Source organism: Amblyomma maculatum, chromosome 11 (assembly GCF_055883805.1).
Source record: "Amblyomma maculatum isolate TAMU_Amacu chromosome 11, ASM5588380v1, whole genome shotgun sequence".
NCBI classification, from domain to species: Eukaryota; Metazoa; Arthropoda; class Arachnida; order Ixodida; family Ixodidae; genus Amblyomma; species Amblyomma maculatum.
The window spans coordinates 117851189-117995367 of NC_139354.1; the positions used below are offsets into that span (position 1 = coordinate 117851189).

The 144179-nt window shown below is 46.3% G+C and overlaps 2 protein-coding genes and 1 long non-coding RNA gene across 3 annotated transcripts; all 3 read right to left on the minus strand.

Moving 5' to 3' along the window:
- Window positions 1–2631: 2631 nt before the first annotated feature.
- Window positions 2632–35771, minus strand: LOC146174835 (uncharacterized). Its single transcript, XR_014701995.1, has 3 exons — window positions 35626–35771; window positions 30500–30551; window positions 2632–2911 (listed from the first exon to the last, which is right to left on the minus strand). It is a non-coding gene; the product is annotated as an uncharacterized LOC146174835 (long non-coding RNA).
- An 11113-nt stretch (window positions 35772–46884) lies between these two features.
- On the minus strand, window positions 46885–88552 carry LOC146174836 (uncharacterized). Its single transcript, XM_084585467.1, has 8 exons — window positions 88421–88552; window positions 79585–79929; window positions 76466–76780; window positions 75474–75637; window positions 62599–62771; window positions 59320–59440; window positions 57185–57343; window positions 46885–48458 (listed from the first exon to the last, which is right to left on the minus strand). The coding sequence occupies exons 1-8, from the start codon at window positions 88550–88552 to the stop codon at window positions 48155–48157; spliced, it is 1713 nt and encodes a 570-aa protein (XP_084441593.1). The 3' UTR covers window positions 46885–48154.
- Window positions 88553–110389: 21837 nt separating this feature from the next.
- Window positions 110390–139475, minus strand: LOC146174837 (TNF receptor-associated factor 6-B-like). The gene is made up of 11 exons (XM_084585694.1): window positions 139245–139475; window positions 136639–136743; window positions 134033–134191; window positions 129845–129919; window positions 127049–127123; window positions 125755–125847; window positions 117349–117411; window positions 116379–116432; window positions 115085–115147; window positions 112910–112981; window positions 110390–110572 (listed from the first exon to the last, which is right to left on the minus strand). Exons 1-11 carry the CDS (start codon window positions 139473–139475, stop codon window positions 110390–110392), a joined length of 1173 nt encoding a protein of 390 aa, XP_084441820.1.
- Window positions 139476–144179: the final 4704 nt, after the last annotated feature.

The following is a 144179-nucleotide window of genomic DNA, read 5'->3' on the forward strand; positions in this document are numbered from 1 at the left end:
CGCCTTCATTGATCGCCAACAGCGAACGGTCTCTTTCTCAACGGAGAAAGTGGCTGCCAACCTCACCGATGGCTAGCGTACATGCGCCCTACGAGTTTCAGCCGAGTGTGCTTCAGTGCCTCCCCGCTCCAGCTTTTTTGTAAGTGTTGTGTGCGACGGGCTACGTGACGAGCAAATAATTGCTTAAGGCAACTGTTCACTTTTATTTTCTCATGGCACTGCCTGCCTTACTGCTGGAGTACGCCCCGTGCTTTGCCTCATCATCGAAAGTCCGGCAAACTTCTATCACCAAGCATCACATCATTACGTCTGACAATGCCCGACCTATTCGACAGCAGCCATATCGCATTTCGACCAAAGAACGTGAGGCAATTCGGACACAAGTTCAGGAAATGCGTAACGGTGATGTTATTCAGCCTTTTAATCCGTGGTCCCGCCAGTCGTGTTGGTTAAGAAAATGAATGGAACGCAGAGTTTTTGCGTTGATTACAGGAACATGAATGACATCACAAAAAAAACAAAGTGGGCTATGACGCGGGGGCCCGCGTTGGGCCCTTGGGGGCAGCCCATACGGACCCCAAGCGGGATTTGCAACACGTATCCAGAGGAGCACCGTATCGGCTGCTCAATTTTGCAGCGATTGGTATCCGTGTGAGCAGCCCAGATAGCTGCATGTGGGCAGCATACCGGAATCACTAATGGGTCCTACGGTATTGCAGGCAGTGCCGCCCCATCGATCAAGGTATTAATTTTTAAGTCGATTAATCAATCCGATACCTGAATTGTACTGGCGCGTGCTGTACAGAAGCCAGTCAGTTTTGAATTGGCTCACATGCTACCCTCATGGGTTGAACCTGGCATTTTCGGGGCTGCCCAAGTTCCATTCATCATCAAGTGTGAAACATTGAGGACTATTTATTTACCTTGCATTCGACACTCAGTAACATAAAAGGAATTTACTCCCAACACTACAGTAATGTGGGCCGGCTCATATCACTCCCAAAATGTTGGTCTGAATATTTATTTCGGTGGTGTGTGTAGATTAATAATGGAGCAAGAAAATTTCTGGAGATAGTTCAGTACATAATCGCGAAGCGCAAAAGCTACTGCTGCATATTTTCTGCAATACTGCATAATTAACGTAGTTTTTAGAGTAAAAATATGTAGTCTTTATTCATGGCACCATATATGCTTAAGATAGTTATGAGAAACCCCCAGAATAGGCAATTAGCGGCCGGTATAAGGTTAATTACGTATATAAAATGGTGCCTTAAAGATAGGGTGCAGACTTTTCAGAGCCGTAAGTCCACCTACGGCCAATTTTGGGCCCACTGCGGCCTTTCATGGGCAGCCCAAATTCAGCTGCCCTTATTTTTACCGCATGGAATATGAGCATATGTTGCATTTGCCCGAAATTACCCCAGTAAATACCCGTGTGGGCAGCGCGGGCGTGTGCCGGCTTTTCAGCCCGGCCACAAACCTTGCGGGACATATTCGGTCTTCGAGTGGGCAGCCCCATTCGGGCTAGCCTGTCTTCTATTTCCTTTAGGCCCACATTTGCATCGGATCTGCCCTAAAGTGCCCCACAAGAGACCGATGTAGGCAGAATCGGGAAGGAACACTTTCCTGCCCCGCTACAGGCCATGCGGAAATTATCTATGTTTTTGGTGGGCAGCCCCGTTGGGGCAGACCAGGAATTTTCTGCATGAAGGCCACATTTCCGTCTGGCCTTCCCTCGAGTACCCCTCAAGGGTCCCATGTAGGCAATGTACGGGTTTACCCGTTTTTAGCCCCGCCGCGGCCCATACGGGACCTATTGCGCTTTTGAGTAGGCAGTCCCAATTAGATTAGCCTAGGCTTTTTCTACACAAAGCCCGAATATTCTTTGCATTGGCCCTAAATGTCCCCTAGCGGGACCCTTAAGGGAAAGGTGTAGGAATATGTACTCCGTTAGCCCTTTCCATGCCTATATGATGCCCAGATGAAAAAGTAGTGTCAAGCCATATTTAGTCTCGCCCGCTTGATCTCTAAAGGGGCCCCTCATGGGTGTTATTGTGGTTGCCCAAGCCCAACTTGCCCATACGGGCCAAAGGTAGGCCACGTAATGTGTGCTACTTAGGGATGTACAGGGTCATCCACTTCTAGCTATAACACGTTCCCTGCTTTCAAAGCAACATTACGTCCAACCCAGGTACATATCAATTCAAAGCGATGCAAGCACCATCCAACCATATTGTTAATTAGAGCGGATGAATGAAATCATAATATTGCTATTACTTCAGATATAGCTAACACTTCTAGTCGAGGATTCGATGGCATGCCGTCTGGTCATGAATCATGGCATAATGAGATTATCTGGTTAATGACCATGGTCAAACACAAATGACATTTCGCGAGCGGTACGGCTGCCTTGTGAACAACGGAGCCACAGGATGTGAACAAGGGAGCCGCAGCTTTCCCGAAACGTCACTTGTGTTTGACCATGGTCAGGTACCAGTGAATCTCATCAAACCGCTAACATTTGTTCATTGTTTCTACAGGCCTCCGCAGAGTATTTTATTTTATCTCTTTTTTTTTTTGCTGTGAAAAGTGTTCACAACAAATTTTGATATGGGTCAGCACAGTCGGCACAAATGTGAATGGAATAAGTTTTAATATTCCATTTTACTATTATTCGTAGCATTTCATTGTTCCTATCAAACCGAAGGATTTGCCGAACATTTTATTCAGGTCTGGCAGCCTACATAGCAGCTCATGCGCTTGGTTACATCAGGTTGCCTTACACCAGTAACCTGTAGCCTCGAGGCACCCGACCATGAGGGTTCAGACAGTATCCGGTCGCAGGCTTGCTACTATCGGCATAGCAGAGACATCCTTGTGGACATACACTGCGCGGGTTCAACGGGCGGCACTGGAAAACAAAAATGAAAGTGCTTAAAAACACCACTAACTTGAAACTGAAGAACTGCTTGTATCAAAGGCCATTTTTCAATATTTACACAAAAAAGGTTCACCTAAGAAGAATTGCATTGCTAAATCTTCAGTTTAATATCTCGTCATATTGTTTTTATTCTTGGCTAACCATATCATACTGAAATATTTTACACTGCCCATTTCCGTACTATTCATTTCAATAATTAGGGGGACACAAGCTCCGTCGTTAATGATATGACGCGATAGCGTTTCACACACGTGTTTTAAACTTTTGACTCTTTTTTCATTTCTTTTGTTTCAATCTTTAATTTCATTTGTTCTTTCTCCTCCTTTTTATCTTTCTTTTTAATTATTATACCCCAGTATTTAGCATCAGAAAACACTGGCTTTCATTCTAACAAGTTTGACACCTTTGAACAACAATTTCATTCTTTTTCAAGCATTTCAATTATAATTGATCAATTACACACTCTGGCCTGTCTTAATTAGCATCATCGAGCATAGGGTGTTCATTCTGAGCATTTTAAGAGGTTTATGCCGCTTCTGCTCTTTTTTCACTTCTTTGGTTTATCAATTGATGAATTCTTAGTACGGTTTGTTTACCCGTCACCGCCTACCAGAACCGAATCAATCATCAACCGCTGGAACCAAAAATTACCATGATACAATTTTTAACGCAGCACTTGATTATTTCTGGCCCCCTCATAAAAAGGACTCCTCACTCTACCTTCCCCTCGCAGGAGGGCAGCACAGAAATAAACAGATGACCACATAGAAATTACAATGCGCGAAATAGGAGGCCCGGCAGGTATCTATTGTTAAGTGATCAGAAATGTACTGCCACATGAAGAGGCGCAGGCTCTGCAGCGCTGGGTACATCGCCCGTGCCGGAGCTCGACGAGCCTTCGCTAGGCAGCACCGCGTCCACAAAACAAGCAGTGCAGTTGAAATCACAAAGTTTTCAAAATTGCGCCTGTTTCTTTGAGCTGTGTGTACCTGAAACATCCGCTTAATGAGTCGCTACATTGTGCGTACTACTATACACTGGAACATCACGTGGTCAGTCCGCCTTTCGCGCAAGTTTCTTGCGCATGCGCGAAGTCCTAGCAGCGACAGATGGAAACACATTAGACGACGTTTCTCGTCGCCATACTCATAGCCAGTGCATGGGGGCTGGTGGCGCGGTGACCGTAATTGGCCGAGCAAAACAACGTCAACCCCATGTCCCACGTACGGTTGCCACTTCCGAGGCGTGCCGGGCTGTAAGACAAAGTTTTTCAGGTTCCCTTCGTCGAGCAGCGACCAACAACAACGTGAAGCTTGGATTAGGGCTACCATGCGTTAAGATATGAATGGGCGACCTTGGTAGCAGATTGTGTACTCTCGACTGTGCGACAAACACTTCGTTACAGGTATGTATGAGGAAAAGTGAATCATGAAAAAACCAACAGGAGTTTGTATCAAGCCTGTAACGTTCATTGATGGCTGCAATGAGGATTTGTTTGGTGCGCGTTTGCTTTATGCGCGACGGGGCCTGACCACGATATATATTGTCATTTGTTTTCTTTCTGTGTGAAGGAGCTGGGTAGCGCAGATATCACAGGCGGCTATGTGCTCAAGACGGTAATATTTAGCATGTTTCATCGTGGCTGACGCTTGACGAACAAGAAAAAAATATATAGCGTTTGTTTTGATGCACCGCCGTTCGCGAGCCGAGTGGTTGAGTCGGTCATGAGTTCGCCTTGTAGTATCTATGTTTCTGCCGGTCTGAGCAAGACGCACTTGACAATCTTGCACGACATTCAGTGATTTTTTTTTTTATCTTGCAAGTTCACCGTCGTTTTGGGGGCAGAAACTGGCTAGAGCTCTGAATTATCCATTGTCAGAAACATGCCGCGCGTTTCCTACAGGTTTTGTTTTGTTTTTCGGCCTGGACAATGCCCTTTTCAGGGGTATGGATAAGTGGATCTCTGTCAAGCTTCGTACATAAACTCCTATAGTAGCTGCACGCTTGTAGACGACGAGAGGCGGAAGAAACGCCAATTTCACCTTGCAGGTGCCGCGGTGGCCGCATTCTGCTCGGTAACCCAAGAATCCCCGCGCATATGCGCCGCTCGTAAGTCACAGGTGATGACTCCACCTTAGCGCTGCAACATCAACAAACCCCTGAATGATTTGCCCTTTGACATTTCTCCCTCTCTGCCTCCGCGCTCTCCTTTCGAATTCTTTTTTGAGAATAAATTTAACAGTACGTCGTGAATCTGCACGCTGAGAGCACGTATCATTCTGTCACATCGAACACAGCCCGCGCCATGGCCTACTCTACATGCTCCTACAATAAGGAGACAGTATATGTGTGCGTTATGAGTGGGTGGCGAAAATTCTAAAACACGCTTCCATATTACATGAACATGATACTGCAATCTCTGTCAATACTTTCCGCCCCGAGCGCAAAATCGTGGGGAGCTTTCGCTTTCTACCTGCGTTGGCGGGGCCATTTCGTATGGTACGCTTTCGTGTCCTCTGCTACAGTGACGTTCAACGCGTTTCTCACAGCTCCCGCATGATGGCGCCACATCTTCCCGCAAAAGGTTGATTGTTTCTATTGTGCCACAGTTCTCACACTGCTCGTTAGGAACTATGTCTCAAGCTGCAAGGCGCTGACGAGTTAGAAGGACGCCCGCGAGTCTGGGGGTACCGCCGTGAAGAGAAACGGGGACGCAAGTTGGAGGAGCTTGCGTCTACAATGGGCCTCACTCTTCACACAGACCCCGTCCACCCAACACGTATAGGTAACTCCGCAACTCGGGATACGTGTCCGGATTTAACCTTTACCCGCAACATTCAGTATGCTGACTGGGTCAACACTGAGGAAACCCTCGGTAGCGACCACTGTATACTAAACACTACAATTCGGATCAGATCATTAGCAAAACCCACAACACAGGCTCGACTCCCAGACTGGTCCAAATTTAGGAAACATTACAACACAACTACATCTATATTCGAGCGAGGCTACCAGTCATGGTCCGAACAATTGGTTTCTAGCCTTCGCTCCACCGAAACCAAAAATCAGCTTTCCGAGGCAGTATCAGACGTAAATAACCACCTCCTCCACCTCTGGGAAGCGCGGCATTGCCTTGTCTGCCGGTGGCGACGACAAAAGCATAACCGTAAACTTAAGGCTCGAATATCAGAGCTCACCCAGCAGGCGGCCGAGTATGCGGGTCAGCTCGCAGACGCCAACTGGGTGGATGGTTGCAACACGGCGGCGCGGGAGATGTCCAGCAGGAACACCTGGCGGCTCTTCCGCGCTCTTATTGACTCAACGCAGACACACACAGAAACTCAGAAACATCTACAACGTGCTTTCAGGGCAACACAACTCAGCCAGCGCAAAAGTTGCGGCACCAATACTTGTGCACTACCCAGGACCCCCCGGACCGGTGCACTCTTATGCAGGTTCGGAGAACGCCGAGCTGGATCAGCCGTTTCAGCTCCGCGATCTGCGGGTGGCCCTGGCGAAAATGAAACGTGGCACAGCCCTGGGTCGGGACAAAATTACAGTCAAATTACTAGCTAACTTACCCGACCCGGCCTACCAGTCCTTATTGGATTACATCAATTCAATTTGGCTTGGGGACGCGCCACTCCCCATCGATTGGAAGACTGCTCTGGTCACTTTCATTCCAAAAGCTGGCAAGGCTATCAGCACGGACAACCTTCGCCTCATCTCTCTAACCTCATGTGCGGGCAAACTAATGGAGAAGGTGGTGCGTGACAGGTTGTCCGAGTTCATGGAAAATCAACACATCTTCGCAGACTCCATGTTCGGATTTCGCCCGTACAGGTCCGCACAGGATATTTTGCTACAACTTAATCGGGACGTTCTTGACCCTGTCGAATGCCCTCACAACGACAAGGTCATACTCGCCTTAGACTTGAAAGGAGCATTTGACAACGTTACTCATGAGGTAATACTCACTCATCTTTCACAAACCGGTTGCGGACGCAACGCGTTCAGATACATTCGGCAATTTTTGACAGATCGCCAATCCTACATTAAAATTGAGGACATCGAACATGGCCCGTTCCAACTTGGAACCAGAGCAACACCACAGGGTACAGTGCTGTCTCCTCTCTTATTCAATCTGCCTATGACGCACCTGCCGGCCCAGTTGGGTGCTGTCGCTGGTGTACAGCATGCGCTGTATGCCGATGACATCACCTTGTGGGCCACGCAAGGTTCTCTTGGAGATATTGAGGACAACCTGCAGCAAGCGGCAACCATAGCGGACCGCTATGCTCGCCGCTGCGGCCTTCAATGCTCCCCTCAAAAATCTGAATTTGTACACATACGCCCCTCACCAAAGTGTACGGCCAAAATTTAGCTTTTTTTAGAGACAGGATCAATTCCTGAACGAACAGAGGTCCGGGTACTGGGGCTCTTCATTCATCAACATAGACGGTCGGACACTACCTTGGTGAAACTCCGTAAGGTGGGGGACCAGGTGGGCCGCATGGTCCGCCGGGTTTCTAACAAACGTGGGGGGTTGCTGTGTAAAGACGCCTTGCGGCTGGCGCATGCATTTGTGACCAGTCGAATCTTGTATTCGACTCCTTACCTCCACCTTCGGAAACAAGACAAGGATGCACTCGAAGTCGTCCTGCGCAAAATTTTTAAGAGAGCCCTCGATCTCTCCGTCAACACCTCCAACCAGCGTCTACTAGGCCTGGGCATGGTGAATACGTTCCGGGAGATCCGAGAGGCTCACTTAACCAACGAATACACACGTCTTTCTAAGACACTGTCGGGTCGCCGCCTCCTTGCCCGGCTACACATCCAACATACCACCCTTATGGAAGATCGTGTACGCCTCCGTTTCGAGTGGAGATGCGCCCTCCACGTACGCCCTCTTCCTAAAAACATGACACGTGAAGACCACAATGGCCGGCGCCTGGCGCGGGCGGAAGCCCTGGGCCGCCATTATGGGTCGAAACTCGGCATTTACTACGTGGACGCCTCCGGCCCCCACCATGGGGGGTGGTACATGGCCGCAGTGGTCCACCAGTCCAAAACTGTTAACGGGCTTACATTTCGCGCCCGTGACATAACCCACGCGGAGGAGGTCTCCATTGCCCTGGCAGCTACTCACACTGATTCTAAAACAATTATCTCTGACTCGCGAAGGGCTTGTCGGAACGTCGAGCAAGGCTGGGCACCATACTTAGCCTACCGACTACTTCAAAATTTCACCTATACCGGGGACCCCGCTTACCGGAAAATAGTATGGGCTCCTGCTCATATGGGTCTCGAAGGAAATGAGGCAGCCGACGCCGCCGCCCGCGCGCTCTCTTTCCGGGCTTCCCATCTCGACCCCCTAGATCAGGATCTCGAATTCGAACCCTCGTATTCTTTTAAAGACATTGTTCTTTACTATCAATCTTGTCATAGCCTTTACCCTCGCCCGAGTAAAGGTCTATCTAAGACGGAGGAGCGGCTTCTACTCCGTCTGTATACCAACACTCTGCTGTGCCCGGCAGCACTAAAACATTTTAATCCCTCCTTCACGGGCAGTTGTCCGCACTGTGCGGAGAAGTCTTCGGACATCTACCACATGGTGTGGGCTTGCCCATCTAACCCAGCTATTCATCCTCCCCCCAACCCCACTCGGGAGGACTGGGAGGCTACCCTGCTCGGCTGCTATGACCTGCGGGCCCAAAAGGCCTGGTCGAGCGCGCCCGGGCAGCGGCCGACGCCACTGGGGTCCCGTAGTAGGGACCCCACCCAGTATCTGTAAGGGCGGATAGTCAAATATCCGGCCCTTGCATACATCAGCCCCTTTTAAATGAATAAACGTTTGTCACCACCACCACCACCTCTGCCATACTCACGAACCTCACTAGGCACACTGGCGCAATTTGGAAACTGCGATCTTTTCCTTTTCGTCTGCTGTGAGTCGGCTGCACGCGAAGAGCTCACTTATTCTTACGGAGGCTGTGTTCGTTATGTCAGCGTTGGTAAGGGCGTGGTTGAGCGCTTTCGTCATCCCAGAAACCACCCTGTAAAATGCTGATAGTTTCTCATCTTGCGGTCCCAGGTGGCGATCTGGAGTGAACGCGCACCGTTATGTTCCAAGCCAATATAGCATGACGGAACGCCCCAAGCATCGGTCATAATCTAGTGGCTTTCACATATGCGCGTTTTCAATGCCATTAACTGTGCGGCGGTGGCGGCTGCGTTTCAATGGAGGCGAAACGAAGAGGCGTCTGTATGCTGGGAGATGTCAGTGCAGGTTAAACATCCCCAGGTGGTCTAAATTAGAAATTACTCCGGAGGATCTCCACTACGGCTCCTAATCCTCTCTCTTTTCACTTTCAATCCCAGCGTCCTCCCTTTCCTTACGGCGCGGTTCAGGTGTCCACAGAAACACATGTGAGAGATACTGCGTCTTTCCCTTCCTGTGAACCAATTAAAGAAAACGTGCGGCTAGCGACAAATTTTGAGGTGCGGCTTCTGATAGTATATTCATGGCTCGGGAGACCATCTCCTTCCAGACCCGTGGAAAGACTCCTAGGGGCTCAAACAGCATGCCACGTTCAGTGCTCTTCCAACTGAACTACGTCGGCAAGCACGCGTACGGCATCAACGAAAAGTTGTGGGACTGAAAGAAGACCTCAAAAAAAACCAAACGCGGGAACACTGCTTTTTCTCGCTTTAAGGTCTGGTCCGGGGTGGCGCAGTGGTAAGACGCCCGACTACTGTGCCAGAGTTCCCGGGTTCGAACCCGACCGCGGCGGCTGCGTTTCGATGGAGGCGAAACGAAGTGGCGTCGTGTGCTGTGCGATGTCAGCGCACGTTAAAGATCCCCAGGTGGTCGAAATTACTCCGTAGCCCTCCACTACGGCTCCCCTTTCTCTCTTTCCACTTTCACTCCCACCTTCCTCCCTTCCCTTACGGCGCGGTTCAGGTGTCCACAGAGCAAGTGTGACAGATACTGCGCCTTTCCCTTCCTGTGAACCAACCAACCAACCAGAGAGATCTGAATAGTCCTGGAATACGCGCAAAAAAATTATTCGCACCACTGCATCTGCATATGCGTCCATCTGAGGGTTTCTTGGCCTGCTAAGAGGAAACTGCGAAAACACTCAGTTATGGCTACCCGGCGTAGAAAGGAATCGAGAGAGAGAACAAAGAGGACTGGTGACAGTGGGCACCCTTGGCGTACACCTCGTGTGACCTGCAATTCATTTGCGAAAGTGCCATTCACAAACAGTTGTCTTTTCATGCCACTGTAAAGAACTATTATTATCTTAATAAACGCCTGTCAAAACAGCGCAGAAGGGCGAAAAGATATCCGTAGTGCAGATTGTTGGGCCAGTTGGTGGATCAACATATTCAAGACAACTTTGCGTAGAATACCGACAGGACACAAAGGGAGAAACACGCACGCACACAAGACAAGCGCTTGTGTGTGTGTGTGCGTGTACGTTTTTCTCCCTTTGTGTCCTGTCGCATTCTGCGCAAAGTTTTTATGAAGATATTTGTGTTCTGCGCTATCGAATGCTTTAGCCAGGTCTAGGGCGACGAAAACCCTGTTGACATGTTTAGCCCAAGCATACTCGTAAACATCGCTTGTGAGGGTAAGTGTGGCTAAAACTGATCGCCCCGACATCACGCACGATTCATGCAGACTCACAAACTCATCAGGGTAATATCGCAGTCGCCTAACTAGAAGCGTAGCAACAGGCTTACAGTCGCTGTTCAAGAGCTTAATTAATCTCCATGAATCTGGAAGTGACGGCGGCTTGCCCTCCTTGTGCAGCAGCACGACTCTGCCTGTGCCGAAAAAGGCAGGCTTTAGCACAGTTTGAATATATTCATTAAACACTTCAAGGAGCACTTTCCTGAGGATGTCAAAATAAATGCTGTAAAATCCTATCGCTAGATCATATGGTCCGGGAGCAGAAGCATAATACATTGCTTTTAGTGCCTCGTAAACCTCTCCTAAAATGGCTGGGGCTCCAAGTGCGGTGCCATCCTCTTCTGATAATTGGGGGAGAGCACAGCAAAAGGCCGCGACGGTTTCCTCATATTATCTTTCCTTGCGCGGATCTTGCGACACGAACAAGGCCGGAAAATTGGCGGAAAGCTCACGATATCAGAAGGGGCAGATGAAAATGTGCCATCCGCCAATGTTACCACTTCGATGTGCTTCCGGAGCGCTTTCGTGCTTCAAAAAACGCGCGTATCCATTATTGGCCGAAACTTGTAAAAGCAGGCGCGAGGCTCTTCGCCGTGAGCGAGAACTCTCTTCAAGGATGCTGTCTGCGTTTGTTGCGTACCCTTCTCGTCCTTGTTTTTGTGTGCGCAGATTACCTTGAAGGTATGTCTGACCGATTCACCCAACAACGCACTCTGTTATACCGAACACGTAGAGTTTTAAGATGCTCACTCATGGCGAATGTGAGGGTTTCGCCTGTTTTCACGATGCACATCCGTCGTTCAACGCGATAACAATGCGTACCCGTCGCTTTTTCCCTGCCCGTATCAATGCGTCTCTCCAGGAGGCTTTAAGGCTATCCCAGATTTTCTGGAGAGGCATTCTGCACTCCAACAACTCTGCTCGGATATATGGTACGTTAAATCGCGTGACACGAACCGCAATCAGGTACAACAAACGGATTGCATTGCAGTATTGGAACAATTGGCAAGTTCACTGTCGCCGCAAGAAACTCTGCTTGCGGCGAACACCTTCGAGCCATGATGATTTTTGTGATGATTTACTGGCCGATTTCCTGTTATTGTTGTTGTTGCGACTGTAGGAAGAAGGAAAACAAAATGCACGGGCCCTCTGCTAGCTCTGTAGTTTAGCCACCTCCGCGGCCTCGTGTGGACAGAAAAGAAAAATAGAGAAGAAACAAAGAAAATGAAGAAGGATTGAAAGATGCGCGTCGCAACAGCAGTCGTCCACCACTGAAGCTGTGGCGGATGCAATGACGGCCTACAACAGACACAAATCAGGTGGCAGGCTAGCCGCCACCGCAATCAAGCGGTGGTGACCTGTGTTTAGAAAAAGTTTTAATAGACATTAGACTTTCACATGAGCGGCGACAAACGACGAAAACAGGAAGTGCACATAAATAAGAACGTAGGAAAGTGCACATAAAATACTTACTAATGAACAAATGCAACACAGCTCAGTATTTACATAGAGAATAAAATTTGGCTATTCGTGATGGTGATATATACAATTTTGAATGGCCATTTACATGAAGGTATAAATAGTGTAGAATATTTTGCCAAATAAGATATCAACATACACAGCAATCGCATGCACAGTATGTACTGAACATGTGTGTTGCGATGTATACAGCTGTGAGTTGACATAAATATTTACATTATATTATAGGTATCAAGATGGACTAAAACCACCCGGACACATCCATCCCACACGGAAACAAAACGGCAAGACCAAAAGCTCACGTCGGCGCCGGCTCGATGCGACAGCCTCACAACGATTGCGCCATGACGCGAAAGCGCCAGCTACAATCAGCGATCGTGCAAAGCGACCGCGAGGACATCTACCATTGATCTAAAATCGGTTAATATCTAGACTTATGAAACCGGCATAAACTGCCCTCCAAAAAACACGAGCAACGACTCATTGCTTGGCCATGTGACGATTGGATTCTTGAAGTGGACAGTTGGGGCACTGCGCTGTCCGCACAATACCCCATCGTTGCAGCCTGTCACATGTAGACAAAACTCCCCTCCAAAAGCCACATAAAGTCATATAAATGCCGTGGCAGAAACAATGCTGCGAGTGCTAGTCAACTAATGGAATCCGCCCTTCGCCTGCGTTTCGCAAGCAGCAGCGGAGGGAGTAACGCTGCCTACTCTGTTCGCCGAGATGTCTAAGTCCAGGTATAGTGCTCTAGTCCGGGCTTACATGGTGGGCGTGGCGACGAAATGTCACTCTATATACGAATACAAACAGGCATCCGGAAAAGCTGAGATCTTCGTGGTATGTCAGGGACAACCTCGCTCACACTTGTGCCTAAAAAATGGACGGTTAGCACCTGCGCTGGGCACTCATCACTCAGCAGCAAACGAAGAAGGTAGCACAGAGCCAGCAGCCGACAGCAGACAGACAAAGAAGGGAACGTGAGCCCACCCTTCGAATGTGGCTGGCTATAGTGCCGCACGGCATACTAGTTCGGTGGGACCTGCCCAATAAATTAGCTTACAAGAGATTGCAGGGAACGCGAAATTCAGTGGGGTGTATGCGTTACATGTGCGAGGTACAATATTCGCCCGCAGAAAAGTGTGGACAAAGTAGCGTTTCTTCAGCATGGGTAGTTCAGAAGCACTGGCTGTAGCCACCTTGCTGCGCACTTCGTTTAAGACGGAAGTCCACAGCGAAGTTGTTATCCCACGTGCCCCGTAATCAATGCCAAGTATGCGGATGGTGTCACTGTGCATAATTGGTAGGGCACCATTAAGGCGCGCTTCTGGCCTGCAATTAAAAGATGTTTACTTTTTTCAAAATTGACAGCAGCCCCAGAATCCTTGCCATATCTCTCAAAAAGATGAATGCAGCCACTAGGCTCGCTTCATCACACAGATACAACGTAATGTCATCCGCGTGAGCAGTCAAACGCAGCGTCTGATACCCTGGGGGAGGGAGAGCACGGATACTTTGGTCTGCAATTATTGCTCTCAAATAAGGCTCTAAGCTGAGTGCAAACAAAAGATGCGAGAGAGGACAACCTTGCCGGACACGTCGGGTCAGAGGGAAAGGTGCACTTTCCCACCTATCCATCACCAGTGTGATTTGAATGCCATCATACATGCATTTATTAAACGTATGAAATTTCGCCGAAACTGAAAAGGATCCAGAACGCCGAATATATAGCCATGTTGCAGCCGGTCAAAAGCTTTTTCTTGATTTAAAGAAACAAGGATACCACTAGCTAAGCGTCCTGTGTGTAATCAATAATTTCACGAGTGGTATACGACAATCTATGTATTTCCCTACCAAGAACAGAACACACCTGATGACAACCAATAAAGTGGCACCCGCATGAAACGACAGCCCTAGCGATCCGTCGTGCGACGCCGCCGCCAATGCCTGTCGTTGTCGCTGTTGCATACCACACGGAGAGACGGGGATCAGCCACAGAGAGGCGCATTTTCAGCGTTGCTCTGTTACCGCCGCCTCGTCATTCGATCAGGGGGAGAGCAACCGCACTATATCCCATTTCTAACACCAAAACAGCATAAAGTACGATAAAACACTGATAACATTTTTTGTAAAGCATCGTATTTTAAAGGGTCGCAGTGTAGCTGTGCGTTACTAAACTGCTATGCCCACATGCATTGTAAGCAGTGACTTTCTCTTGCTCCATTCGAAAATGAACAATATCAAGCCACACTAGCCTTTTTTTTTACTACCCTTCCAAGATTTTACTGAATTGTCTTGATGCACTCATATGCACGGATTAGAGGAAGTGAACGCGTGCAGGCTGCAGGTTCTTCGCCCAAACCGGACTAGGAAAACAAACTTCACGCACACAAAAAAGGCCAGAACAGAAGTTGAGCATCCCAAAGCATTCTGCGATTGGGTGCCTCTTGAGCTGCTTCCAGGCGATACTCGAAATTTTCTAAAAACCCCGAAACTGAGCGACAGCGACGAGTGGCAATGCTTCGGCGGCCCTCAGCCCGTCGCGCGGCGTGTCGCCGCGAAATGTCGCCTCATAGCCGAGTTACATAGCCGCTTAAGGGAGGCCATCACATCCCTCAAGTTCCGAACCACGATGGCTGCGAGAGCCTTGTAGTCGACGTTTAGAAGGGTGATCGGCTGCCACTCTTCTGGACGTGATGAACCAGGATCACGTTTTGGGATCAAAATTATTCGTCCTCTCCGAAAAATGGCCAGAAAATCTAAATTCTCAAAGCTCTGTCGAAGAACATTGGCCAGTATTAGACCGACAATGTCCTAGAAACTCATAAAAGTCCACAGGGAGCCCATTTGGCCCGGGGGCTGACCCGCTCTTCATTGACTCTAAAGCCGTCTTTACCTCTTCTAAAAAGGGAAGTGCGCAAAGCATATCATGTATCTCCGGGCTGGCCAGCGGCAACCAATCTAACATTGGATGTATATCTACAGCTCCTAAATCAATCGTAATATCTGAAGGCGCCATGCTATTAAAGTGCGTCAGGAAATGCATACATTCCCGAGTTTGATGGGACGCAGAGGTGGGTGCTCCGCTCAACGCTGAGTTATGGATGTAACCCAGGCAGCACCAGCCATCGGCCCAATATTGTGGATTGTTTGGGGATTACTGGCCCAAAAGTGACCCAATGGTGCCAATGAGCTACCAATAATGCGCAGCCATGCTATAACATAAGCATTATTGGCCCAGTGAACTTCACCCATATCCGTTATTGGCATTCAACCGGCTAACAGCGGTCAATAATGCCCATGCTTATTGAACCGCTTGCCATTATTGTATACACAATGAGACAACCTGGTCATTATTGGCCAGCCAGCTACAATGGTTTGCCAATATCTTCCGCACCATGGTATAACCTGGTATATATTGTCCGATCAATAACAACGGCTTCTGAATATTGAATATATCTAGGCATACAGTGGTCAATAATGTCCAACAAACTTTGGCGGCTTCCTAACATTGTAATATCTTGGTTTCTACTGGTCGATATTAAGTAATGGGCCTTGATGTCTGGCCAGCATTGCGCATATCATGGCATAGGTTGGGCAATAATGTTTTGCCAATATGGCTGTCTTGTCAACATTGAATATATATTGGCATGTGTTGGTCAATATTGCTTTAACAGTCATGGTGGCCTGCCAACAATGTAGACAGATCGGCTTAAAGTGGTCAATATTGTTTGATGAACTATGATGGCTAACCAGCATTGGACATATCATGGCATAGCTTGGTTAATATTGTCGGGCCATTATGGTTGTCTTCATAACATTGAATATATCTTGGCTTGCATTGGTCAATATTGCCCGACCAGCTTTGGTGGCATACAAACATTGCATGTATCTTGCTTTATAGTGGTCAATATTGTCTAATGAGCTTTGATGGCTGGCCAGCATTGCACATATACTGGCATAAATTGGTTAATATTGTCCGGCCATTATGGTTGTCTTGTCAGCTATAAATAAATCTTGGCATATATTGGTCAATAGGGACCCGCCTGTCATGGCGGCCTGCCAACAATGTATACATATTGCATTTTATTGTTCAATATTGTTCGATGGACTGGGATGGCTAGCCAGCAGTGCACCCTAATGGCATAGGTGGGGCAATAATGTTCTGCCATATGGATGGCTTGTCAACATGGAATATATCTTGACATAGATTGGTCAATATTGTCCCATCAGATTTGGTGGCATCACAATATTGTATATGTCGTGGTTTCTAGTAGTCAATATTGTCTAACGAGCTTTGATGGCTGGTCACCACTGCACATTTCAGGCTGCGGCGGCGCTGAAAAACAGTAGAAGCAGCTCTGACCGATACAGACATTTTTCAATGTGCATGTATCCTAATATGACAGTGTTTTTGGGCTAATTTCGTCCCAACTAAATTTTTCGCTGGCCTGAACATCAGTTTACAGTCAACTGTAGAAGATATTCATACGCCATTCGTAATTTGGGCTATCATATATATAATGTTTTTGGGATTATTGTACAGATTGTCTTAAAATTGTTTGAGCTGACCACACAAAATTCACGGAAGCATCCATCACGGAAAATGTAGGATATATTTTTCTGAATATATTTTCCGTGATTTACTATTTGTTGCGGATGACCTACGATTATATTTGACGATTTTGGTACAGTACTCTTTTATTTACGATTTTAGGCACGATTAATTGTTATGTAAAATTCTGCATATAAAATCTTCGACACAATTCCTGCAGACTAGAGGGCGGGATGTCGATCACGCGTGGACGTAGCTAACACACAGCTGATAGTGTTCCGTACTTTAACCAAGTGTTGAAAATATTCTGACAGCACTTGGAATCTACACCGCAGAAATTTGCGAAGGCGAGAATAATGGTGCTGCATATGGTGCATCACGTATCATTATCGTTATCAACTAAACGCAGCGTCATTACCATTGATACTGTCATCATTGTCATTATCCCTAATTTCATCGTCATTCTCGTCGCTATCATCACGGTAGACAAGGAGAATTACGTATGGTGCTAGTTTCGCGATCCAGGGTTTAGCGCAGTGGTTAAAGCGCTAGCTAGGCTAGGAGTCTGATTCCCGGTGGAGACGATTTGTTTTTCTGATCTCGTCAAACCAGGATGATTGAATTTGATAGACGCATCAGTGCACAGATTCTGAACACTTCTCAACAACAACTCTCGAGCATGGGATTTCGTTCCATGGGCCTATATAGACGCATACATGTGCACAAGCATACGCACACGCTCGACCACACATCTGACAAGCGAACGTTTAATAGATGCGTGTCCGCGAAAAAACTCCTCAGCAGTCAACAAGCGCAAGGTACTCAAATGCAAGGAACGCAACAGAACATGTGGGTCGCTTGAACAAACACCAGTGGCTACGTTTGGATAGTAAACACAGAAACGATCGAATATATCCGGTGAATGCACATCCTGTAAACGTTTGTCTATGATTTAAAACACGCACGCGTAGCATCATTATTTCCGCCTTCTTTTACGCGTTACAAAGAAACCCTGCATATGTTCAAGCGATAGCAGAGGTGGGAGAGACCGATTGTGCTAGCCAATCGAACACTCACTGCTTGATTCGCCATTACGCTAGCTGTTTCCGGCATTCAGCATCAGCACCGACTATACCACGCCTCAATACTAGCTGTTCTTATAGACAGATATGTTGGGCTCCTTTTAAGGCCTTCGAGTTCTAATATCTACTAAACACAAATTTGCATTTTATTCCTGCACTCTTTAGCGCTCTGCTGTGGGCTTCAGCAACAGACAGGTAAAGACTGAACGTCTTTGAACATCGGTGTAGCAGCGCATAAAATATTTCAGCTCAAAGAAAAAATACAAGCAACATATATTCTACGCTATGTCTAGCTAATTCACTTGACAAGAAAAGAAATCTGAACTGTACTGGAATGGTTCGTATTCTAATGCGACGTAAATCGCACACTGCCGAAACGTTGTGTGCATGTGGAAGATAATAAAAAAAATCAACAGCACTACATGTAGCAAGGCAAACGAAAAAAAAAAATTTAAAACAATTACCTACAGTGCAATGAATGCGCGCTCATGTGTCGCCAGCATATATGGTATCAAAATTGAAATTGCATAATAACGATGCTCTCTATGGAAGTTATTTTTGTTCGAAAGCTGCAATGCATGGCTCACAATGATGCATTTGACTACAGGTTCTCCTAAGCACTGATCAGAAACTATTCTTCAGGCATTCTATGCCTTATTATCCAACCATATAATCACCGCACCGAAGGCGTTTCCCTCCAGAGAACTAAACAATTCTATCCCATCGTGTAAACCAGGTAGCTAATGGCAATTCATATATAATAAAAGTAATGCGAGTGCATTATTTAGGCAGTTTTGGGATATTTTAAAATAACACCACTCTCGAAGAATTTAGCACATGATTGAGAATTAGGTTTCCTCTCTGTAATATTCTGCCGCTTTGACAAGCGCAGCTTCCGCAGGCTGAAAAATGATTTTACCGCGCAAGTTTCTGAGGACTACGCCTTGTCCCAAGTTCGTAGATATAGTTTCAATATTGACCGTTGCTTTCTTTCTATTCTTTCTTTACTGCCAATTTAGTTCTTCAGATCTTAGCTCGTCGAGTATTTTGTATTTCTTGCTGCTTTATATGCCCACGCTTAGTTCTATGCGGATTTTTTCTTGCTCTAAATGTTGACCTGATTTGAAAAAAAAATAATAACATAGGAATTTTAACCTTGAAGTACCCGTAGTTATGGTCGTTTTTGCTTTTCTTTTCCTTAATAGGAATACAGCAAGTATACGGGCTTCTGCATCGCTCAGTTGCGCGTGATGACGTTTCAAGAGCACTCCGTCATGAACCTGTGTGCCATCTTTAGTAAAAAAAATATGTCCATTTGTTCGAACCGAGAACGATTCCGTGAAAACTGAAGATTGTTTTACGAATGTGCTTATTACTGAAACACATAGGTAACACATTTTGCATTAACCAAAAAAAATGTAGCGAAATTATCGTGCCACTGAAAACGTTACCGAGCCAACAGTCGAGGCGACCAAAGAGCTACGAACGCACTTCTCGTTGTTTCAGCGAAGCCGAGGGCAAAACTCTGCGCATTCCTCCTCACAAGCTTGGCGCAAAGAACATATGGTTTCTGTTTTCTCGTCCTTTCGTCGCCTCTCCGCCCGAGGGCCTTGACTAAAGCAATTTTCCAAACCGCTTTCAACTTCACATATTGTAGCCTTTTCTCCCCGTGAAGCAGTCATCGCAGAAGGTCAGCGACCTTCACTGCCCTCTCTTTCTTCCCGGCTAGGCATGCGTTGCTCACAATGCCCCCACTCTACTCCCCCGCACTCTTCCCTTCCTTCCCGCCAACTTTCCTGGCCGGCAGACTTCTGGGCTCACGCGGTCCTACGGGACCTCTTTAATTTCTCTCACCCACTTTCGAGCTTTATTCCTGCTCTTTCGACAGATCTCAAGCAAAAAAAAAAGAGAGAGAGAGGAAACACAACGACCCTTCTGCCCCCTTCCAACCATGCCTCGAAACTCGACACAAGCGGGTGATTCAGAGGCGTCCGGCCGGCCACACAATCCCCACCCGCTCGAACTGCACGAGCTCCGGCAGGTTTGGACAGCAGAACCGAAAACCCAAGCCTTGTGAAAGTTCCAAATCGTTTTAATGACCATGCCTGAAAGAGGATATCTGTGAGTTCAGTTCAGTTCAGTTCAGTCGTTCAGTCGTGTCCGACTCTTCGTGACCCTATTGACTATGTCACGCCACGCTTTCCGGTCTCTCACTATCTTCCTAACATCACATAACTTCATCTGCAGTGCCTCGAGGATGCCATCTAACCATCGCGTTCGCTGCCTACCCCTTCTCCGGCAACCCTCAACCTCTCCCAACATCAAATCTTTCTCCAGCGACTCCTCTCTTCTCATCAGATGACCAAAGTAGCTGAGCTTTAACTTTAGAATTTGACCCTCCAATGAGCAGTCAGGGTTTATGGTCGACAATATTGACTGATTTGATCTTCTGGCAGTCCAAGGAACTCTCAAGAGTCTTCGCCAGCACCACAATTCAAACGCGTCAATTCTTCGGCGGTCAGCCTTTTTCACAGTCCAACTCTCGCATCCATACATCACAACTGGAAAGACCATAGCACGAGTTATACGGATCTTGGTTGGCAGACTAATGTCTCTGCTCTTTACTAGGCGGTCAAGGCTAACCATTGCTCTCTTTCCCAGAAGCAGGCGTCTCCTAATTTCATGGCTGCAGTCTCCTTCCGAGGTAATCTTGGAGCCCAAGAAGAGAAAATCTGTCACTGCTTCCACTTCTTGTCCCTTGATGCTCCAGGACTTGATAAGGCAAGAAGCCATGATCTTTGTCTTTTTAATGTTCAGTTTAAGCCCAAACTTCTCACTCTCTTCTTGTACGCGCATCAGAAGTCTCTTGAGTTCCGCTTCACTTTCTGCAATTAAAGTGGTATCATCCGCATATCTAAGGTTGTTGATACGTTTTCCAGCAATCTTCACTCCAGCTGAAGACTCGTCCAGACCGGCCTTCCTCATGATGCACTCTGCATATAGGTTAAATAGGCATGGCGACAGTATGCAGCCTTGCCTCACTTCTTTCTCAATCGGAAACCAATCAGTAAGACCATGCCCAGTTCTGACTGTGGCCTCTTGCCCTTCATACAGGTTCCTGAGGAGACAGATGAGGTGAAATCTGTGAGTACCACCAGCATTTTAAGTTGTTTGTTCATAACTGAGATTTCTGAGATTATTTCTTGCTTTGTCTCGTCGTTAGATCGCTACTTTTTCTTACCAGGTTAATAAAGCATAAGATCACTGGGATGTACTTCGCGTGGCAATATTCATTTTGGATTGTTGCAGCTAAGATCTGGGAATCTGCGCTAGCCGTACGGTAAGATATCTTTTTTTGCATGATTTGGTGCTGTATGTTGTCAGCCTTGATCATCATCTCAATACCCGATATGCTTGCGAGAACGGAAAGCCATTTATTTCGACCGCACCACGCCAGTCAATTCTGAACTGTATTTTCAGCGCACCAGAGTTTATGCATGCAAAATACTGTATGCATGAACTCTGGTCACAAAGACAAAATTTACGGCGCAGAGGTGGCCAATTTGTATTGCAAAAGAAAAATGTGGCCCTGTAAAACATGATGCGTGTTTTGTGTGATTTTCAGGTTATAACTTCATCGCGCGTGTTGTGTGTCTGAAGTGATCAATTTCTTTTACATACTTTATTCAAAACTCATGGTTAAGTTGAGCTTTCTGGAACATGATTGTTAGTTGCGAGCGAATATTTAATATTGTAATTTGCCGTCATGAATGCGCGTTTGGAATGGTCTAAACGACGTGTAGCTTATTCACGTGCTTGATCTTTCTCCTGCGCTAATCCCGAGTAGTAGAAGTGTCATAAGTGTAATAGGTGCAGTTTTACTATCCATTGTAGAAAACTAAAAGCGTCCGGAAAGAAGATCTGCCGACGCACTCATTCTTACTGCTAAATTTGATTATTTGCGGAAATAATGGGAAAAAAGTTTTCGTTCAAAAATGCTCTTATCCACAATTATAGATTGTTATATCGCGCAGAAAAAAGAGGCTTGCCTGAAACATGACACTTTTTCTTCTACGTGCAAGAGCTTCTACTGTCCGCGCGAAGAACTCTATGAAAAAAAAGTTATGAAAAGGGGATTCTTATTTACCGTTGCTACCATATTTCTTATACTTTACCACACGTACAAACCTGTTTCCAAAACAAACTTGATGCTAAGCTACGGATTTCTTTATTTTTGAATTTGAGTATATCATATAAACCCCAAAGCATCTGTGTCGTACGTTGTTTTGGCTGCAGCTTTGACAAATTTTAAAATGTTCTGTTTGCAGTAATGATGCGATGTACACTAACTTTAGCAGCCGCGGTAGGAGTGGGACTGCCATTTTTTGCGTCTCTTTTTTCTTTTGTACTTTCTTTTAGTTCTTGCGGCAATCTATCCGAACGAAAATTATTCAAAGGAAAGCGATTGATTTGAAGCATGCAGTTATGACGACGTCTTTCTTCTACAGGTGTTCGACCACAAAGGCACTACAAGTAGAAGGGGGCAAGCACTGACTACCGTTTAACGAATAGATAAAAGTAAATACATTTTGTTTTACGTTTCCAGCGTCAACAACACATCCACATGGGAAGCCGTGCACTTCCAGATGTCGCAACCAATGTAACCAAGTTAATATGGCCGGCCTCACCGAGTATGCAGCTTATTTCAACCTGAGTAAACCAAGCAAGAAAGTTGTCTGAGGGCCAACATGTGGTGCTTTATTTTGCATTTTTACTCCACGGTCTAGCTGTACTTCCACTTTCCAAAAGTTTTCTCTCTTAATGGGATTTATGAATGTTGCTTCTATTTCCAAGTGCCATCTGCGAAACGAAATACATTGTTATGCACGCTGCTAAAGTCCATATCTTTAAAGGCTGCTGGGAGCTGCTGCCACTACAACCGACCACAAAAGAAGCTGCGATGAACTCAGCGCCTTCCTCGAACCTGGGACATGAGAACACCTTGCCAAGTGATGCAAAAACAGGAGGAGCACTGAAGTCTAAGAGTTCTGCCTAAATTTTTCCTCGCCCTGTAACCCATGCACACCTAATAAATCACCATGCAATGTACCTTTCAGCTGTATTATTTTCTGTGCATGGATATTCTCAGCATGCTTTATTTAAACAAAAAGCTACATTAAAAATATCAGCACTGCATACGTATGGGATGGCTTTGTAGTTGCCTATTAGCCATAGCACGAAATAGCAACTAGCCGTAGTACTAATTATTGAAACATTCAGCACTATAATGTGCCGGATTGCCAATTGCTCTGGCTGGATGCCAATACTGCCAAACCACTGGGCAAGATTGAGTTGGAAATATTGGGTAGCCGATAAATATGGCTGAATGCCAGTTGTGAATATCCAGTGAATAAGCATGGATGCAAGATATTGGATGCCCAGTGAGCTTGGCGGGATAGCCGTGATATAACAACCAGTGAGTGAGCTTGGGTGGAAGATATTGAGTAGTCATTGAGTGCCATTGAATGCCAGTAAACAAGGTAATATGCCAATACTGGTTTTGATAGGAGAGCCAATCAAATTGATTGGCATATATCTTGGCTCTTTGAGCGCCCCAATCAGGCGCCAATATTGACCAATATTGGTACCAATATATCCCACTATTGGACCAGTAGCGGTCCATTGATGGCGTGCTGCTTGGGAAGTTCTCCGCGCAAATCGAAGTACCTCAGGATGTGCAGATGGACAGTCTTCCACGCCAGGCCGCCGCAGAAAGGGACGAGGCTCCAATACGACATTGATACCGGCTATGTAACTCGTCGCACCAGGCGCGCATCAGAGGGGAATGCTAACCCGCTCTGTGTACGATGCGGATCATTGCATCCGTACCAGCTCCTGAGACACGCGACGAAGTAGTGACAAACCTCTACCGAACTGTGCATACGCCAAATTGATTTCAGCGCGTCCCGTTCATTTTCAGCACTGTCAGAAAACGAGACTCGTAAAGCTCGCGACAAGCTCTCACGGGAACCCGAATCGTACAGTACACGCACATAAAAACACCAAGGATAAAATGAGCCAGCGCTAGTAAACGTAAGACTTAGCGTGACTAGAAAGTGGTCAGAAATATGAATGGGCGTCTGAGGCAAGGTCACAACATCCATAGCTGACACATACGTTGACAGGGACTGCAGCACATGAGCGTGGTCTAGCCTGCTCGCAGATGAACCACGACGCCATGTCCAGCAGAAACGCGACCCATGCAGGAGTTCGTGTGCATCAAGAAGCACAAAATGCTGAACCAGGCGCTGCAGATCACGTGCGTTCCAAGTCGGTCGCCCTCGACCAGGGCCTTGAACATCAACATGTGAGTCTATAACACAATTAAAATCGCCCGCTGTTATTACATGGCGGCAGTCTAAAAAGTAAACATCCAACCCATAAAAGACGTTATTAGTAAGGCTGGCGTCCGCCAGAGCATTAGCACAAGGTGCGAAACCTCACAGCCAAAGATAAGAAAGATAAACAATCGAACGCTAGCACTAAAACCTTCTCGACTTTTATACCAAAACCCGTCATATGTGAAGTGATGATCGAAAAAAGCTATCTGTTTAGCACCTCACTTCCAAAGCCACTCGAGCGCGAAGTGGCGAATGCAAAAAGCACTCCAAATAAAACTCGCGCTTAAAGGCCAATACATTCGAAACAGTAGTCAAACTTGTTTTTTGCAGGCACAATATATCACAGTTTGTTCTTGAAATCAAATCTACTATTTCTGTTGGCTTTCGTGCACTCCGAAACCCCTGGGCATTTAAAGAAATTTTTGAGTCCTAATGTCATATCGGGTATTGCGTTCGGAACGCCATTAAGACAGGTGCTGCCCTGAGGTGGCACCACGAAAGTGCTTTGCACTCACATTACGCTGAGCTTCCCGCCCTCCAGAAGAAGAACACGATTTCTTGGAGGGTGTTTCTCCGGGTAACGTTCTTATGCCATGTCCGATCCTGAGGTCGGCGACGAAACACAGTGCTTACTTCCTTCTTGCTGGAACTCCATTTCCATATCCCATTAGCTAAGTGTAGAAAGTAATGGGAAGTATGCGACACAGAGGCTGAAAGAGCTACTAAAATTGTCCACTTCCTGTTCTTGGCTCACAACCGCAGATCACTCCTTTAAGCCATTTCGTAATTCCGGTAGCTTCTTCACGCGTCCCGTTTGCTTCTCCAAGGCTCCACGAAACTTGAAAACGCCAGCAGTGGCCGACGTCGCCAACGAGCGGGTGCTCCTGCAACTGCTCATCAATACAGTGTTGTGCCCGGCTACTCTAAAACATTTTGATCCGCAATTCGACGGGCTGTGCTCGCACTGTGGGGAGGTGTCTGACACCTACCACATGGCGTGGGCCTGCCAGAAAAACCCATCTTTGCCCTCTATCCCCAACCCCACCCGAGAGAACTGGGAGGCGACCCTGCCCGGCAGCTGCACCCTAGAGGCCCAAAAGGTCTTAACACAGCGTGCCCGGGCTGCAGCAAACGCCAGTGGAGTGCCTGTCTAGGTATCCCACCTAGTGTATATACCTCTCTGTACATATAATAAATGTTTTCACCACCACCACCAGCAGCAGCAGCTTCATGATACGACCAGCCTGCGTTCTGAGCGCACCGCGGGTTTTCGGTGGAGTCAAAGCCTTTGATGCCGACCGCAGCTTCTTTCTGCGAAGTCCATGCTTGACCTGGACACCGCGAACTTTAGACACGGAGGTTCCGGTGACGATGTGGCAAGAGCTGACTCGGAGCAGAAGGCTCACATGACGATCCGGGGCCACCGCGGCGTCAGGTGTGGTCGCGCAAGTAATCTCAGGCTGGGATGGGCATGTTGTTTGCTTGTCAAACAGCAAGTCACCCCTGCTAGCCGTTCCTTCCGCCAGTGTACCAGGAGTCGAAATCGGCAACGTCTCTGATGTAGTGCCCACTCCAGAGTCTATTCGTACTTCCTCCTGGCATTTTGCCGACTCAGCTGGCTTGGCAGATGGGGCCGGCACTGTAGGCTTCATGGATGTAAGCAGAGGAAACGCACTTGCCGCTGCGTCCGAGTAGAAACGGCGTTCAGGCCAAGTCACCATCGGGTGGTCATCGCTGACGCGTCGGCAGGATAGGGCGCAGCCTTTGCCTTGGTGACCGTGGACACCACAGCATCCACAAAAACGCGCTGAACACTGCACCTGAAAGTGGTCTGATGAGACACATCACCGGCAAACACGCTGCATACCTTTGTAGTCGAAGGTTGCACAATGTCCAGCGAAGAGTAGGTAGTTGGGCACTGGGGACGTGGCGGACACCTCCATCCGCACATACCGCGTACCAATCAGGACACCCTTACGGGAGCCGATCTGGCCCGCAATGACGGACAGGACTTTGCCATGTTGGCTCAGGACCTGGACGAGCGTTTCGTTTGAAACGTAAGACGGCACGAAAAGCCAGGCCACGATGGTAACTTGAGGGCCAACAGGGACAATTGGTATACGCTCGCTCCCGATGACGAGGCAGCCGGCGTCAAAGATTAGAGACATAGAAGCCATGCTCTTCACAGTCACTTGAAAAGACTGGGCGCTCATATACTGGATGCAGTACACTTCAGGTAAACCCCCTATTGAGGCCACCGCGTCGGCGTCAGTCTCGGGACTGGTCCCCGCTGGGACGAATATGTTGTCTTCGAAGGATTCCACGGCGGGGACCTACAGTCACAGCCCCTTATGGCCAGGAGCAGTTATTCCCTACTCTTTCCTGTTGTTGTTGCTCTTGCGACTGAAGGAAGAAGGAAAAGAAAATGCACGGGCCTGCTACTGGCTCTGTAGCTGAGCCACCTCCACTTCCTCGGGCCGACAGAAGAGAAAATGGAAAAGAAAGAAAACGAAGAGGGAGAGAAAGACGAGCGTTGCAACAGCTGTCGTCCATCACCGAAGCGGGGACGGATGCAATGACGGCCTACAAGAGATAAAAGTTTGGTAGCATGGCTAGCCCCCGCCGCAAGCGCCGTGTACCTACCAGTCCCAGTCCTGTAAGGCCAACAACAGCCACCTCATCTCCTTTCATTTCCTGTTAGGAATGGGTAGGAGGTACTCACCCTAGGCGGGCGTTTATGCGGCAACAGTGGTCTTACCAATTGTTCCAACACTGCAAATGCAATCCGTTTGTTGCACCTCATTGCGGTTGATGACATGCGATTTACCGTACCTTATAGCTTAATTTGCTTGTCAAACTCGAGGCAGCACGGGAAAAGGATTCGAGCCGACAATATACACCCCTTCAAATGCGTGTCTTTGTGTATGTATTCGTGTATGTCTATTCCAAATTCATATTAAAATTATGAAGCAACCGGTCGTCGCACATTGTTCCGGGTGATGCCATGGGATTTCTCGTTGCATATAACACGCAACTCTTAGTCACGTTGGAGAGTAAGTCACAGGAGCAGATATTCGAACCAACGATATATTTACCTTCATATGTATGCATTTCCGATTTTATATAGGCTGCTAAAGACGAGCGTATGACCGCAGGTCTATAGCTTTTGGTATATACAACATACAATGGAAAGCTAAAACAGTTTATATAGCTTGCCGTCTCAGATTTAAATGCATTAGCATATCTATGGACAACTAAAGATGACTATATGACTACTAGTCTATAGTATAAAGAGCATATGGTTTCCTATACCACGCTAAAACAGCTTATATGGCTTAGAGTCTGCAGCTTTAGATGCATTTAAACTTCTATAGATAGCTAAATGCAACAGTACTACAACTGGTCTATGGCTTCAGGAACATACTGTTCTCTACAGCTTGCTAAAATGGATTCTATGGCTTTCAGTCAGCATATTTAGTGGCCTTCTCATTTCTATAAGCAACTAAAGGTAACTGTAATATTACTGAACTAAATCTTCAGGAACATACAATTCTATGGTTTGCTAAAACTGATTCTATGGCTTATGGCTTATGGCCTATAGCTTTAGAGGCATTTATATTTCTAGACAGCTAAAGGTAACTGTATTACTGCTTGCTCATAGATTCAGGAATATACAAGTGTATAGCTTGCTAAAACTGATTCTGTGTCTTGCAGTATGTATATTTAGAGGCATTTACATTTCATTCAACGGCTAAAGTTAACTGTATGACTACTAGTCTGTCATACACTTTTCTACAGTCAGCTAAAACATCTTACATTGCTCGAGGTCTGCAGCTTTAGAAGCATCTACATTTCTATAGGCAGCTAAAGATAACTGTATAATTACTCTTCTATAGCTTCAAGAGCATACATTCTTTCTATAGCCAGCTAAAAAATGTTATATAGTTTCTAGTTTGCAGCTTTAGAGGCCTTTGCATTTCTACAGACAGCTAAAGGTAACTGTATTATTCTTATTACTGGTCTATAGCATCAGGAACATAGTTTTCTATAGCTTGCCAAACCAGATTCTATGGCTCGCACTCTGTAACTTTACAGCCATTCCCATCTCTGTAGACAGCTAGAGATAACTGTATTACTATTAATCTTTAGCTTCACGAGCATAGGGCTTTCTATAGCTAGCTAAAAAGATTTTGTATGGTTGACAAACTATAACCAACGTGGTATACGACTTTTTATAGTTACATATGGACATTCAATGGCACTTTATGGCTGACTATAAAAGTCCAACGATAGGTACAGCCGACCATAAACATTTATATTTGTATGGCCTTCCAATGTTTTTAATAATATTTCTTCTAAAAGTTGGGTTTTGGGGAACAGTAACGCACAGCATCTGCCCCACTTTTCGGCGGGCACCTATACATACAATTAACTGCATACAATCGGAGCTATACATATCGTCGGTCGGAATCCCTATTGCAAACTAGTCTCGAACTTCACTAGCAGATGGATGCTAAATGGGTAGTGAAACGGTATGACAACACTCTCATTGCTGTTCAGAGAACAGTCGCGTCCCACTGCTGATGTGATATCAATCGCGTATTATTTCCGAATCGTTTTCTCAATTATCAGTTGCGATGAAGGCGTGGGTGACACCTTTTCGATCGAACTAGGCTGCATGCTATCGCGCAAAAAAAGTTATGGTGCTGAATCCACAATGAAGAATTTGGAGCACGCAGGCGTCAAGTGCATCTTAAAGACAGAGCTTAATGGCTAGCTGCAATGTTGCGCCCAGATTCACAATGCGTATCCTTCATCTGTATTTCCTTTTCGTTTCTGTTTTCTTATCTATGTCTTTCCTTGGCAGGTATCTTTCATGTGCCTATATTGAGTCTCATCGGCACAGTACAACATTTTCGCCGCCAGCTAACATATGCCAGTACAGTTGATTTATATATCGTTTTATCGGCTGAATTCATAGAACTTTACCGCATGTCGTTAGGGTGCAACGTCATTGGGGGCACGAAATGCAATGCCAGTGTTGTTTCTCGTAAGCAAGAAAATTAACTGGTGGTTTACCTTTGGTTAACCCTGGAGGGCAGCGAAAGCTTGACGCACATAGCTGCGCTGCTTGCGAGGCTTGGATTAAACAGATTGTGCGTTTCTCCAAACGTAAAGCCCGTTCTTCATCGGTCTCTTCGGCCCCCCGTCTTTTCCGGGCCTCATTCCGACGTGCCTTCGCGTTACGATGCGCTACTGTAGCAGGGTGTTCGTCCTCCTCCATCTCACACAGAATTGTAGCCTAGGCAGGATACCGGGGGCTCCTATTTATATACTATCGCCCCTTTAGCGCCTTCTACTTCAACGTCCCATTGACGTCACCTCACGTGACGTTGATCTTGACATTGACAGTAGTTACGGGCCACATACTGGCCTACGTGACTATGCCCATAGTCAAATGGTGACCACCAGGTTTTACACAAAAGTTTGACTTCTAAATCTCTCACGGTGAAAACCACGCATGCCCGACGGCACCTCACGTGATCTTGACCTTGACAATGGTCACAGGACACTTGGTGGTCTGCGTGACTATGCCCCAAAGTCCCATTGCGACCACCAGGTTTAACACAGGACCTTTACCTCTGAACCTCCCTCAAGGTGAAAACCGTGCGTACCGACAGACGGCACCTCAAGTAACCTTGACCTTGACCTTGCCAGTGGTCACGGGCCACTTGGTAGTCTACGTGACTATGCCCCTAATGTCACATGGCGACCACTAGGTCACGTGACCTCGACAGTGGTCACGGGCCACTTGGTGGCCTCCGTGACTATGCCAGAAAGTCACATAGTGACCACAGGCTTAACACACAAGTTTGCCCTCTAAATCTCCCTCGAGGTGAAAAGCGTGTACACCCGATGGCTCGAACTACCGCGTTTTGAAGCTTTCGCTTCAAAATTGCGATGAAACAACAAAATTCGGGAACAAGTAGCAATCTTGTGACTGAAGGTAAATTTCTCGGTGAACCTAATGTAATGAAACGAAAGCAACTAAAGAAAAATGGAAAATTGAGCCGTTTGAGTAATGCACGGTTGCACATTGGATGACGATTTGCTGAAGTTATTTTGCGACAGCGTCATCAAGGCCTTTTATAGCTTTCTTTGTACTTTCGTTGCTGCATTTTCATTTAACTGGTGCTCTAGTACATATGCTCAATTTTTTCTTTGCATACGTTAACAAATTTACCCAATATTAGCACACACAGAAAACGTTTGATTCAGAATGCTACACACGACATTTAGTTGCAACCTATACATGTAAAAAGTCATTGGCATTCATACCGCTTGAATGCAGAAATAATGGTCGCTTAATACACCGTTCACGTTGCCTCCGCTGCAACGAAAAAACAAACAAACATTAGAACTCAGGAAGCCTGCATTAGACATTTATCATTCTGTACGCCTTGCACACAAAGAACTAGATCTGCGGCTTTGCGCATACTGTGGTGCGCGTTGGTTGGTTGGTTCATAGGAAGGGAAAGGCGCAGTATCTGTCACACTTGCTCTGTGGACACCTGAACCGCGCCGTAAGGGAAGGGATGAAGGTGGGAGTGAAAGTGGATAGAGAGAAAGGGGAGCCGTAGTGGAGGGCTACGGAGTAATTTCGACCACCTGGGGATCTTTAACGTGCGCTGACATCGCACAGCACACGGACGCCACTTCGTTTCGCCTCCATCGAAACGCAGCCGCCGAGGCCGGGATTCGATCCCGGGAACTCCGGCACAGTAGTCGGGCGTCTTACCACTGCACCACCCCGGCGGGGCAATGGTGCGCGTGAAAAACTGGATCTCAATTCGTTGAATAGATCAGCGATATTTTTGAATACGGAACAAAAGGGAGTACATGTAGTATCTGTAAGTTATTTTACTTGGCATGTTGAGCTCTATAAAGCGAAACCAAAACCTTTTACTTTACTTTGACAGGGAGGGCAACGGTAACCGAGTGAGAAGTAGTCAACATTGCCGATGCCGCATCATTTAATAGAAACTAGAAATGTTTGCAAAACACCCCATATTGCTGTAAACATAATTTGCACGCTTATTTCTTAGGGCGCTCCGATATTTTATCTATGGACCAGCGCGTAGATTCTACATGATGTCTACGGTGTGTGTTATTTTCGCTGGGAGGGTACACTTGAAACTAGTAGGGAGCATGTGCTTGGACGAAGCATCTGCGGCATATTTGAGAGACGGTGAGAAATGCGTCAAAGCATTGTAGACAGAACTTATTCCAATCATTTTTCTTCCTTACCTGGATTTCTGCTGACTCGTGAAAAGAGTTATAAAGTTTTGTTTTCAGTTCCATTATAATAGTGTTCTGGCGCTTACGCCCACAAGGAATGTCTGAGACTTCAGCAGAGTGAGAAATTGCGATAGGGCTCCGATGACGAGCTACTGTCGAGTCTATAATTTAATGCAAAGTTAGAGCATGTCTATTTCATCTCACTAATTACACGTGCCGACTTTGTTGTGCTCATGCAAGCCATTTTAGAACAACTGGCGGTGGAGTTGCATGGGGTTGGAAATGGCTGCGTTCCCCGCAGTCTTTTAGCATATAGTATTAACCGTTGCTTTTTTCCTCCTAACCATGAAAGGAAGGCTCGAAAGCCAAACTAATAATACACAATACATTTATGAGCAAGCACTACTCAAACGTGCATACAACAATTTTGGCGTGTTACCGTAGACATAAACATCCTTGGCCCTAAAAAACCTAATTTTCCTCTCAAACTCTTAATCAGTCTTCCGGTACACTGCCGTAATCAAAATACGTTTTGCTGAGGATATGGGAATACATAAAAGCGACTGGAGGTAACAAGGAAACATGGGCAATTGTTTACCATAAACAATAAATGCTTTTCTTTGTATGGGCTTTGCCTGCTCGGCCAAAATTAAGTTATATTACACAAAGAAGTTCTTCAAGTGATTGTTGGAAAGTACTTCATCTCTACAGACACGGAAGAATCTGTCGTACCGACATGAGTATGAACAGAGAGACTGCCAAGCTTGTAAGAAACTGGAGGAAGAGAAGGGTTGACTTTGTTAGGTGGATAAAGCAGTCTTAGGATGTTTAACTAAAAATACTTGCGCAGGATTGGTGCGTTTTGTCAGAGACAAAAATTTTCGCTTCGTCAGAGAGCGAGAGAGAGCATTTTGACTACCTGGTGAAAGAGGGCGCAATATTATGCGCAGCAGTTATTTAGAGCTTCTCGGGGTCCATCCTTCAACGGTGCCAAGCGACGAGGCACAAAAACGCGTGTGCGTGAAGAACCGATGTCGTTAGGTGTTATGAAAAGTTATTTCTTAATATTATGCCCCGTTTTGTAATTTAAACGTATAATATTACCCACATAATCCTGCGCGACAAAAACTAGTTCTTAAATAAATTTGTTAGTTCAAGCAGCTTTGTACTATGTAAAATAGTGAAACCATGCATTTATTTGGTATTGTTTAAAAGCATTGATGTTCTCTTCCAACGGAGCTGATGCGCATGTTTTAGCCTGGTGAAGAAAGAATACAATTAACACACCATCGGGAAACGAAGGGTATGCACGGATTCTTCTTCAATGCTTTGTTTCGTAAGAGTACAATTATTTAGCGAGTAATATACTCCCACATATTTCAGCCGAGGTACCCAATACTTATTGTGAGCGGAAATCAAGATCGGCCTTTTTTTATGACTTATTCAACAAGTAAACTTACGTCGCTGAAGCAAAAAATTATTCAATATGCGAGTTTTCTATGACGAGCACATTGACATTTCCATCCGCATGAAGTGACACCGAAGTGCACTTGCCGAGTCACTATGCCATCCATCAACCCAGAAGCGCGCCTGCCAAAAGCCTGCAAAACGCAGGTGCAATAAGGGATGTTGAAATAGTGGAGCCATACCGTTTAAACAGCCATAATGAATTTTCTATCATGGAATCATTTCCTACCCTGACATTGGCCGGTATTCTTCAGTGACGAGTTCATGGAAAGCAACCGGACTTGGCCATTAGCTGAATCGGCATATGAGGGAAGCAGTGAAGATTGCCGCGGCATTCGAACCTCTTATGCTTGATTGCCGTGCATTTCTACTGGCTGTTTTCGAAAGGAAATGGGAAACATCATGCATTTAACATGCATACACTCTTACAATAAATGTGTTGCCAGGTTAACCAGCGAATTTCGGCGCCAACTGAGAACGAGATAGCATGATCATGATCATCTTGAATTTATGATTTACAGTGCACATTGCTATTTAATAATAATGACAATATTTACACTTTATTTCACCAACTGTGAATGAATGCAAGCAAATGGCCAGCCAGAACCTCATAGGACTTTAGCGGGAAAGCTTGACAGGCATCGAAAACACACCCATATAATCAAGACATGTTTAAGCAATTACAAATAGACAAGAAAACGTATATGTTATAAATTAGAAAAGCAACATAAATAGATACACAAAACAACTGTACACAATTACATTCCGCGGTCTGAATGCTGTTCGTGTATTATCTCGCCCAAACTTAACACGACTGAGTTAAGGACCCCGTTTTGCAAAATATATGGCATCGGCAATGTCGGTGCCGCCATTGTGAGCGAAAAATCACGGGTATAGATATCAAAGTTGGAAAAGGTAGATGACATGTCCTTTCTCTGAATAGTCGTCGGGTTGTGTGAATTTGGCAGGAGCTGCCAACTCGGGCTTCGCCTTTGCGACGGGATGATGAGATCGGATCTAATCTTTCGGGACACTTTCCAGGGCACGATTATCCATGGAGAGAGCATGTGAACGGGAGTCTTAACGTTCTCTCGTTATTTCCTTAACGGCGGAAGTTAAGTGTTCACTACTTTTTCCGACGTCACGAACCTACGTGACGCGGCCACGCTGGCAGCAGCTGCCAGTTAGTGTACTTTAGACCCATTGGATCTTGAATGAGACACATTACCCTTAGGCCACGCGGCAGGTTTGCAGGGACTAGTTTAAGTTTGTTTTTTATCTACGTCGCGTGATCTTTCATATATTGTGGTATCTTACGACTGAGTGCTAATAATCACGAGTGCAATAACAGAGGCACATACATTATGTAACTCATTAACTGAATATCAGGATGAAGGGACGTGAATGAGAATGCAGAAGGGGCGTCGCAAGCCAGAGCTAATAACGCTGTGGACTCGTATCTTAGAGGCGGAGTTTAAGTGTCCCTTGACGTTTAACGCGATAGAGTCTTCATTCTGCGGAGAATTTGGCGTTCCCGGCGTTATCAGCGAAACACAATTGCAGGAGTGCGCTTAAATCTGCTTAAGAGCGGAAATGGTGAAAGCTTGTTTACAGGACTGTTTTCACTAAGCGTCATTGCCATCCCTAGTATCATCATCATCAAAATTGCTCCGATCGTCATTTTAATTTAGATGCACCCTCATTGTCATCGCTACTACCATCGTTACCATTAGCATCAAGTGCTTCGTCACTGACATAGCTACTATCATCCTCACTCTAGACCAGGAGTATTACAAATCTGTTTATCACCCGGCCGGCGGGGATTGGTGATTGGCGCGCTTGGCTGGAGATAGGAGAGACAGTGGTTCGATTCCCGGTGAAGACATATGCAAGTATCAATTCGCGAAAACATTTCTTGTGGACATATCTACAGCCCATGAGCTAAGAAAGGCTTTCGCTTTAAGATGGTGGCCATAGCTGTGGCAGGGAGTACTTTATAGCTAGCATATCCGAAAACTGATTCGTCGCTAATTTAAAGTGCAATGGTGAAATAAGAATCAACTTTCCAATGCTTTTTGATGTCGAGTCGGGTGCCCTGTTTCTGGGTCGTACACCCACACTGGTATTGCTTGATAAAATCTAGGCTTTGTATCTATGTCGAGTGGTCGTTTAGACCAATATTTGAATGACGTGATTGCTTATGACTGCGTGCGAATACGAATAGGTGAGGTATTAGCGGCAGGAGCTAAGGAATTAAAATTATTTGAGCAGAGATTATATGTACTCAAACGACGACCAAGGTGAGCCGCAGACAAGAGCCCTCTTCAAATACGCCTACTGCAAAGGCTGTCCTATCGACAGATGCTACCGAAGCTGAGTAGTTGAACTGTACCAGGGATAATTGTCTCGAACAGGCTCCCAATATGCTTGCAATAAAAGGTGCCACTTCTCTTTACTTCTGTCAAAGCTGTATATCTTCGGCCAACAGTCTTTTGTAGAATAGCTTCGAGGAAAGGAAAACAGTATACAAAACGCTCTTGCCTTATTATCACTTAGAGGGAATCTTGACATCTAAACTTAATGAATATCATACTTATTAGGCATTAATTTCTGATTTTACTTTTTAGGAAGAACGTACCGCTATTTCTTCTAACTGGTAAACAAAACAGAAAGCTGCCAGATCAATATAGAAAACTTACTCCGCAGCAAGCGCGAAGAGCAACAGAACTCCCACGTTCAGTACAGCACAAATCATTTTCCGTAAATATGCGATGCGAGAGCGGCAGTCAGTATCACAGGTATTTGGAATTCGAACGGCATTTTGAAGGAATTGTAAAGTTCAGCTCATAGCGAAATCAGTCGTCATATGCATAATGAGGCCAAATTTCCAAGTAATGAATCTTCGAGAAACACGTCCGCACGTCAGTGTGCAACATCACTTGCTCACAGAGATTATTCCGCATGATCTGTTGAGAGCGTAATTACACATCCTGCAATCTCTCTCCCCAAGGTTCTGTGACATCTCCACGTCTAGCTGTCGTAACATTTGTGACGCCAGCTCTTGCCAAGTCACCGAAGCGGTGAGGGAGACGAAGGTTTGTACAACAGATGCTCTGTGGCAGATCCTCTACTGCTCCTTGCACGCCAATTTCTCATAAGGCACTGCTAGCGCACCTTCATGTAGCGCCAGATTTCCCCTCTTCTGTGCCAAAATAGCGAGGCGAAGGACTTGTGTACCTCCACTTGAACGCCGTAGAATAAAGACAGTTAACATTTTGCCAAACTCTGTGCCAGTCACACAATGCTAAACCACCTAACAAAACTGTCAAACGGAGTTTCTGGATCCTGACCATATGGTCAAGCCACAACAACTGAAGAGAAAACGCAAGGGGCCCTAGATGGAACCAGCTGCTTTAACACCAGACAAACGGGCTACGAGGCGGAAGGATGACTGAAATCGAGAGAGCGTTAAACACGCTGTTCAGTCGGAACGTAGAATACCTTTCGTACGATCATTGGCTTAACCATGATTCAACCTGCCTAAATTATGATTCTGTCTTTTCCTCCAACTTTATGAAAGCATTCGGCTGCAAAATTGAGTGAAGCATTAGTTTTCAAGATTTTATAAGTGTAACTGCTTCTTCCTACCATTCAGCCACTTCACCTTATTTTGAAGACGGCGCTCAGTATCAGGATAGCGCACAGTATACGGCTGCGTTCATGTGGGCGTGTTCATAGTAGTGTGAAAATATTAAAATAACACGGTCATATTATCCCCGTAATGCTCATTGGACCAGGTGCCCTTATGTTATGATGTAAAGGGCTCGTAAAACAGAATATAGAACGTGTTCGTTACTGCTCCAGTAGTGCGTAGAACCTCCGTCATTCTCCAATGAATAGAACAATAGTTGTAGGGTGGCTTTATTCTATCCGCTTCTAATACTTATCAAAGCTGTGGTCTCTTGTTGCTCTTTTTTTTTTCGAAAATATTCTTCAATGATGGTTCACGGCACTTTGGTTTCAGACCAAACAAAAAGAGCAATATAGGCTAGCCAACAAACGTAAAACTGGATTTAAGCAACAGTTAGAGATTGAAGTTGCATCTCAATTGCCATTCATACGCTATTTTTGAAAAATTTGTATTGCTATATAGTAGAGCCTTTTTACTCCAGAGTGCTCTTCTTAACTTCCTCATTGAAAACAGCAAGCACGCAGAACAATTTCCAGCCCAAAGAAACAGCAGAAAAAGACGAAGCTAGAATTTATGGAGAATAGAGACATTTAACGCCAGCCCTAATCGCAGAAGAGGAAGGTACCATAAATCACAGTTCTGGGATTTTCTGAAATGTTTAATTCCTTCTGACAACATTCATTAGCGAACAACAATACGAAACTGCGCAACCTTCTCAGCCGCGGTTTGAATTCCTCTCCTTTAGTGTCAGGGCGAAGCCAGGGAGAGTGTTCGGTGTCAAAGCATCCAAGAAATGTTTGAGCGCCGCACCCTTCTCCCTCCTTACTGCCTTTTTCTCACCCATTGTTTTTCCACTGACACCTCATAACCAGGCCTCCCCCTCTTCCCCCCCCCCCCCCCCCTGCCAAAATATGTTTCTGGCTACGCCATTGCTTACCGGCACTGGTCAGACGAACACAGCTTGAGACCCATGTTATTTACATACATGAATCTCATCGACCACTTCTTCACATATCAGGTTACCCTGAACGTCGCCAGGATAAAATAAAAGAAAAATGTTCTATAGCCTTGACTTTTGACCTTCGCGGAGTCAGTGGAAATATTACGGCATTTTTAAAGCAGGTGGTCGCTAATTTCAGTTCTACTTCGAACAAAGTCAATTAAACACCCCTTTAAAATGCCGGCGCGTTGAAGCCTACCTCAGCCAACGGAAGGTACTGGACTGAAAAGTCATCAAACAGGGCCTTCATGAGGTAATCGAGGATGAATTATCTTGCCAACGATGAATGAAATATTGCAGTTCGGAATGTAGACAATAAAGCAGGATATCGTAATTTAGCAAGTAATTTGTGACCTAATTGCGAATAAGTATAGCTTTCATGCGTCGGAACAAGGTACCTACAGCACGAGGCTAGGACGAGGGACGTGGTAGGGCAAAAACAATTACAAGGAACTTTAGCGACTAAAGCAGTGAAAGGCGAAAGAATGGGGTCTCTTCTTGTCTAGCGTTCCTGCCATCTTCAGTCCCACACTTCAACTCGCGTCAAGAAACGACACACGTCCGGAGCGCTAGAGTACCATCCAAACACACACTTGTCGAATAAAGTGTGACAGATACTGCGCCTTTCCTCCAGAAATCACATTTTCTCCAGCATTCCTGCCATCTGCAATTCCGCATTTGAAAGCGTGCCAAGGAACGCCTCGCGACAGCCGCCGCAAAATTCGGTGGCAGTCTAGCCCCCGCGGCAAGCGGCGTTGACCTACCGGTCCCAGCCCCGTAGGGCCAGAAACAGCCACCTTTCACAGAGCGCGCATGGTGGTGGTAGTGATTATTTTAAAGTTCGTTTGTTTGTGGTGTTTAAAGTCCCAAAGCAACTCAGGCTATGAGAGACGCCGTAGTGGAGGACTCCGGAAATGTCGACCACCTGGGGTTCTTTAACGTGCACTGACATCGCACAGCACACGGGCGTCTTGCTTTTCACCTCCATGGAAAAGCTGCCGCCGAGGCCGGAATTCGATCCCGCGACCTTGGGAACATTTATATACAGAAGAAAGGAAAATATGTTTGCCAGCCCCGGTATCTGCTATCTGATATCTGAAGCACCTAACTGGGGCGGCGGAAATAAAGGGATAGCGAGGAAGGGTTAGAGGAAATCAAAGAGGTGAGCGATAGGGAGAAAGGAAAGCGTAGTTAAAAGAATTACCGACGATTACGTTACTTCCTAATGCGAAATTTGAGCGCAGCAAATAAGCTGTTTCACCTTTTCGATAGATTGAGGCAAAGAAATCGAGCGACACATGTATGCGCTATCACAGAATTTTTTTTTTATTTTTCACACGTATTCCTTTAACAAAGACTCCACTAACAGTTCTTGACAGTCATGAAGGAAGCTTTGTGGTCGGAGAAATAGACTGATATATGTTCGACTTGGTACACCAATGCTTGATTCTCAAAGACGAGATCTATACAAGTGCCTCGCGAGGTTGTCACAGCCGTGGGACGCGTTACGAGCGAGAGGAACGGGCTGTTCTCCCGCATAAGTGTGAAGAAATTCCTGTTTGTCTTTATGTCAACATTCGTCTCGCTCATGGCTCAGAAAGAACTGGCAGATAATTTCGCAGTGGCGAACGGCAGCGGCAATTTCGGCTCGGGCGGTGCACATATAGATCCGCCGCCACCGATCTGGCTCTCTGATTGCCACCGCACAGGGGTTGCATTGGAGGAGGAGCGAAGAAAGGAATTAAGTTCGAGCCGGCGCTTTGACAACCGGAGACTCGCAGGAAGAGGGGGGAGGGGGGCGGCGTGTACACCCAGCGGCAAACGATGGGGGCAGAAGCGCGCGCAGCAAGCGGACAACGCGATAAAGGGAGGAGGGAAGAGATAGCAGCGACTGACTGATGCTGCTGACGCCGATAGTGAGTCAACCCCAGCTGCGGAGTTGGTTTCAGGGACAACGCCGCCGATGCGGGGGGGACCCTCCGCTCCTCTTTCTGCATGGCGGAGACGGTGTTCTATGCAGTCACGTTATCTTGACTCTCTAGCGGCGTCAGCAGCATCCAGCGGTATCAGTCGGTCGCTGCTGGCTCTGGGGGGATGAAAGGGGGGCGGAGCTGGTTACGAGGCCGACGCCGACACGAAACCCAGGAACGGACGCCAAAGAGCTGCGCTCTAAAAAAGAAATATATACACTACAGAACAATATAGAGTAGTTTGCTTGAGGCCCACCCGCAAATGTCTTAGGTCACTGAGGACTCGGAACATCGGGCGGGCCTCCGCACTAGCTCTGCGTCCATGTAAGTGTTTAAGACGCCCGGAGGTGCACACTTCACAAAGAAATGACGGCCGACGTGGGGCGATCGACCGTTATCGTCCAGAATAGCACACGTTCAAGTGTGGCATTGCAGATGGCAGGGAGGCATCCCGCCTCAGCCAATCAGAACGCATCCCGCCTCGGCCAATCAGAACGCCTCAAAAGCGAGGCACACTTTGTCCACGACAGCATCAGCCATTGAAGGCTATCGCCTTAATAACACGCGAAAAGAACAAGCAAAATAGTCTACGATAGAAACGTCGACTCCTATGTTCGTGTTCTTGATGTTGGTGCGTCCGGCGGAGAGGTGTAGCTTGGCGTCGGCGGAGCCGGTGGTTCAGGATGCGTCCCGAATCGGGGTGCCCGGTCAACGGCAGTGTCTGAGAAAGCCTCTGCGCTACAGCCTGGTCCCGTCATTTACGAGACTATTTCGCGTACATTATATGGCCGGAGCAGCGTCCGGTGGAGACGCGAGCAGCTTGCGTTCGGTCATCCCGGTTTATGGCCACATCATCATAGCGATCCACAGAAGATCGAGCGCCAGTGTGTGGCAGCTCTGGCTCATGCGTCTGGTGACAAGATAAAGGTCGATCAAGGTCGGGAGGCCCGGACGGCCGCGGCCGAGGCCCAAGTCTAGTCACTCCGGTCGCAAGCAGACACATGCAGCAGTCTTGTTGTTGCTGTTGCTGGCACTTCAGGAGAGCGTGAGGGAAAATCTTTATTACACGTAGGAATTCGGAACGCGCAGGCTCCTGGGTCCCCGCACGCCCCCTTTGAGATTCAAGTGTTTATGTCCCTGAGGATCATAACACTGGCAGAAATGAAAACGCACGGGCCTGCTACTGGCTCAGCAGCTGAGCCATCTCCGCTACCTCGTGCTGACAGAGGAGAAAATAGAAGAAAGGAAGACAATGAGGGAGAGAGAAAGGCGCAGTCATTTGTCCCCGATCGCTCTCTTCCTATTCTCTGCCTCGCTCGGCACGCGCTCCTTTCTCCACGTACTGCTTTCTCCACGTGGCACGTTCTCGAGTTTGAATTTCCCCACTCCTTATTCGTCTGCCTGCGTCTTTGTAGAGTGGTACTGGCTCCTGAAACATGGGCACCGACAACGCAGTGGCCGCCGAAGCCTACAAGAACAACCCGACTTCACAAGGGCATGTTCGTCGAGGGGACGCGACGACAGATGTTGGATCCTCACGGAACTGCTTGCTTGGAAGCGGATACTGTGTGCGCTCGGGTAAAAGCTTGTCGAGCGCCTTCCTGCAGTAATGGGATTGCGTTTCGTTCCGTATCAAGCTGTCCACAGGGGTCCTATTGCAGCCGTATGCATGGTGGCTGCCTTAACGTCGAGGCTTCGGCATCACGGCTGCATCAGCGACATGCACATAGTGTGCGCAACCGTGCGAAAGGCACAACTATCCAACAAGCTCTCGCCTACATTCGTCCCCGTCCACCGTCTGGGTAGGACAGCATTCACAACACTCGAGGCTTGGAGCCAATGACGAACACTGCCGATGGTCTTAACGAGTTAGGATACACCTCCCTCCTGCAGGAAGGCCTTGATAAGGTTTGGGATCATGACGAGAAGAAGAGCATGTGCTGATGGTGGTAATCTCGGACAGGACTGATGAAGGGCCATAGATATCACCGGTCTGCGCCTTCCACGACGCCTGGTTGACATCCTTCTGTGTCTCGGAAGACGCAAGTCGCTCTCGTGTTTGGGTGCAAAGAGGGCAGCTATACCAGCACAGATACCAGCCGTATACTGTTACAGAGCTTAGTAGCTCTCAAGAATTCCAGCGTTCGTCCACTGCATGACTCAAAGTGTAGAATTTTCAGTGTGACTGAAGAGTTTCGGGATCAGCGTAACCTTAAAGACTATATTTCTATGTATACCAAGACAACGACTCACGCTTGAAGCTGTTCGAGCCCTCGGGGACAACACCAGACTCAAGAATCTTGCGGACGGCGTCCGCGTTGCTGACGCCATCTGTGCCGGTTGCCTTGGATCGGCACTGAGGAAGAACGCTCCCCTGGTCAAGCTGTACTTGAGAACTAATGCCAGAAAGAGACCAGTTTCTGATGCGCATCGCAAAGGCCCTCTCGCAAAACGCGAAGTTGGTTACAGTAGTGTTTACGAATTTCTGCGTGTACGTTCACGGAATTTTCGCACTATGTGATGCGCTGACTATGACAAGACGCTGAGGTAGCTGGTGTTCCATTTCTTCATCGCTTCCATTCAACAGAGGACAGTACAGCACGCATGGTGATGGCGAAAGCCGCGCGCAGCTGCTTCGGACAGAGGTCAACCTGCCGGTACTGCACTTTCTATCGAGACGAATTAATTGACGTGATAATACAATCTTTTATGCGGAGCTCCTGTGCAGTACGACCGTGGATACGTGCTTGCATGCTTGCGTTCCTGCAAGAGCATTTATGCTTGCTTCTGTGTGTGCTTGCATGCGTGCGCGTACAGGCGATTACTGCATGCGCACATGTGTGTACTCAATGCATATGCGTGAGCTTGAATACAGGGGATCGCTTTCGGACGCTAGGCTCCAGACCTGCAAAACTGAATTTTAAATTTTTATATTGGAGATTTAACTTTCCAAATCGACCTACGGATTATGTTTGACGAACGCTGTAGTAGAGTTTGGTTTGATTTTGGCGTTTTACGTTCCAAAGTTACTCAGGCTATGAGACATCGTAGTGAAGACTCCGGAAATTGCGACCACCTGTGATTTTTTAAGACCCATTGGCATCGCAAAGAGGACGGGCGCCTCGGTTTTCGCTTCCATCGAAACGTGCACGCCGCGGCCGGATTCGATCAAGTATCCTTCGGTACAGCAATTGAGCGCCAAAGAGTGCGCCACGACGGCGGGGCGCTTTAGCAGATTTTGCTGGGATACATTAGACCACTGGGCTTTAGTTGCGTCGCACTGTCGTCGCACAGCAGAGGAGAATTTTTGGAGCATTAGCTTCACTACGAGGTGTCTTCCAGAAAATCGCTGTATGTGATAATACTGCGCTTTTTCTATATACTAATTTTTGTTTTGAAAGCTGTAGCTTCAGTACAATGGGCAAGCCAGGACATCGCCATGTGTGTCACTGCAGCACCTTTCCTATATATATATATACCAATTTATTTTGAAGTGGCAGCTTGGCCTGCCGCGGTGATACAGTGGTAAGACGCCCAACTGTTGTGCCGGAATACCCGGATGCGATCCCGGCTGCTGTGGTGAAGGGTGGCTGATCCTAGCCCTGATTGGGCTGGGACAAGTAGGTAACCGCCGCTTGCGGCGGGGTTTAGCCTGCCACCGAATTTTTATCTGTTGGCCGTCATTGTACCCGCCACCCCTTCGGTGGTGGACGACGGCTGTTGCGGCACGCGTCTTTCTCTCCCGATTATTTCTTTCTTCTCTATTTTCTCGTCTGTCCGCCCCTTGCTGTGGGGCAGTGGTAAGACGCCCGACTACAGTGCCGGAGTTCCCGGGTTCGAACCCGACCTCGGCGGCTATGTTTCGATGGAGGGGAAACGAAGTGGCATTCGTGTGCTGTGCGATGTCAGCGCAGGTTAAAGATCCCCAGGTGGTCGAAATTACTTCGTAGTTCGCCACTACGACTCCCCTTTCTCTCTTTCTACTTTCACTCCCGCCTTGATATTACATTTTCTTATAAATGTAGCCTGTAGCCTGTAGCGGGCCCGTGCATTTTCTTTTCCTTCTTCCTACAGCCACAATAACAACACTGCCGGCGGCTGCGTTTCGATGGAGGCGAAACGAAGAGGCGTCCGTGCACTATGCGTTGTCAGTGCATGTTAAAGGCCCCCAAGTGGTCGAAATTAGTCGGCACACTTTTCTTTCTTTCTCCCATTCACTTTAATTTTCCTCCTTTCCCTTACGGCACGGTTCAGGTGTGCCCACAGCAAGTGTGACAGACAATGCGCCTTTCCTTTCCTGCGAGTAAATTACAATAATTATTACGGGCAGCTCCACTGCGAGGGCTAAGCCATGAGATCATCTTGTCATAATGATCATGAAGGTTTGGACTGGGTAAAATCTTAAATTTCGCTACAGCAGGGCCAGGAGTAGGTGAAATGTCAAGGCACAAAATTCACGAGCACAGCCACTGAGAGCGTCTTGCCGTGGAGGCCTTGTAGCCGTGACATTGAGCGGCCAGCCGCATGGGAAACGTGGGAGATTCAGTTGAACCTGTCGAGAACTTGCCGTGGCTATACCTGACAAGTCCAAGGCAGAAACTGTAGATAAACAATCCGATAAATAAACAAGGCTTTCCTAGGCGCAGCCACGTGGAGCTACCCTGTTGCAGCAGGTTTAATCGAACCTAAACCTATTTTTATTGCAATAGCAATACTACGCCAGGTTTTGGTTCATATCGTAGTCCCAGGAAGGACCACGTTTGACATTGAACAGCCGCGAAGAAGACGAAGAATAAAAAGATAACGAAGACAAGGACGAAGAAGACGAAGATGAAGAAGACGGAGACGACGAAGAGGAAGACGAAGAAGAAGAAGACGAAGGCGAAGAACACTCGGTTACCCGCAGCTAATGCTTTCGCTCCACATTCGATTCAGCAACAATGAACCCTTCGCTTCCCATTTATATGTGGGCGGGTAGCTTACGCCCTCACGTCATACTCTTAAAGGATGAGCTTAAGTGTCCCCAACAATGTAGTACCTTACACTGACAAGGCGTGATGGGGGAATAATGTAGCAGGTAAAATAATGTTTCCACTGTTGCTATCGCAATTCAACTAGGGTTAACCAGAGCTGAATCGCAACTAATTTTTTTCATTCCGCTTCAGTCGAAACGCCACCGCTGCAGCCGGAATTCTGCATCTCGCGGCTTTGGATTCAGGATTGGAACTTCTGTTAGCTGGGTGTTAACTGTAAAAACAAGGTGTTTCTGCCTTAAAAGTCAGTTGCGATCATTCAAGTCATTTGACATCTGGGTAGTTTCGTACTCATATAGTCATGCCTAGTCATTGGAGCCATTACCACTCATAGCTAAGCATTTTACTCATTTCCAATAAGTTGCTGTCATTACAAGTAGTCGTTTCACATATTGATTAGCAGTCATGATGAGTCGTATCTAGTTATTGCCACTAATCGTTAAAAGTTTTTACTCATTTCCAATCAGTTACGGTCATTACGAGGCATAGCTGGTGGTGATGAAAATATTTTAATGAAAATGTTTAGGAGGTTATAGCGGTTGGAGTCCTCCGTCCGGAACCCCATTGGCGTAGGCTGCTGTCCGCGCTCTTTGGACGAGTTCTTTTGACTCCTTGCGTCCGAGCTGGTCACATGTGCTTCCTACCCCTCCTGCGTCGGCTGGTTATCAATAGTGATAGTCTGATTTCATTGGCAGGCCCCCACCATATGGTACAGGGCAGCCTTCTCCCCGCAGAATTTGCATTGAGCCGAATGACTCTGGGTCTATTGCATGTAGTCATCGTGGGTTGTTATAAGTGTTGGTATATAGCTTACGGAGGTGTACCTCCTCCCCTTTGTCTAGAATTCCACGAGATCCGTATTGGGTGCTCTGGGAAGAAATTCTCGGGCTGAGGCATGTGCACTCTCGTTCCCTGGGATGCCCTGGTGACCTTGTACCCATATTAAGTGTTTATGTGTGGGTTGGTAGTCACGGGCATAACTATCTTGCGGGAATTTAGTTGCTAGCGGTGCTATCCTGCCCCTGAGATAATTGAAAAATGCTTTCGTTTGATATATTGGTCATTACAAGCCATTTTAGTCATTATTATTATAATTACTCCTTAGCACTATTCATTAACTCTACCGATGTCTATAATTTTTTCATTGCCTATCATCAATCGTTCTTATTCTAAATACCTCCCCCCCCCCCCCCTCACACGTCCGCTATTTGCGTCTGACACATCCGTGCACAGATGGCGACGCACAGATTTTCGCTTCATCACCATAGTAAGGCTTTTCCCATAAAAAGCAGAATATGCTTAGCTGTGTTGTAGGCCTAAGTAACAAATGGCAGGACGACGTCCCGGTTCCTGCGATTTGACGCTACATAAATCGACGTCATGCTGGTGAGAGTCCAGCTTAGGCGCTCAGCAATGCCATTTGTTTGAGGGTGGTAGGGGGTAGAATGACGGTTTTCGGATCCACAAGTGCCCAAGAGTTCTTCTACAATACGTGCAGCAAACTGTCGACTGTGGTCACTAATTATGTCTCGGGGTGCGCCGTGTCGAAGACAGACCACGCAGCATACATAAACAGACGCAGTACAGCAGACATCAGCGGTGTTTAAAATTGATTTATAGTAATGCAAAGGCGCAGCATCTCCCGATTCTGCGCTGTCACTTTAACCGCTGCCTTAACCGAGCCGTAAGGAAAAGGAAGAAGGTGGGAGAAAGAGCTGCTATAGTAGAAGGCTTCGGACCACCACGCAATAGCGGCTTTCACCTCATCGTAGTTTAGTGGCCCAGTGCCTCTTTATGTATGTATGTGTGTGTGTGTGTGTATGTGTGTGTGTGCGTGTGTGTATGTATGTATGTATGTATGTATGTATGTATGTATGTATGTATGTATGTATGTATGTATGTATGTATGTATGTATGTATGTATGTATGTATGTATGCATGCATGTATGTATGTATGTATGTATGTATGTATGTATGTATGTATGTATGTATGTATGTATGTATGTATGTATGTATGTATGTATGTATGTATGTATGTATGTATGTATGTGTGTGTGTGTGTGTATGTATGTATGTATGTATGTATGTATGTATGTATGTATGTATGTATGTATGTATGTATGTATGTATGTATGTATGTATGTATGTATGTATGTATGTATGTATGTATGTATGTATGTATGTATGTATGTATGTATGTATGTATGCACGTCAGATATAGGAGCGCTTTTACCTACTATGACGTCATTTTTATTTGTAAGCAAATGAAGTGCCACCCGTTAATTATAATTTACTAACGATGTGCCACTGTTTGTGCACACACTCCTAGACACCTTAGGGTGTCAAATCTTAAATGCCCTCGACTGGCTTGGCTAGTAGCAGAAGGGGGTGGCCGTTTGGTGCGCCGGTTCAAGCCAGAGCAAGGGTCGAGTTAGAATTTGCAAGCAAAACAAACTTTATACAGCAAGAGACGATACAAGGGAATTCACACTAACATTTAAAATACACAGACAAGAGGTTCAGAGAAAGGTGACGCAAAGCATGCAGCTAAAGAGGCTTTCTATAGCGACAAAGGCTTTACAACATCGAACAATAACGAGATAGTCAGAGCAGATAAACACCAATTGTTCACCTGGCACTGTCGCATACCGACATCTGGAGAGTCACGATGTGGCCGTCCTGTAGGCGATCTCCGCTCCCTTCCAAATCAGTGATCTTGACGAACAGCGGGTTGATCCCGGGAGCCGGGTAGTAGCACTTGATTCGTTGCAACACTGGCCTAACACTGGCTAGCTGGTCCAAGCGACGCGACTTCAATAAATAGGACGCGCCGCGTCTGCCTGCTACAACGGTCCAAGGCCAGCGCGCACATATACGTAACTTCCACTGTACAGGCGTCCTCTCCTCTCAGATATGCGTGTCGTCATTGGTCATCTTCGACCGAACCTACTGGAGGCATCCAGTTGCTTCTCCGGCCGGGTGTCATTGTCACCGCCAAGTGATGAGGAGGGGATGACGCCGATGCACCCAAGTCTACGCGTTCTCCTCGCGCGGAAAAAAGGCATTTCTCCAATCTTCTAGAACCCTCTACGCGACGCCACGCGCACGCTGCGTTCGCGCCGCATTCCCGCTGTCGAAACTTTGCGCCGATTTCATCACATGAAGCACGGGCGGAAACCATGGAAAAAAACTTCGCTTAGTACACAACCCCGCTGACGACATATATAGTACGACTATCAAACACAACGTATTGATGGCCCGGGTCCCGCATGGCTCCCCATAACAATTTATTCAGAATATTTCTCTATACAACTTCCCCTTCCGAAGTTTATTTCGGTACTCTCCGCAAACACAATGGCGAAAATAATGACGAATCAAATGTTTACCGTGGTATACTTACTAGCCGTAAATCAATAGACAGGTATTAGAATAGGGTTATGAACGGTTACGATCGGACTGGTTCACAATAGAATTATTACATATACAAAAATAACTGCAGGGAGGTCTAGCACGGATATGATTTCGTGTTCACCCTCAGGTGCTGTGCGCATCAAAAGGGTACCGTCGCTTTGGCGCCCGAAGTGTAAACCCTTGAGGGCGCGGCGCCATAGCGAGCGCCACGGCATGCTGCGGCCATGCGAGCAGATACTGGCCGAGGCTTCTGTTTGGTGCTGGTAGATGGTGCCTGTCGCGTCGTCCGGGTCCAAAGCGCCTCCACACAAGCACCGGCAGGGCCCCCACAGTGATGAAGGCGAGCGCTCCCCCGCAGAGCATCAGGGCGGTCTCGTGAGCTGGGGGCTCCTCTTCCGAAAAGGACAGCATGGCCGCCACGCTGTCTCTGGACGCAGCACTTATTTATTTATTTATTTATTTATTTATTTATTTATTTATTTATTTATTTATTTATTTATCTATCTATTCATTTATTTATTTATTTCAGAAATACTGCTGCCTTCACATAAGGCCTTAGGCACAAGTGGGATTACATGCATTGTTAGAAAAGGAAGATGAGAGACCTGCTTTAGGGTCGGCTTATGGGCACAGGTACAACTAGGGCGTTGGAGCGTATGCTCTGCAAACGCTATCATCAGTTCAGTTACGTTCACGGGTATCTGATCTGAACAGTTGGGAAACCTACCATTCGTTAAAACACTCCACTTTCAGTAAAAAAATATTTTAATCAATACAGTACCGCTTATCAGAGATCACTGTAACCAATGTAGTAGAACGCGCACGCACCTGCTATGTTGCTCCGAAATGAAAATTGAGGGCTGGAACCGGAACAAAATTCACACTTTGTAAAACCATAAAGTATGCGGCACCATTTTCCATGGCAAATTTTGATATGCTGCGCCTTTATGTTTGTCACCAATGGCACCAGTCCCAATTTTACATTAGTTTTTCAATAGGAATGGACAAAGGGCTTCCGGTTACGTTCTGTTTAGAATAATGACCTCTTTGACATACCTGTAATTATTCTTCCCCAACTACGACAAATCTGTCCTCATAGACTTCCCGGCCTGTCACAGTCAAGCCTTGATTAAAGAACCTGATACATCGCATTGCTGTTTATACGGGAAACTGCTTTAGCAGACACTTGCAGAATACTTCAGCAGACACGTACTTGGACCGCCTACCTAATTGAAGGCGAAACCTCGCTCGCGCTATGCTCAGCCGCGGTGCCAAATTCGCGCACTTCCTTCCAAGGTGCGCGCCACAACGGCTCCGATAGCGCAATACCCCCTGTACTTTTTCGGCATCTTAGAGGGGGCGCTCTTCACTGATCCTCCTTTTCTGAAGGCGCATTCTCCATTCCTCCTCCTCTGACAACAGCCACTGGGCTAAATCACGTGGTGGAGAGAGTTGGTTGTGGGATACAATTGGGGGTACATATGTTGTGAGTTCGAATCCCGTGGTAAACTAGACTATAAGATGCATGCAAACAGGAAGCGGAATAGTATAACACCATCAGGAACGCTGAATGAATAATGGTTACATCGTAATTCTAATACAAAGGAGGTAACCTGCCGCCACATTGAGATACGTCACTGATCCCAAAAGAGCAAATGGCGTGCCACGGGCGAAGAAAAGCGAGAGGGCAGGGGTATCTGTTGCGCATACCGTCATGCCACTTGCGTCTACGGTGGCACTACGACGGTCGGCATCCCAGATCCTACGGCAATCAGCGAGGCATGATGGCATTTTTGTGCCGCTTGCTGTTGACGCTTCTTGACCGCGTCACTGATGGGCCAATAAAGATTTCGTCTTTAAAAATTTTCATGCACATAGGACCCGCTTTTATGGTAACGCGACATCATTTGTGGCTCGCGCGCGTCGACAGCTGTCTTTGTCAGTCTACGTTTGCGTCCACGATCTTTGCTACTCTCTTAATCACTCATCCTTCAATTGGTTCTTCAATTATTTCGCACAAACTTTTATGCATTAAGTTATGAGGTACTGCATCATATGTGAAATATCGCCTCATATAAAGACACCTTTCAAGCAATCCCTATAAACATGTTCTCTTGGCGTAAGAGTAAATTGTCTTATTTGAGATACAAGGGCTCCGGAGAGCTCGATTTCCACTTGAAAGAAGCTACTTTAGTTGTCCGTGCAACTCAATCCTCTCACGTGGTCTCATGACATGAAAAATAAGAAAGGCTCAACGCTGCTAAACCGAATATTTATTTATTTATTTACGAACCCAAAGGCCCCATTGAAGCGGTATTACATGAAGGAGTGGTACATTCAGCACATGAAATTTTCTAATGATGATCTGAATGATGATGGGTCGGTGTCGTCCATGATAGCATCTGGCAGGTAATTCCAATACCTTGCTGACTTGACAAAGAAGGATGATAAATGGGCAGATGTCCGGGCAGAGGGAGGGTACACAGCCTTCCCACGGTTTGTGCGGTCAGTGATGCGGTGGGCGGGGTTGATAATGGAATTCAGGAAAGGATGCTAGTAAAATTTATGGAACAAACGCAGTGTAGCCATTTTTCGGCGGTTAGCTAAGGTTGGCAGGTTTAGTTCAGAGATACTAACCTTATAAGAATAGGCTGAGAAAATGAATCGAACAGAGCGATTTTGCACTGCTTCAAGAGTAGCTGAAAGGTTATTGTGATGAGGGTCCCAGATGGCGCAAGCGTACTCTAGTTTGGGGCGAATAAGTGTTTAATAAGCCAGGGATTTTACTGATGCGGTGCTTGATGCAAGGTTCGACGGAAATAATCGAGAAGACGATTTGCTTTGTTAGTGACTTGAGTTACGTGAGAAGACCAGCATAGATCACGTGTTAAGTGGATGCCTAAATATTTGTATGTTACTGGAGTGATTTCAGTGTGACCGATAACATAGCACGAAGATGGTGGGGAATGACGACAATAAGATGATAGGAGAGATATTTTCTTCACATTCAATGACATCAACCATGTTTTACACCACGTTAATCCACGTTGGATGTCAGACTGAAGAAGCATAAGGTCAGCGTTGTTATTTATAGCGCGATAGATGACATAGTCATCTGCGAACATGCGAAGGTTAGAACAAATGTTAGTAGGCAGATCATTTATATATATTAGAAAAAGAAGGGGCCCCAGAGCGATGCCCTGGGGTACCCCAGATATAACAGAGGAATAAGGAGATGAACATTTATTAGCGTGTACAAACTGTTTTCGATTAGCAAGAAAACTGCAAATCCAATTATAAACAGAATCGTTAAGATATAGGCGCGAGAGTTTTATGAAGAGTCGTTTGTGAGGAACTTTATCAAAGGCCTTTTCGAAATCTAGAAAGATAGCGTCAATCGGAATGTTAAGATCGATGCTGGAGCCTAAGTCGTTAGTGAAGAGAGCTAACTGCGTGCTGCAAGATAAACCTTTTATAAAGCCATGTTGGTTAGGATGAAAAAAGTTGACAGACATTAGAAAATGTGTTACCTGAGAGACGATTATGTGTTCCATTAGTTTTGATGTTATGCAGGTGATAGATATGGAGCGATAATTATGAGGAGGAGATAAAGAACCTTCTTTCGGGACAAGAATGACCTTGCCTGTTTTCCAGTCTTGTGGTACAACACCTGATAAAAGTGATTGCTGGAAAATGTAAAACAAAATGATGCTGGATGTATGTTTTGTGTTTTTCAATATCTTTGCACTGATTCCATCGATGCCCGCCAATGATGTTAATTTTAAAGAGTCTATTAATTTGGCAATGGCGTTAGCCTTAAAGGTGACTTCCGGCATAGCTGTGTAGTTAAATGGCGGAAAATAAGGAAGTTGATCATCTGGTTCATGAGTAAAAATAGAGCTAAAAGTTGGAGCGAAAGCATTAGCTGCGGGTGACCGATCGTTCTCCTTCTTCTTCTTTCTTCTTTTGCGTCTTGTGTTTAAATAGGGACACGGACACGACACGCAACGACGAGCGGTTAGACCTGGCGTAGTATTGCTTTCGAAATAAAAGAACACTGAATAAGGGTTCAGGGGGAGCCTCAGTTATCAGGCCGAGCCAAAAAGGGGACTTTACGGAGACAAGTCGAAACGTTGGCTCGGCTTAAGAACTGAGGCTCCCCCGTCAGCTCTTGTGCAGTGCTCTTTCATACTGTGTAGCCACCTTCTTTCTCTAGTTCTGTCGTGGTCTCACAAATTCACACAAATTGCAAACACAATGTTGCGCAGCCTAGTCACTTGAAAACTCATCTCTGTCATCATCACTTGCACTGTACCCATTTCAGGGCGAATTAGAGCTTGATTAAAGCAGTGTTTTAAAGCTATGTCGGATGGTCTCTCACAAGTCGGTAGCTTTAGAAATAATAGGCGCATAAATTAAAGGATTGTGCTTTAGCAAGTAGCGAAGAGCATGTACGCGTTCGACGATCCGCAATAGCAGCCTCAGACAGAAGCCAGTATTGTTGCCCTTTCAGTACCTCATTCATCATCATCATCAGCCTGACTATACCCACTGCAGGGCTAAGGCCTCTCCCATATTTCTCCACTTAACCCGGTTCTATGCTAGCTGCATCTACTTGACCCCTGCGAACTTCTTAACCTCATCCACCCACCTAACTTTCTGCCGCCCCCTGCTACGCTTTCCTTCCCTTGGAATCCAGTTTGTTAGCCTAAGCGACCATCGGTTATCCTCTCTTCGCACTACATGTCCTGCCCATGCCCATTTCTTCTTCTTAATTTCCACTACAATGTCGGTGACCTGAGTTATTTCTCTGACCCACTCTGCACGCTTCCTATCTCTTAATGTTACCCCTACCATTTTTCGTTCCATAGCCCTCTGGGTTGTCCTCAACTTAAGTAGAACTCTCTTGGTTAGCCTCCACGTTTCAGCCCCATAGGTGAGTACAGGTAAGATGCAACTGTTATATACTTCCCTCTTTAGCGATACCGGCAAGCTGCTAGTCATAATCTGTGAGCGCTTGCCAAATGCGCTCCATCCCAATCTTATTCTTCTTGTTATTTCCTTTTCATGGTCCGGATCTGCGGTTACTACCTGTCCTAAGTAGACATATTCGCCTCCTACTTCCAATACTTCGTTACCTAATGTAAACTGCTGTTCCTTTCCGAGGCTGTTGAACATTACCTTAGTCTTCTGCATATTGATTTTCAAGCCTACCTTTCTACTTTTCCTGTCTAGGTCATCAATCATTATTTGCAGTTCATCCCCCGAGTTGCTTAGCAATGCAATGTCATCAGCAAATCGCAGATTACTGAGGTATTCTTCATCTACCCTTATCCCTAACTGCTCCCATTCCAAGTCTCTGAATACTTCATCTAAGCAAGCTGTGAATAGTACTGGGGAGATCGTGTCTCCTTGCCTAACACCTTTCTTTATGGGAATTTTGTTATTTTCTTTATGCAGAACTATGGTTGCTGTGCAGCCACTATAACGGGCTGCACAGCAACGTCATCACGAATATGAACAAGATAGTCAAAGTAGCCGAGGAGTTCTATACAAATCTCAACAGTAGCCAAAGTAGTCAGAACTGTAATGAGATTGGCGGTAGGGAAAAACAGTCAGACGTTCCACCAGTGACGAAGGACGAGGTCAAGAAAGCATTAGAAACTATGAAAAGGGGGAAATCAGCTGGAGAGGATCAGATAACTACAGATTTGCTGAAGGACGGGGGGGATATCGTGCTATAAAAACTGGCCACCCTGTATACGCAGTGCCTGGTGTCATCGACGGTACCGGAACCATGGAAGACTGCAAACATTATCCTCATTCATAAGAAAGGGGACTCTAAGGACCTTAAATATTACAGACCAATCAGCTTGCTGTCTGTTACGTATAAGGTATTTACTAAGGTAATCGCTAATAGAATCACGACAACCTTAGACTTCAATCAAGCAAAGGATCAAGCAGGGTTTCGGAAACGGTACTCTACTATCGATCATATCCATACCATCAATCAGGTGATAGAAAAATGCTCGGAATATAACCAGCCCTTATACATAGCATTCATTGATTACGAAAAAGCATTTGACTGAGTTGAAACCTCGGCGGTGATGCAGGCATTGCGAAATCAGGGGGTAGACGAGCCGTACGTGAAAGTGCTGGAAGTATATATAGTACCTTAATGATGGAGCTTATGTGCCCGCACAATTTTTTTCTAACGGCCAAGTATCCGATTTTCCGTTTAGTTCTCCTGCATAGCGTCACAAATGCATGATTCCGATACCCTTGCCTGCTCGATATCTAATACCCCTGTCACGCGGCTGCTTTCAAAGGCTATTGAGTCGAGACCCTTCGCGTATCTGAATCGCGATCGAAGGAGATGGATCACTGATACAAGGTGAACTCGATTGACTTCGAGATAATATATCATCTCACTCTGAGGTGGTATGACGCCACCGTCGCCTCCAATATTCTTCTACAGGTATGCAAGCAATAGTGGCCAGAAATGTAACCTCAATACGGTGAAAACTAAAACTATTATTAGCTTTACTCTTCAGCCTTCAAATTAATTTACTTGTTTTAGTGAAAGTGATAGTATTCATACGCTTTTCAGGGAGCCAGTGTTCGTTGTTTTGTTTTACCGCTGGCAACAATTATATTGCACTTTGTGCAATGCTTCAAAGTCAGGGCTGACGTTTTCTGCAAAATTAGGCATATGATTTAAAGTTCCTCATTTATTTTTCAACAATTATACAGCACTGACTTCATTCCCAAGCACATTGCTACACGCGCTTCACGTCCCAGAGTAAAAGCTGCCACAGCTTAAATTCCTTCGAGATTTATATCGAGTTCAGAGCTGCTCTGTGCACTCCATATACTATTGACTCAAAGGTCTTTGAAACCGCCAGTGTAGCAGCACTTAAAGGTGATTTGAGGGGATATTAAGTGACGATCTCTGCTTCTAAGCTTAGAAACCGCAAACCTCCTGACAAGGCTGCAGAAATACACTGCAGTTCATGCTAAGTACCGAGACTTTCAATAAAAAAAAAATTGCGACAGTATTTTACAACCAAGTGAACTACCTATGTTTCAATAACCGTGCTCGCTTTGTGATCAGAGTCGGACTGACGTGTTAGAATTCTGTAGAGCTTTACTAGTTTCATTGCGAATCGAGGCATACCGCAAGTTACTTAGAATTGCCATGAATAACTACTGTTTTGTTAATTATTTCATTCGGTATTTTTGTTAAATTTTGTTTGAACTGATGTTCAATTGATGTGAGCTTGCACTTAATTTACTCTGCGACAACTGCTGCCAATGTGTGGGCCCTCAGGCACTCTTCAAGCTGTCCTAAAAACAGCTTTTTCGCCTGAGGGCCTTCAACTTCGAGTTGAAAATAAACTGAATTGAATTGAATTGGAGTTGCTGTGGTCAAAATGAAAACTTTGAACAAAAACGCCCCTGGAAAGTACAGTGGTGAGCAGCCTTTTCTAGAGCGCACCGACGGTACTCCGCGAAGCAAGTCAACGCCATCTAACGCTAGGCCCTGGGTTTGAGTTATGCGTCCTGTGCGCATGCGTGGCCAAAATAAAGTGGTGCCTGCTCGCGTGTTCACGGCCTCATTTCTGCTCAGTGCTTGTGCATCATGCCGCCAGGTACGCGCTTGACATGTAACTGCGGCCAGAAAACCAACGCGTTTCTCACGAATCACGACGCGGCTGGGCAAGCAAGTGCAAGTGATATCTGGTGGTCGCTCAGTTCAAAAGCAAGTGCAAGTGATAACGGATGATTGTGCGTTTCAGACACGCACCAGGGTAAGAGTTCGAGAATTGGGCCTAGGTGGTTGTTTAAAGCATTGCAGGCGTAATGTTTTATCACGTCTTTGCGTTGGCCTATCAGCTACATGGGACACCGCATTTGGCATCCGTACAGATCTAGGAACTTGGCATCCTCCAAGGGGAAGTCACCGGGGCAGCCAGCGCTGCGTATGCAGGAACACGCGTTAATCAGCTATTGCTCGCGCTTGCTTATCTGGCCGTTTTGATACACTCGAGGAACACTGCGGCATCGCGACGCGCTGGCGACCGTTACAGCCTCACAAATGCAGGCAGCGCGGCCCTAACGGTACTAAAGTAAATCGCATGGGAGTGGCTGGAGAAGGAAGCGGTGAGCAGGCGTCCCTTTGATTTGCGCGCATGCGCACTGGACGCATAACGCAAACCCAGAACCTAGCGGTAGATGTCGCTGATATGCTCCGCACAGGAGCGCTCTAGAAGAGGCTGCTCACCACTGTACAATCGTGAGCAAACGTGGTATACAACAAGCATCCGTTGGCGGAGCCCGGAAAAACTGCATCAAAACGTCATTTAGCAATAGCGAGAGGGGCAGCGACAGCGACACATGCATGTCAGTAAAATGGGTGACCGTCACGACCGCCTCGATCCCAGATAGCTTTTGCTGTATGGCGTTGCAATGAAATTTTGCCGAGCTCCGCCACCAGCTGCCTGTTGTATGCAGCTTTTGCGCACCACTGTACCATTGGCGAACTCAGAACCATGTTGTGCAAAAGATTGCAGTGAATACCGCAACGTCCACAGAAAAAACAAAATGTCAAAATCCTGCGCTCTTTCCACGCGAAACGAATAGCATAAGAGACACTTCAACCTACTGTTTTGCTTTGCAGGGCCATAGCCTGTATAAAGAAGGCTATGGCAGGGCTAGGAAAGGAGAATTCGAAATGCTGCAGAGTGAAACGGATATTCCCTACTAGGAATTCATTCCAAGCTCCCCTTGCTAAGCAACTGAAGCGCCAAGTAGGCAAAGATAGCGGCGTGTATCTCTGCATGGTGAATGAGTGAAGCCTCTAGTTACTACAGCTTGTGAAAAGAAACAAACAGAAAGTTTTGAACCTCATTCTGCTTAAGTAGTCTATCACAGCGCACCATTTCAGCCTCTGTCATTTTTTTCAATAAGCGTTGCATCCAAAGTATGACTTTTGTGCGCTTTAACTTTGAGAGTACCGCGGTAAATTCACCTTACTGTCAACTGCTAATCTTATTTCTCCTCAGAATAACCGTGCGTGCCTGTGTATTTTCAAGCTCCACTTGACGACATTCCTAGATGCAAATCAAAAACGGACTGCTGACACCAACACACCCGCAGCTGGCAGAGTCGTTGACCTCGGCGCAGGAGCAGGCATAGTCGACGCAGTGCCATCCCTGTCCCGGACAGGGCAGACCGTGGTGGCATTCTACGGGTGCACAGGTTTCGTAACCTCCGACTGCCCGGTACACGTATCCGGGGCTGCACACGCACCTACGGCAAAGTCGTGGCGTTCTCTGAATGCATGGCACTTCCGATGACACCCACTCAACCGTTCTTCACCGAAAGGAAATGTCTGGCAGGCAGACACTACGGAAGTCTAGTCTGCATCTTAAAGCAATCGATGTCATTTTTATGCAAAAGCTGTACTACCCGAGTTCTTTGATTTCGCCCGGGTAACTGTGAAGGCACTTGGTTCCAAACCAAGGCCGAAGGAAATAATCAGCCTGGCTGGCCACTGCGTTTCACAGCTGTGTCGTCTCTAGGTAGCCGTGTTCTTCACGAGATAAGCTACCAGCGTCACTGCTATGTCGTCGATTTAATCGCTTTCATATCATCCGACATATTTGCACTAAAGACACTAATTAAGAACCTCCATCCTATTAATGCTCCAAACCACCCGTTAAATACTTAACCGAACATGAGAACAAGTATTAACGCAAATTTAAACGAACCAAAACTGAGCTGAACGAGTGCTGATTAATATTATTCCCGCGTATCAGTGGTTTGTCAAGGTATATAGCCACCTAGTATTTTTAAGAGACCTTCTTCCTGCAGTTAATGTTAGCACTTGGCAGCATTAAAAAAGATAGTTTGAGCGGAGGCAGTGTTTTTGTCTACTTTAGCCTCCAAAGCGGACGTGCATGCACCTTTTTCAATTTATTCTTCCGGGCAGAGCTATGCTATCACTGAGCACCAGTATAGGCGTCCCTAAAGGCACGTGTCCCAGTCGAAATCACTCCGTCCGCGAACCGCGCTTCTGGATCAGTCAGTTTGCAACTAGTGGATATGGTCTGTAGAAGCACCTCTATACAGAGTCACGTCGATCAAAAGCGGCGCACAATTCACTCAAAACTATCGTCTAGCATTTTCTGAGGATATAGTAATTTATTAAAAAATATTGACGGCTGTTTTGTAGTTCTGTGGTTTAAGTCCAAATGCTAATTACGTGCCCTATCACTTCGGTTTTCACTGTAGGGTGTTTTGGCTCGCAAATGTTTCTCAGGATGCACTCGTAATAGATCTTAATCGAATAAAATAATTGAATGTGTAATACAACCCGACACAAATATTGCCAGCTGGCATTGACAGGTGATGTATGACTGAAAGGAGAAAAGCAAGGCAAAGTATTGCTCGCGTTTTCGCGTCTGTGCCGTTTCTTCCTTTCCCTCTAGGCTGACCCCCTGGAATTAAAGTTTGTTGCCCTTGCATCTCGCTCCGGAATCACTGAATATACGTGGCAATATACAGCCTCGCTTCAACCACTCTGCAAGAACACACCGTCGTGGCCTAAGAGTACCTTATACGACTCGGAATCCAGCGGTCGCGTTTAGTTGCTGCCCACGTTAGCAGCAGCTCCTGCATATGCAGCCATGAAGTGCATTCTCATGACGTCACACGAACCACCAACCAATCAGTTGTCGGCGACTTCACATGCCAGCTACTACCTTTCCGAGGCATTCTCCCCAGAAGGGTGGACAAACACCAGCAAAATGCGGAAGTGCTATCCATAGTGCTGAGACAGGAAAGGTCGGTTTCGATCGCCATATTAGTACACAGTCGATCAAACTCAACTAAAGTGCTCGAGCAGTGTGCATCAGAGTAAGAGAGAGAGAGAGAGATTTTAATGGCAACAGGAGATGTCTGCCTGGTGGTAAGCCTAGCATGCTACTTCTGATGAGGGTTGAGGGATGAGGGTGACAGAGTGTGGGAGGGGAAGGGGAAATAAATGAGAAAAAAAGAGAGTAAATAAAGCTTCAGAGTAAATAAAGTCAAATTTCTAAGCACCTTATTTGTTATCGGTTATGCGCTTTTGTTTGCGCAGTTCACGTAAGTGCAAGTATCCCAAAGCAACTCAGTATGAGTCTTTAAACTTGATTTCTCTTCCCCCGCCCAGCACCAATCGAGCACTGTAGGCAAGAGTGATCAACTCGGTACACTGTGAGCGGTTGTTCAATGTGAGCACTCACATGGCCCCGTCTCCGCACTGGCTATTGGGCACCGAGGCGCACCCGAGACTGCAGCTGCCGAAGTATTCTCGGTCGCAGTCTCCATCCACGATCCTGTAACCTGGCCGACAGACACATTTCCCTGGAAGGAAAAGTCCACAAGAAAAAGCCAAGAAGCGTTCATAGCTGGGAAGGCTGCCATTTTGTGTATAACCGCACTCTTTTGGAGAAGCGAAACAAAACTTGGGTAGCTGAAGGTAGTCAGGTGTCTTATGGCTGTCTGCCATATTACAAAACGATACCAGGCCCCTTTCCAAATTGACTGAAATTCTTAATTTGTTTATTCATGACAAATGTATGTCCCTGGGCAGACTTGAGAAATGGTTTAATGTCCCAGTTCGACTTGGACTATGAGAGACATGGTTGTGGAGGGCTCCGGAAATTTTGGCCACCTGGGATTATTTAACATGCAGCGACATCGCGTCGCACACGGGCGTCTTGCTTTTCATCTCCATCGGCACTTAAAAAGGTGAAGTAAACATTAACGTTGTTGCTTTTAATACCTATGTCTCTTTTCTATGCCCAGCTTACTATAATAAAATCGCCATTATCAAAATCCCAATTTTCAAAGGTATAAAAGTTGCTGATGAAGAGGTGCAGATTCATATCTAAGTCAGGCCCATGGGTGCATACTTAAAGACTGTCCATTCGCAAACCTCAGTCTTCAGCTATCTCAGTGGTGGATCATCTCTTTCCTCAAGGCCTACGAGTATTAGTATTCTAATCCCGAACAATAGCTCATATTGCCCTATTCGCCGCGAGATCGGCCTAGAGGTGGCGCCACCGTCACCCCGGTAGTGTGGATCGGCAGCCGGCGGCGCTCGCAGAAACGCACGCTGCGTAGGTCTGCTTCCGAGTTTACGGCGGGTTTGTTGGCGATGAAAACGTGTCTTCTGCAGTATTTCTGCAATATTGCAGAAAAAGATTCAAGGATTTCGCCAATGCAGCAGAAGAAGAGCGGATTTTAGGAAAACAACGCACGCAACCACCAGTCTTCTAGATTTACTTTGCACATTTCATGCGCTGTACCGCACTCACGCGCCTAATGCTTTGTTTTTCTTATCGACTTTTAAACAGTTTGCGCGTGTCTCATGTGAGTGAGACCGGCGAATTTAGTGTCAAGCCAACGCAAATACAAGGTTCGTGCTCTGACCTGCAGTAATTTAGATTGAATCGAGAAATCCTGGTTCATTATATCGTACTTGACTCGAGGATTAAGCAAGTTAAATGTAGCATTGGCAGCGCACTGCATGGCGAGTTGCTTTAGACTGAGTGCACATCCACTCTGACCCAGACAACCACGCACAAGTATTCCTCAAAAATGAGGTCACGCCGACACTATACAGGAAACCTCGCCGCACAGGAAAGCTGATTGTTCACGTGTACAGCGCTGAGTGGACTGAATTTGCCGAGATGCTTTTTGCGGCCACTGTCATAGAATGTGATAGTGTATTAATGCATGCGCCACTAACTGTAAATGATTTCCTGAAACCGAGGAAAGTATAAGGGATATCTGATGTGTGTGATGTTAATATATAACGGTAAATTAGTAGTCTAATTACTTTGTTTTGCAATGCGAATAAATTTCACCGTGTGAGAGAACTTTTACACACTTGACAGAATTTACAATAATCAGCGAATAATTTTCAGTAATGTTAAAATGCAAGCTACGAATTACTCGCTGCGAAGACATCTTTATAAACTGCGCATGGGCACTGTGATGTTCTGGGAAGCAATTTTACAGACTGAAAATTTTTTTATCACTAATTATTCAGCAGTGACTAAATCTTATGCGAAGTAAAATATTAAGGTTGCTTCCAAAACAGATGCCGGATATAAAACTATTCCGAAAGAAATGGAGGTCATCTTGTCATGCGACTATAAAAATGTATTTATTCCCGAACTAAACACTGATATATAAGCCCGCATGAAGCTGTTTTACTCCCCTTTTGAGAAATGACGAGTTTTGTCGGAAGACAGCACTTGGACGAAAAGGGATTATAATGATTATAATAGGCTACCAGTAAAGTACATTGATCTAGGGGTATTATGTAATATTGAGGGTAACAATTAGGTGCTGGGAATATGTTTCCCAAACATTCGAGCACTTCTCTAAAGCAAAATGTGCTCACTAAAACTTTTACGGATGCACAGAAGCCTTCAACAACAAAAGAAAAGAAAAGAAAAGAAATGCACATTGGCCCGGGTTAAACGCATGAAAGCGGCATCGGCTATGACGGATGATTGCAGAGGCTGGTTTTGGTGTCGTTTTTTTTTTTTTTTCAGTATTAACATCACATTTACCACGTGGGATTGTTTATTTTGCAGTCAAATCCCACAGCAGAGGTACGCCTTTCGAAACGGTTGTGATTGAATCCCCCGTTCTCGAAATCAGCAGTCGAGCACCCTTACTATTGAAACACCGTAACAGAGGTCTAAAAGCAAACAAACAAAAAAAAAGTACTCTCACAACTCTATCGTGCATACAGACGGCATAGTAAGCATAGAGTGGTCTGTTCAAACTGCATTCTGCTATATGAAGCAGTCTGCGGTGGCATATATTTTAGTAGCTGCGGTATTCCAAACAGAAACGGGAATATGCGATTTCTGAGCGTTTGCATTAACTTTTACTGACGGCAACGACCTGTTTTGCTTTGACACTGCGGTAAGGACAGTACCACTTCGTTTGAGAGATTGCATGTCAAAGGATCTCAAGCGCGGAAGACCGCGATAGATGATGTCCTTATCCAAGCATGACATGCTCGATACGGACAAGTATATATTTTTTTAATGAAGCGTGGGGTTATAGGCTGTTCATATTTATTTTGCAGGAGGTATTTAGGTAAGCAAAAGCTCACAGGAACTGCGAAACAAACAAAAACACTCCTGTACACGCCGCATGCGCGCGCGTAAATCACTGCGGGCTAGCACGCGACGCGAAAACGCATCCACACTCACGGCCGGTCTCAATGCACGCGGTCCGCATTGAGACCGGCCGTGGGGAGGGTGCGCGCGCATTGAGACCGGCCGTGCCACACTGAGTAGGTTTCGCCGCTGAGCCGCAAGGTGGCGACTCTGCTCGATCTCGAGGCCAATAAAGACGGGTAAAATTATTCTCAGCACATTCGCTTATACGCTCCCTACACCCCAGCAGTTGAATAGTACCGACTTGTGGGAGAGTTGGTGCATGATTTGTTTAATTGACGCGCACCACAGCGGAGCAAGAAGGTAATGACTCACCCGAAAAGCACTCGGTGTTCTTCCAGATGCAGTCCGCACTGGTGAGACATTCTGCCTGCACGCAGTGGCCGCGGTCCACCATGTAGCCGGGGCGGCAAAAGCAGCGCCCGAACACGCACGTCTCGTTAAGGGAGCAGCGGACACGCTTTCCGCACTGGTCAGGGATGCAGCTCCTGCACCGCACAAGGATGCTGCAGTCTAAGTCACAAGTTGCTAAAATGGGGACACGCGTATATATCCCCAGGATAGCAGGCTAGAAAGAATAACTAGACCTTTACAAAATGGCCATTACTCAACACTAAAAAACAACTGCAGAACGAAACAGCGAAGCCGTTCCTGAAAACGGGGAAATCAAATATTGAAATCATATTTTGAGCTGTACCCTAAAAATCTGACAGATCATCTAACCTTGCGTTTGGCGCATGATAGCCACTGTTGCTTATGTGCCATAAAACCACATATAACTAACGTTTAATACGGTTATGCGTGGGTTTTTTTTTTTCGAACAATAGTTTAGAACTAAGAACATTTTACCAAAAGGAGGAGGGACCGCAGGCAAGTAGCCGGGAAACCTGAGCCCACGGCTTTACTATTCCGCGCCCATTGCTCTACCTAAGTACTTGCCTATAGTGGCAGCAGTCAACCCTTCTACATTGGAATTGGAATTGGAATTGGAATTGGTTTATTGATTCCTCGTACAAGCGAGAGGAGGCAGGGACTAAAGGCTATGTGTAAGCCTGACAGAGGTCCCTGCCCCCCAAACAGATTCTGGCATTAAAAATGAAAAGCATGTATCAGTAGTAATTTGTCACTTCACACACTGTTAGGATAAAAACGTACATAATACCGACAGTGAAAAATGATTACAATTACTTCTACCATATACTAATTACACAAGAAAAATTTTGATCTCAAAATCTTACATTTCGCACAAAACATTTTCATCTATAAGGAACAATTAAGGAAAATAAAACTGATATGAACACATGAACAGTTCCTATAACTTATGGAACTTGTATTATTTGATTGTATTTCATTTACTGCGATGTTTATTCTATATTTTCGTCTTCTATGTAATCTCACTTGGTAGGAGGAGGTATCTGTGCACCGGATTTGGGCAAGAGCGGCTCTGACCCCTTCTGTGCGTCATAGGTGGCGTGACGAACGCATACATGTGACCGAAAAGTACCCGTATTGTGGTGCTTCACCGGAACTGTGCAATGTGAAGCATCTATTGTGGACCTGCCCAGCTACTACATCCGTGAGACAGTGCTACCTATGTAAAGTAGGCCTGCGATGGGACCTTGACTGTGATTACAGGAAGTGGACGCTAAACAATCAGTTTATAGGCAGCCTATGCGATTATTTAAGGGAGACCTGTTTACACTCCTTCTTCTAGCTTCCTCCTACTCCCCACTCCCTTTTCACTCTGCCTGATGGCAAACTTCTCGAATAAACAAAAAAAAACAAAAAAAAACGTTACACGAAAAATATTTCATGACGGGGATAACGACTTTATTGCTATCAGTTAAAGCAGAGAGGATGACGAATCAGACGGCCGGGACCCCCTGAGGCCTAGCAGCCTCCGCGCCCAGGCTACTACTGTCTAAGGCTTCGTTCCGCTAACGTTTCGTTGAAAACTGAGCCTTTTGGGACTTTAAACACCAAAAAGCTACAAAATATAAACAGCGTTGTCATCCTCTCTGCGAAGGAAAGACTGTTAGAATGCCCTAAGATACTCTCATATGACAACTCGATCACCTTTGAAATTTTCAGCACAGGGCCTAAATTCTGCAGCCACATATTTTGCTCACTTTAATTATGTGCGGTGTCAGCAAATTCATCGCGCGACAAATGTAGCAGGCACTACAGTTTTCCCTTAGAGAGGGGATGAAAAGTAGCTTGCGAAAAAGACAACCTTAATAGTGAAATGAAACGCCAGCCTTTCAAAGCTACCTTTGGGTCGGACCAGCATAAAATAATTGAAATAAAATACAAAGTAGGGAGAAGGTATTATGAGCGAGAAATTTCTAGACATGCAAATAGTGCAAAATAATGATTGGTACTTCTGGACGATTTTCTTAACGCGCGATTGGCTTCTTCTAAGATAAATAAATTTGATTTTGACGGCAATGTCCATGAGCCAATCGATATCGCAAATTCCTTCAAGGGCACTTCTCCATACCGGATATAAACCAGCATATCATTACCGTACACAGAATGTCTCATGCAAATCAATCTTGCTTTTTTTTTGTTATGCCTGATGAAGGTTGTGGGCGATTCCTCTGCCCGAGGGATGCGCACGACAAACACACAGTGGGCCGTATAACAAACATATTTAATCTCACAGGGATCTTGTCGTCCGGGTGGCTGCGGGTCGTTTCCGTGGAGAGCCGGGAGGGAAGCGGGAGCGACAAGCCAGGGACCAGGAAGCGCCAGGGACCAAGAAGAGAGCGAGGCGGCGGCGCGTGCCTTCTTTTATAGCCCCCTCGCGCGGGACCGGTTATCCCCGCGCGAGCGGGGAGAGGGAAACAGGCACGCGCGCAGGGAGCATTGGGAAGTGGCGCGGCCTTCGAAAGCGCGGCGCGCCACAAGCCCTACATCTTCCCCCCCCTCAGCGTCCGACCCGGGCTCCGCCAACAGCCGGGCCATGTCCATGTCCGAGCCCGGGTCGGCGTAAAATATGAAGCCTTGTCGCCAGGCTCTGGCGGGATGCCATGCCATCTCAGCTGGTCCGTGGAAGCAGCAGGCATGGCGGGACTGTTCCGGCTGGTCCCTCTCCGGCAGCGGCCACATCCTCGGGGTCACAGCGCAGCTGGGCTCGGCCACGGATACGCCTGGCAGCGGCCCTGAGCTGCTATTCTACATCGCTGACCCCTCTCCACGTGGCGCCTTGCTGGATGTACATTGCAGCAGGCGTTTCCGCCACGGGCACACCTGGCTTCCTGAGGCCTGAACTCCAGGCCTGGGCAGCGGGCTCCAATCCAACTCGTTGAAGACGGCCAGCATGGCCGCGCTGGTCACGATGATGGGCCACCAACCACTACAAACTAGGGGGGTACCCCCTGTTTAAGTGGCCCCTCCTTGAACCATGCGCTGGGTGCGGTTTCCCGCCCCAGCGACGGTAGTTCATCTGGCTGCTGCAAAATCTTATCAGAATGCATTCTGAAAGAAGCAAAGACGTTAGACAAAGTAGTGCACTACCTTGGCCTTAGGTTATAGCGTCGGTTGCGAACCGGGTTGCTACCTGTACGCCTTACTTTGGGGGAGATCGCTGCATCACTTTGAGCTTCCCCCGCTTCGCAGTTATCGTCCTTGCGAAGGTGGTAAGCTTTCAAGTCTGCGACGTGCACCGGACCAGCGGTTTCACCGCTCGCCAACAACCGCAGCTGGTAGGTGAGTGGCGTAGTCCGTGCCGTAACTTCGAACGGTCCAACCCACTTGTGCGCTAGCGACGCGGCGAAACCACGCGCTGCGTTACTAAGCGGGTGCGTTCTTTTCAGTACCAAGTCGCCCGTGTTGAAAACGACGTGACGACGACCTTTGTTGTACTGATCCGCTTGCTCCATGCGCGCGACATCGAGGTTTTCACGAGCCGCGCGCTGCGCTGCCTCAAGGCGCTCGCGGAGCTTTGCCGCGTACTGTGTAAGCGGAGGGGGCGCGGGCCCCGCCGCGTCAAGTAGGGCGTTCTCTAGCGGAAAAGCGATCTCTTTCCCAAAATTCAAGTAAGCAGGTGTCATACCTACCGACCTGTTCACGGTTGTTCTAGTGGCGAAAGCCAGTTCGGACAGCCGTGCGTCCCAATCTCTGTGCTGCTCGGTCGTCGCGACCAGCATACTCTTAACATTCCGATTCACTCTCTCGGTTATGTTGCTCTGAGCGTGGTAGGGACTCGTTTTCCTGTGGCGGATTTGAAGCGCCCGACAGGAATCAGCAAAGACTTTGCTTGTGAAATACGAAGCATTGTCTGTAATGAGGTCGGAAGGGAAACCGAAACGAGTGAATGTCTCCAACAGTTTCTCCCAAATCCGTTCTGACACAAGCTTCCTAAGGGGGAAAACCTCAACCCACTTGGAATAGTGGTCCGTTATTACCAGGATATATTGGTGTCCGCGCGCGGAGCGAGGGAGGGGTCCCATGATATCGCACGCGACCACTTGCCACGGATAGTTGCTAACTACCGGCTTCATCATGCCAGCGGGTTTCCCCGCCCGAGGCTTGGCTACCTGGCAAACAGGACATGTACGGGCGTAACCCAGCACATCCTTTCTCATACCTGGCCAGGTCGCGACACGGCATAACTTATCGTAAGTCTTACTGCCGCTGCCATGGCCTGCCAGCGCTGAGTCATGGAAGTACTGGAGGAATCGTTTCCGCAACTTCCTCGGGACCACGACTCGGAAGGGGGATGCAATCGCCTCTTCCTCGTCAAGTTGGGGGATGTAGCGGAGCAGTAAGCCATCCTCGCCCAGCAGATACGCGTCGTACTTGCCCTCAGCGTTCCCGGTGCAAGCTGCACTACTCGCAAGCTCTGTCAGCACCCGCTGGCATAGACCATCTGCTTTCTGGGCCTCAATTAGCTCTTCCCTACTGACCGCTACTCCCCAAGACAGATTTCTCTCTGCCTCACTTCTTGGCAGGCGAGTAGTCGCCGCCACCAGCTGCTGCGCCTTCTCTCTCTCGCAGCACCGCGCGGCAACTCTGTCCGCCTCCTTTCTCTTTTTACCTACGCAGGGCGCGACACTCGCGTCCGCCCTCTCCTCCTCTCCACTGGCGGCGACGCCGCTTTCAGCAATGCTGGTCTGCGCCTCTTCTGCGCATCTGCCTGCCTTCAACGGTGCGCGCGATAAAGCATCGGCCACCTTATTCATGCTGCCCCGGCGGTACTCAATGGCGTACGCGTAACGTTGCAACGTCAGCGCCCATCTCGCGAGTCTGCCTGCGGGGTTTTTCAGCCTCTTTAACCACGAAAGTGCCTGGTGATCTGTCTGCACGGTGAAAACCGCTCCGTCTAGGTACATGTCGAACTTTGACAATGCGAACATTATCGCCAGGCATTCCTTTTCGGTCACGGAGTAATTCCGCTCCGCCGATGTGAGCGTGCGGCTAGCGAACGCGACAGGGCGCAGTTTGCCCTCGTGTTCCTGCAACAAAACAGCTCCTACACCGGCATCACTAGCATCTGTCTGCAAGACAAACGGCTTGTTCAGGTCGGGGAGGCGCAAACTAGCGGTGTTCGCTATCGCGCGAGCCAAGGCAACAAAAGCGTCGTTCTGTTCCTTGCCCCAGACCCACTTCGAGCCTTTCCGCAACAGCTGGTTCAACGGCCTAGCGAGCTCTGAACAACTAGGGATGAATTGTCTGTAGAAGGCAACCATTCCCAAAAACCTCTGCAAGCTTTTCACGTCCGTCGGGCAGGGGTAGTTCAGAATTGCCTGCAGTTTGTCATCGTTCGGTCTCAAAGTGCCATCATCAACCACAAATCCCAAGAGGTTAACTCTCTTCGATGCCAACTGCACTTTCTTTGGGTTGATCGTTATACCCGCACGTCTCATTCTTTCAAGAACGGAATTCAAGTGAATGAGATGCTCTTCGAACGACTGTGAGAATATCACGACGTCGTCGAGGTACGCCATCGCGTAGTTGAACCTTGCATCGCCCAGCATGATGTCCATCAATCGCATGAACGTGCTCGGTGCATTAGACAAGCCAAACGGGAGTCGAGTAAATTCGAAGAGCCCGCGGTGACAGGTGAATGCGGTTTTCTGAATGTCACCTTCCGCCACCTCAATCTGCAGGTACCCTCTGCTTGCATCCAGGACTGTGAAGAACCTTGCGTTCCCTAACGCGTACATCACAGCCTCGATCGACTGGAAAGGGTACGCAACCGTAGGCGTCAGTGAGTTGAGCTTTCGATAATCAACACACAGCCTGACCGAACCATCTTTCTTTGGCGCTAGAACCACTGGGGACGCCCAGGGACTTTGTGAGGGTCTCACCGCGCCGGTATCAATCATCTCGTCAAGGGCGCTGTCGAGAAGCTGTCTCTTATGCGCGCTTAACGGCCGCGGGTTACATCTGAAAGGGCGCGCATCACCCGTTTCGATCTCGTGCTGAAGCAAGTCGGTCCTGCCTGGTTTCTCTGTGAAACAATCCGAAAACGGGAGTAAAGTTTCTACGAGCCTTCGGCGCTGACTACCGGTTCCCGAGAAGGACGCGATAATTGCTTCTAATGGGCTACCATTCAGTGTCGCGGGGGAGCCCTCTGCGACAAAAGCGTGAACGCTCGCTCGCTCAGCGACGCATTCCTGTTTGGGTGCGCTAACAAAGGGAATGAGGGGGGTGAAGGGGCTGTAGCGATAGCCGTTCTCCCCCATGTCAAGCACAATGCCTTCGCTCGAAAGAAAATCTCTTCCCAGAATAACTGGTATGGCTAAGCCGGGCAGATAGACGAAGCGATGCCTCCGCTTCCTGCCGTCAAAACGCAGGACCAGACGCACCGCTCCTTCTGCTTTTGTTGTCCCTGCTGCTAAGCTCAAAGTGGTTTCTGCTGGCCTTACACGGATGTTACATCTACGGCAGGCTTCGAAAACATCATCACCGACCAATGACAGAGTTGAGCCCGTGTCAACGAGTGCCGAGTAGCTTTGACCAACTAACCGCACTAGCATAAAAGGGCTCGAGCGCGACAACATTCCTTGCGCTCTACAGGCGAGGGGGACAAAAGCCTCTGCGCCCCCGGGGCGGTCGCCCGGTGACGCGGCGTGGGAGTACATTTCCCATTTTCCGCCGTGGTTACCACGAAATTCTCCCGCCGACGTTGGGCGCCAGTTGTGGGCGATTCCTCTGCCCGAGGGATGCGCACGACAAACACACAGTGGGCCGTATAACAAACATATTTAATCTCACAGGGATCTTGTCGTCCGGGTGGCTGCGGGTCGTTTCCGTGGAGAGCCGGGAGGGAAGCGGGAGCGACAAGCCAGGGACCAGGAAGCGCCAGGGACCAAGAAGAGAGCGAGGCGGCGGCGCGTGCCTTCTTTTATAGCCCCCTCGCGCGGGACCGGTTATCCCCGCGCGAGCGGGGAGAGGGAAACAGGCACGCGCGCAGGGAGCATTGGGAAGTGGCGCGGCCTTCGAAAGCGCGGCGCGCCACAAGCCCTACAAGGTTTAAAAATTATCCCTAATTTTAATAACACAATCCTGGGACCCGATATCTCCATTTACCGCATCAAACTGTTTCTCAGTTATGACAGACTCGATTTGCAATACTGGTAACAATATGTTTACAGCAGCCACGTTTCCCAGTTACCTAAAAGAAATGAAATTCATTCCGATATTTCAAACTGCAGAAACAATCTATCTTCCATTTAACGGCAAATATCAATTTCGACTTCTAAAAATGATGAAGCAATAATTCGTTCCTTCCATTGGTACCTAATCAAAACAATTCCTGCACTGCCAATATTATCGCCTTTACAATTATTAGTTTAACCTAATACCTAAGACAGGGCACTGATACTGGCCGACGTTGGGCTCCATATATTTTTAGATTTCATCTTTGCGATCGACCTCTTTAATGTTTCAACTAATTTAACCAACTACAAACCTATAGCTTTTCTATCCCACCTCAGCGTCTCTAGAAAGACTACTTACCCGACCGGACACAGCGTGCTTATGCATCTGGTGCTTTTTCTGTAACTAAAGCCATTACCGGAGAAAACCGGAAGACCCTATTTTGAACCTCCCCTCTTTATTCTTTACATGGTAGTCATTAGTGGTCCAGAACATATTTGGAAACTCACTCAACGTCACAAAATATTGGAGAGAAAAAAATTGGCTGCGGCTTAGCTTTGGTTAAGCCTGGTAGGTTGCGAAAGCAATACATCTTAGCTACGCCTTAGCATGGCTTGCGGTTCTTCACTGGTGAATGAACACGTGGATACAGAGTCAGCTTCGCTGTTCAGAGCATCCATCATGCTCCAGTCTGGATTATCGTCAGATGAGCAGGATTCACGAGAAGATCGACGTGCCCGTCTAGCTGCATCTTGAGCACTCCGTCGAGCGAGACGCTCTTCACGCTGTTCATCTGTTTCCGTAGCTCGCCATTGCTTCCTAGCAGCAGCGAGGCGACGCGTCTTCTCTTACGGAGGCATGGCGACTGACTTGGCAGACTGTGAACCCGAGTATATACCCCTGGCTACGCCACCTACCTCTCCATTGTGACGTCAAAGCGAGCGCAGCGTCTCCAACAGAAGGAACGCAATGCGCCGGGTCTTCACGCGTGCCTACCGGCCACCGCCACGCGACGACTCGACTTGCTAGTCCGTCTCTCGCTCCAGGTATGACGTCAGAGATCTAGCGCGCAGCGCCTCTAGCGGGAGGAGCGCGGCGCGCCATGGCTACCGGCCGCCGCTACGCGACGACTCGACTTGGTAGCCCGTCCCTCACCCTGGTATGACGTCAGAGGTCATTCTAAAGGTCAAGACTACCTACCGCCGCTACGCGGAAGGCCGTTCATGAGCGTAATATTGCTTTCGCAATAAAACATAATTTATAGATCAATTGAAATATGGAGCTTTTCACGAGAATTTACACGAGGGCAAAAAATATGTTTTACTAATAACAGTCGTCATCCGCTAACGAGTAAATGATGAAACCTAAAGACAAAAGCAGAAATAAATAAGGATAAACATTTAGTTCTTGCACGATTAAAGACGGATATAAAAGAGTCCTAAGACATTCGAAATACATTAAAATAGCCAAACAGACCTAACACTAGCATTCAAGGAAAAATACAAAATGACCCAACTAAACATAGTAACGCGGAAAAAGGTTGAAATGTTTTACATCTATTTTGAATCGTTATTTATCAGGGAAAGCTACATCAAATAGTCACAGCCATGCGTATGATCATTGCATGCATGAAACAAACATCGATCTATATCGTGATGATTATCTTTTGCAGCAGCTTGACAACTCTGCAGCTATGGGCTCCTATAGTGTACCATCTATATTTTAAAGCCATGTCACAGCATTAGAGCGCAATATCTCTTTACGATAGTCAGAGCTTTGTTCGGGGCAGGATTCGTTCGACAGGGCTGAAATATCTCAGTTCTTCCCCCAGTCTTTACATAACAAGACAAGAAACTCCGAGAACATTACAGGGCAATAACGTCAGTTTTGCTGCAAACCTTTTTAGCATAATTGCAAATCCTATCATTTAAATACCTCGAATCTTGATCTTTTTATTTCTTCCAACATTGCTTTTGCGGCAGTCACTTATAGAAAGCGCAATTGAATTCCAACGCTTCCCTTGAAAGAATATATGAACCTGTTGATGTCCTATTCCTTGACTTTAAGAAAGCCTTCAACACTGTCACATCAACACTGTGTCACATCAACACTGTGTCACATCACTGATGTACTCATTTTCATTTTGCAAATAAGAAATTTGAACCACAAACACAATGCGCTGTCGAATAGACAATGACAAGAAGAGTACCAGGATATAAGTATCTTGAAGATATTTTCCCGCAAGCGCACGCATGGCACGCACATATCCCGCAGAAAGTATCTGAGACAAGTGAAACGAATTCTATTCGTAGAAACATCAATTACGGGCCCGAATATGTAAAGAAACATTCCTTTTTTATATGTGAGATCTAGCCTCGATTATGTTTATTTTTGTAACACACATAAGGATCTGATAAACACACTAGTAAAACTTCAAAATCAGGCTGCGCGCTTTATGTGTAATAGTTATAATCCTTTCTAGAGAATTACGAACATTAAAGCCATGCTAGACTACGGAACATTAACCGCGATAAGAAAAGATTTAAGGCTCTAACCATTTAATGCTGCCTTCTGTACATGCGTCAAGAGAAACACTACCAGTCAGAACGAACTTGCGTCTAAAGCGCGGTCAATCCTAGCAGGTGCACGAGTATGATTACAGAACGATTTTTGCAAAAGCCTATTTTTCGAGAAAAGGGAAGGGTGAAACTTGTTGCCTCGAGAAACTTTCAGTCTCAGATAATGGTGTTTTTGTAGCATAAGCTACACTGGCCGCACTCTCGCTGGCGTCGCGCAGCTCTCCGGCAACCGTATTGAGTATGCGCGAGGAGCGAGTGACGTAACTGCGCGCAGAGCCGGTTGACGTCAGGAGTCGGGTGACGTCACTCCATCGGCACCGCCACTTGTGGAGCAGAAGCGGTGCGCTCTACTACGCGGAGATAGCATCGCGCGTATATTGTGGTGCGGTGAATGCAGCTTAGCCCGGAGTTCTCCATGGAGAGCGATGGTAAAGAAAGTCGGGCCGCTGCTAAGCGGCGTAAGAGATTGGAAAGTCTCAACTCGTCGGACCCAGAGGTTGTCGCCTGGCCGTTGGCCGTCCCGACTGGAGGCTCCCGACTGAAGGCCACCCTAGACTCGCCCCAGCCCGAAATAATTCCTTTCATTTCGTGGCAATAAAAGTTGTTACCACCACCGTAGGAAAAACGAACAGAACAAGGCTAAGCTGCGGCGGAGACACCAGAGCAAAGAGAGGAACGCCTAGCCAAGCGGAGACGCCAAGATGCAGAGTGCAATAATAATAATAATAATAATAATAATAATAATAATAATAATAATAATAATAATAATAATAATAATAATAATAATAATAATAATAATAATAATAATAATAATAATAATAATAAAATGGTATAATAAAAAATAATTGATTCACAGGAAAGGAAAGGCGCAGTATCTGTCACGCGCTTTGTGACACCTGATCCGCGCTGTAATGGAATGGAGGAAGGCGGGCGAGAAAGTGGAAAGAGAGCAAGAGGAGCCATAGTGGAGGGCTTCGGAGTTATTTAAACCACCTGGGGATCTTAAACGTGCATTGACATCGGACAGGTAGGTCACTGCCGCTTGCGGCGGGGGCTAGCCTGTTCGAATTTTTACCTGTTGTAGGCCGTCATTGCACCCGCCACCTGTTCGGTGGTGGACGACGGCTGTTGCAGCGGCGCGCGTCTTTCTCTCCCTCTTCCTTTCCTTTCTTCTCTATTTTCTCTTCTGTCTGCACGAGGCAGCGGAGGTGGCTCAGCCAGTAGCAGGCCCGTGCATTCTTTTCCTTCTTCCTATACAGCCACAACAACAACAACAGCATTGACATCGCATAGCACACGAACGTTTCTCCGTTTCGTCGCCATCGAAACGCAGCTGCCAGATAGCATAAAAAGCGGCGTATAGCAGCAGCAAAGCGAGAATGAGAGTAAGAAGACGAAGAGAGCAGCGGAAACGCCCGAACAGAAAGAGGAATGGCCAAACGGATAACCGCCGAAATGGGGCCTATGTAAGAGTTCAGCCAACGGGAACTAGAAGAGGATCTGACTCTCACACATGAGCACAAGCTCAGCCAGGGAAACCTACCTCTCGCTACATATATCCTGGCATACCTGAGCTAAACCAACAGCTCCTAGAACAAGGCTAAACCACTGCTTTTTTTTTTTTTTTTTGCTTTAGGATACATTTATGAGAGTGTATGACTGCTTTCATATTATGTCTACTGTAGGACATCTTTGATAATGAGAATTTTTCTCTTCTTTCAACCTAATGTTAAGATCGCCTATTGCGATTGTTTTTCTTAACTGTTTACAGAGTTTTTTTACACTGCGAATGATACGCCGGAGCGGTTTGTGCAGACTGATTGTACAGTGAAGAGGACTTTATGTACACAAAAGAATTCAGTGGTGAAACGATCAACTACCTAAAAAACTAATCTACTTTACTTTCTTATTTCTGATTTCCCGGACCAACATTTCATTGAAAACTTAAAGGATGCCAGCCTGTAAGCTGAGCCCAATTTTCACACTTTCTCTATCGGCAACGTGTTTTGAAATATTTCACGTCAAAATACGCTTTGTTAGTTTGTAAAGTTGGCTTTCGCAATGCTCCTTTTTTAAAATGGCTTCGCTGGGTATACTCCTGTCGAAAAATAGCATTGACTGCTACTGCAGATTAATATAGACAGACAACTTCCGCATTTTCTTTATTAGAAATGCGAGCCACGATATTTAAAAAGAAACATTGTGGGAAGCCAACTTTAGGAGCTAAAAATTAGGCAATTTTGGCGTTAAATATTTCGGACTGCGTTACAAATGAAAAAAATTAAAAACTGAACCAAGTTTTAATGTCATCGCAGCTTTCAATTATTTATTAAATTTGGCCACAAAAAACAAAAGCGAACAGTCGATTAGTTAACATCAATAAGTTAACTGATCGGGGCTCTATTGTGCACATTGTGCGGCTGGCAGTGCAATTTACCTGCACAGACAGCCAAGGTTACATAACAACTGAACACTGTTTGTTATCCAGTTCTGTGTTGTAGCCTAGAATGTGGACATTTATTGCAGCAAAAGACATCGCTATGTAGACCTTTTTTTCAAATTTGGAATTCTGTTCCATCCTGTTTTAAACAATGTCATATTTTATACGCCTCACGTGGGTGTAGCAATTCTTAAGTGAATTCTATTGCCTAATATTCATGTTTTCTTTCTAAATATACGATTAATTTTATGTACTTATATTCCTTTCATATATATTTATTCTTGGGTTTCCGTGAAGTCCTACACTTTGCAACCTTCGCTTTATACAAAAACGCCGGCATCGGTATTTTTAACAAAGTTTATTGCATTTGATTTGCGGTTCACATTCGCTGTGGTGGTAAGATTTCTTTATTTGTGATGATCACATCAGGATTCTGGTAGTAAACGCGCTCCCTCCTGCCAGGCGTCCTATTTATGAATTGTTTCCTCGAAAAAGATCGAAAGCAATCGACACCACATTCCAGGGGTTTAACACTAAGTACCATTCCTGTTTCCATGGCTAACCTGTTGTGCAGGTGCATTCCCTCGAAGCACTGGCAGACACCGCCCAAGCAGTAGCTGTGCTGAACAGAATCACAGTCGTTGGGTAGAGAGCAGGCCGCTACGCACTGACCGTCGACGGGGCGCCCGTGGTCTTTTCCAGTGCTGTCGGTACACGAGCAGTGACCCTGTTCGGATTTTATATTTGTTGCATTATTTCTACTGTGTTCATATTACAGGAACAACACAGGATGTTTACTGTCACACGTGGTGTCGTCCGAGCGCAATTACTGCCAGTGCCGTTTTAAGTCTAGAAACGTTTTATGTAAGCCCCTTCTATTTTCTGCAACGTCAGCTGCAATGCTTTATGATTAGGGAGACGTGGTATAGGCCTCGAAACAATGCATATTACCACCTCTAATTGGAGAGAAGCATGTGGTCAGCATCCTTCTTGTTTAGAATACATTCGTCCTTTTATATAACTGCAACAGAAGCGCATAAATTTAAAGCACTCTTGTGTTGTCCTTGTCTGAAAAGCGCTGTTTATTCTTGAAGATGAACCAACTCGCCCGAACATCACCCCGGTAAATTTAGAGGTGGTCAACTGAGCTGATGTGGAGTAAATGCGATGGCATTTTCTACTGTATCTTCTATGCGTCCGTTCGATCATTCTGCAGCCTAGAGCCTGTTACACCTTAGCACTACGACCGGCACCGCAATTTGTAAATTAACTAAACAACGATCATCAGTACAAACACATCGTTATAACCGGCCACTGAGGGGTGATTAACAGGTTGCTAGAGGCATAATTTACATCCAGGGACACAATCCAGCTGGTGCTTCTTTGTAGCGCCTGACTTCAGACGTTCACCGACACTACCAACTCTGATCAGTTTTTACCTCATTGGCACTCCGAATGCAATAATATTAAGTGATTACAACTTGTTTTCTTACGTACCTATGCAGCAAGAAAAATCGAATCAACCTGAGCCATTCATTGTGTTCTTTAGGCATACCTTCATGCAGAAGCCCTTGGAGTGGCTGCAGTCCAAGTCGTCTTTGCAGGCGTCGCCTATCAGGTAAGTGCTCCTCGGCACCTCAATCTGCGCCACTCTCGATATGGACGTGCCAGACAGCGCAGCCGTCACGTTGACGGTGCCACCGTGCTCGAACTGCTGGCGTCGCAAGTAGATTGTGCCGCTGAACTGGCGACGAGGTGAATCCACCAGCACTTTGGTGACGGAGCGCCCGCTTCGAACCTTGTCGCTGTGCCAGGTGACGACGGTGTCACCGAATGTCACCAGGTAGTAGCCGATCTCGAGTAAGTCAAACTGAAGGAGTTGCAAAGAAATGGCAGTGGTTTAGCCCCGGTTAAACCTAGCTGAGTTGCGAAAGCAAGAGCTGCATGGCTACGCTTAGGATAGCTTAGGCTGCCGGACTCTCCTTCTCTATACTTACACGCACACCTCTTCTCCGCACAACCAACGGAGAGAGTGATGCGCAGCTGGCGCCGGCTGGGGTTATGACGTCACATCTCCGGCACCGGCGAAGCGCGGCCGCGACGGCAGCTCCGACACACCAGCTGCTGCCTCTAAAGTCACGCGGCTCCTCGCGCATGCGCAGCTTGGCCCACGCTGTGCCACGCGAAATTGCTCGACGACTAGCGTAGTGTTGCTTTCGTAACAAAATGACGAAGTTATGTAACTTCCCATAGGCAAATAAATGTAAGTACATGCGTGGCCGAATGTCCGCTTCATGGCCACAGCGTAAACAGTACAAAAAGCAAGGCGAAGTATGCTGGCGACCAACAAAGCGGCACAGTGGCTTCTGTGAGCAATCAAGATGACGCTTCTTAAATGATATGACCTCGAAGTAAGGTTTATTCATTTTTTTTTTCAAAAACTGTCTTAGTTTCAACAAAATCTGAATTTTATTCAATGCGGTTTGATGTGTCATGACAACGATAATTGACAGCTGATACTATCTTTGGAAACCTTCTGAGAAGGAAAATGACACGGAGCATACCCAGGACAAACGTTACTTTGCTTGAAAAGTTCAGATAAGAGGCCTGTCCTCATTATCAAAAAGCGAACCCGAATATGTAAGTGGCGCTAACAGTTTTTGAGGATTTGAAAATGAACAATTAGTTGTGGCACTCGCTACATTTCTGGCCATGATAAGTCAGTTGACGAATTGAGTGGGAATACCTGGTAGGTAAGACCGCTTTGGTGTTTAAAATGCATTTTTCATTGTTTTACTCAAATCTGCTAATGATTATCAAGACAAAATATTAGAAGTAATAGTGCTTGTAAAAGGCCATTCTGAAATGCCATTTTGGAATCAAGAAAAAAAATCATTGCGTGATTGCGTATCTGTAAGGCCCTGAAAAACTACCCACTGCACAAGTAACTAGTACAGCTATCATTTTGAACAGTTACCTCTCACACCTGCCGAAGTGGCTCAATGGGTGAGTTTTGTCCATAGTTTTGAACCTACCCAATAAATTTCGCACGTATACACTTTGATACCAGGAGATTTCAACGAAATTCTGTTCTTCATGGTCACAGGGGAAAACAAATAAAACGATTCTTGTGTTACAGGGCACACAGTCCAATGGGTTCGAATGTAATACTCAGCATTTTTTTGTGATGCCTTTATGACGATGATCGTGCACCCCAAACATTATTCTTCGAATACCAGATGATCTTCCTTCTGAGCTTGTTATTTTCACTGCAGATGGTCTTTTATTCTACTGTATAATACTTCTACGCAGACATTTGTAGCTATACGTTTTTTGCTATCGCTTCTCCCATTGTCGTCACTCTGACAAGCTGTTCATGAAATGATTGCAACAGACGCTCCTCTCACTGGCGTTTGCTTCAATTTCACCACCACGAATTTCCTTCTGTGCGATTTAATGATCCTGTTCTAAGAAATTTCATTAATGGCTCTTCGGTGCGCCTTGCTCATATGCCATTAAAATCTAAGCATGATCATCATATAATATGCTACTGTAAGTAGAAATTTGACATCTGTCTGACATTATGTAGCTGCCTACTGTAATTCAAACTCGAGGACAACCTTCAAATATTGTGTGATGTATTATACGGAACTACAGACCATTGAGACCCAAGCAAAGATCTTTGAACATTTTAATCCCTAAAATCAATACAAAGATAAGGAAACATTAGTGAAACAAAGGCGCTGTGCAAGTTGTTGGAACATCCAAATGTGTAGCCTAAAATTTACTACGCAGTGTCTTGCGAAATTCTTTAGCCAGTTTCCCATAATTACTCAATCTAAAATAGCGAAGAAGTCTTTTTCTACTCCTGATGCTGAAGGAACCAAAATATAATTTTAATAACAGAAAAGTTTGGGATAGACGAGTTCGAAGCTTATTCAGAAGATAATTTTTTTTCTGAGCTGACTGGCTCATGATGCGAGAGTACCCCAGCTTACAAAAACACGCCCCACACGAGACCACACGCAAACACGAGGCTAACTTCAATCGGCCTCGTGTTTGTGCGCTCCTTGCTATGTGGCGTTTTTCGTTGTCTGTTGTTAATCAGCGTCGTCTTTGTGTGTTTATTCTTATGCGGAGCTTTTGGGTCGTGTATAGTACTCTTCAGCCAAGCACAAGCATAAGGAGAACTAACCTAAACAGCGCTAGGCGACGGGATAAAGATTAGAAGGGGCATAAATGGCGTTTAACTTACAACTAGTTTTATCGGAACATTGGATGTCATTTTATGCACGCAAATGTGGACGCGCAGGCGTACTGTCATACATAGAGGCTCCAATAACATTACACAAAATGTAACAACTTTCGCACGTGATGTACCCGCCTTACAGGACCCCTTAGTTTAACAAAGGCATTTATTTTGCAGAACAAGTTATAGATGTCTTGCTAACGCATTCACTAATATTCTGATTATATGGATCAAATGTATAAATTTATACACATCTGTGTGCACAAATTGAGATTCAATCTTTAATAAACCAGTTGTAAGTTGAGCGCCAGGTTTGTCTCTTCTATTCTTTGTCCCGTCGTCTAGCGCTGCTTAGATTACTTCTCGTTATGAATCACCACGAACTTGTCCAATCTGCCGTTCTTCTACTAGCATAAGACCCTCACCGCTGAGCGAGGCAGTGCAGTGATCCTCGCCGTGAGGCTGAGTGCCCCCGTGAGGCGGCAACGGCGGTGGCCCCTCTTGGAGAAGAAGCTCATGTCTGAAGAGCGGCACGAGCACTCATCCCTCCAGCAGCTGTGACCGTCGGCTTCCACGCACGATTCGTTGACGAGGCAGGCCGGCGGACGCCGTTGCACCTCCAGGTACCACGTGACGTTGGCTGCCGGAGCATCGCTGCCGCCTCCCGGCAGGGGCACCCGAGCCTCGCACGAGTAAACGCCTACGTCACGGTACCGGATAGAGCGGATGCTGAGCGAACGATTTATGCGCACCGTCTCGTCGCCAGGCACCTGGAAAGCGTGATAGCACAGCTGAAGCCGGATGTCTACTCATTTTGGTGAAGCCAGCAACTCCACCAACAAGAACGAGAAACAGCTATGCCGGATATTTAGATTGTCAGTGGTGGCGAATTGGCCAGGTTATTTGCCTACAGCTCGACATAACTGCAGAGAAAAAGGGCCAACCACACATAGGAAGCAGTCATTGAAGAGGGAAAGAAAGACGCACGCCGCAACAACCGTCGTCCACCACCAGCGGTGGCGTGTGCAATGACGGTCTAGAACAGATAAAAATTCGGTGCCAGGATAGCCCCCGCCGCAAGCGGCGGTGACCCACCTGTATCAGCCCCATCAGGGGAGACAACTCATATAACTGCAGCGAAAAAGGGCCAGCCACACATAGGAAGTAGTCATTGAGGCGGAAACTATTGTCCTTGCCCGTGAATGTTTTCTTCCGATGTGTTTCTCTATTTTTTGCGCTGCAGGTTCGTGGAAGCAACTGCGTTATGCCTCTCGTTCAATGAAAAATTAGATGCCAGTACAGTCGGCGATGAGATGGCCGGACCTGATAAGTTGGCGGATTGAGTGACGTCACAGGATCACGTGTCATGTGTGAGTTGGTAGGAGCCGCCGACTCGGGAGCTGCGTTTGAGATGGGATGAAACCTGGACCTTTGCATCCCTAGACAAACCTATACCCGTGGGACACACAGGCACGTGTGTTGGGCTTTATTAAGGCGGGGCTCATATATGGGTGATCTTTCACGTAATACGGAAGCTTGCTACTGCATGTTAATGAGCATAATTTATAATATAAAAGCACCAATTAAGTACTTAGTTATTAAGCGAGTATCATGTACGCGAATGAGGTTACTCGAGTAGAGCCATATCAACGGGAGCCATTCACGCTGTAGCACCATGCCCTAAATAAAGGGCAGAGCTTAAGTGTCCCCCAATTTTTTTTTCAGGTTCTGCGCACATGAAAATAAACAATAATAATAAATTATAATAAACGCATCTCCAACTTCACCTATGTTTGATATGTTTGATATGGGAAGCGCCTGTGGTCTCCCTGTATTTTTCAGAGGCTTGGTGAGTATCCGCTATCAGCTGCTTTTCTTGGCTGGACAGCAGGCTCGGCATCTTTCTCCGCTTTTGGTGCATTGCATGACGCTGCCGTTGAGCTAATTCTGTTTTAGACTAAACAATGCGTTTAGTGTTTCTCGCTTCTTTCGCTCTTTGCATCGCCTGTCAGCTAATATTCGCGGCACAGAACAGGCGCATAAATTATGGCCAGATGACTAGTTATCTAATTGCGCGGAAATATACAGATGAGAAAGCAGCACTAAGTCGCCGATTGTTTTAAAGCATCAGAAAGTGAGCGTTTGCTGTTAGTGCCACCACCTTTTCGAGCCTCTTACAAGGCAATATTATGGTGAAGTTTTTTCAGCTGGCAGTCGTCTCAGATTATTTAGGAAATTTTTAGCTACGTTGTGGCGTCTTCCGAATGTTGTTCGCATTAATTTGCTAGAATGGAAAGTTAGCGCTCATTTCACCCTTGAAAATCCCATTGCTTGGGGACAGCTACGCTGGGGACCTGACGTAGATGAAAAGAGCTATCACCAGAGCGACAGGCTGCTGGTATCAGTTAGTCTGCAGAGACTAAGGTTCTGTGCGACAACGTAGAGGTAATAAGTATGTGAAGAAACATCAAGAAGGCTAATGGCAGCTCTTTTGCATCAAAAGAATCTGGAAATTCACGTCCAGCCTTCGCTGCTACTTTAACTGCAATCTTAAAAGAGCGAATACTGCTACTGCTTTCTTAGTTATTTTATATGCTGCATTGCATTTTCTTATGCACCATTTTGTCGCTTGATTGTCACCATTTATCGTCATCTTTGTTAGTTGTTGTCACTTGTTAAGTCATGATGCATGATCTGCTTTTTGCATCCTTCGCTTCCTGTACTCGCTCCAATCACACAATATACTCCTATTTGGAGCCTGTGAGCATCTTGAATAATCCGATAAATAAATAACTATCCAGACTGCAACGTTGTTGACAAGCAGGAGCCAATCACTAAAAGTGAACCAGAAGGCTACAGCACACCTAAGGCCCGATTATTTGCGCTGCTGAACCGCTGGAACCACATAGAAGCCACCAACCCCTCGACTCCCCTGGAGCGTGACGATCGACCATCGGTAGCGACACAATAGGAGTTGCGCAAGGATAATAGGGTACATGAGTTCCGGATCATACCTCTCTCTCTTCAGTGAATTTAATAGGATACCATCGTTGTGCACCTCGTAAACAAACACTCTAGTTGCATGTAACAACAATCAACGCAAAGGCATTAATGCGCAAGGAACAAAACTGCTCTGCATCGAACCAGCTGTGATGCAATTCACTACTGGAACACCAAATAAAACGCTGAACCCGATACGAGGACGGCAAGCATCCACAAATAACATATCCTTCCTTTTCTTGCAAGGTCCAACTCAATCCGGCAACAGTTCTTCCCCGTTTCCTTGTGCCATTGAAATTGTATGTTGAAGTATATAGTGACTGAATAATACAAAAACAGTAAAGTGATTTGCGAGTGTCTGGGTCACATGCGGTCTTTAACTTATGTGGATGTTTGCTTTTACTTGAGGGAACGCATAGACCATCACAACGTACATCCGGTATAATCAGAAGAGCTTTAGTCGAGTCAGTAAGGCACTTCGCCATACGCCTGGAAGGTATAGCAGGCGGTTTGAATCATGTGCAGTATAATTTATGATGCACTTCAAGCTGCATTACAGCCCTCCCTATTGAAAGGCTCTGTTGGTAAAAGTTTTCCGGCTCACTTGAACACAGGCGAAATACTATAGATGTAACCCCGCGTTGCACAACCAGTCGGGTGAGGATAAGAGATGTGACCACTGGGTTACATGATGTGGTGGACATTCTATGGTCGAGCCACTGTCGGCCACATGTTCACGGGGTCACACAGTGGGCAGCATGACGTGGCGAAGAAGGCCAGCAAGGGTGTCCCAACATCTTTTTGATCTTTTTGGTCCAAACATCTGGGGATCTTTAACGTGCGCTGACATCGCACCGCACACGGACGCCTCTTTGTTTCGCCTCCGTCGAAACGCAGCCGCCGCGGTCGGAATCAAACCAGGGAACTCCGGCACAGTAGTCGGGCGTCTTACCACTGCACCACCGCGGCGGGGCAGGTCTTCGTGTGACAAATTTTATTTTCAGGTGGCCTTATTTAATAATAATAATTGATTTCGTGGTGTTCACCCATATATATATACTGCTCCTTCCTTTCCCTAAAACCTAACCTAAGCGGTAGAAACGGCCCCGCCGTGGTGGTGCAGTGGTAAGACGCCAGACAACTAGTTACTCCTGAGTTAATGGGCTCGATCCCGACCGCCTGCGGCTGCGTTTTGATGGAGGCGAAACGTAGAGGTGTTCGCAGGAAGGGAATGGCGCAGTATCTGTCAAACTTGCTTCTGTGGACACCTGAATGCACCGTAAAAGAAAGAGAGAGAGAGAGAAGGGAAGAAGGTGGGAGTGAAAGTGGAAAGAGAGATAGGGGAGCCGTAGTGGAGAGCTACTGAATAATTTCAACCCCCTGGGGATCTTTACGTGCGCTGACATCGCACAGCACATGGATGCCTCTTCGTTTCGCCTCTATCGAAACGCGGGGGAAAGGTGGCTGTTCCTGGCCCTACGGGGCTGTGACGGTCGGTGAACGCCGCTTGCGGTGGGGTTGTTGTGGCTGTAGGAAGGAGGAAAAGGAAATGCACGGGCATGCTACTGGCTCTGTAGCTGAGCCACCTCCGCTGCCTCGTGCAGACAAAAGAGAAAACAGAGAAGAAAGAAAAGGAAGAGGGAGAGAAAGACGCGCGCCGCAACAACAGCCGTCGTCCACCTCCGAAGCGGTGGCGGGTGCAATGACGGCCTACAACAGAAGAAACTTCTGGGACAGGCTAGCCACCGCCGCAAGCGGCGTTGACCCACCTGTCCCAGCCCCATCAGGGGAGTCTTCTCTCTAGCCAGCCACCAAGTTTTTATAGAGCTTAGGTGATGGGCGACGGTTGTTGCGGAGTGCGTCTTTCTTCCCCTGTTCTTTTTCTTTTATTACAAAGCAATACTGCTAGCACTTCGAGCCTTTGGCGTGTCGTGGCGCCTCCATACGGGGTCCCACCCAGCTCGCGCCATCGGATGGTGGCGGTGAGTTTACAGGAGCCGCAGCGGGTACGTCACGCCATTTTCACGTGACCGTGTGACGTCACGCCAGACCGAGAGACGGGGCCCCAGCTCGTGCCATCGAATGGTGGCGGCAAGTCCATACACGGTACTGTGTCGTATACGAGAGAGGGCGCTCGCTGTTTGTGACGTGTCTCGGCTCCTCGCAGTAGTCGGGGCGCAGCCTTTAGGTATATCGGATGATGCGTATAGGGTGAGGCTGGAACGATCTGCTGCAGCCAAGCGGCGGCAGCGTGCTGAAGAAACAGAAGAACCGCCTGGCAACGCTTAGCTCAATTTTCTCTACCTTCTCTCTTCCGTCTGCACGAGGCAGCGGAGGTGGCTCAGCTACAGAGCCAGTAGCAGGTCCGTACATTTTCTTGTCTTTCTTCCTACAGCCGCAACAACAACATCAAATCGCAGCCGCCGGCGGTCGGTATCGAATTCGGGTACTCTGTAAAATTCATCCCACAACATATGAGAAAACTAAAGAGCACTGCAGAATCTGCGTTGGAGTAAGGCGAAAGCACGGATGCTGCGGTTGGTTGCTTCTGGTTGCTTTCAGTTGCTTAATTCACTTCTTGTTTACCCATTTTTGTCTCTATACTTTCGAATTGCGCGCCAAACTCTTCATATGCCCTTTTTTGGTTCTACTTCTGGTAGCGAAACATCACATCCTCTACGTCACATTATTCGCTTCTTGTTTACCCATTTTAATCTTCGGTACTTTCAAATTGCACACCAATCCCTTCCTATGCCATTTTTCGGCTCTACTTCCGGTTACGTGACGTCACCTCCTTAACGTCACTCTAATTGACTGATTTAAGGGCCATTTGTTTAACCTACACCAGCTACACTAGTGTAGAAAATCTCCAATATCTATAATGAAGTTTTGCTCCACTGGTGTAGCTGGTGTAGGTTAAACAAATGGCCTTTAATTAAATATTGTAGTATTTGATACATTCAAATGTGGCGCCAAGCCATTCGCTATTGAGACCATTTTCGCCTTTACTTTTTTCATTTTTGCCTCTAAATAATTACCTACTTAACCTATTGGGCTAATTATTTTTACCACACAACACTACATCACCCTCTATCGATCGACACCACTCATTAACCTTTACGACTTTTCAATTATTCACAACTGCTGCCAACACGATTTTGCGTATTTTGCCTCTAAATGATTACCTAATTAGTTTATTGACTTAATCGTTATTTCGGACACAACATTACGTCACCCTCTATCAATTGACACCCCTTATTAACCTCTTCCACTTCTCAATTACTCGCAACTGCTGCGGACACGATTTTGTAGACGCTGCCTGCGGACACGGTCTGCTGACAAAAATCTGTGATAATAGCGAAGTAACGCGCGTTAATAAATGCCCACTATGCGGGGAACCCCCTACACGCTACCATGTTACATGGGCGTGCCAAAAAACACAGAGAGCGCCAATAAACACCAAATTTCCGGAGTCCTCCTCTACGGCGTCTCTCATAGCCTCAGTTGCTTTGGGACGTTAAACCCCACAAACCAACCAACCAACATCAACACCGGAGCAGTGGGAGGCTGCGCTGTCTTGCTCGACGCCTGATGACCAGCTCAAACTGATCAAGAGAGCACGCAAGACGGCAAAGGCCACTGGGGCCCTGGACTAAGGACCCCACCCACGCCGGGAGAATTCCCAATAAAGTTTTTCATTCATTCTGGCACAGTAGTCGGGCGTCTTACCACTGCACCACCGCGGCGGGGCAAGCTGTGCAATGTAATAATAAATAATAAATTGGTTCACAGGAAGGGAAAGGCGCAGTAACTGTCACACTTGCTCTGTGGACACCCGAACCGCGCCGTAAGGGAAGGGAGGAAGGTGGGAATGAAAGTGGACAGAGAGAAAGAGGAGCCGTAGTGGAGGGCTACGGAGTAATTTCGACCACCTGGGGATCTTTAACGTGCGCTGACATCGCACAGCACACGACGCCTCTTCGTTTCGCCTCCATCGAAACGAAACGAAGAGGCGTCGTGTGCTGTGCGATGTCAGCGCAAGTGCACGTTAAAGATCCCCAGGTGGTCGAAATTACTCCGTAGCTCTCCACTACGGCTCCTTTTTAAAGCTCTTTCTGCTGTCAATCCCCATTTCCTTAGGGGGCGGTTTAGGTGTCCACGGTACGTCTGACAGATAGTGCGCTTTTCCTTTCCTGTGAACCTATTATTATTATTATTAATACGAAAGCATTACTTCGCTATGTTCACAGATTTCTGTCCGCAGACCGTGTCCGCAGAGCCTGTCGCAGGGCGCGTCCGCAGATCTTGTCCGCAGAACATGTCCGCAAAATTGTTCCACAGCAGTTGTGACTGAGAAGTGGTTGAGGTTAACGAGTGGTTTCAATCAATAGAGGGTGACGTAATGTTTCTGAAAAAATAATTTGGCCAATAAGTTAATTAGATGATCAATTAGAATAGCTGGTTCACAGGAAAGGTAAGGTGCAGTATCTGCCACACTTGTTCTGTGGACACCTGAACCGCACATAAGGGAAGGGGAGAAGGTAGGAGTGAAAGCGGAAAGAGAGAAAGGGGTTCCGTAGTGGATATGAGGTCAAGGATGTGACGTTACGCAACTGGAAATAGAGCCGAAAAAAGGGCATAGGAAGGGATTGGCGCGCAATTTGAAAGTACCACTAACTAAAATGGGCAAACAAGAAGTGAATTAAGCAACTAGATGCAACCAGAAGCATCCAACAGCAGCATCCGCGCTTTCTCATTACTCCAATGCAGATTCTGCAGTGCTCTTTAATTTTAATAACTTATTGATTGAAAAACTTTATTTTCCACTAGAAGAAGCCGATCTCCCCGGCCCCCGGCACGTAGGCCTGGGAGACGGGGGCCGCCACGTTAAAGGCTGGCTGGCAGGCCTTGACCAATGGCAACCTTCTGCGCCAGGTGGACGATGTTCCGCTGGAGCTCAGGGTCCGAGCTTTGGAGCAGGGTCTCTCAGTTCTCTCTACTAACTATATTTTGTCCCACCCCGGGAGAGTGCGCGAATTCCCATGTTATGTAGTCGAGGGCCCTCTCCCCCGACAATCACTACATCTATCATGGTCTCTCGTCTCGGGGTACACATGGTACGCCAAGACCGGATTCATGAACATATTAGTTTGCAAGTGCCTCCATGCAGCAGCTTCTTTGTTATTCAATTTTGGGTCTGGGGGGGAGGGTTGATTATTATTGATAATGGTTGATTATTATCCCATAATTTAGCAACCACTCCTCGTTACACCAGTCGTCGGGGGGGGGGGGGGGGGGCATGACTGCCCGGAAGTAAAGTGCTCAAGCTACCTCATGGGCCGCCTCGTTGCCAAGGACGGCAGCGTGCGCAGGTGTTAGATTATCTGAATTTTCCTGTTCAGTGGATGTTCGCTAAGGGTATTTGCCGCCTCCTGCGAGATCCTGCCTTTTCCAGTGTTTTCAATGGCAGTCTTACTGTCGCTTATGATAATTATTGCTTTTGTTTCTGCGCAAGCTAAAGCGATCGCCACTTCCTCCGCGGCCTCTATATTGCGTCCCGAGATAGCCGCAGCGCAAATTGGAACTCCTCGGCCGTTTACGACCAAAGCGGAGTGGGCCGGCCTGGGTTGTGTGATGTCCACGCACGTTAAAGGCCCAAAGTTGGCCAAATTATACTCCGTAGCCTTCCACTACGGAACCTCATTCCCTCCGCCTCCACTCCCATCTTCCTTTTCTCATGTCTGACAGATACTGCGCATTTCCTTTCTTCTAAACGAATGTACAATATACGAGAAAAATATGAAAACATGATCATGACCTGGTTAGGTGTAGGTCTCCACAGTTCCGTGCCGTCCACCTAAAAGTATAAGGCACCTTTGTTTCCCTAAAAGGTAATTTAAATTAAAATTATGAAAAAAAAAACCGCGGGTTCAAAACCTGGTGTTAAAAAGGCTTTCGCTACAACACTCACAGCTTTCGCTCTGTTACTAGGTTCAATCCATGCCCAACCCCCTCTCCCGCAATGTTTTCCCGCTCGCCAACATTTGACCTCAGCAATTAATGTAAGCTGACATCGCCCAGCCCCGAGTCGTTTCAGCGTTCTTAAATATGGCCGCTATGGCCTGCATTCGATCCCGCGAACTTCAACACAGCAGACCACACTATAGCCATAGGCTCACTACGACGAGTGAGGAGGCACGCATGAATGTGGGATAATTTTACAGCGCGCATAAAATCGACAAGTCAATGCAGGTGACTTACCAGGACAAAGTACGAGGTGACATGGTCGCCGTTCCTTGTGCATTCCACTATGATGCCGACGCGTGTGCTGACGTTGTACGTAAGCTCCACGTTCTCACCCAACCAGCCTACCAAGCCGCTGGAGTTGGTCATCGCGGTCATATTCACGTCTTTTGTTGCGGTTGAAAACCTCAGGACGACGAACACAAGGGTGACAACCAACATGATCTTCTACTTCTTTACTTCAAAGAAGGAGTACTACCTCCAAAACAGAAAATTATTTTTTCAAACCTGTGAAGTCTGTTTGACTGAAGTCAAACTAAGAGTGACTTATTACAGTATTTCATAAAAAAGGCAATTGGGAGAGATGACATTTCTATAGACGTGCGTATTTCGCCTTCCCGAGTGACTACAACAAATAACGCTTTGTAAAGCACGCGCAGTTTGAGTTTACTTGCTTCTAGCAAACGTTCGCATTTATTCGCAAATTGGCCATTCTCAATGTAAAGGCTAGAAAACCATTTTTAGCGCAAGGTATTAAATATTGGGCTGCTTCTTCAATGAGGACTTGTCTTTGCCAACACGGAAGCAGACATCAGTTGATTGGCTTCGAAAAACCCCAATTACTAATCTAAAAATAACGGAAAATAAAGTATCATGTGGAGAACTAGACTTGCGATTCCTATTCGTTTCTTATACACTGTATCTTTGATGAGAATTTAATCTTGTACACGAGATTGAGAATGATAAAAGTCGCTTGTAGTGCTTCCCGTACCTGTTTTCTTAAAAATATTCAGGCCTTGGCGCGTAAGGTAAGTTGTATTGTACACAGTTGTATTATACAAAGGATCAAGCAGGTTTTCGGAAACGGTACTCTACTATCGATCATATCCATACCACCAATCAGGTGATAGAAAAATGCTCGGAATATAACCAGCCCTTATACTTAGCATTCATTGATTACGAAAAAGCATTTGACTCAGTTGAAACATCGGCGGTGATGCAGGCATTGCGAAATCAGGGGGTAGACGAGTCGTACGTGAAAGTGCTGGAAGATATATATAGTGGCTGCACAGCAACGATAGTTCTGCATAAAGAAAGTAACAAAATTCCCATAAAGGAAGGTGTTAGTCAAGGAGACACAATCTCCCCAGTACTATTCACAGCTTGCTTAGAGGAAGTATTCAGAGACTTGGAATGGGAGCAGTTAGTGATAAGGGTAGATGAAGAATACCTCAGTAATCTGCGATTTGCTGATGACATTGCCTTGCTAAGTAACTCGGGGGATCACCTGCAAATAATGATTGATGACCTAGACAGGAAAAGTAGAAAGGTAGGCTTGAAAATCAATATGCAGAAGGCTAAGGTAATGTTCAACAGCCTCGGGAAGGAACAGAAGTTTACATTAGGTAGCGAAGTACTGGAAGTAGTAGGCGAATACGTCTACTTAGGACAGGTAGCAACCGCAGATCCGGACCATGAAAAGGAAATAACAAGAAGAATAAGATTGGGATGGAGCACATTTGGCAAGCACTCGCAGATTATGACTAGCAGCTTACCGGTATCGCTCAAGAGGAAAGTATACAACAGTTGCATCTTACCTGTACTCACCTATGGGGCTGAAACGTGGAGGCTAACCAAGAGAGTTGTACTTAGGTTGAGGACAACCCAGAGGGCTATGAAACGAAAATTGGTAGGGGTAACGTTAAGAGATAGGAAGCGTGCAGAGTGGGTGAGAGAAATAACTCAAGTTACCGACATTCTAGTGGAAATTAAGAAAAAGAAATGGGCATGGGCAGGACATGTAGTGCGAAGAGAGGATAACCGATGGTAGCTTAGGGTAACAAACTGGATTCCAAGGGAAGGAAAGCGTAGCAGGGGGCGGCAGAAAGTTATGTGGGCGGATGAGGTCAAGAAGTTTGCGGGGGTCAAGTGGATGCAGCTAGCACAGAATCGGGTTAAGTGGAGAAATATGGGAGAGGCCTTCGCCGTGCAGTGGGTATAATCAGGCTTATGATGATGATGATGCTGATGATGATGATGATGATGATGATGATGATGATGATGATGATGATGATGATGATGATGATGATGATGATGATACACAGCAGTAGTACACGTCTGGTCTGGCTACATTCTGATATCACAAGTATGAAAAGTTTCCCGATACAAATACTTATGGTGAATAAACATAGAAAGCGTCATAAAGAAGTGTCAATACTTTGTGTCATTTAAAAATATTATTCCTAGCATTTGTTTTTACAGGGGGAGCTAATATAGACCCCTTCTTTTGATTAAAGGATGTCGTAGAGTACCACTAGCAGCCACTTTAACCATCAGGAGAGAGGTTACGTTCGCAGTAGGAGGGCTTCTTTCACTCACGTCACTCATAATCACCTCTCTGGAATACGTCGTGGTGACGTATAACTCGTATAATGTAAACTTCTAGTGACGTCCCACGCGGTACCGTATTTCCCCAGACATGAGAACTCATCTCACATACCTCCTCATGTACAAGCTTATTGTTCGTCCGTCAGAATAAAGCATCAATGCAGTATTCTCAAACAGCGACAGTCCCGTCATGACCATCGATGACTGACGGAAGTGAGAGTTTCTATAAAATAAACCGGCACTGACAGGATCCGAAAAACGATGAATCGATACAGCTCACTGCGTGCGCTGGCCTCAGTAGTGCGCGCCTCAAAACCACGTGGTCAAGAGTTTTCGTTTAAAATCATCGACTCACAGCATCGCCATGATTCCTCCCTCCAAAGACAGCGGGCTTCATTCAGCAGACAGCTGAGATTGAACAAGGAATCTCGCGGTTGTGAATCTGATTCCTTAATCATTATGCCCTGCCGGTCGTAAGCTATTACTTGGAACCCACTCTGGGCCTTCGCATGAGGGAAGTCCGTGAAATTGGCTGGTGTTGGGAGGGGCACTAATCGAAATTGCAGATGAACCAATCTCCCAAATTCGCTGTATATCGTCGAGGAGCTGAACTCTGCTTTTCCTTTGTCATAATTGTCAACGCGAAAGTCTTTCTAGGCTCGTGGAGCGAGAACCTACGCGCGGGAGCTGTGCACATGATTTGTGCGTCGCATCAGTGCGCCTATGTGTCACTCGCAAATAGCAGACGTGTGAAAAGGGAGATTATGAGTTAAGAGTAAAAACGATTGATGGTGATAGGTAATGACAAAAGTTACATCGATAGAGTCAATGAATAATGCTAAAAACTAATAATGATGCCTAATAATGACTAAATGACTTTTAATGACCAATATCTCAAACGATGACTTGAGGGTATGCTATCGCCAGAAGATCACATCAGTCGATATTGTCGACCATAAACCCTGACTGCTCATTGGAGGGTCAAATTCTAAAGTTAAAGCTCAGCTAATTTGGTCATCTGATGAGAAGAGAGGAGTCGCTGGAGAAAGATTTGATGTTGGGAAAGGTTGAGGGTCACCGGAGAAGGGGTAGGCAGCGAACGCGATGGTTAGATGGCATCCTCGAGGCGCTGCAGACGAAGTTATGTGGTGTTAGGAAGATAGAGACCGGAAAGCGTACGTGACATGGTCCATAGGGTCACGAAGAGTCGGACACGACTGAACGACTGAACTAAACTGAACTGATCACAGTTCTCCTCTTAAGAGACATTTAAGGAAACCTCTAATTTTTTTTCTGGGATGTGGGGGAGGGATAAACCGAAGCAGTCATTTATTTACTATGCCATTTTTTGCAATCCCCACTCCCAGACATTTTTGTTTTTCGATTGGACGTATAGATACCATCCTATCCCACTTCGAATTGCGGCCACGTGGTCTAAGCGTCCCTGTGTATTTTATTCCCGTCTCAAAGGAGTTGCCCAATATGACAGGTCCTGCCAACTCGTCCATTTCGTGTAGTCTCGTAGCATCACACAACTCGCTGACCAATTAGTTGCCGGCAATGTCATTACCAACACCCGCCTGCCTGTGAAATTTCCGTGATTCCTCCCAACGCCGAAGCCAGTGTCGGATTTTCTGAAGAAGGGTGCCATGCATGCGAAGCACGAAAACTGTTCTCCCTGGCCGTCGTCACAATAAATTATCAAACCTGGATCGCGAGATGCCGAGCAGCCTTCATCGCGAAGACATCATGATTCCTCGAGATGAAAAAGAAAATTAGGAAGGAGCTACAGGTTTTACCTTGAAGACGAAATACGCCACCTTGGCAAGAAAAAGTTACTAGGAGAATGGGGACTCACCATGATATGATAATTTTCACGGAAGAAATGGAGAGATCGAAGTAGATACTAGAAGATTGCTCGCGTCAGGCTTTGACCCGCCGGGGTGGCGCGGACGTGACGCGACCCCGCCTCAGCGAGGATAAGACAGATTACATGAACCCCTTGGCTGCGCAAAGCCCACTCCCCGAAACACCCCCCCTCCCCCAATCCCTGTGGTGCGGGAGATCTTGCACGGGGTTGTCGTAGGATGATGATGGTTGCTGGTAGAAGTCTGTACCATCATGGCAGGACTGCACCTGGTGCATGCATCCTCACTTCCATCTGACAAGGCAGAGGTGCCTTTAACCATCGCATTAAAAGCTTGCAGACTCATCTGTGTCACTGTGCCACTTTTAAGGTGGAAGCCTTTATATGCTGATCAGTATTAGTAGGATCTTTGCGCTTTCGTGAGATGTGTACACGCGATTCCACAAAATATCGGCGGATTTCTGTTTAACCTTTAATAAGATTTTCTTCGGAAATCCAATTCCTACACCTCCGATCACCAGCCCAACGCGTTAAGCGGCTAAGCCACGCCGGGAACGTGAGAACCATGTCTTAGTTCTCCTTGTCTACCATTCCTGCCGCCTCCATGGCAACGTAGGGGCACAGCAATGACGCCTTCAGCCCGGTCGCCAAGCGGGCGAATGGCGCAGGCCATCTGCCTCTAGCTATGAAAACCAAGCGCCGCCACGAGCGCACGCCATGGTCACCGAGTGGAGCTGCTCACTTCGAGTACTAAAGTCCCTTGATAATTTGAAAGTAGCGACTTTCTGTGAACTATGCCGCCGCGCCGCGCACCCTCGCCGATTCTCCTCTCTCACCTCTCCCATCGGACGGTGATTGGCTCCGCGGGCGGCTCCGCGGGCGGTCTTCGAGAAAAGCGCGCGATAAGTTCGCTCTTTTTGTGTTTTTATTTTTCGTCGGCGACATTTTTTGGGCAGCCGCCGCTGCTACGACCGAGCTCCTTGACGTTGCGGGCTTGCCCTTCGCGTTATTCGCGCTCCTTTAGCGCAGCACTACGCCCAGTTGCTGCGCATTTCAGTGCCAGAGTGAAAAAGGCTTTGTTCTTTTCGCGATTCCGAGCGTTAAGAAAGACACAGAAGAAAAACGTGGCTGCACAATATCGGCCGCAAGAACTTTACGCCGACGAAGACTGCCCATCTCTGCGGGGTTCAAGCGACTGTGTATACTGATACTGCATGCAAGCGCATCACTAATCTGCCAATCTCACTTAATTCACTGATCATTTTGCGTCGTTATGCGTGTTATTGTTTTCACTTCATGGTTCCGCTCAACGTGCTATAATAGCGACGGCTGATGCATACAATGCGCATACATTCGCATACAATACCCACTTTAGTTTCTGAACCTAGTTCTCGGTTTTCAACGATAGCGCGTGCAATGAGCGAGATTATTAAGCATTAATAGGCTTATGTCGCAGGAAAGCGTGTAGAGAACTCGTCCACAGAACGTGTCCGCAAAACTATATATCAGCACATCAAACATTTCTCTTTAAACCCTTAAAATTTGACCTTGTCCGTATCTGGCGAAAATTGGTGTCTAACTTAACTTGAATATGGCGAATTCAGTAGTTACGTCCAAATTTCGGGACCTCCCACAAAATGCAGCCCCAGGAACTCTCTGAATTTGACCTCATCCGAATGTGGCCAAAATCGATGTCTAACTTATAATTTGGGTATGGCGAATTCAGTGAAGTCGAATCCAAATTTCGGTGGTCGAGAGGGCTTTGGGGTGCGGACGCTTTCCTTGGATGACGGGAAATCGGTGCTTGGATCTTTGGCTCTCGATTTCGGCTCGACACCACCTCAATGTCGCCGACAGCGGGACCAAAAGGCGTCTCATGCTTAATAGAAAAAAGTTCATATTCGTTTTAAAGTCGCCGTGCAAATTCTCAACTACAAAATCGATTAAGCCGTTGCATGTGCACTGCGCGGTTCCAAGCTCCTGAACGTTAATGAAAATTTTTTGGACGGCCATCAAAGCAAATATCCCAGCTTGTTCCCAGCAAACATCCCACTACTAAAACGCCACTCGTGAGCAACTTCATAAACTGTACTTCCGCGAAAATTAGTTCGAGGTGAATCTAAATTTAACTAACAATTGCTATGCTGAAAATATTCTGGAATGTTCAAATATATTGTAAATATTAAGCTTCATATACTATGCCGTGTTGAGACAGATTGTATGGAAAAGTCAAAAGGATTGTGAGATGTATGCAGCAAGTGGTTTTGTTCGTGCCGCAAGCGCTCTTTATTGGCCCTTTCATTGCGCGTACGAGACGCTAACTTATGTGGCTCGTGGTAGTCAAACGTGTCGCGTATCTTACTCGTGATTTTGTTCAATAACAGAGTGTGGAAAAAGCGCGAACTTAAGAGCGCGCGCATGGGCCAGCCAACTGCCCGGACGGCGAGAGAGCGCTGCCCAAAAAAGCGTGCCGTGTGCAGTGCGCGCAGCCGGCGGGCGAGGATATTCGAGGAGGAAAACGCCGGAGTGGAGGAGAGTGTCGCTACTTTCAAATTATTGAGGGGCTTTATCGAGTACGACACTGAAGAAGCACTGTGTGATTGGCAGGGCTGTGGCAAATAAGCACTACAGTATAATCAATCTCAAAGGCTTTCGCCTTATCGCTCATGGGGAGTCTTAAGTATCCTCAAGACTTTTTTAGATTACCCTAGCGCATGAAACAAAATGGCTGCTGTTATATTGCGCTTCTGTCAACGCTGGCCCATACAGTCCCGTGTATTCTTTAAGCCTATGGCACGTGCACATGACCCGCAAATGTGCACAGGGATTACAGCTCTCTACTGCTGACCTCGAGGTCGTGAGTGCGATCCTGGTCGCGGTGCCTACCTACCTACCAACTACTGGAAGCGATTTGCACTGCTGCTCACTTCACCAGGGACGCTGTTCGTCACGAAGACCTAATGCAAGCTAACCTGATCCAGAATACTTTCGCGTACTGCACCCCAGTCGTTGAAAGAGCTGAACGGGTGATGCAACTCAAAGAGATCGCCATTGACAACAAGGCGTATGAGATATCCGTCTACTGCGCTCCAGATGATAGTTCGAGCCGTGGTGTGATTCGCGACGTCGACCGCCGACTGGATCGAAATACAATCCAAGCAGAGTTACAAGACAACCGTGACTCACCCATTGTGGACTTCCGGCGGCTCGGGAACACCACCGCAGTACTCATCACATTCGCTCAGCGCCAAGTGCCTACCTGGGTCTACTTTTGCAATAGTCGCCACAGATGCAACTTATTCAAGAAGAAGTACGAGGTGTGCTATCGCTGTGGCGAGCTCGGTCGTCGAGCCGATGTTTGTGCAAGCACAACTACCAACTGCAAAGGTTGCGGACTATCCAATCCTACCAACGACCACACGTGCAAACCAATCTGCCGCCTGTGCGGCAAAGAACATCTCACGGGCGATAGTCGCTGCAGGGAAATCTTCAGGATTCCTTACGAAGTCAAGCGCAGGAAGTGGGAGAAAATTCGAAATGCTGAGGAAGAGAAACTCAAGACCCAAGAGACCGCCAACCGGATCACACTCCAGCGCACCAGCCGATGGGACCGGCAACGCTCCGATAGCCAGCAGCGGCAGCTCCGAGACCGCTCGAGCTCTTTTTCACCGCTAAAGTCTCCCGCTCCACGGATGGGTTCTCAGGGGACCTCCCGGACCAATCCCGGGCCACCTGCAGTCGTCCAGCAGACAGGGGACTCTCCTCATCCTTTGCAGCAGCCACCTGGGCTACCACCATCTCTACCAGATCTACGAGAACGTCAAGAACCGTTGAGTACGCAGGAAGGGACTCCCACTACTCTAGACACACACAAAGCGTTTATGGAACTGACAGCAGTCATCCAACAACTTATACTCAGAGTAGAGGCTCTCTAAAAGCCGACGGCCACACTCACTCCGTCTCCCCCGCATCCGCAGGGATCATATGATTCAGTACCTATGGATATCGCTCCTCCCAACCGATCAGCTCAAAAACGCAAAGCAACGTCCGACACCGACTCACCCGCGGAGGGTTCGCAGGCGCGTTTTGCCAAAGTTGAGGAAAGCTGCAACCTAAGTCAAAATCGCATCAAGGCTTTAGAAGCACACATCGAACGCTCACTCCACACAATCGGCTCACAAGTCACGCAACAATTTGAGATGCTGAGCAAAGCTATAGAAGCACAGGGCAAACTCCTCGCTGCTGTTGTACCCGCGGCCCCTGCGCCGACACCCGTTCAAACCCCACAAATATCCCAGCCTAATCATGGCGAGCAGCTCGGGTAACACCACCATCTGGCAGTGGAACTGTCGTGGGTTCGCGCGTAAGCGTCCGGTCCTCCAGCAGTTCCTCGCCGCGAGTGATCGCCCCGAACTAATAGCTCTCCAGGAATGCGACAAGAACACGAAACTTGCCGGTTACAGTACATACCTATCGGAACGAGTAAAACCTCGAATAGCTACTCTCGTCAAACGTAATCTCACTGTCCTCCAGCACAATTTAGATCCAACTTTCCCCGAATACGTCTTCTTAGAAATATTACCTCGACCCTCGCGTAAACGTTGCGCTAGTCTGTTTATAATTAATGTCTACAGCCCTCCCCGAGCTCATAAGGATATTTTCGGTCCGCTTTTCCTCAAAGCCCAGCAGCTGGCGCAGGAGCAACCCCTCCTCATTCTCGGTGACTTTAATGCGCATCACCGCGCTTGGGACTACCACTATGGCTCTGCTAAAGGTCGACGCCTTTGGAATGACTGGCATACGCACCAGCTGACCCTTATCACGGACGTGTCCTACCCCACTAGACACGGTACGGGCCTACAGCGTGATACAACGCCGGATCTTGCCTTTACGACCTCCGGAGTTAAAGCGACTTGGTGTCACACTCACGAAAACTTTGGGAGTGATCACTTCGTACTCGAAATCGTAGTACACGAGCCCACCAGGCAATGTACGCGGCCGGCACAGGTGATTGACTGGGACTCCTTCCGGACGCACAGGAAACAGCAGGACAAACCTCCCACTATTACTGATATCAAGGCGTGGACAACCAAAATTGTCAAACAGGTGGCCGACGCCACTCAAACCGTCGAGTTAGAGGACAGTATCCCACACTCCGACCGCTACTACGCCCATCTGTGGCAGCGCAAGAAGTCGTTCGAAGCTCTACTTGCCACTCGGAAATGAGACCGCAATGTCCGGCGTAGACTGGCGCGCGCACATACGAATATCGAGAACTATGCAATAAAACTCACTCGACAGAGCTGGCACAACATATGTGACCAGATGAACAAGACTCCAAACGCTCGTAAGACGTGGAACCTCCTTCGACATTTACTCGACCCAGCAGAAGGCAAGCTCCAGACACGCCAACAGCTCGAGCGAATATTCCACCAGTATCCTGGCACGTCTGATGAACTCAAACAAGAGCTCATAAATACTTACATCCGCCCTGAACCAACAACCAACCTCCCCTTCTATCAGGGCGCGGACAATCTCTGTCTAGGCGCTCCAATCACTTTTGCGGAGGTCCGAGCAGAACTCAATCGCCTTAAGACGACTTCGGCGGCCGGCCCTGACCGCATTTCAAATAAAATGCTTAGGAATCTAGACGACGCATCCATTCATGCTCTTACCGACTATTTTTAAGAATGTTGGGCCAGCGGTACCATCCCTCAAGAGTGGAAATGCGCCAATCTAGTCCTCATCCCCAAGCCGGGCAAACCACCAACCTTGGCCAACCTCCGTCCCATCTCTCTCACGTCCTGCGTTGGGAAGCTGATGGAACACGTTATCCAGACCAGACTCTCACGATACCTTGAAGACAACCATCTTCTACCAGACACAATGTTCGGCTTCCGCCCTCATTTAGCGGCCCCGGACATTATGCTTCTTCTCCATCATCAGGTAGTCATGAGACGTACACTAGACACGAAAGTCATCGTCGGCCTCGATGTTGCCAAGGCATTCGACAACGTCCTCCATGAAGCGATTCTTCAACAACTTCAAGCTCTCGGTGTTGGACATCGCATGTATGCGTACATCCGAAACTTTCTCACCGACCGCACAGTGCAACTTAAAGCCGGCACTGGAGATCCTTCCATCATCTCTCCGGGAAACCATGGCACGCCGCAAGGCGCCGTACTTTCGCCGATGCTTTTTAACGTCGCACTGATAGGCCTGCCGAAGCTACTGGCCGACATCCCCCACCTGCATCACAGCATTTATGCTGACGACCTCACACTTTGGATCACGCGCGGCAGTGATGGCCAGATTGAAGAGACTTTACAGACCGCGATCGAACGGATTGGAGATTATCTAAGTACAGTTGGCCTCACTTGCTCGGCGACAAAGTCCGAGTATATCATCATCCCATCCCCGGGACGACGCCCTTCAAATATACTTCCTGACATCAACCTCCAGGTGCAAGGAAACCCGATTCCTCGAACAGACAACATCAGGATCTTGGGCTTGCATCTACAGGCCAACGGCAGCAACAACATCACGATCCAACGCATCGACCAGTCGGTTGTACAGATCGGACGCCTCCTTAAGCGAATCTCCAACAAACGTCATGGCATGCGAGAGTCCAACCTCCTGCGCCTCGTTCAAGCTTTCATCTGCTCCCGCATCACCTACTCTGGACCCTACTTACGTCTCACTCGTGCCGAAAGCGAACGGCTAGAGGCATCACTTTGAAAAGCATACAAGACGGCCCTAGGTCTTCCCATGTCCACAGCTACCCATAAGCTCATGGCTCTCGGAATCTTCAATACCGTGAGCGAACTGATCGAGGCAACCCTCACCGCCCAGTATGAGCGGCTCTCACTCACACACGCTGGCCGAGCAGTACTGCAGCAAGTTGGGATCTCCCCGCCGAGATCGGCCCCAAGTTACGCTGAACTTACACCGGAATATCGCCTAAATCTCCGCATTCCTCCCATTCCCAAACGGATGCACCCGGAACACCACGCCGAGAGACGGGCCGATCGGGCTCGTCAATTCGAGAAACGCTTCAGTGGACGTCCGGACGTCACGTATACGGACGCCTCTTACCATCCATCGAGGCCAGCGATGGTGGCGGTAGCTCTCGCCCCTCACCGCAGCTGGTACACAGCCTGCAGCATTCGCAATGCAGAAACAGTCACCGCAGCTGAGGAGGTTGCCATTGCGCTAGCGCTAGCCGACCCTAATACCAAAGTCGTCATCAGTGACTCTCAACAGGCTATTCGCAATTACGATGCTGGCCGTATCTCTTGCCAGGCGTTACACATTCTACGTTCTACAGCACCCTATTCCACATCTCGCTTACTTCTTTGGGCTCCGGCCCACGAGTCGCTCAGCGGAAACGCCCAGGCAAACACTCTCGCTCGAGATCTCAGCTGCCGAGCCGAGAGTATGATCAGCCACCCTGCTACCGCTGACACTAATATATCACGCGCTTCTCTACTCACCACTTACACGGACATACTCCAGCACTACCGACTCCAAAGGTGCGCATATCCTCCCGCACACCGCGATCTAACAAGACGCGAGGCCGTTCAATGGCGCAAATTACAAACTGGCAGCTTTCCACACCCCCTCTTATACAGCAGGATCTTTCCGGATCAGATAGCCCCCATGTGTAAACACTGCTCAACTCCGGCCACACTCATACACATGGTGTGGACTTGTACACATTACAACACAGACAACACAAACACCCCAGAGACGTGGGAGTCTCTCCTGTGTACTTCCGAGCCAGCAGACCAACGCTGGCGTATCCAACGCGTGGTGGAGGCCGCGGCATCCCAAAGGATCCCCGCCGACCTCCTCTAAGTCAGCGCAACCGGCCCTTTGACTGGTCCCCTGTTTTTGGGCGCAATAAAAGAGTTCACCACCACCACTGCGCAATTCACCGCACGTTAACAACCCTGGGTGGCAGAAACGTACGGAGCCCACCACTATGTTTCCCATCAAAGCCGACGCCGCATTAAGATGTCAAACCCTATAAACAAAACCAAGTTATCTGTCAAAAAAAAAACAACAACAAAATAGACGTGTGCACCTCTATTGTTCAGGTGAACCCAGCCCATTATTTCCATGGAGGGCTTGCGACGAAATTCACGCATTTCATCCAAGTCGTGTAAGGGCCATGCCTCCCCCCTTATGCGGTTCTGGTTTACCGCCGTTTCAGAGGTGCACCTGCGCGCATGCAACCAAATTACAAAGAAAGTGTAAGTTCTGCACGGGCAAAACTGCGCACCTCTCATATGGAAGGACATATATGAGGGGACAAGGGAAACCTTACAGAAGGAAGGCACAACAGTAGCACGCAACGCATTTCATGCAGCGAAAAGAATTCAGGAGCAAAAGTTCTTTTTTTTTTGTGTGATGGGCGTTTTAATTCAACGGCGGCTCTACTAATCGCGGAGATTCGCTTACAAATACGAAGACGGCGCTCGCGTCAGCCGGTGGACGCGCGAACAGTCAGAAGGCTCGACTAGCTGTCGGCCACTCGCAACACACACGCATACGCACACACACACACATACACACACAGTGCTTGCCCGAGAGACTAGGGAAACCTGAAGCGGCAACAACGGAAAGAAAATTGCTAAAAGCGTCAGCCCGACCACACGTTGCAACACTCCGCTCTAGTTGCACGGATCGCCGCGAAAAACGTTCCCTCAGCATCGCCAACGCCACACGATGTCCACGGGGCGTACGTCCTGAAATCGTACTACTGTAATTAATTTGTGTTTTAACTGAACGCATTTGGTGATGAGACAGTTATTTGTGACAGGGAATAAAGAAGAGGCATTTGCTGCCGCAGTGCATTTACTTTCTGGTCAGTGATAATGCCCCAGTTCAAATGCGCACGAAACAATTAATCTAAAAGCACCTCTTAATATACGTCACAGCAGAGACACATGAATAAATCTTAAGTGAGCATCACCATATAGCCTGTGCCGACCTTACTGCAGCACTAAGGCAAGTTTATTCACAAGAGAAAGCTAACCGGACTAAATTATCTGAATGAGTCCCGATTTCGCTAAAACGAGGAAAGAAATAATAAAAGGACTGGCACTATTTGACACTGACTCAAACCGTAATAATCGCTCGCACATCTTGGGGGCCTCTTTGGCAAGAGCAAGTTTCTTGTGTACTTCTAGAACAACTATTCAACGCAATCAGCCTCCTGCTAGTTCTGAGATGAAGAAGAGGTGGCTAAACATCTGCACAATAATGCTAGAAGTAAAACTGGCGCAATGACTTTTTTTAGGGGTGGGGGGGTCGAAGTGCAGCTTGTGCTTAAATTCAAGTGATCATAAGTAAAACACGAGTTGCTAACAGTTTCATTCTACTCCGATTTCCTGATTCTGTCTCCTGTGTTTTCTGCGACAAGCATCTCTTCTGGAGTGCACAAGTGTCTGTCCTTTGGCTGACGCCACTGCTGCGTCAAAGAGCTTTAAACCGGCTGTACGACTTGGGCATAGTGGTACGAAGCAGACACCTGGAACATTCTTTGCGACCACAAAACGCAACAACCACCCCACGTCAAAGCCACAATATGAGCTACTAGTTCTAGTGCAGCCCAACACGCGCCCAACGATCACCGTGTCTTATGTACAGCATGTAATAAGAGTTTCCGTTGCTGACCCGAAGCGTCGGAAAGAAGGTCTTCTCGGTCTTGCAAGTCTTAGTCGCTTTCATTTCCCCAACGTTAACTCGCAAAGCCGCTCATGCTGCGTCACATCTGAAGATCAAAGAGTTTAGAACGGCGAAAAAATGAGAATTCACCAAATTTTTGCCAGAAATTTTACACGCACAAGAAATCATCATCAGGTCTGAATTACTGAATGACGTTATCTTCCCTGAAAATAAATACTTTCTTGATATATTTTAAGTAATAATACTAATAATAATAATAATTTAAATAATTTTAACAGCAACCGCTATTTCAGTTAATTCTAACGAATATTAATAATCAATACATATATCCGATACTTTTTGTAATAATTGTGCCCTTGTTCAATAAGTTTATATAGGTAATATACTGTGCGGTAATAACCTTTGGTTTAGCATGTACGAGATAATGAATTAGTTGTTAGTTGATTGCACCTTAACTAATATTTGTCGAATGATATTGAAGACTCTTCGTAGAAGAAGATTCTAATGCAGACCTTTAAGCTCAATTTTGTTTTCAGACACACGAAAGATAGGACATTTGAAAACTCAACTCTTGGTTCTCTTGGACGCTACTTCATGCTTCCCGAGCTGGCTATGCGTAAGCCATTGGGCATCTCTTATTCCTCATTACCGCACCCCTAGTAAACAATTTATAGCGGTTGCAATTATCTAAAGTATGAAAAATCAACATTAGCAGCTGGCCTGTGACATTAACGCAAGCCTCCTTTAGAACTCCTTCGAAACCCTTCTCTTCCGTTCTCCTTGTCCACTCCGACAGACACCAAAATAACCTTTTTATGTGTATGCCTGTTGTGCTCTAGACCGACTCCACTTTGCCGCATGCGCACAGTGTACACAGCGTAGTGAGCACGTGTGCATACAAAGGAAAGAAAAAAAATCTCATTCAAAGCTGTAACAATCTCTCTTTCAGCCGGCTACACCAAACAGAGACAGCGTTCAACAAATACTCTTGGACAGTATACGTCTCGAACACTTGCAAGTATGGAGAGCGTCCCGACGGCCGCCGCATATGTACACAGTAGGTCTCACACAGACAACGTGGCAGTACTTGCATGTCTGTACATCTGATGTCCAATGAGTGGTTGGAACGCACCAAAAGAAAGCTATAAATGGAATTGTTCTTGGCAGAGTTTCGTGCACCACACATCATCTCACAGCTGCGTATGTTTTCCATACGAAGTGGATCGGCCATTTTATGTTATGCTACATTGTATCATGATAGAAAAACAGCGCAACAGACGTGGACGGAGGTGAAGAACAAACAGGACGGACGCTGAACTCACAACTGTGAGTTCAGCGTCCGTCCTGTTTGTTCTTCACCTCCGTCCACGTCTGTTGCGCTGTTTTCCTATCATGTCACCATACCAACTCGCCCAGATGTCTCTTCTATTACATTGTATCATCACATGGTAAATGTGTCCACTCAATTGTTTCAACTTCTAGTTCATCCAAATCGTGTACAGGCGGCCGAATCTAAATTGTATCACTGCACTTTTAATTTTCTAAACAAAGAGAGGCTGCTATGTTTTAACGTACACATTACTAAAAATAACTGAAAGCTCTGCTTCGATGTTAACGATTAATCATCCTTAAAGCCCCATTCACCATAAATTTCGTTAAAGTACATTTTCAGTAACAGGTGCCATTTCTTCCTCATATAACAAATTCCACTGCCAGGTCCCTGGTTACACGAGAAGGCCTGGCTTTCGGGAGAGCGGGACTGATGTGCTTGAAGAGGTATTCTAAGCTGCCGTTCCCTACTTAAGGTTTTAAAGGTAGTCACGAAGGCTATGTGTTAATAATCTTACAAGCTGTGTATCACAAGCATAGGCCGTTGGTTAGGAATCGCTGAGTAAAGATTCTGCAATTAGCCGCACTGCAAGACTGACTAAAGTTCACGTCATTAAAACTAACTTTCTTGCCTAAGGCAAATAAATATACGACTCAATCTGCAAGCGCAATTCAGCAAACCAGTGCGCCTCTTAAGAAATAGTGTGTATTGATTCCATAGTTGCATTTACAAATATTTAATGGTGGACCGCTACACCGAAAGACTTGAGCGATGTATTTCAATCAGCCATGCTCCTCCTACCAGAAATCAGAATAATCTCATGTGTCCCAAATTTGCACGTAATTTTTTCTTCCTTTCTAACCTTGCTTCCTTGAATTTTGCAGTTTTTGTCTTTTCATGCTTAGCAATGCTTCTAGTTTTGCATATAAGCAATCTAAAAACATTTAGATGAATTGATAGCGATAGCTTATACATACCATTTCACATCCTATGAACGTGGACATACGAATTAAAAGTGTTTAAACGCGAAGACTGGGCAGTAATCTTCTCAGTCTATGGTGAGACTTCGGTCAGTTATGTTTTGACGTTCACGCAGCGGGGAGGAAAAAAGTGTGTGGTGCACGCAGAGCCAAGTTGACGCAACAAGCGATGATACATTGTCACGAAACGCACAACAGTTTGGGCCAGAAAACAAGCGGCAACAACAACAAGCAACAATCATTTCCAGTGTGGTCACAATGTTCAGCCAGGAATATTGAGCGCTTAACATGTCCTAATTTGGGGCAAATTAAAATTAGAAACTCGTTTTGAAACATCCTCATAGTTAGCCTTCTACATAATCGGAATATTGCGACCTTAGTGCACACTAGAAAATAGTAGGACATAAAGCCAATCTCATTGTATCCACATATTGCAGGAATAAAAACAAAGTTGGCTGTAGACGTCGCTGCAATGACAAATTGACACTTCTTCAGTACAGCGGTGAGAAATGAAAAAGCGAGGTAAAGAGCCAAATAAAGTGACAAGTCAACTAAGGAGCGTAAAAGCTTTGCTGGGCGCCAAAAAAACATTAAAGTTAAACTCATTTCAATCCGCAGAGTTGTGATTACAGGCTATCACACGGACTTGCCGTCGTACTACTTGCATGTTTTATTTGAAGAACACAAAAGTCGTTAAATTCGCTAAAATGAGGAGTTCCCTAAAACCTGGTGATATTTGTGTTATAGATATTTTTCAGTGCACGGCACAGTGAGCAATAAGCGATATAATGAAATTAATTAGAGAAGCACAATTAAGAACTCGAACACTAATAAGTAGACAACACTGTGCAAAAAAAAAAAAAGGATGTACTGCACACAATCAACCAAAGAGGCAAGCTCAAGAATGCAGCATGCGTGCACTAGTCCTGCTACGGTGAACTCAAAACGTCCGAGTTTTGGGAACGCCGTTTTGGCAGCGATTCGGCCACCTATAACAAATTCGGCGATTCCACCAACTTGGACGTTGAGATAACCAAAATGCAGGCCATCTCTGCTGTTGCAGCACGACTACTTAAGTGACCTCCTCACGGCGACAACAGCGGACAAAGGTACGGGAATTCCCGATATAACACGGTTCACTCCAGGCTAAAAGATGTTATCTACATATTCACATTGCTAAACCGGCCCATCTTTTGGGCAGATTACACAGAGCCATGTACAGCCAGTGAAAGACGACATTTTCGAGAAGTTATTCATGTACAATCGATTTCTCATTTCTTCATTTGGGTTACTCTTTCGGGTGTACAGAAGCATGTGTGGAGATGTTCGTGATTGTAAGTGTACCGGCGACAAGTGTCGTCATTCAGCGCTAATTTACAAGCCGCTTGACAGGGCAGCACGCAAGAAAAACAAAACAAGCATTTCAAATTCGCAAAGGTCAAGCCGAACAAAGCCATTGCAAACTCCCATTTGCGACTCGCGCCCGAAATGTCATTATTGTCGCAACATATATTGGTGCAAGGAGTATATTCTTCGTACATAACATAAATTGGCGTGACGATTCCGAAAACATAGGGATTCATAAAATAGACGACATAAATGAAGTGGACCCGTAAACGTAAAATATTTGTTTCTAAGTCTAGAAACCATGCATTAAGACGATTGCTTATGAAACTATAGTTCGGTTACCTTCCCTAGCCATAAGAAACACGCAAGAAAAATGGAAGTGTGCGTCATGCATTTGCATCGTGCGCAATCAAAGAAGCATAGTATATATTTAGTGTCTTCTGTATACATATATATATTTAGATTCATATATTTATAATATATATATATAGTTTATTTATATATAATGTATAGAGAGCGATAGGGTTCTGTTTTCTCTGTACAACTATGCCTACTTCATAAATACTGTATATAATATGACAACGACGTACTTGAGCTTTGTCATAGTTGTATGGCTTGTGTGTTTTCTCTCCCACCTTTCACCTAAAGTATATCGCTGCACGTTCTCCAGTGGCAGTTTTAGCTCGCGGGCAAAGGAGACAACGAAAGAAAGAACGCAAAAACTGCCAAAATCTGAAACCTTTCTCACGAGATACCCCGTCTCCGAAGGCAGCAGAGGCTTTCTTGGCGGCGTCTCATGCATGTTTTCTTCCACAGCTTGCTGTTGATACCAACTTCTCCTTGCTTTAGGTTAATTTCTCCAATGCCTCAAAATTTAATCTGGGGTGTATATTTGTCCTGTGACATTGGCGAGAGAACTGAGGGGAAGAACTCTGTCATCATCATCATCATCATCATCATCATCATCAGTCTGACTATACCCACTGCAGGGCGAAAGCCTCTCGCATATTTCTCCACTTAACCCGGTTCTGGGCTAGCTGCATCTACTTGACCCCTATCCACTTGAGAGGGCTATGGAACGAAGAATGGTAGGGGTAACATTAAGAGATAGGAAGCGTGCAGTGTGGGTCAGAGAAATAACTCAGGTTACCGACATTCTAGTGGAACTTAAGAAGAAGAAATGGACATGGACAGGACATGTAGTGCGAAGAAAGGATAACCGATGGTCGCTTAGGGTAACAAACTGGATTCCAAGGGAAGGAAAGCGTAGCAGGGGGCGGCAGAAAGTTAGGTGGGCGGATGAGGTTAAGAAGTTCGCTGGGATCAAGTGGACGCAGCTAGCACGGAAGAACTATATAACTTTTTTTTAAACGGGTTCATATTATTGAGAAATAAAGTGAACAAGGAAGAACAGCCTACTACTGCCAGTTTTCTTACAAATTGGCTCGACGGGGACAGCTCTGCTAAAAAGTGAAACTACTCATACTGCGGCTGACGTAAAAGCTCGCCGTAATATAATTGGTAACAGTAAGTTCGGCCAGTGGTACTACTCACTGCAGCAAAAGACGTCTGAGAGAGCTTAGCAGCAGCAGAAGCAGAAGCAGACATCTAGGTACCACACGTCTTTAAAGCTTGCAAATGCAACAGCCCCTCGCAAGACGGCATATAACCGGTGAAAATAAACCTCTAAGCTAGCATTTCGCGACTTTGGCGTCGCCAAGAAAGGCCTTCTGCCGTAAGATCTGTGCTGTTTCCAACACCGTCGAGTCCGTAATCGCCGCTTGCACACTGGGTTCGCCCGTGAACGCGCACAGGCTTACAGTGTACCGACATACTCCGATAACAGTTTCCTCAATGCGTGAGCACGTAGGATGAACGCATACAAGTCCCTCGTCGTCCATTTGAGCAACTTTGCACATACCCCGGTGCGGGGACGAACCGCACCCTATGACTCGCCACTGAAGCCGTGGAAAAAAATAGCATCCTGTTTCTTCAGTCGCCATCCGACTTGTTCCAGCGTCGAGCAGTTTATAAGCGTCTTGGCGGGGCCGTAACATCACTGAGTATTCTGGGAAATCAAAGTCACGTGACGAGAATAAAATATATCACAATAAAAAAAAACAAGCTGCTTCGTGAAGTGAGGAACAATTCGTAGCAGGATGAACAATAAAGGTTGCAAATTGCTACCATTCAAACAAGAAAGGATATTTGCATCCAGTATGATTAATGGCAGTTACGTTAGTTCACTTGTTGTCGACTTTGCCGAAGGTTATGTATTAGTCCTTTCAGAGTCCCATTAACATTATTATAATACAGGGTGAGAGAAGACAATGAAATTGTGTTTTTTTTTTTTTTGGGTAGAGCTCTAGAAACCAAGAGAACATTCAAGCAATTGTTAAATCCTAAAAAGCTGACGAACATAATTCTTTTCTTTCATTTAATCATCAATGGCGTCTCAAGAAAAAAAGCCTCTTATATTAAGTGCACGCTAACAATTTACGGTAACAATGCGGCCTCAAAAAATAGCACAGAGCTCAGAATGTAAGTAATATAGGAAACACGAAAATTAACGCATGTGAAATGTGAAAGCAGGCAGCGATGCAAAAACTTTGTGAGTCAGTGCAAAATGTCGACCCATCGGCGTGATGCGGAAGCTTCAGGCGAACATGTATTCCAGGCGTTTCTAAGTTGCGTCATAATGAATGAGCATCAGCGAAGAAGGGCAGTTTGATTGCAGTTTCAGGCAGTGTCTAGGCTAACTTAAGATACACAGAGAAATGAGTCTAAGCGCTTACTTTTGGTGTGAAGCCCAAAGGATAGCTGTAAACAATGAAACGCTGCCATTGATTGACAAACTTCGGAAGTTTGAAATGCCAAGCAGCCCATACTAAAGTAACTATGAAGTGTCCTAAAGGTTCCTCTGTAAACTAATCCTATATTCTGCAAGATCCCTCTACTTTTATAGGTCCAGTAAAACGAAGCGAATTTAAAGAAGCAAGGTTAGCATGTTTACAGCGCACACAAAAAGTAACGTGAGCCATTAAATTTGTAAACATTTTAGCAGTGTTAAATGTAAACGTTCAAACTTGTTCTTTATAAATTTGAAAATATGGTCCTTCCCTCATAAGGTCTTTCCCTATATTCAATTCAGAGATTCTCAATTTTCACAAAAAAATGGATATACAATTGAACAGCAATGTGCCCTTTGTTTGGGGTATACTAGCATCTATACTTAACAGGTACTAGAAATATGGCTTTGCTCTCTTTGTTGCAACCGTACGATCGCAGATTCGAGGTCCACGCTTAAGGTTTATGGAAAACTGATTTTTCACTCGACAGTATGATGCCTGTTAATGCAAAACTTTCTTCCTGTGTAGTATTTCCTCACGGCAAGCTTAAGCGCATGACAACAAAGTTTTCAGACATTACCACTCTATGAAGCAAATGAGATGTATTTTAACCCATGCAGACATCATTGTTTTTCAGCTTGCTCCGCCTCTTCACAGTGCCAAATAAAAGAATTATCTATCCCGTAACCAAACGATCTGAGGTTATACTTCTGGTTAGTAGCAACTCCGTTATATGGAACAGCACGAATGCCTAACAAATTAACGATAGAGTACTTAACAGCATGACAGCTAACGCGTCTAATCTAGCCCGACGTTATCTTGAACTTTCAATCGGACAACTATCACAATAATTCGTTAGATTTCAAGATGGATTGTAAACAACGTCGGGGTCTATCATTTGCTTTTGACCATTTGAAACCGTCAAGACAAAATACCCATTAAAGGAAATAGGACTTCACACCTCAAAGCCAGCTTTAGAACAATGTCTGGGGCGCACAAACCTATCGACGTTGAAGAAACAACTTTTCCGCGTTCAGTCCACGTTACAGCGCCAAGGCTCTCACGCTGGCACCCTACACTGCGGGGAAAGCTCGAATTTTCGCCACAAGTGCTGAGGATGACATAAACAGAACTCGAATTCAGCAGCAAAGCAACAATCAGCCAACATCACCAGAGAGGTATCCCTCCGAGAGCACGCACCCACCACCGCACCGACCCCGCTGTATACCTTTCGAAGGCGCCAGGCCAGAACGAGGCCAACAACGAGACACACGCACACACACTCGCACAAGAGTTCGCTCGTCCCCTTGTCTCTCCTGTCCGTCGTCATTTTGTTTTGCATGAGCATGGGCTGAAGAAGGGACGCGAGCGACGGCTCCTTAGGTCGCCGCCCGCAGTGCCTCAGAGTCCCGAAGGACCCGCACCACCGGCGCCTGGCGGGTGCTGGTGTGGGTGCTGGTGCTGATGCTGGTGGTGGTGATGGTGGTGGAGATGGTGCTGGTGCGAGGCCTGCGCTCCACCACCGGGCATCTGTCAGGTGCTGTGGTGTTGGCGGCCCACTCGGGTGGACGAAGGGGCCATCATGCTCACGGTCGGGATGCCCACTGCTGCACCGGCGGCGGCTGAAGAGGACGAGGTGCCACGGGCGCTCACGGGCCGCGACACGACCCCGGCTTCGACGAACCGCGGATACGTGACCCTCTCGATGGTGCCGTCCTGCCAAAAAATGTCGCAAGGTTGAATGCGCAGTTGCCTACATTCGAAAGCACTCTATACAGCAAGGATAGCATGAGTCGTCTATACGATTGAGCCACTATACACAACTTGTGTGCTGCAAAATTTAAGAACACGCCGAAAAACCACACGCCAGTGGAACCTGAGCCTAAAGGCCGGGATTTCTCGACTTATATGCTTGCTAACTCTAGTCGCAAGATCCCACTAATGATGATAACGTTTAATCTTAAGGTGTTCTCAGTTGCTTGCTCACAATGTTCTTTTTTTCGCCCTAATATGGCACCTAAATGAGCGTTTAGAACATTTAGTATGGACTACTTGCAAGGGGGAAAACGAACAGCTAACTTTTTTCTTAGTTCGCACGCTTAATCAAAAACCGTCAAATAGAAATAGCTGCAGAAAGCACAGGCTTTATAAGAATGTCGCGCAATATTTGCTAGACGCTATTCCTGTATACAGCATTAGCTGCGACGTGAATGTTCAGTCGTAATGCTTCGAATTTTTCTTTTTGAATGAGAACTACATGGGAATTAAGCGGCAAAAAAAAAGCAGTACAATGAAAAACATCGTAACGCATATTATCCTCGTTCAAAATGTGGCCTTTCGTCATCTGGCATCTAACCTGTATAAAAACGCCCGCAGTCAAAATTTGACGCCTCGGCTTCCAACACCTGTTATAAAATTCTAATCCTTCGTCAAGCCAGTGACTGTCAAAAATGCCACGGGATTTACCGCTGGCGTAAAGTTTCACAACAACTTTGTTTCAATATTGTGAGCACTTATCATAAACTTCATCCACATCATCAACGTTCCCTGTGGTCGTTCCTCAAAGCCCCCCCCCCCCCCCCCATTGTTAGCAATATCAATAAAGCTCGATCCCCCAACTCACAATATGACTGAAAAGAAATGAGTTCATGACTGAAAAGAATTTTATTTTTAGTTATAAGATGTTTCTAACGCAAGCATCGCGATATTCAGTTTAGGAACATCCACAAAATCATTCCTTCCTGAGAGCAAAACCATTATTGCGTATGGCTGTGATGAGCATCGTCTTAGAAACTGTTCTTTTTCCAATATAAACAATTGGCACCCAATTCCACCTAAATCTAAACATAGAAGCCAACACTATGTTTAAACTCGTGATTAAAATGCAAACGGTCATGACTGGGGGCGGTCCGAAATTGAGAGGGGTTGCAAGAGGCAGTGAAAATTTACTTACGGGGTATTATTCATTACCATCATCATCCACTCGAGCATAGCTACAAGGGAAAGGTATAGTAGAGCTTCGACAGAAATTTTTGTTGTTCAATAAAAATGTGATGGTCCCCGCAATTACGAACCTGGGACGTAGGCCTCTCCGAGGCTGTCGCTTGTCCAACTCAGCTAATCGCCAGCCGTGTACCAGTGATTTCTCGTGTTTTGGTAGGTTTTTGATTTTTGGCGAAATGCGTGCCCTGTGACCTTCAAAACGAGCACTGCATTTTATGCCGATGGCTTCCGCAAATCACGAATATTTGTATAGCATTTTTGTTGCAACCACACTGCTCTTGAGGGCAGTTCTTTCACGAACATTATTAGATGTGAAATTTGATATCGCGCAGCAAACCTTCGCCTCAAAAACTTCCAATAATATGCATCTGCAACCTCATATTAGATCGCGAGCGCCAAGCATAACTGAGTACAAAACGCTGTCAGTTCTAGCGCTTTCATCACCTACCGGTGTGATATATATCACGTTTGATAACTCCGAACCACAGTGAGATGAAGCATCTAGAAACAGCAACATTTAATTCAGCGGAGCACAATGCAACGAACACAGAAGCAATGGAAAGCAGATCTTTGATACGTTAGTTGTAGCGAGCACACTATATACCTTGTTTCCACACTTGGAGTTCGTTATCATATAGCCCGCACAAAGCAGGAACCATCATCATATCCGCATTCAGTGCCGAGTGCCTCCAAGGTGCTAAAAGTGAACGCCTTATCTGCCCTGGGGCTTGTTCACGCAAATGCCCATAGAAAACATCGCCTCAGCCTATCGATGGACAACCTCGTCGGGGTGGCAGTGTAGTTGGGGCTCTCATCTACTGTTCCCAAGCACGCGGGTTCTAATCCCGGCCTCGGCGGCCGCTTTTCGCTGGAGGCAAAAAGAGTAGACTTGAAGGTTCTCTGATCAAAGTTTGTGTTGGTATTCAGTTCATACTACCAGAGTGCGAGTATTAGCTAATAACTCTCCTTGGACCTTCGGCAAGACTGTGGTACCTCTTTCGTGCACACAACGACTGCCCTACACAGCTTGGGAGTTAAACGATAACTCACCCCCGGAATCCGATGGTGCGTTGTCGTAGTGCCGTCCATCTTCGAACTCGGAATCGGGTGGATCGTCTTTTGCTGCCAAAATAAAAGTGTGATATGTCCATCTTAATAACAGTGCACTGAGTAGAGTACTGTTTGAATTGAAAAAAAAAGTGCATCACCTATTCGATACAAGTTTATGCACTCTTGAAAATCTACAACTGCTTAGAGGGTAATCTTTATTGCAACAGCTCTTGCACTCTCGCAGCAGCGAGACGTTAGTGAGAGATTATCACAGGGAATGGCACTGTTGCAATCCAAAGGACAGAGTTCTACTGCTTAATCAGTGCATTTAGCATCCCCCCCTCATCCACCCATCAGTACATCGAGGTCATGTGACAACACAATGGCATGCTTTCGCCAACTTTCCGTGCTGAATCATATCGCATTCTCAAGGCTATCAAGGAAACGAGGGAGATTTCTGATTAAAGTACCGTGAATGTAACGCCAGAGCAAATGAGCTCAAAGGCTTCCTGTACAGCCTTGGTAGAAACTCCCCAAGCCACTCTGTGTGGTTTTCAACCATACAGTTCAAAACATCCCTGAAACTGTAAATATGTTGAATGTGGTGAAAACCTTCGTCGTGCATTTTGAAACCATTTCTTTTTCTTCAGAACGTCAAGCATGCTATATTGTTTCGCCTACATTTTTTGAGTCTGATGGGGCAGAAAAAAAAGGCAGAACAACTCTGCAATAAAGGACGCTTGCGCTAGTTAATTTTTGTCCTATAAACATACCACCCACAAAAATTTATTCAGCTAATAATTCCAACTGTTCTTTTTTTCTACAATCTTGCCTGCACCAGTCTTAATAATGACGCTCCTGAAATTGTCTCTGAGACTAAACAGCGCCTATGCAGAAAAACACACACACAAAGTGTACTGTTGATATAATTTTGTTTGAAGCACGTTTTAAAGCGAGGGGTCTATGCAATGGCGCGCTCGACGAAATCCGCTGGAGTGGCGCAGTGTTTAGGCGTTCGACTACTGTGCCCGAGGATGCGGGACCGAGAAGGAGGAGGAAAAAACATTTATTTAAACCCAATTCCGGCCTTGGCGGCCTCTTTTCTGTGGCAGCGAGAAGCTAGGCGCCCATGTGCTGTGCATTGTCAGTCCACGTTAAAGAACACTGGGTGGTCGAAATTCCCGGTGCGCTACACTACGACGTCTCTCATAGCATGAGTCGCTTTGGGACGTTAAACCTCATAAACCATCAAATCCGATCGTCGTCGTCAGCGGCGGCCGTGGGCACAGGACGTCTGTCCTGACAGCGACTTCGGCAACGAAGGGAAAGCGAAGACAGGAAATCGAGGGAAAAGAAGCATCCACCACAATGCCTCCTGTTGCTAGACTCTCCGAGTGGCATCGAAATTTCGCACCACACAATCTAGCATCGAAATTCCCATTACAACAAGGGTGTACGTCCGGCGGACAATACTCGTGTTATTGCAAACGGAAAGCACCTTCCATCTGCATTTCAGATGCGAGGTTAGAAAGGCTTTTAAGTGCTAGGTACTATCTTAGACCTAAACATCAGGTTATGGACGTATATAGCGTACTGCCTGCGCTACAGTGTCATGGTGCTTCATTCACTAAATTTATCGCGCAGAACTGAAAACTCATAAAAGCATCCTCGTGAGCTCGTAGACTAGTATATCTACGGAGGCGATCATTGGACCGATATAATGCTCCCCCAAAAATAAATGCAGTGCCTTTACAGTAAACTTCGAGAATTTATTTTCTGGAGCATAGGACAAGCATATCTGCTCATTGCTGTTGACTTTCAGTGCTGAGAATTCTTTTTATCATCTGGAACCTTTGTCGCCCTTGAATATAAATAAAAAAAACTGCGCAAATAACTCAAACGCTGGTGAAATTATTGCAGGACATTGGGCTGATTTTTTTTTCTGCAATTCTCCTCTTCCTGTGCCATTCCAACCTGACTACTTTACACCTAACATTTTTACTGTCCAAATGTGCTCTTTTTTCTTTTTTTTCAATGCCGTAACTTGCAAGCTACGCTGCTTTAACTACACCGTGAACGAGTGCCGGTGCCTTAATATTTTTTTCTGCGCATGCGATAAATAAACTTCGACAATCAAGCTGTCATGCAGTGCGAACACACAAGGAGTTGTTTTACCTCAATCATTCTTGACAGGTCGTCCAGTTTTGCTTTTAACTTTCGGTTTTCTTCTTGCTGTGCCTGAAAGCAAGAAAAGCGAGAGGATATTTGCAGAGAACGCTTAATGCCAGCAATGTGCTTGCATACGCCACGTATATAAACTATTTGCTAGTCCTGTTCATTCCCTCCCGCCCGCTGCCCTCCATCATAAGCACTTCGTTGTATCTGTTGGAATCACATTTCCAGCAAGTTGCATAGGGCCTTGTCGCACAAAATAATGGCTGTGAGCCCTTCCATGGTTCGTTAGTTAACAATGTGCTTGCTAATGCTGCTGCTGGACACTTAAACTATTATTCCCCTTATGTACTCTCAAATCGTTTATTCATCAAGCATCGCCACATAAAACACTTGTTTCGTTGCTCACACCTTTGCTGTAAAAAGAGATATGATCTATCTATAATCTTACTATATAATCTTACAAATGTGCTCCCCTCTTACTGAAGTATTTTCATTTTTCTGATATTACTGCAATGAAACACGTTGACGAAGAGACTTTTGTAGCAAGGCGATGTGCCAATGACCAAAAGTATCTGACCGAAGTTACATCCTCGACTCGATCACAAAAGGAAAGTCGGCTTGCTGCTGAGTGGTGAGGTTCTCAGTATCGTGCTTTTTTTTAATTATGATAAGTTCTTTTCTCGAAACGAATACATTGCCTGACGTATCCGCATGAGCGTGATACATGAAACGGTAAATTATGAAGGTGATTGACTACCAATATTAGATGACTATGCATAAGAATTAATCTTCTCCTTGCTCAATTACATATCTGCAGCTTATTTTTTCTAATGCTTTTTATATATGTTGATATGTAATTCTATATGCTCATTCAAGCTTATTTGCTCAACTTTTCAGATCATACTACTGATTGAGTGCAAATTTGAGTCACTCCTAGTTATTCCCATTTTTGCTCAGTCTGCAGTGAAGGTCAATTTTGTTTAGCCATGTCTTAGTATCATCTTAACTATGTTATTCTAAGTTTTTCTTACATTTTCTGTGCCCCTCGTAGTAGTTTTTATTTTAGCACAGTCATTATGCGTCATGTTTATTTTTTATGTAGCAAAATGTAGTCGCTAGTCGTTATCAACAGTGTAAAGTCATGTTTTGGAGTGGTTCTTCTGGAGCAGCCACTTTTTGACCTTTCTCTGTGATACAACTGGACAGAAGGATTTTCCTTTCTGCATAACACTACACCGCGGACTACGGCGTTTCTTCACCCTGAGGCTTATAATGCCAACGCATGAGTACTTACGTGCAGTGCTCTGCTGATGGTTTGCAGCGTTGTGGACACTCTTCGATTACCCTCCTGCGAGGTTAAAAGATTGCTTTAAATGCACTCTACCTGCATTCAGTGCATCTTATGTAGATGTTTGCAGTGCTTTGTTCTAAAGCTTCAAGGAACATGTTACATTTTGTACCTTGTTCCCGTTTTGTTAACTATTTCAACTTACTACTGAAGCGGCTGTGAAATCTTAAGGTGAAAAACTTTAATTGTACAGCACATTTTTGGCCAGCCAGGCGTAGACTGGTGGAGGTTTACCCGACAATAAACCCCTTCAAATATGCAGAATGAACTCATCTCCGTCACATGTGACCAGAGAAATGACGAGGGCTGAGAATCGACATGAATTCCTCTCACAACAAAGTCATATTACTTAAGACAACCCCACTACAGGACGCCAATACTGGCTATAAGCGAGGAGTTTGAATATCGACAAACCTGCGGTTGTTTTTCTACCATGCGCTTAAAGAACTCTAAACGTGAAAGTTGTGCCTGCAATCTTCTTTCTTCTGTTTCCACCGAAAATTGCAGCCACTTGGAATAGCCACGTCGCTTGAAGTGATGTTTTGTATGGGACAATTCGTGTCAGTAAAGGAGCAGCATAACGGTATTTTACAATTTATATGTCACAAAGACAGAAGCACTGATCCAACCGCTCTCAAATAATGCTGCTTTCTGGCACCGTATAATCAAATCAAGTAATTTTTTGGGAGTTGTCATTTAGTACTACCACTCAGTGTGACACATCAGAATTTTGTTCCATATCCTATGATAATATTTTAGAGCTTAATAATCTGTATCCGAGGTAGCTTTCCTTTCATTCTCGTAAGAAGATTACTATTTTAGGCCTAAAATAGCAGCATTTTAAGCATGCTGTAAAGGCGATCGCCATCTTTATTTTACGTCAAGCCATTGGGCAAACACATGCTAGTTAAGTTACCTTCACTGCCTTTGTCAGCGCATCAAGTTGCACGTTGAGGTGTCCAATCTCTTCCTGTTGTTCCTGTAATGATATCAAAAACTTAGATTAAGGGCAAGCAATTTGACTGCGTCGTCAATAGAATGTACAAATACGCTCTGGCAACTTAGCGACATTTCTTAAGAAATAATATTACGGCACGTTTCAACATATATCGTGAACAAAAATGTCGTTCTCAATTTCACAACACCGATGAGACAACGTCGTACCTGTAAGATCTAATACAAACAGGCAAATGAACCACGCAACCTCAGCTGTCTTACAAGTGCTCAGTCAAGAGGTCGTGCAGGCAATGAAATAAAAAAGAATGGTTTTCTCTTCGTATTTTTTAATACCAGCCCTGTCTTGGGGAGGGGGCATAAACATTCATTTATTCAAAAACATTCATTCGCGTGCCCGGAAAGACAGAATAGGCGTCTATGTGACTGGTGGCGAAACATAACAAAGGAATAACAAAAATACATCAGGTAAAGGTCTGCATTCCAGGAACCCGTGCACATACACTGGCCCAGTGTTGATTGTGATCTCTAACCTGTAAGTTTGTGGGCATTAGTAAATAACAAATATCACAAGGCATTGGCCTGCTCCGACTAGAAAGTCAGTATTGAGGATGAAATTTCTACATTTTAAACTGCGTCAAACGTAAATCACTCCCTATTACAGCAAATCTCAAAAGAAGAGCGTGTAGCTGGTGAATTATGGAGAGAATCAGCGCAAGAAAACACGGACACAAGAACACACTGAAAAATAGGACTAGCGTGTACTTCTGTCCATGTTTTCTTGCTCTGCTCCTCTCCATGATGCCTCACCGACTGGTCCTTACGAAAGTATTAACTAGTGAATTAGTAGATGAACCGGCAATCGAGACTATGTGCCAAAGAATTGCCAGCGAAGAAAAGGCGAAACGAAAATAAATATTTAAAGGAGGCTTGCTCAAGAAATGTCAGTTATCGTCACTGCATTTTGGGCTTATCCTTCCAGGATTTACCGTTTTGTCGACCACGTAAGAGAGGTATTGTCGTGCTGAAGGTTATCCCTGAAGCAAATAAGTTACCTAACAGGAGAGACGCGTGCCGATAATATAGCTCTCCTGTAATATAACAACAGGTGCATATACGCGGAAAACATGACGAAGGATTCCTGACTAAGTCATAGCACGAAAACATTTGTAGTTGAGTTTAATTATTGGCGAAGTGCGATCCTATTTGACATTTCGCTGTAATCTGGTTTCGCGACCAACATATGTATAACTTAAGCGCGATATATTAGAAGTTACCACCTGAAAAATAGAGAAGAAGAAAGAACTAGAAAAGCTAATTATAAATTAATTATAAATCAAGTGTGGTTTATGTATTCCACGAAGTGATCCCCGATATCCAAAAAGGTACAGGAATTAGAATCAATATTGCGCGCCTGAGGTCTGCCACAAAATGGTAGTAAGTCTAAAGATTAATTCCAGCGCGTCATGTTCTGATCAACGCTTCAAGCGCTCGATGTGCAAAACAGAGCTCAGTACAGTAGATGTAAACTGAGGAGCAACGACGCGTGTCCAAAGTTTTCAGCCACCTATTTCGATAAAGCATGCGTTACAGCATGGTAGAAGATATTTCGCTCTTTCGCGGGTAAATATAAAGGCAAAGGGAAGCAAAAGCACATAAAAGTAGCCTGGAAACTAGATGTTCAGAGTGAGATATTGGAAAATAAACTGTAGGAATAATTTTAAATAAAGGACTACAAACCAGTATAACAATACAGAAGGTTTCACTCAGTTAATCACGAAATACCATGCAACAGCAGGGCGTTTTGACAGGATTGCGTTTGCTGCGTCTCAATTATTAAAAGTTATTTTTGCTGTGTTAATCAGCCGGCCATGCTTCCAGACCACGCATTGCATATGCTTCACAGACAAGATCTTCTTAAAGTAACGCTTTGTATAGCGATGGCGTTGGATACAAATCACACTTTGCACTATAGTTTGGCGAACACAATTTCATGGTCAGTGAAGAAGTTTGACGGGGCCTTAGCGTCCTCCGAAAGAATATAATTTTGAAATACAAGATCTCTACAACTATTTTATTACCCTTCTTAACGATTTCTTGCTGACTTTTTTTCTCTGTACATACTGCCTCCGTGCGTCCACATGTTTCTGTCTCTTAACCAAGACATAGACCTCCGTTGATTCCTACTGCCGCTGTCGTCTTGCCCGCTGTTGTTCCCGTCACAACACGCGGAATAGAGACATTTAGTTTAGCGCTATCTCTTACCGCTGCCGTCTACAGCTACCGCGTGAGCGTCAGTACGCATGCGCAGATCACCCTGGGGGCGACAGATGGCGCCACGTTTCTGCCAAATTCCGGCGGACTCCGCATGCAGGTGCCAATCAGCGCGTGCTGTGCTGACACGGTGCGGTAGCGGTAGACGGCCGCGGTAAGCGACAACGCTAAATTAAATGTCTCTAATACTCTTCGTCAAACAACCAGGATGGCCCCGGTTAAGCCCAGACGCAGAGCAATGACAGAAATTAGTCAAGAGCGCATAGCAGTGAATGCAAAGCGGGGCGAGCTGCCCTCTGCTCCCTGCGCCGCAGCTTTAGAGCAGAAGCCATTTCGCTTCTCAACCGGTTTCGCACATTCCGAGCGTTCCGCGCCCCCCCCCCCCCCGCCCTATCTTTCTTCTCCTTCAGTAGGCGTTGCAGACTTCCTCTCCTGTCAGCACCATACCGTAAACACGTGCAGGTTATCTGTGTGATGTGACCGATGTGACTGTGTTCCTCCTCCTCCTCCTGTAATCCGTCCCTTGGAAAGGTCAAATCGGATTCAGAGCTTTTGCGAGAATGCGGGCAGTAAGTGATGCAGCACTAAAAATTTCCGAGAGCACTGCAGAATCTGCAGTGGAGAAATGCGAAAGCCTGAGCGTTGCTGCTACACGTGGTACACCGCGCGCCCCTTTTCGAACACAACCAGCGTTCCGTTGAACGCATCGAAGTTGTTGTTGTGGCTGTAGGAAGAAGGAAAATAAAATGCACGGGCCTGCTACTGGCTCTTTAGCTGAGCCACCTCCGCTGCCTCGTGCAGACAGAAGAGAAAATAGAGAAGAAAGAAAAGCAAGAAGGAAAGAGACGCGCGCCGCAACAACAGCCGTCGTTCACCACCAGCGGTGGCGTGTGCAATGACGGCCTACAACAGATAAAAATTCGGTGCCAGGCTAGCACCCGCCGCAAGCGGCGGTGACCCACCTGTACCAGCCCCATCAGGGGAGAGAGTCGCGCACACGCATCAAAGTTAACCGGCATTCTATAATAGATTTAAAGCAAAAGGAGAGGCGCCATATCAGTCACAATTGTTCTGTGGCCACCACAAGTCCCTCGGAAATGTCAAATGTCCTATTGCCTTCAGCCATTGGCTTTTTGCGAGAATGCGGATAGCAGTGCTGCAGCAGTAAAACAACAAATTTGGGGAATAATAGGGTATGACGCTACAGCGTTGAGCCATGTGGGGTTCCCATCATGAACCGTTAATCACGTACATGCCCCGCTGCGGTGGCGCAGTTGTTAGGACGCTCGACTGGAGTGCCCAAGGATGGGGGATCGAATCCTTACCTCGGCAGCCGCTTCTCAGTGGAGGTAAAAAGCAAGGCGACCGTGTGCTGTGCGATATCAGTGCACGTTAAAGAACCCCAGGTGGTCGAAACTTCCGGAGCCCTCCACTACGGCGTCTCTCATAGCCTGAGTCGCTTTGGGACGTTAAACCCCATAAACCAAATCAAACCGTTTGCGTATACGTACTTCAATACTAGTTAATTCCCTATTTTCTTCATCTATGATTGTTAATCATAAATGAATCATATTCGTAAGGATCAGTTAAAGCGCCACACCGTGCCCATGTCGGGTGGTTTTTCACATAATAAATCCAGTTCGCGGCGGCGGCGTTTCGATGGAGACGAAACGGAGAGGCGTCTGTGTTGTGCGATGTCAGTGCATGTTAATCCCAGGTAGTCGAAATTTCCGGAGCCGTCCACTACGGAGTGTTCCGTACCCTGAGTCGCTTTGGGACGTTAAGCTCCGTAAATCAAACTATCGTTCACATATTCTAGTAGCTCGCAAAATGTTGTAGAGAATATGTGTGATACCATGTGCTCAGAAAAAGTTTTATTAGACATTAAACGTTCACATTAGACATTCACATGAGCGACGACAAACGACCAAAACAGAGATACACATGATTGTTAATCATGTGTATTTCTGTTTTGGTCGTTTTTCGTTTCTCATCTTCGTTTGTCTGACTAGGGTTCGATCCCCAGTGCCGCCGGGTACCCACCGGTTTCCAATGGGTACAAGATTTCCCCCGGCCTGGTGCTCAGCTCTTCTGGGGTGAAATGCTTGGGAAAAGGGTCCATGAACCAAAATGTTGGTTCAAGAAGAAGGAAATGTTGGTTCAAGAAAATGTTCAAGGAAAATGTTGGTTCAAGAAGAAGGGAACGGAGTTGTGTTGCATAGGTCTCCTCCCATAGCTAGGCTCATGTCTGGCGCGGGCCCGTAAATCCAAGCTTCTGGGTGGCTGGAGCGGGACTACAACACGGGTGAGCAGACACCCGAGAGCCCTCCGCGGAAGCGGAGAGGACTCAGCTGTGACCTGATGAAGAGGGACAGGTCAGCCTGGTGGCATTAATTTGTCATCGAGCAAACTAAGGCAGTTTTCCCGATGATGGGTGGATTAACTTTTGGTTGGTCACTGGGAGGGGCTGCGTCCTCCTGTAACCGAGAGGGGTGCAACCATTGGCGATGAAGCTCTGAGGGATAAGGCTGGGAGCAATGGCGCGCTCCTGCAATCGAGAGAGGCCACGCCGGTGAATGCTCAGACGGCCGACTGGAACCTCGGAGCCTTGTGCACTCTGACGAAGTCTACCCCGCTAAAGCGGGGTAGATTCTCGGGCTTAGGAACTGCTACGCTGGGGCCCATCAAAAATGACAGCCTTTACCGATGATGTACCCTATTGATAAACGGGACTAGGAATAAGGCTGGGGAGCTCCCAACTCCCTGTAATCCAAGGTGGAAGCCGCTGGAGTTGGAGGTGACCACTCCTCGTAGCGGGGAAATAAGAGTCTGTTCACCCGCCGGTGCAGTCCAGGGATGGGCTGTGCCGACTAAGTCTCTATGTATGGACGCCGCGGGGGAATCCCCGCTGACTAATGTCATCAGGGGTAGGGGCAACCCCGTGTAACCCAGCCCGCGAGGAGGCATGGGGGCGCTGTTAGAGACTGTCTTCACTCCCCCTCCGGCGTGCCAGGGCCGTCCTGGGAAACACTGAGGCCTTCGGGCGTCTCAGCAGGCTGAGAGAGTGAAGACGAAGCGAAAGCAGAACTGGTGCAAGCACCCTCTGAGAGTCTGTCAGTAGTACCGCTGTGAGACCAGAGGGGTGGAGGATGAAGCATCCACTTGCGCTTCCGGTACGTAGGCGGTAGGTCCCAAAGAGTTTTGCAACGGGGCCGGCGTCCAATCCAAGACGCTTAACAAAATTTGGTAGAATCGGGCTCTCGCGTGGAGCGCAGCACGAAGAGAGTTACCGAAGTCGGGGGCGCGAAGGCGTCTGGCAGGGGTGCACGTCATGGGAGTGCACCACGGGTGTTGCGATCCCGCCTGCCCGAGCACGTGGGTACGACCCACAACACGAGCAACGCGGTGGCAGTAGTTGACAAGTCCGCCACGCGCGCTGGGAGAGCTGCAGGATTCGTTTTCAGCTCGGCGATGACCAGACGTAAACTGGGACAAGAGCGGTCCCCGGCGTGGGTGTCCGCCATTTTGTGGGACTTAGCTCTTGGGAAAGGGCTCGGCCTGGGCGATCCCATGTAAGCCTGGGGGATACTGTTCGGCGAGCTAAACTCTTTTTACCGAAGCGTGGCCTTGTGGTAGAGCATCCGCCTCGTTTTCGGGAGGTACCAGGTTCGATACCTGGTGCCGCCGGGTACCCACCGGCTGTTCAATGGGTACAAGCTTTCCCCCGGTCTGGTGCCCTGCTCTTTGGGGTGAAATGTTTGGGAAAGAAGTCATAGGTCCCAAATAGTTGCTCCGATGTGGCAGTGATCAGTTCCGCCATCGGACAACAATAAATCCGCCTTGTGCGGCAAAAGCCCATTATGTGGCCCTTTTTTTTTCTTGAACCACCATTTTGGTTCATGGACCCTTTTCCCAAGCATTTCACCCCAGAAGAGCCGAGCACCAGGCCGGGGGAAATCTTGTACCCATTGGAAACCGGTGGGTACCCGGCGGCACTGGGGATCGAACCCCGTACCTCCCGAATGCGAGGCGGATGCTCTACCACAAGGCCAGCGTCGTTTGTCTGACTAGGGATCCATGGCTACCGGGTTGGATTCGCATCTCATCCTTCGAAATGAGATTCTGCCACCTCGCCCATGTGTGACACGTTCGTGACGTCACACAGTCTGCCGACCAGATCTCGGCCATGTCACCTGCCAACCTGTCTAGGCATGTTTGTGATTTTTAGATAACGACAACTACGGGTAAGTAGAAAAGGTCCCTCAGCGCTGTCGCATAAAATTATTTTATTTATTTATTTAGCGTATACCTGTACCCTCCATTTACGTTACAGATAGTAGGGGCACGTACAGGATAGTTGCAAAAGTTTGAGATAATAAATTCATACAAAAATGAAAATATATTCCGAATAATTGGAGAGAAACGCTTTGCTTTACGAGGTCAGCGCTATGTTCTTGATGAAATAATGCAAGCGGCAGAACTTCGACGCTCCACACAACAGTTCCCCTTCGCGCATGCAAGACAGTGATAGTAACAGCATATTACTATCAAATATTAGGCCATTAGCTATACGGTACAGGAGGGTACCTGGCCCGCTTGCACAAAACAATCTTAAGACTGTCTTAGCTAAGTCCAGACTTAACTGGAGTCTAAAGAATAGGCCACTAGCATGGCCGCTTAAGACTGGAGTCAAGACTGGGCTTCAGTCCTGACTTGAATAAGTCGCTTGTATGATTATGACTCTAGTGCTGTCTTAGTTAAGACACAAGGACGCCAGGTGTCTAAGTAGAGAAATTAGGGAATTACAGGGATGCGCTGGCACTGTCCCTGCTGTAAGATGTACATATTCCGTCAATTTTGCGTTGTGTAAAATCCGTGCCATTGCTTTTTGCGGCTTAAGATTGTGTTACGAGGAAACATGCCCCAAGTGGTTGCTGAGGCCGTTCTGGGAAGCCACTCTAGTGAACATGAACCCGAAGCGTTCGACGTTCGGAACACGAGCCGTCTTAAATAAGCTTGGTCTTTCTAAAGACACCATTTAAGTCTGGACTTAGCTCGGACTTCATCGTGCAAGCCGGCCCAGTTAATTTGAAGCTTAGAAATCCAGGAAATGTGGAAAAGAGCAAGAAGTTAACTTGGCATCGGTAAGTGAGACGGTGGATTATTTGAGCGACTAAAAATAATAGTGAAGAAGGTTCGTAGAGGCCCATTAAAAATCCTTAATTAGGCTAAAAACATCACCACCACCCTTGGAAGGAACGTTATTGATTTTATAATTTTGTGGGTGTTTTCGCCCACTAAATTAAATGTGGGGGTCCAAGCGTACCGCAAAACCGCAAGGAACTAACTACTCCTGAAATTATTCCGCTTCTAAGTTCTCGTGTAAGTTAACAGCGACATTTGCTATGGCTGTGTGCAGGAGGTTACAACTTTGGTAACATGCCTATTAATTATTGTTCAATTAAGCCGGCAGCTATAAAACCGTATGTCGCAACTCAGCGTTATATTCAAGTTTTTAATGGATAGAAGCCAGTGAAATAAGGAAAAAATATATCAGCTGATGTTAAATGATTATGCTCATATTTTTCCCAAACTTATGGCAAAGATTAGCAAGCTGCATCTTAAACAGTATCTAACAGTTGACCTAGTTTAGTACCGAGCAATTGAAGAAAAAAATCAGCTGGCAGATGTTCAAGCTCTCGCAAGCTTAATATTCTTTAAGAAGAACGCAGCAATTTCAAGCAACAAGAATATCCCTGCTGTGTGGGGAAAAAACGATTTAGCTGTAAATCGGCACATCCTTCTTTTCTTCATTATACATTTCTGATTCGCTTTTTAGAGAACATTCCATACAAATGCGGACATAAGTAAACGGAGCACGCTTTCCCGATCAAAATAAAATCACACCTGCTGCACTGGAACTAAGAAAACAATATTTGCCGAAGTGAAACGGCATTGGCGTCTGCTACCGGTATGCGCACACCACGCCTAAGTTTTAATTAGGCTACGCGTCAAAGATTTTAGAAGAAAATGGTGTGCTCCGGCGCGTCCGCACCGGCACGTGGTGAAACTGTATTCCCAGTGGTGAACACACCTTGTTGACGACGGAGAGCTCCTTGAAATGAGTCACAATGATGTGGATGTGGTCCTCAAATGTCAGGTGCTCCATCAGGCTTTTTCTGGGACCCTGTGTAAAAAGTAAATGCGCCGATAGAGAAATCCTGAGCATGCAAAAGGCCTCTAGTATATGGTCGCTTGCAGCAGGCGCGAAAGCATTGTTCCGACCCGTCCATTTGCGTCATCTGCTAAATCTGATCCTAATTCTTTTTCTTGAGCAATATTAAGAGTTCAATGAAAAAGTTATGACAGGATTCTAATCGGCCAGCAACGGAGCTACGTTGAGCTAAGTGAACACAACATAGCCGATCTTTTCAAAAAGACTAGCATCGCTAAGAGCATCGCTCATGATGAAAGTATGCTGGCTGCCACTATTCCGCACATAACACCGATGTTTGGGCCAGTTGGTAATGATCCATATCAAAACCCATTCGCAGCACGAATAAAACAACGACAGGACGAATGCTAGCATTTGTCCTGTCCTGTGTGTTTTCTTCCTGTCGTTATTTTATTCGTGCTGCGAATGGGTTTTAATATTCCGCACATACTAGAAGTAATCTATCGAGTGTCTTGTGAACGGTACACGTGTTGTGAGTACTGTTCAAATAGCGCCGGAAGCTTACGCTAATACTATTCATATGAGTTTTTCTTTACAGCTTGTATGAAGGATCGTGCGAACAACTCGGTAAAACCAAACACATTTAGTATAGTGATCCAATGGCTTCACTCTATTTCAATCATTGCATTCAGCGTACGATTTATTGCTATTTATTACGCACGGTTTTGTGCGAAAATACGTAAAATATTCCTCAAACCAGAGGCCGCGACGCACTTCCAGGATGTTCCCCTGCTGCTCAGAGAACTTACCACGAAAGAAAACGGCAGCTTCAGCTTTTGCAAAGATTCTGCGCGCAATGACGCTTTCAGGACAACTTTCTGCTCTCATACGAAGGACCTTGTTCTCTATGTCCACATTCGCTTTTCTTTATTCCCTTCCAGAAACGGAGCTCATATCTCCTTGCCGGTAAACGATAATCCTAAAGGCCTATTGTAAAAGACGTTCACATTGTTAAATATAAAGTCTAAAGTCCGGTCTTAACAGCAGACATCTTACATGTCTACCACAGGTATTCTTCCAAGGTGTTGCCCTGAAATGTCCTGCAAGTTATAGACTCAAGAGCTATGTAGCTTAGGTTAAAGCACGTATCATCACTTTGTGTTGCTGACCACAAAAATTTTCTGAAAGTATGTCGATTTCGAAAGAACCCCACCTCGAACGTGCATCCATAATCCTTCATCGTACAACACCACGGCTTCAAGTCACACTCTTCATAATGCAGAGGTAACTGAAAGGAAGGCAAAAAACAAAGATACATTTCTCAATGATCATTCACAGCCCTTGAGTGACAGTTTAAGTGCACCCTCTAAGGCCAAAATCGCATTCCTATCATCGCCAGGAGGGTATACAATAAACTGTTATACACAACGTAAAAATCCACAGTAGCTAAAAAGAATACACATATGCGTCGTAAACAGCGAATGAAAAATCTGGAATACGTTCTAAAGCAGTGTTTTGATTTGTATTTATTACACATTGATTATTGAATATTCGAGAAAGCTAGAAGTGAAAATAAAAACCTGGACTACACCCGTGTCAGCAAGGCAATGAATGGGACCCTGAAACCACCTCTTTCTCTACCAATAAAAATCGCTCTGTAACCGCTACCCCCCTCAAAAGCAATGCCCACTTCAAGAATATTATTATTCCAAGCTCGATACGAGCAGACATGTCCAGGCCAGTTTTGATGCGAAAGCATTAGCGGTTCCATGAAGACGAAGAAGTTAAGAAGTTCGCAGGGGTCAAGTGGATGCAGCTGGCACAGAACCGGGTTAAGTGGGGAAATATGGGAGAGGCCTTCGCCCTGCAGTGGGCATAGTCAGGCTGATGATGATGATGATGATGATGATGATGAAGGCGAACATTGTGCGGCATCGACGGCGCCGTGATAAGTGATAATGAAACGTTGCTACAACGAAATAATGGCTATAATGAAACATCGGCCATAATGAAACACGGGCTACACCAACTAGGTAATGGCGCTTCAGTTACTGGTGACAGCCATTGAGTTATAGCAATAATATAGTGAATTAGTGTAGTTAAAATAGCGGAATTGGTCTTGTGATACAGTATAAGTTCTAAGCTGCGCAATGACAAAAGAAAAAGCGAATTCCGAGAAGGACGCTACCGCCTTTCTTCCGCATCTATCGAATTTATTGGCCATAATATTTTTGTATTTTGTCTCAGATAAAATGCCCAGCATTTGTTGCCTCAACGGGACCAACGGTCAGTTGCTGTCGTATCTCTGTTCTCGATACTATACACCAGGGGTCGTAGCTGAAGGCAACGCACGAAATGGTGGGGGATGACGTCACATGGCATCTACGGCAGGGCAGCATACATCAGATAAAATGGCGCTGTACAAACGAAATAAATCTCTGATCGCACTTTGTCACTGAAGGATTCGCACGACATACCTGAAACAAGTAAATTTGACTCCTGTTTTGCCTAGATGGCTTCTGATGACTAGACGATGAAAAAGTACTGCAGGTGACGCTTTATGATAATTACCCACGTTTTGGAGAGAGATAAATTTCTGTTCGATTCCCTCCGGTTCCAAGCATATGGATGTAGTAGTGGTCTTGTTAAGCCTGATAATTGTGGCTGCCTTTTGCGTGTGTTTTTTCTATGGTCATATTTTTTTCCCGTGTTCATAGTTGCAACGTTGACGACGCATTCTAGTCATTACGAAATGGTTAATACATTACTTACGCTCGAAATAATGATGAATATCAGACCATAATGATACATCACTTCGGCTGTTAGAAAGAGAGTCACGCCGACTAAAGTCGTTTAAAATGCACATGGCGATTCCATTTCTACAGCTAAATATAACCGAATTAGCCTGTATGATGGACGTTTATCCACAGCGACATAATCTGGTCGTAAACTCACCCAAAAATTCGTTTTTGGTTTTTACGGAGTGGTATATTGCATGTGTATCCTTCAAGTGATACAATATTTAATTGCAAAGGTCAACTTTCTTGACAATATTCTTCGTCTTCTGTGCTTTCTAAAACCACTGCGTTTTCTGCATGGTGAGCCGCTATGGGCGTTGCGTATTGTACTTTCGTTCTTTTACATATGTCGCTATACTTATCAGATCTCACGAATCCTCTGGTCTTTCATATCTGTTCATACTTGTTCATGTCCGTAGTTCTCCAAGTTCTCGCTAAAAAGCTCGTCACGGTGAGTGGAATTCTGGAAGCCCGAAGTTCCGCAACCCTACTCCCGCTTACAATGCCGCCTTGAACTCCTCGCGCGGTGCTTACCAAACCATGACTAAAATGGTTGAGCCTGCAGGCCCATTTTTCTTAACAAATTTCCATACCATCCGCATGTTTGCACTACAACCTCCTTTCACATAAAACACCTCATGGGCCGATGAAGTGGTAACGAGGACTTAGAACTGAACCCAGAATCTGCAAATAATAATCCGGGATCACCAAGTGCGTTTGAGGCATCTCCTTTAGATGGATGACGACGACAGCTTCATGAGCCCGGACAACTAGACGCTTTCATAAGACAATGGAGATATGCTTGCCCTGTCGCGAGCGCGTGTTTAACTCACTGAAGACTGCGATCGTCACTCGTATAAAACATCCTAGACTGTGTGGGAAACAGATGTGTAAAGGATCCTACAACTATACATTATTGCGCACTACCTGTCGGAATCACTTTCAGTGAAACTGCAATTTTGCAATATCGATGTAGTGCCTCTACAGTGAGCACCTGAGCATTGTTTTCTTTATTAATGTTAATCCGTCATGTGGCGTTACATTCTCCATGCATCATAGTTTCTACCAGTAGCTAAGGTATTGCAGGAATTGCCAGTTTTAACAATGGTGTGTTCGAAATCATAAGAGTTGCCTAATTCAGCTGATCTCAAAGTTTTTGAGCAACGGAGAGAGAGAGAAACTGAGAGCCGACGTAATGTAACAAAGCCCACCTCTCCTAGCAACAGGCCATCGGCGCCACAGTGCTCGCAGATGACAAGCTTTTCCGGGCAGTTCGCCTTGTGGTCCTGAAAAGAGAAACAGGGCTGATGACGATTTGAACGAAATGGCAAAAACTAATTGGATGTAACTCATTACTCGTTGCAAAGGAATCCGGTAGATTCCTTCTCTCTTCTAGCATGCGTTTTCATCAGAATCGGATATCGAATTGAGACTTCGCATAGTAATGTATCACGACCGCTTGTGCATAAATGCGAGTGCAAAACATCACCTGAACAACCATCATTCTTAGTCGAAAGAGTCAAACTTGCCGCCTCCAATTCGACTGGCATGGTGAACTAGTCTGCTGCTTTCCAAACGCATAGCAGCTGCCATTTTGAAGTACATCAAGAAAAACATGGAGAAAGACTACACGAACTTCGTGTTAGTCATACGCCTCCTTCGAAGTGAACTTTTATTGATGCATGAGTATAATGTTATGGGCGGTTAGTCCTTTGTCAGGCAAGCCAGCTTTTTGCCTCAGCTTTCCCCTTCCACGAAAGAAAATAAAGAATTGAATTGAACTGAATGGAATAAACCTTCTCCTCTATCTGAATATTTCATTCCGATTAAGGGTTGGCATCAATTTTGAGATTGGTTAATCATGTAAGTAATTTTCACTGCAAAGCTTTTAGTGACTCATTGCAGCCGTTAGCGTTAGCGTTAGCTTAGCGATTCCCAGGCCAGCACAGTTCACGTGACACGACGCAACCGGCAGTGATAAGCCTTCGGAGCGTGCTCTACGCAGAGTGTTCGTGGAATGTCTTCATTTACTAGCAAATGCACCAAGAGCTGCGCTGCAATAATCAGGGAGCAGAATACTAAGGGCATTCTTTTTTTACTTGGCTGCGGTTTACATGACGGCTTGAACGCAAGGTACATGGATTGGCAATAAGTGTACTAAACAAGCAATTCTAAGCACGCTTGGTTCTTAGCATTGTTGCCTTCTTGTAGTAAGCAAACCGGTGCCCCTCGTAATTCCTCTTTGTAACCTAATGTGACGAGGATGTGAAATCTGCTTTTTCTGAATGTATTTTAGGCGATATTATGAACGGAGCCAACAGCCACTGATATCAATAAAGCACATGGCAATGTGTTTATATAAAAATGAAAAAATAATGTGATCGGAGTGATATAGTTGATTAGAAGATAGAATAAAAACAACCACATGTCGCCGTTGGAATAAAAACCCATGACCTCGGAATTGATCCATGACCTCGGAATTGACCCATGACCTCGGATAAAAACCCATGACCACTGAGGTATTGTGATGACTGTTTAGTCCCCTGCTCTTTTATGCATTTATGTTACGTGAAACCTATCCATGAGAATTCACGTTACCCCTATGCCACGGGCAGGAGCTGCCAACTCTGGTCACTCCCTATCCATGAGGCGTAATTCCGTCTCCTCAACGGTATAGGACCTGCAACGTCTTTCTCGTCACTGGTTGCCTCTCAGCGGATTAAACGCGATTGTTACCGAGAAGTGTGTCTGAACGCAACCTAAAGGTACTAACATACATTCACAAAAGGCAGGAAATGATTACGTTAAAAATAATTAAATAGTATTAGCGTTGTCATGTTGTTGTCTCGTGGCTGTGTTCACGACCGGCTTTCTGGCTATTAGGAGTTAAAAACATCACATGATGCAACCTAAAGGGGAACACCTCCCAGGAAAGATATTGGTAGCTTATTTTAATGTTGCAATTTAGAAAACAAATTGAAAAGAAATAATTACAAACACAGTACTCGAACATAAACTTTACTCGCTAAGTGCTCAGGTTAGTAATGCGTATCCGTTGCGCCACTGAGGCAACGAGTACAGCAGGCTTTAAATGCGCTCTTATACATTTTTACAATATTTCCGCTATCTGTCGCCAGATCACGCTGCTCAGAGTACCCTACCGTTGAGAGAACGGAATCACGCATCCGTGAGAGTGTTCTAAAAAATCTATAAGAGTGTTCTAAAAAAAGATGATGTGCAAAACAGACATAACAGAAGGAAGAGAGACAAGACATACGCAAGCAGAAGAGAGGCGGAACGTGCCCAAGTCTCGTCTCTGTGCCCAAGTCTCGTCTCTCTTCCTTCTGTTATGTCTGTTTTGCACATCATCTTTTTTTCTGAGAACATGCCCCAACTAACCCCGCAGAGTGTATTGAGAGTTCACCAGCGTTCACCTGGTCCATCGCGGCGGATTTGGAACGTCCTGTAGTACCGAAAAAATCACGTCAAACTTGATATAACGGAAAAGGTGGAACAATAACCCTCTTGCACTACGATATAGAGGCTGCATAATTCGAGGCCCTCGTTAGGCTTGCCAGCAAGCAAATAGGAAAAACGAAGGGCTCGTTGTGAGATACATGCGAAGAAAGCCAACACCCCCTGATACCAAGAAAGAATAAGGAAATGCTTTTTTTTTACATGAAATTATAATGTAATCATGAAGGCAGTTGATTTGAAAGTAGAAAAAAAAACTAAAAGTGCCACAGGTGAGGTACACACCCACAATTTACTGCGACGGCTGTTCAATCATCTGCTTTAGCATTTATCTTACATGTAACCTAAAGATCCTTGAAAGTGTTCACCAGCGCCACCCTCGGACGTGTCCTGTATTACCATGAACACCACGTGGAAGGCGGAGCTGTCCCTCCTGTTTAACTATGACGCCAAGGCCACAAGATGGTGAACACCTCCAATGATAGGTTACACGTAACATAAGAAAGTAAAGGATTGAACAGCATTCGCTGTAGCTCAGCGGTAGAGCACCGGAAGCAAAATTCGAAGGTCGTGGTTGCGGATACCCACCAGTGGTGATCGTTTGTTTTTTTACTTTCTCATGAACTATCCCAGCGAACTGTTTATTGCCTTTCTTAGTATCAATGGATATATTTTCTCTTCGCGAGCATCTTATAACAAGCTCCTCCTTTTCAGTACATTTGTTAGCTGAATTTTAAGCGGTATAGAAAGACTTTGAAGTCACCATCGGAAAGAGTTTCTTCGAATAAAAAAGCGCTGCCACCCCAACAAAGCGAAGCTTGAACTTGTGGTTTCGCTGATTAAAGAAGCGGTCGTTTTGCTGACCTGCAGGCTGGTAATGTATTCCGCAAAGCACTTGGTTAAAATGAAGCTTCTGGTACTACACCGGAACCGTTATGCCTCAAAGTTGGTGTTGTAGTTACCTGTTTTTGTGCAGGAAACCGAAATTCACGACGAAACAAAGCGTCTCGTGAATTGAGCACTCATTCGAGTAGAGTGCCTTTTTTTTTTTTCACCACGAATACCTCAAAAACCACCTTTTGCATGATCATTACAGGGACATTGCTCGCTGTATGTCGCTATGTAGCCCTTTGTTCTCAGCCATGGAGGAAGGAAATAACTTAGGAGAGGCCCTGACGTCACTTTTTGAAGCCGGCGCGGCCGCGCCGCGACCGGACGCTGCAACGTCTCTCCTCCTCCTTTACCCTCCGCATTTTCTATTTCCGCGACGCTCACGTACCTCGGGCCCTTAGCAACGCTGTTGCTAGTGGCCCGAGCTTTCATATCAACAGTGATGCCGTTGCTAATGGTCCGACTTGGCTAACCCTACGTTTTGACGTCACTTCCGCCACACTTTCTCCAATGCATTGGGAATGGCAAGGACCTGTCCTTAGTTGTTTCCTTCCTCCATGTTCTCAACTCTTATTTTTAGATCAGCCAGTAGATGCCCCCCATCAACGTGCATCGCGGTCAGTAGCATAAGGGAAGGCTCTTTTTAATATGAAATTATGATGCAATCACGGAGGCAATCGAAAATAGAAGAACACTGACAAACCCCACCGGTGGGATACGAACCCACAATTTAATGCGATGGCTGTTCAATAGTCTGCTTTGGTATTTATCTCACGTGTAAACTATAGATCCTTGAAAGTGTTCACCAGCGCCACCCTCGGACATGTGCTGTATTACCGCGAACACCACGTGGAAGGCGGAGCTGTCCCTCCTGCTTAACTACAACGCCAAGGCTGCAAGCTGTTGAACACTCTCAATGATAGGTGACACGTAACATATAAAATTGAGTATCCTTATAAAACAAAATTTTGCGCTCGAAAGCTGTAGAGGACGTGCAATTCAGAGGGTGTAGTGAGCATCAATCGGAGACGCACATTGAGCAGCTCCTTGTGGAAGTTGAGACCGCAGTGGTCGCAGGCGAGCGGCCTCTTGGTGCACACGCTGCCCAGGTGGCTGAACAGGTCCTTGGACAGGACGTCCTCCTCGCACAGCGGACACCGCTTTTTCATGTACGGGCAATCGCGGATGTGGTTCTGCACGCGCGCAACAATGTCATAAACCGTGGGAACGTACACAAGGCTCGACACCCTGTAACATACAGCTTACTACCACAGTCAGCTTGCGGTACAATGTATGTCAGCAGTCCCAGAAAGAAGTTTAAAGCCTCTTTGTGAATCTTTGCAATGCGGGTCCCCCCAATGGTATCACCACATGCCTGCTTTGGTGCGAGGTGATATTATGCCGCCTTTTTCGTGGAAGCGCCTGCTTGACGGCATTAACTATCCCCCAGTCGCCATTAACCTTAAGCGTTGCCACCTTTTCTAGACAGTCGAAAACGTCAGCTCCTAGATTCTGGGATGCCTTTAATTACAACATAATAAGAAATTGTTACAAACTTGTTGACTGGAATTGCCTAAGCTTCCGAGACGAAAAAACGTTTGCTTCTGAAGTCCTTAACGCGCTCTCACAGAGGATTTAAAACGGCCATTTAATCCCAGTCGGTGGCATTTTTCCATATAACTGTGAAACAACTAGTGCAGAATATTATAACTTTTATGACCTTTTTCATAGACGTCGTCTAAGCTTCTGATACATAACAAACTTTTGCTCCTAGATTTTGTCCTGCGCGCAGGACGAGTAATTGACTTTCATAAAAATAATTGTGAGGCAGTGGTGGGAGGTTGTAAAATACTGTTACAAACATATTGATAAAAATGGTCTGTAGCTCCCTATGTGTAGCATGATTTTGCCTCTGAAATTTATCCTGCATATATAATGATGTCGGAATGCCATAACAACGAGTAGGACCCCTTTTTAGAAATGAATATCAATAAATTAGAAACCAGCCGAGGGAAGATCTCCGGATATACTGATAGCAGTCAGTTTATCGTGAATCTTACAGTACGTGAAAAACTGAGTTTATAAACACTTTCCCAATAGATGTAAAAAAAACTTCTGTGTCTGAATCCACGTCTGAAAGCAAGCAGTCGCTTAATTCCGGTCACCAGAACACTCATTCGTGACAGGTGTGGACTATGCACAACGTTACCATCGATACAGAGCGAACCAAATGCGAGCTGGTCGATTTCAGTAAGGGTCGACGGATGTGCTTCGTTCGATTGGTCTCATGAAGAAGTAGTACACACTGAACCTTTCAAACACTGCTGCAAGCCCGAAGGTAATTCGCTTCTTTGCTCGTTCTTTGACTGACTAGCGCTGGCTTCTCGCGGCTTCCTAACTTTCAGTTATATATGTAGTAACTTGCACCGGCTTTCATAGCGCGTCTCCGCGGGACAATAAACTCCGTGGCACAATCGTTAATAACTTGCCCCTGTGACCGCAACGAAAAAATACGGTCAGGTTATAAGAGCGTGCGTTTTGATGGACATCGCCACGCCCTCCTCGCAAGCACACTAGTTTTAAATTGTGCTACGAATGGGCACAATTGGTCGAGTCGCAGTGGAAATAGTGCGTTTTCGAAACTAAAAAATTCGTATGTATACTGCTGGTGACCCACTACAAATCTCTAATTGTAGCTAGAAGCGTATCTGTAACAGAACGTGATTTTTAATGTTACGTAAATATACCAACTTGCTAACATTACTTTCCTGTTTCCTGAAGTCCATCAGCACGGATGCTGTAGAAAATAGATGGCTTTTCTGTGTTATAGAAATAACTGCTTTTCTTCCGAACGCGTTTGTACTTATCTGACTATATATGACTCTGACAGCGCAAATACAGATAAAATGCGAAAACCACAGCTGTGAAATAGCAATAAATCTTCACGTTCAGTAAAGTCCATAAGTAAGCCTCCATTCACACCATATTCACATAACCATAATTAGAAGTGAAACCGGGGGAGGGAGTTTGTTATGCATATCAATGAAATGAACCAATATAGCTTGACAATTTGAACTGCATTTATTTATCAGCTGAAATGCAATTGATAAGAAAGTATAAACAAAACATCCAAACACTGCCAGCAGTATTAATACCCGCCACCTACACACGTCGCGTACAGGGCTGTGCCGTCTGAGCTACGCCAGCGGCTGTCCAACCTTGCACTTTGTATTTATGTTACTTGGTGCATGATCCGGAGAGGACTAAGCAACGACACCGTTTGCGAGGGTCTTATTAGGTAGCATAAAAATGTTCTCGGACGAATCTGTCCGTTGTTAACATAGATGGGTTGTCTTCTATAAGGAGGTATCGATACATAGTCAACTGTCTCACATCCGTCAATTGAATTTAAATTGGTAGCGCCAAGTTAGAGGCAAATAATTCCAAGCAAAATATTTGCTTGCACATTTGAATGCAAAAATTTCAATTAAATTTAACTGGTAAGTAGATTTTCGTTCCAGCTTTGCGCAAGCAATCATTTCATCCGTATTTCATCTGTCTTGTGTGACACCCCGGCTGCTCAAAAACGAACCTCTTGAATGATATGTTCCCTAAAATAGCAAGCGCGCGGTGCACCCACCTTGAACGCAGCTACGGAGTCGCTGAACCTGCAGCCGTGTAGGCTCTGCGAGCACAGCACCGTGAAGTCCTTCAGCGAGTTCCACACAGTGTCATCAGGAACAATCTGCGTGGCGCGAGGAAATCAGTTTCTGCTGTAGGCGCCTTACTGTATAACAGCAATTCTCTTTTATATATATCCGCTGAGGCAAAACCATCATTCCAGAAGAACAAAGCGTAATATAGTCTCTTCAAGGCTGCCTGGACCAAACATTTCAAACTTTTAGCAGCCATCATCACCACTGTAACCACCTGAATTTAGCCCGACATAGGACAAAGTGATATACCCCGCTGCCTACTGCAAGAAGAGGTAACGCCATCCATGTCTTAAACCCATATTGTCAAGGGGGCCGCCCTGTGAAAATATCTCATGTCGCGAGCATGCAGCCGGAAAATACCAAAATAAATGAATATAGGCAATAAACAAAAACAATACAAAACTAAAAAAAAAGCAGATATTAATAACAAAGTAAACAAAAATCAACCGAAATCTTTCTTTCCTGGCCCCACTTTCCCGTTTTTCGGGGAAAATAAAAGTTGCGTGGGCTCAACTCTGCCTAAAAGCCGGACGACGGGGAGCCACTTCAGGATTCCTGTGAGGGAGCTGCTGAAAGTGTTTAACGGTTAGCAAATACCACAGTCACTTATCCTCAAAAGAAACGAAATGTAGGCTGGGAGATGAAAGAAAGAGTGGGTTGTGTTGTGCAGTTGACATCCGTCCGTATTTAATTCGCGCGTTAAGAAGCCACATCCTGTTATCATTTCCGCAAAATTCGTCTACTTTGCAGGAACGAGGCTCTTTACTTTTTGGTTGGAAAACATGTCTCGAGGGAAAACATTTCCGGGAGGACTGTGGAATCTGCACTGCAGAAATTCGAAAGCGTAAGCGTTGCTGGTGGACACGATGCATCAAGTTTCCTCTCATTATCATTATCAACTAAATGCACCGTCGTTATCATTGCTAATGACATCATTGTCGTCATCACTACTTACAGCGTCATTGTCATCGCTACTATCATCTCCACAGTAGAAAGGAGAAACATGGCGTGCGCTTCACGATCCCGGGCGTGGCGCAGTTGGTTAAAGCACTCGGCTGGGGATCCAAGGGATGAAGATTGGATTCTTGGTGGAGACAGGTTCATTTATTTATTTATTTTTAACTATTTTCCTCAAGGCGTTACATGGTCGTGGCTGGACGGACAGGGTCATGGCAGCAAGTATGACCCATTAAAAATTTTCGCCTTAAAACTAGCTCGTGAACTTTGCGTGCTGAAATTTCTTATGCCGACTGGCCGCATCACGCAGCCGCACGGGCCGCCTGCGGCCCGAGGGTCACGTGTCTGAGACCCCTGATTTATTATGTCAGTTGTGTTGCATATGCTGTTGCCGATTCTGTGATATGCTTAGTAGCTGCTGGAACATTGAGGGCCGGTGGGTTCTTGTGATGTATTAAAACAAACAATTGGAATAATATGGTCAAATAAGATCAATGTAAATGCGAATGGACCAGCCAAATGTTCTCAGAAAAATACCTTAGCCGATAGGCATTTACAAAATTCATATTTCATGGGAACTTATAATGACTACTATTCAGGCAGTGACAGTAAGCACCGCAAATTTTTCGCTGGTGTTTATAGGCCCGATAGTAAGAATTTTGTGCTTCGTGTTCGCGCTTCAGTTACCTTGAATAAACCATAGCCTTGTTGACCGATCAGCGAAAGGAAGACGAATCGATATAGTACAAGAACAACTGCAGACCCAAACTTTCCTGTCAGTAACACTGTGTAACGGCTAATCTTTTTTTGTTTGACATCAAATTTGGGCTATGAGATCAAAGCACAATAAGTAATCGGACTTCATCTTCAGTCAAATGAACTAAAATGTCCCCAGCTCATTAACACGTACTCTGTATTACTTCCGTCATAAAAACTTGTCTTGAAAGATTTCGGCCAGTGAAATATCACCAAGGCATGAAGTCTGCTCTTAGGTCGCGTAGGGGAATTTTTACGACGCCTTCAAAACTCAAATCCCCTACAGGATGAGGGAGAACCTCGTGCTAACCCTAAGAAACTTGAGCCTCCATTAGTCGGCGTCCAACCTTTTCTAAAGGAGACCATGCAAATACGGAAGTTTTACTACGTACGGCCCCTTTGCCTTGTAAGAGTCGTTCAAGAGCCACATAAAGGACTAGTGAAGGGTGACTACAAAGTGTCAGTATAGCTAAGTAAGCAGGTTTACTGACACCAACACACAAGCACTGGTAAATGAGGACACGGCTGGGCCAACCAACTCGCGATTGAGCTTCCAGAGAGAGAAGACGAGCACGCGCCAGTCTCCCGAGTTCGACCACATGGTGGCGCCAGTATTAAACATTGCGGCATTGACCATCCATGTGGAAACGGCATTGTCCCGATGTTGCGTAGGGAGATGAGGACAAGTTCGCATAGAGAAGTAGGGAGAAACAGCCACAGGAAGGAAACAACACATGTGGCGACATAAAGGTAGATACGGTAGTAGACAGAGGTATAGCTGGGGTGATGGGTAGTACAGCACGGCCAGTGCCCGCACCTTCTCCGTCCAGGTCTCGTTGCCGTCCACGGGGCAGAGCAGCACTGGCCGCGAGCGCATGAGCTCCTGCTTGCAGCGCTCGCAGAAGGCATGGCAGCATCCGGCGCGGTAGATGACCGGGCACACGGCTCGGCACAGAGTGCAGGCCAAGTTGCGCGGTAGCGGCAGCTGGAACTCAAGCCGCACCTCGCACGGCAAGCCCGGGAAGCCCCGCAGCACCGTCTGCGACATGCCGGCCTCCGCCTCCTCCGCTCCTCCTCCCCCTCCTCCACTGCGTGTGGGGGAAAATTGAAATAGACTTACTCACAGGACGTATCGCGTTAAAAGGCGTGCGAAACACCCCATGGCTCTCAGTCCCTGACGGGGGCTTCACAGCCTATTACAAAACTGGGCCACCTGGTACGCCTAACAAATACCGGACTACACTATAGCAACGCCCATTATAATGAGTGTCAGAAGCAGCAGCTTTTTTTGCTGGTACATTAGGCAGCACAAGCACCCTTTCTTCGGGCGTGCAACTCGCGGCATGCTTCAGCGAACTTGCTTTCTCTTAAAACAGACCACGTGAGTTTTTGTATACCGAGATGATACCGCGAACGTCTATGTTCGTAATGAAGGCAAGATCACCTCAATTCATTGGTAGTATTTCTGCCAGCTGAAAAGCAATGCTGTTCTAAGAAAGACAGGACAGTTACACGCGCTTGAACTTAAAATTACAATGTATAAAGACTCGTCAGGTGGCCGATGCAGTCTTAAGCACGAGCTGAGCCTAGAAGCGAACTGGACACAACGTCTCCCCGTCCTTCTTACCGAAGCTTAACGTACTGAGGTGTTTGGCAAGTGTTATTAGGCGCATTAGTCTATTGCAATCAGTGTATCTGCAATACTAAATTTGTGCTCAGCCACTGGTCAAATTACAATTTGCCAACCTCTGCCTCTTGTCACACTGTCAGAGTCGATGTACGTATTGGACTCCAGATCCTCTAATGGGGGCACCTAGAGGCGGCAATAGAAGTTCCAAACCAAGCAGCTAACAAAATGCTATGCGACTAAATCTTATCACTGAGAAATTATTTAAAGCGAAATCAGGAGGCAACACAGTGTCCTCGAAAGGTGGTCATAAATCGGCCCTCCAAATATCCCGTCGTCTCGGAAAGTAATGCCATCCCTCAAAACGTGCTGTCACAAAGCGACCGACAAATGTAGGGTCGCCTAAAAAAGTGGCCTCGTCCCTTAAAAATCACTGTCATAAAACCACTTACCACAAGTGGAATCCTCTCAAGAACGGCGCCACTTAAGTGGTTTCAACAAAAATGGTGTTATAGAACCACCTTCCAGAATTTCCGTCACATTAAAAAGTGGCGTCATACCTCAAATATGGACGTCATAGCATCCCCTGCCAATGTGCAGGTAAATTGAGTTTCAAAAAAATGCAACCCACATGCAATCTGCCACGGTGACAGGTGGCAGCTGCTCTGGCAGGTGACATGGTCTAGGTCTGATTGGTGGGGGATAAGTGCTGTCACGAGAACGTGTGATATATATGGCCCAGCTTGCAAGTGGCGGGATAGGTGGCGCACAACCTTCTAGTAATTATTGCTAAACAAAATTATAAAAAGCGACAATGTTCGGCTGTAATACCAAAAAGCTGTAGCAACAATGTTGCTTCAAATGTTGTCACATCACCTTTTCCAAGTGGCTTAAGCGTACACAAAATTTTCGCATTCCATTACATTTGCACACTTCACAAAATATGCTCAGGCAATTTGTGCTGTGTGATGTCAGAGCACTTTTAAGATCCCCAGGTGGTCGAAATTACTCCGCAGCCCTCCACTACGGCGCCCATTTCTCTCTTTCCACTTTCACTCCCACCTTCCTATCTTCCCTTATGGTGCGGGTCAGGTGTCCACAGAGCACGTGTGACAGATACTGCGACTTACCTTTCCTGTGAACCTATTATTATTATTATTATTATTATTATTATTATTATTATTATTATTATTATTATTATTATTATTATTATTATTATTATTATTATTATTATTATTATTATTATTATTATTATTATTACTTAAAAAAAGAAAAGTCCTGGTCGAGGACTGTACCGCCGACTTCAAACTACAACCCAAAATCAGTTCTTTCTTGTCACCGGCACCTTTGGATGGTCATCTATCTTAAGGGACCCTCCGAGGAAATACGATGGCGTTGTCACTTATACTAATTTCAGGTTTACGTTAAAAACTGTTCACCTCTATGGCGGAAGCCAGAGGTCAGGTGCTCAAGCTCCAGCACTCATGCTTTGTCTGGTTTCTGATGTCTAGCCTTGGTGTATCTTAATATAGGTCGACTTTACGCTCTGGTGTCTTCTACTCTGGCTGAATGTGTGGATTTTGCGATGGCACCTAAGCAGGCCTTTCTTCAAGAAACTCAAGCATGTTGCAATTGCAGCTGACTTCCAATCATACGTATAAAGCGTCTACACTCGATCTTTATTCACGGTGCGAGATTTCAAGTATAAAGGGTTTACCTAACGCTTCGAGTGGCTCCCCTCGCACGTCGGTAGCAGGTTTTCAACGCAAAAGCGTCTTTCTAAAGAATAGTCAGGCTGACCTCCAAAAGAGGGCAAGATGGCAAAGCTGCTCGTGGCACATCATATTTCAACCGTTGTGGACGCTTCTATGCCTAAGCTGCCACAATAAAAAGGAATCGTATTGCACCGTGTGTAGGATAAGTACATTCGAAATGTCATGGCTCCACAATATTGTAACGTAACGTTACACAAAATGCTATGTGACGCCGAGAAACGTTAGGCTATCTAGCATATGTCAATATTATCGTACTGTGTCATCTCTGCGCTTGAGCAGCTCCGTTGTACATTTTGTACATTTCTCCTTGGTGCCACTTTCTTTTTGTGGTGAGTGTAAGACGTTTCTGCCCGCCTTGACGAGGTGGATTGACCGATCGACTGACTGACTGACTGACTGACTGACTGACTGACTGACTGACTGACTGACTGACTGACTGACTGACTGACTGACTGACTGACTGACTGACTGACTGACTGACTGACCGACTGACGACCGACAGACCGACCGACCGAATGGCTGACTGACTGACTGACTCACTCACTCACTGAGCGACCAACCGACCGACTGCCTGAATGGCTGACTGATTGGCCGACTCAGTGACTTACAAACCGACCGGCTCACTGACTGGCTGACTGACTGACTGACTGACCAACAAAATGAGTGAGTGAGTGAAGTGAGTGAGTGAGGATACGGCTGAACAGCATCTGCCACGTGGTGTATTATGTTCACGGTATAAAAGACGAGCTGTGGTAAGGCTATTGATAACGTTCTCAGAGGGCAATGGCAATTCAAGGCCGCGGAAGGAAATATTTTTTGTTTAGCCGCTACGACAAAGGAGGATAAATTTTGCAACAAAGCAAAGAGGTTCCACAAAGGTACCATACTGTGCATTTTAGAGCTTGAATCGGACCGCACTTACAGCAGCTCTAAAAATGGAGGCCGAAAAGCAAATAAACCTCACTGTAGCGGATTGTAGTAGCAGCTTTCGCTTCACCGCAACTTTCACAGAGTCTAGCCTGGGTGCAGCTAAATTCGTCAGCGACTTAAGTCTCCGGTCACGGACCGACAACAGTTTCATGAGGGCAAGGCGAGCAGATGCCTGAATCTCGCTGAAATCTCTTCAGCGTTCTCTGCGAGACAGCACGCCAGAAGCCGCTCCGGGTGCAAATTGACCGTGGCCTCCCCGCCAAGTCAGAGTCCTATCTGCAGCACGCCAACGTTTTCCCTGAGGACTCGGTAATTAACGAACACCAGCGCCGTTCGCAGTAGCTTGCAACGATGTGCAAAAATCGTTACCAACCAGTTTCGGTGAAGCCATTTCAGCCCGTTGCACAGCCCACAGAAGTTCCAAAGAGGATTCTGTTACTCATTCTATACCACTGAATATACAATTATGTACCTTCCTTAAGGCAAAGAAAAGGTTCCTCTGCCGACGCCTTGCTGCGTAGGCAGTATTTCTTTTCTTTTGTGTGGTAACCGGTACTTCGTTTAGAACCAGATTGGCGTAATTACCATGTCGTTTACAGGGCTTCAACAAAGGCATATAAAGACGAGCTGAACACGCTTTGGCAGCCTTGGTATTGTAAGCGTTCCCATCAGTCCCTTTGCACCTCCTCAAGGGTTGCCCAAAAATGCAGTCGTCTGACAGTTTATATGCCGACTTGAAGGTGCTACCGGAGAACAGCAAATGCCGGAAAGTTGACTATCTTCAACAATAAAAGAATAGTAGAAACGTAGTGTGGTCTCAACGACACGATAATTCATCGACTCCAATTAAATCCCAAATAATGGTTTGCCAGAATATTGCTGTTGCTCCTGGAGGTGTTCGAACACCAGTATGCGTTTTGCTTTTTGTATTGAGGTGCTTGTGACAGTTGAACTAAGGACTTGATAAGAAAGCAAATTAGTGAGATTTTTAACCCCTGACGAAATTATGAGCAAGTTACATTTTTGCGGACGAAGTGTGACTCTATTATTGTAGAAACAGTCAACTCCATTTTAACGCGCGTTGTCACGTTAGTCATTCATTTTAGTTTTCTGTCCAAACCTCCTCATCTTTTCGGTCTTCCTTCCTAGGGTGCCCCTTAATGAGCAGCGGAATGGACAACTGGCGCAACAAGTGCAACTTATAAAACTGATGGCCAATCGCGCGTCCAAACTCCCTTTTATTTTCTTGTTAATGAGGGGGGGTGGAGGGGGAGTTAAATGTCCCATTGTCAGAATCGACGTTGACGATGTTGTCAGCGAAAAATCGCGAGTATGGATATACTGGCAGCTGGTAGCACGACATGACTGCCACTGATTGGCCTTCGGATTGCATGATGATACATTAGCACGTGACATAACT

Coding starts and splice junctions, on each gene's coding strand:
- LOC146174836 (XM_084585467.1), bottom strand. CDS start 88,552: ATGACCAACTCCAGCGGCTTGGTAGGCTGGTTGGGTGAGAACGTGGAG. Junction 75,638..76,465: donor CCAAGGGCTTCTGCATGAAG/GTATGCCTAAAG, acceptor AAATCCGAACAG/GGTCACTGCTCGTGTACCGA. Junction 48,459..57,184: donor AACGACTCTGCCAGCTGCGG/GTGTGTTGGTGT, acceptor TGCTGCGTCCAG/AGACAGCGTGGCGGCCATGC.
- LOC146174837 (XM_084585694.1), bottom strand. CDS start 139,475: ATGTCGCAGACGGTGCTGCGGGGCTTCCCGGGCTTGCCGTGCGAGGTG. Junction 136,744..139,244: donor ACGAGACCTGGACGGAGAAG/GTGCGGGCACTG, acceptor CGCGCCACGCAG/ATTGTTCCTGATGACACTGT. Junction 129,920..134,032: donor TCCACAAGGAGCTGCTCAAT/GTGCGTCTCCGA, acceptor TTCTCTTTTCAG/GACCACAAGGCGAACTGCCC.